Genomic DNA, 144,179 nt, shown 5'->3' with positions numbered 1-144,179 from the left:
GCATCTCCTTTCTAAACAAGCGTCTAAGAGCTTAACCTGTTGCTAAAGACAAAGTACAAGAACAAATAAAATAGGTGTTAAAATGAAGGGTCCAGGGCACATCTTGAACAGGTGAATTTTCAGCATGCGGCGAAAGATGGGCAGCGACTCTGCTGTACTGACATCAGTGGACAGTTCCCACCACTGTGAGGCCAGGACAGAAAAAAGCCATGGCCACGCCAATCTGCCGTAGGGGGGCTTGGAGCAACTGGGGAACCAATCACCTCAAGGCAGCAGAGCTTGACCACAGCCTGGAGGTCGGAGGGAGCTGTTCATTTGCCCTGTAGGCTTGCACCACAGTCCTAAACTGGATGGGACAGCGCAGGGAGCCAGTGCAGAGAACGGAGTAGGGAAGTTTTGTGGAAGAGCATGGGGCCGTTGAACACCAGGTCAGCAGCAGCTTTCTCCAGGAGTCTGATGGCCAACGCTGCAGGATGGCAGCAAGTAGGGAGTTGCAGGAGTCCAGGCGGGAGATGACAACAGCCTGGATGAGCACTAGCGCTGAATCACAGCCAGATTTCTTTCCTAGCACAAAGTTTGATAAAAGAGATGAGTATTAGCAAAGGCAAGGAGAATGATTATATCAGTGTACAATGAGCTATGATGGGGAAGAATTACACTATTAATTTGATTTCCAGGCATGGCATATACATGGCATGCTTACTTGCAATGGTAATAATACCTTCAGGTAATAACACTAACTATGCTTGATTAATTTGATGTATAATGTGGCAAATGCTATAGTAGCATCAGCCCCCTATAGCTAAATAATGCCAGACAAGATTACAGACTGTAATCAATGTATGAACAATGTCACATTGATCATGCTCAACATTATGTTAAAATTGAAATACATGAGACCTCCGAACGTAACGTTAGCATTAACTAACGTTAACCCTAAGCCGTTAGCATTAGCTACCGTTAGCATAGCTAGCCTATCAATATAGTTGATGTTAATATAAAGAAATGTAACGTTACACAGATATTATGGAAATTGTCGGTACCAAGCGCAGTGTCCCGTCTTCCCGTAGCCAGAACCTTCTAGAAGCCACGGCTGTGTGTTCATTGCTGCACACTTCTAGTTTAAGCAGCCTCAGTTCCCGTTTTATTCATATTAGCTCATATCGTTCAACGGACCGGGCTATGAATTCGGCTCGGCTATTGTGATACAATGAAGCAATAATGTGAACTGCTGGCTGAAACAGCCCGACAGCTTGTGGCGGTCGAGAATGTGCTTTAGAAGCTGGCACTATGCTGTCTGAATAGGGAGGCCTACTTTACTAGGCCTTATAGGGGTTCTATCTCATGCTTACTGTTTTGGTGTGAAAAGCAAAGCAAAGCTGCTTCATACCTTTATCTAACCAACTTCTTCTTAAACAGAAGAAACAAATTAATCCTGCAGGTAGCCCACGACAGAGGTAAGAAATACAATGATTCAGCATCAAACATCATCCAGGAGCACCACCATGCAGTCGGTTTCATATTGGCCACCATTTCTCTTTTCTACCCAGTGTTAGTCACATCAAGGAGACCAATGGGGTCCCTGCCAGTAAGACCACCTCTGGCAAGGTGGTTGAAGCCACCTTGACCCCAATGGTCAAATCCATTGATGTGAACTTACTCATTCCTGCCAAGGTGGTTGAGGTCACCACTCCCACCAAAGTGAAGGCCGCCAGCCTCCCCAAGGTGGTTGAAGCTCCCACCCCCATCAAAGTGGTTCAACCCGCCACCATCATCAAAGTGGCTGAAGCTCCCACCCCCATTAAAGTGGTTGAATCCGCCACCCCCATCAAAGTGGTTGAAGCTCCCACCCCCATTAAAGTGGTTGAACCCGCCACCCCCATCAAAGTGGCTGAAGCTCCCACCCCCATCAAAGTGGTTCAACCCGCCACCATCATCAAAGTGGCTGAAGCTCCCACCCCCATTAAAGTGGTTCAACCCGCCACCCCCATCAAAGTGGTTGAAGCTCCCACCCCCATTAAAGTGGTTGAACCCGCCACCCCCATCAAAGTGGTTCAACCCGCCACCCCCATCAAAGTGGTTAAAGCTCCCACCATCATCAACATGGTTGAAGCTCCCATCCCCATCAAAGTGGTTGAAGCCACCACCCCCTCCCACGTGAATGGTACGTTCCATGCCTTCCTCCCTGTCTTTCTTGTCAACTCTGTTGTCTCCTTGTCCAACGTCTGACTAGATGCTAAATCATATTGGTTCTAGAGTAATGTATATTGTTCTACCACTCACCTGGTGCGTCAGGTGCGTACGGTTGTTTATTAGTAAACAACTGGGACCACAGGGGTCGGCAAGTGCCGGCTCTGCCTAGTTTGGACTGGGCGAGTATCAGGGTTCCTGGGGGTCACGCCGCTGGACAGAGAGGCCCCGCCCCCACCGCCACCCTCACACACCAGCAGCTGGTCTGCATGGGGTACGCTCTGAGAGAATGGACTGGCTGCACACACACGCTAGACACGCTACACACACCAACACACAACAGAGTACATTTACACACAAACTAACGAAACACATTGAGTGTGTAACTTTACTGACTCACTGAGTTTGTCCATCCCAGGTTCCCCAACCTTGCGCAGACCTGCTACCTGAATTCCACTCTGCAGAGTCTTCTGAGCCTCCAGAGTTTCTGCAAAGGGCTCCGCAAGCAGCACAGAGTCTGGAATTCAGTACCGGGAGCCAACCTCTTCAGGTGCTTCACACACACACACACACACACACACACACACACACACACACACACACACACACACACACACACACACACACACACACACACACACACATACACACACACACATTTGTACACAATAGGTACTCACAGAGTGCTGCTCCAAGAAAAATGCAATACATCCACACACCACACATGGTCCACATACAGCAACAGTAGAATTCCTTTGTGAAAACTCTCTCTGTCTCTCTCTGCAGGTTCTTTGTGGGGATCCAGATGTCCAAGTTCACCAACGACCGGGGCCTCAAAAAGAGGCTGCTCTGGGCTTTGAAGGACTGTGTGTCAGCTGAGGCAGAAGAGTTCAAGGACAATGGCCAGAAGGTCAGTAACAGCTTCTTTTTTGGGGGTAGTGACTATTCTTACGGCGTCTTTTTGTATTGATTCAATGTCGTTATGTGCGCCGTAAGAATAGCGGGCATGTCTGTTCTCACGGCCGCCATCTATTAACCATCAATTTCAAGCATTTTAACCATGAAGACATATTTGGGTTAGGGCTAGGGTTAAGGTTGGGGTTAGGGTTAAGGTTGGGGTTAGTGTTAAGGTTGGGGTTAGTGTTGAGGTTGGGGTTAGGGTTAAGGTTGGGGTTAGTGTTGGCGTTTAGGGCAGAGTTAGGGCACCGTAAGAATAGACTGTGACTTTTTTTTTAACAGCTTTTAAGGCTTCAGTGAGTGAAACGAAGAACAAAATGCAATAATTTGTTCCACTGTATTTTCTTACCTGGTTTTCCCTAATATGTTTCATTCATTTATGTATGTGCGCGTGCCTGTGTTTGTGTGTGGTGTGTGTGTGTGTGTTTAGGATGCCCATGAGTTCCTTGGCTGCTTCCTGAACCAGCTGATGTCTCTGGCTCCAGGTCTGAAGGGACAAGCAGTGGCGATGGGCAGGACCTATACCTGCCCTATCCAATCACATTTCACCTTCCAGCTGCAGAGCACAAGGACCTGTAGAAGGTGATACACACGCACATACTGTGTGTAAACATGCATGCATTGCACACACACACACACACACACACACACACATACTGTACACATTTATAGCTGGAACAGATCTAAATCATGTGTTTAAGCCTGATTCCTTTTTCTTTGAAGGTGCGGAATGAAGTCCTCAAGACAGCAGGAGAATTCAAACCTGTCCCTCGATTTGATCAGTGGCGATTCTGTAAAGGACAGCTTTCAGAGATATTTCATGGTCAGTGTCACACTCTGTACTCTATTCACTGTTGTTGTATTTAATGATTAGGTCTGTATATCTCCCCAGGCGCTCGTACTAACCTTCTCCAACTCCATATTTTGGATTAATTTAGTTAATGGATCAGTTAGTAGTTGATAGTTTATTTTTAGACATTTTTAATTCATTTATTGATTTATTGGGGGTGGGCGGGGCTCAAAAGTGTTCCAGTGTCATGTACTTCCTGTAAACTATATTGGAGATGACCGCTGTTTCCTCTCTGCTGTAGGAGACGGAGCTGGACTACAGATGTGACTGTGGGGGTTCCAGCTCAGGCCTGCGGTGATCTCTACTGACCCTGCCTCGGTGAGGGAGCTGACCCTTGACCTCTGTGGGCTCGTCTGTGCATGCATATAGACATATAAGACTTCCTCTATTGTCCAAACACTTGCCAGTGATAATTATACAGCATTGAAATGCAACACCAAAGACTAAAATGACATCTTATGTTTTACTATAGGCTACAGTTACATCTCTTCATATCAGAATTTGTTTATTGCCATGCAGTTTTCAACGTACTAGGAATTTGCTTTCATATATGTTCTTGTTCTTATAGAATATAATAATATAGTTATTATGGGCTACATTAGTATATCTACAGCTACAACATTACTTTCCTCTACAACTCTCTCTGGATTCTTTCTTTTTTCTCTCAGGGTGTTGGTCCTCCATCTGAAGAGGTTCAGAAAGACGTCAGATTTCACTCTGGAGAAGACAGAGGACCCGGTCCACCTGTCCAGAGAGCTGGTGGTGAGCTCTGGACCATCTGGGGAATCCGCAGTCCTTTTCCATGACAACAGGCCCCAAACACCGGACCTCAACCAGAACCGGCGGAACCCCATCCAGAACCAGAGCCCCCCACCGGCCACAGGTAACATCCCAGTAAAGGGTTCTGATTCTGCGCCGTTACAGCTCACACAGAACGGACCAGGTGTAGAATACATTCTATTAAGCCGGGCTCAGACTACAGGATTTTTGGGCCGATTTATCCCCGATTCACCCCTCCCGACAATCAGAGGAGAAATCTGGTCTGGAACGTTGGTCGGGGCCGACGATCGGCCCAGATTATCTTGTAATGTGAGGGGTTTACAGATCCAATCTTTTACCTCCCGATCGGCTCGCAGACCCATCGGGGCGGCCCCGATAATATCAAACATTTTTGATATTTAAGATTATTACGTCCCGACTTTACAAGTGAGACGGCGAGACCAGTGGTTCATTGCTCCCTCGGGCACGATAAGATCCTGTAGTGTGTGCTGAGACGTTATTTTCAAATCTTGCTGTGTGTGCTTGTTTGAGATGCGCAAGAAGAATATCTGTTAAAATTCTCCTTATGTGCGCGATGTAACCTGATTTTGAAATTGTACTACAACCTGTAGTGTGAGCCCGGCATTAGTCAGAGCTGGAGAACAAGCATAAAGAACAGACTGGTCTTTTCTTGCCCTGTCCTTTGCCGATCCAGTCCTTCTGAGCACAAAGGAGAGCGAGCCAGAGAAAGAGGGGAGCGACTATGTGGTGAGGAGGACAGAGACGAGGACAGAGACAGACACTAGACTCAGAGAGACACAATCAAACACTCAAAGAGAAGGTAGCAGCCGACTGTATGGTTGAGAATAACACATGAGGACATCAGGCATGATCATGTTGATTCTGTGTGTATTGTATAAAGCTGGTATGTGTGTGTTAGTAATTACTAGCTTGTATTTCTCTCGTGTCAGGGAGGGTTCAGATACTGTCTTGTCAGCGTTTTGAGCCACATAGGCTCGTCTACCACATCAGGTGAGGCCTAGTTTGGACTGGATAAGACATGAAATGGCCCCTGTCTCAGTTAAGGCACGCACACATCCTCAAGACACACACTCACACACACACACACACACTTACTGTAGACCAGGGGTGCCCACACCTTTTCAGCTTGGGAGCTACTTTTAAAATGACCAAGTCCAAATGATCTACCTACATTAAAAATGCTAAACATATTTTTATATATATATATACACTGAGTATATCTTATGTTGGTCTACCTTGCATACCTGCATGAACCCGCATGGCACAATACAACACATTTTTGGTCATTAGCCTACCTTACTCTGATGACTTGCACTGAATGGAATCAGCCAGGGTTGCATAGTCCGGGCAGTAGCTGCTGGTAGCCATCCTCAAGCAGGCTTCCAAATGATCATCAGTCATGGTGGAACGGTATTTGGACTTAATAATCTTCATGTGGGAAAAGACTGACTCACATAAATAAGTGGAGCCAAATAATGCAGTCAAGAAGGTAGCACATTTCCTCATGTTTGGGTACTTTTCCTCTGTGAGTAAGTTCCAGAACTGTCCATGAGCCCTGGCCTTCAGCTGAATGTCAGCTTGTAGTGTCAACATCTCGTCCTCCACTCCAGACGGGTTCAGGTGAAACAGCGTTGCGATTTTTGATGCGAGTGAATCAACCTCAACATCTTCCTGAAATGGGTAGCACATAAATGTAGCGACTGGCTCGAGTACAGCAAAGTCTTGAAAGCGTTTGTCAAACTCTGATACAATTGTCCCAATCTGCTCTGCGAAACGCGCACTGTCAAGTTGCGCACAAGCCTTCTTTTGCATCTCCAACTCTGACGCAAGGTTTTGGAAGTTCGCCAAATCATGGCGCTGCAGTTTTGAGGACACATGTTGCAATTTTCGTTTGAAAGCATTAAAGGAATATGCTCGTTTTTGACAACCTGGACCTTATTTACGACATATTATAAGAAGTTTGACTCACCCAGATCACTTTTTTGTTGTTCGGAGGCCTGTAGAAGAAATATAAAATCCAGCGCGAGCCAGTATATCCATGTAATGGCGGCGCACGGGGCATAGGGAATGCCGTTTCTCAAAATCCATTTTCGGCCGCTAAACGGTTGTTTTCATCAATCACATTGCATGAATCGACAGTTGATATTCCTCTACGCCAGCCATTGTTGTTTTGGTTCCAAATAAGGGGTCTTGATCCTCTGTAACATGCTCTTTAGAAGCCTCTCCCCCACTTGCTCCAGCACGCATGCGCACAGGCCAGCGCGCAGACTTGCTATTCTCCATCTGTAGGCTACACTCGCGGCTCACATTCTCTGCGCTACGATCGGATTGTTGGTGCCTAGAATATTGTGTGCAATATGGCTGAATATTTGTCAGATTTAGAGGATCTAGAAAATGAATTAGAATATGACGGACGTCCATATCGTTTTGAGCCAGAGTATACGGACGAAGAGCTCCTTGAAAGGAGGGTGAGGAGACAGAGAGAGGAACAGCTGGCTCGAGAACAAACCGCTCTACGCTCCCGAAGAGATGGTAACTGGTGGTGTTTTTGCCTACATTGTCACCCTATGCCAACAGAGGAGGAATGCATTTGTTGCTCTGAGTGGGACTTGAGGCCAGACGATGCACGTCTGGAAGTCTCGAGAAATAACGACACATCGGACCCCACACAACAGTGTCTCACAACTCTTGAGGATTTTCCATCTCTGATCAACCGGGCAGTGGTCGAAACTTTCTTTCGTGTGCCAAAAGTGAACTGGAAGACCCAGCCAAAGCCTTTAGGACCAAATGGCCAACTTTCAATTGAGTAAGTAGACTACAAATAACATATGCATATAACAATCCGATCGTAGCGCAGAGAATGTGAGCCGCGAGTGTAGCCTACAGACGGAGAATAGCAAGTCTGCGCGCTGGCCTGTGCGCATGCGTGCTGGAGCAAGTGGGGGAGAGGCTTCTAAAGAGCATGTTACAGAGGATCAAGACCCCTTATTTGGAACCAAAACAACAATGGCTGGCGTAGAGGAATATCAACTGTCGATTCATGCAATGTGATTGATGAAAACAACCGTTTAGCGGCCGAAAATGGATTTTGAGAAACGGCATTCCCTATGCCCCGTGCGCCGCCATTACATGGATATACTGGCTCGCGCTGGATTTTATATTTCTTCTACAGGCCTCCGAACAACAAAAAAGTGATCTGGGTGAGTCAAACTTCTTATAATATGTCGTAAATAAGGTCCAGGTTGTCAAAAACGAGCATATTCCTTTAACTGAGCTAATCATATTGACCACGGTTTTGTCTTTTCCTTGCAGCTCTAAATTAAGATCATTCAACATGTTGGTCGGATCGGTTAAAAATGCCAAGTCTAGCAGCCACTGATCGTCATTTAGTTGGTTGTATTCTGCATATTTAGTGACAAGGAGAAACTCTTTTATCTCCGGACAGAGCTCTCGGAACCTCTGCAGGAATGTCCCCCTACTAAGCCATCTCACATCAGTGTGTAGCAACAACTCAGAATGGTCGCAGTCGGCCTTCTCCAGATGCGAACGGAACAGTCGTCTTTGAAGAGATCTGGCTCGAATAGAACAGGCGATCTTCATTGCTAAATCCATTATTTCTTTCATGTTAAGCATTTTTGCGCATAATGCTTGTTGGTGTATTATGCAGTGATAATTAAGGAAGTCGGGGAAAGCATCGTCCTCCCTGCACTTGGCAATAAATCCATTCGAGCGGCCAACCATTGCAGGCGCACCGTCGGTGGTGATTGACACCAATTTACACAGGGGGAGCTGGGTCTTCTCGATGAAGTTTTTGAAAGACTGAAGAATGTCCTCTCCCCGCGTGTGTTCTTTCAGGGGCAGGATTGTTAACAGCTCCTCTTTTGCAGTCATATCTGTAAACACCATCCGAATGAAAATGCACAACTGAGCTGTATCACTTATGTCTGTAGACTCGTCCAATTGCAGTGAGAAACAATCGCAGTCCGCAATGTCCTTCTGAAGCTGCTGTGTCAAATCCTCGGCCATAACTTCACAGCGCCGTGTAACTGTACTTCTTGATAGCTGGAGAGCTTTGATTGAAGTTAATATTTCCTGTTTGTTTTTAAAGTCCCGAAACAACGAGTCAGCTGCTTCAACGAATGCCTCTTTTATCATCTCTCCATCTTGGAAGGACTTCTTGTGCTTAATGATGGCGTGACCCTGAAGGATGCTTCGGTGGCTGCCTTCGCTTTTTTTGGTTTCTTACTTGGTCCAGCTTCCCCACTCATTTTTATACCCTTTTTAATAGTAAAATTTGAAGGCTAACTAGGTAGGCTAATCAGCTCGCCGGAGATTTGCAACTGGCGCGCATGCGTGGTGAACCGTGTGTTTGAAAATATGAGATCTCAGACTGGCATACCTGTACGTCAATCAAGTGGCAAATGCCATAGTGAGGATGGATGATAGGCTAACTTTTTTGGGGGGGCGGGGGGTGTTTATAATTTTTTTTCAATGCCATGCGATCTACCCACACTACCTTTGCGATCGACCGGTCGATCGCGATCGACGTATTGGGCACCCCTGCTGTAGACCAACGACCTGGCTGAGAATAAAACAACAGAACTACTGACCTGTGAACTCAGATACATACAGTCCATGAACATAATATTATTATACTAACCTGAAAGCTTCACTGGTAAGAATACAACACACAGACAAAGAAGAAAATAACTCACAGTTGAAAGCAATTAATTGAAGGTGAGTGTCAACACACTCACACACACACACACACACACACACACACGTTACACACATCTAATCACATCAACTGACTGTCTCCCCTCTCCTTGTGGCGTCTGATTTCCTTGTGTTCTGCGTTACTGGACCAATAACTGTCTTCCCTGTTCTCTCCGTCTTCTCCATTTCCTGTGCTGACTCTGTCCCCTGTGTTCTGGGTTCTTTGTGATCCACCCTCAACTTGTTCTGTCCTGTAGGACATTACATCAGCGATGGCGTCTATGCTGATGGAGGCCCGGGAGACGGGAACGACTGCTGGCTCTCCTACGACGACCTAAACGTTTCGGAAACCACCGGAGCGTCAGTGTGTCGCCTGCGAGAGAAGAGCGCCTACATCCTCTTCTACGAAAGACAGGTGCCCTGTTCTTATTCATAGTTCTACACATAGCATGGAAATCAACAGTAATGTCTTTCAAGTTCAAGTCATCACTTTATAAGACAGGATATTTGCATACATCAACTACTTAGTAACATATAAATGTTTTCTCTTGTAGAAGCCGGAGATTTGTCCAGGATCTGGAGGGGGCAGCCTGGGCGCTGTACATGGGCGGACGGCCAGGGGGCGGAGCCGAGGGCCAGGGGGCGGAGCCGAGGGCCAGAGCGAGTCTGGGGGATCCTGCGCTGTCTGGAGTGCGGGACCGGGGTCCGGCCGCTGGAGGTCTGGCAGGGGGTCGGCAGGCACCGCCGACGGCCCAAAACCAGGCGGCTGGGCATGCTGGGTCAGCTGGGAGACGAGCAGGGGAACCCAATGGAACCAGAGAACCCTGAGAGAACAGACGCAGCACCGGATCAGGAGACACTGACAGAGGAGACTGCTGCAGCACAGACAGGAGACTACTTTCAGATAGGAGACACCGGAGACAGACAAACACAGGAGCCCACGGCAACACAGGACACGCAGAAGATTGCACAGCCAGGGGGTCTGCTGGAGCACAGGGACAGGAGACTGCTACAACACAGCCAGGGGGGTCTGCTGGAGCACAGGGACAGGAGACTGCTACAACACAGTCAGGGGGGTCTGCTGGAGCACAGGGACAGGAGACTGCTACAACACAGTCAGGGGGGTCTGCTGGAGCACAGGGACAGGCTGAGCATCGGCACAGACGGCCGACGGCTCGGGAACCGGACCTCAATTGTGGCACTGGGCTCCGGGCACTCCAGAGAGGAGTCAACTGGACTGGGAATAACATGGCTGAAACTAACCAGACTGAGGCTAACCAGACTGGGGCTAACCAGACTGAGGCTAACCAGACTGAGGCTAACCAGACTGGGGCTAACCAGACTGGGGCTAATAAGACTGGGGCTAATCCAACTGGGGCTAATAAGACTGGGACTACCAGACTGGGGCTAATCAGACTGAGGCCAATCAGACTGGGGCTAATCAGACTGGGGCTAATCCAACTGGGGCTAATAAGACTGGGACTACCAGACTGGGGCTAATCAGACTGGGGCTAACCAGACTGGGGCTAATAAGACTGGGGCTAATCCAACTGGGGCTAATAAGACTGGGACTACCAGACTGGGGCTAATCAGACTGGGACTACCAGACTGGGGCTAACCAGACTGGGGCTAACCAGACTGGGGCTAATAAGACTGAGGCTAACAGGGCTGAGGCTATTGAGAGGGTTAGGAACAGCCACAGCTAAGAGGACAACGATTGGGACAAGATCTCTTTGAGTTAAATTTCCATTATGTGACAGTACAATTACTTATAGCCACATCTGTGTTAATATCCAGATTGCCAGAGGATGGTGTATCAGCAGTTGTCCAGCTTGACCAGCATGCTCGGTGCGGTCATGCAGAGTCTGAGGGAGCTAGCGCAGAGACTATCCGGGGAGTCTGATGGGGTCGCACGGGGAGCAGTACTGGATGCACTGGACCCTGCAAAAACGGAGGAGGTCTTGGAGGAGCAGCTGAAGGACAAGGAGCATCAAAGGAAGATGGTGAGTAACTTCAGGGCAGAACTTTGTTCCTTATTTTTGCAGGGAAGTGTTAAGGAAGTGTAAAAGTAAATGATTGTCTTCATGTTTTGCAGACATGATATCTGAATTCCATTGGCGGCAAACATCTGCCAGATGTGGTCCGGCGGGTGCTGTCAGCCATTGTGTCTACAGCGTCCATGGGAAGAAGCCTCTAAAGAATACAACCCTCTACAATGTCATATTATTGGTTTTGAGAGAGGAAAAAGAACGCTTCTTAGGCTGTGGTTTACAAAGTTAAAAAAGAGAGGTGCTCAGTCCCAGGGGTCCATATTAATGAAAAATAGTAGGCTATGAAAGCCTAAAGATGGAAGCAGCACTCACGTCTCTTTTAAAGTTAAAAAAGCCTTTATTTGGGCATGGTGGCTTTGCTCAGCCCTGCGCGGTCGGCTTTTGGCCTTCTCAGGGGTATCTGAGCAAACAAACATTTCAAACGTTTTTAAACAATACAGCCTGTGGCCTTAGCCAATCAGCAGTCAACATATATCAGATGATCAGCTGGGAAGTTCAGTCACGTGACTCACAATTATATACAATGGAGATGCAAAACATTTTCTACTACAAATACATCAAATGTGTAACAATCATTATTTTACAAGTTTCAGATTGGTATTGATTGAGTTGATATATCTGTGAAAGGACAATAAATCTTCTTTTGAAAAACAACAGTCAAGTTGTAGCACAGGAATTTCAGTTACACTTCTGGGCTCTAATTGCCCCAGTTTCTCATATAATACAATACAGGTAAACTCAATTTAGACAAGAACCTTCTGGCGCCAGAAAAAAATATAAAAAGAAAATAATAAAGAGGATCCCCAAAAGAAAATTATTAAGTTTCATTTTTAGTGAAGGGATTTTTTTATTTTTGTATTTTTGTTTTTTAATTTTTTTATTATTTTTGTTTTTTATATTAAAGGAAAGAGGAGAGGTCTAGTTCCTCATTGAGTCCTGGTTTTTTCATGGCGTTTAAAGTGTAAATCCAAAAAGATTCTCTTTGTAATAAGCGTTAACTCTGTCTCCTCCTCGCTTGTCGAGAGTGACAACTTCGATAACTGTGGCTTTTAATGATACAGCGCTAGGATGACCTGCCTGTTTGTAATGCACTGCCATAGGATAATTCTCATTAGCTGTTTTTATAGCATTTTTATGCTCACTTAGACGATCCTTAAATCTCCTTTTTGTACGTCCAATGTAAAAACATCCACATTCACATTCTAATCTGTAGACTACATGAGTGGTACTACAGTTGGCAAAAGATGTCATCTTGTATGTTTTGTTACTGTGGACGTCTGGAAAGGTCTTCGTTTTAAAAACATTGGGGCAGTGGTTGCAGTGACCGCATGCGAAGGTGCCCACTTGTTGGCTTAGCCAGGTCTGAGTCGCAGGAGGAGGAGAGAGATAGCTGTGCACCAGCGTGTCCTGTAGGGTGGGGGCACGCCTGTAGGAAAACAAGGGGGGGTCGGGGAACACTTGTGTTAGAGCAGGGTCACTCTGTATCAGACTCCAATTGTCTTTTATAATTTTCTTTATTTTAGCTGCCTCAGTGCTGTATTGAGTAACGAAGAACATTTGGTTCTCTTTGAGAGGTCTGCTTTTTTTTACAAGTAAGTTTTTCCGATCCAGGGACTTAGCTCTCTCCATGTGTTGGTTGAGTGGTTCAGTCTTATAGCCTCTTGCTTCAAATCTTTCTCTCATGTCTACTGATTGTTGTAAAAAGTCTTCTTCCTGGTCGCATATGCGCCGGAGTCTTTGGAACTGGCCAAATGGAATGTTTTTGATCAGGCTATCAGGATGGAAACTGTCCGCTCTCAGTATCGTGTTGCGGTCACTGGATTTGCGAAATATGGAGGTATGAAGTTGACCCTCAGGGTTCTTAGTGATTTTAAGGTCTAAGAAGTGTATCTCAGTCTGACTGTATTCTATGCTAAGTTTCAGATTGGTATTGATTGAGTTGATATATCTGTGAAAGGACAATAAATCTTCTTCTGTAGAATTAAAAAACAAAATTATGTCGTCAATGTATCTGGCATACCATAGAAGGTGTGTGAAGTAAGGGTTCTTTTCTGGATTGAAGATCCATGCCTCTTCAAGGAGCCCGAGGAATAGGTTGGCTAGGCTGGGTGCATATGATGCTCCCATCGCAGTGCCTTTGACTTGCCTGTAGAGGGCGTCCTGAAACAAAAAAATATTGTTCTTCAGTGTCCATTCTGTGAGTTCAAGCAAAAAGGCTGTGGGGGGAGCACTTCCCTCAGGCCTACGGTCTAGGTAGTGTTTAAGGGCTTCCAGGCCTTCACTATGTACTATGTTGCTGTATAATGACTCAACATCCATGGTTACTAAAAAGGCTGATCCAATGTTCTCAAATTCTGACAGTTTGTTCAATACATGTGTAGTATCTTGGAGAAAGGCAGGTAAATGGGGAACCAAAGGTTTACAAATGTCATATTATTGTAGCCTATAGATTGTACATGTATCACATGCCCTGTCAGGACCCCTTGAGACGGGCATTTGTAAGTTGTGTCTGTGTTGTTTCATGTCCGAAGAAGGGCCTGGTGGTAGGCTAATAAATGTCTATGGGAGCATTTTCTGCGGTCTCTATTTTTCCCATTTTAAACGGTCTTACCTTTGTTCGGTACATGAAAAACCACCAAGTAATGTTTGGCTTTGGGTGAAAGGTTAGGTGCTGCGCGAAGTCTGCGTTCCCAGTCAAGAGTGGGACCAGTGGTGCGGTCGGTACCAAATACTACCCTCGTTCACTCCCCGGCTGGATTCAGCTCCATGAATGTAAACCCAACGTTGACAGAAGAAGCTGAGTCAAGTAGCCAACTTAGGGCGAGCAAAGGACACTAGCTTATGGAACAAACTAAAAAGCGGTGCTGGCTGGATAACAACGCTGTTTCCGGAATAGTGCTTGTTAATTTTCCAAAATAAAAGTCCCCTTATAGCTGGTTCTGACAATGATCATGTTACTCATGCTTTGAGTCTGCCCACTCCACCAAGTTGACCGGGTTGAAGATCTCAGGCTCGTAATGGGGCTGATTTCATACACATCACTATTAGGCTAGAACAGGGGTCAATCCAGATGTTGGTACCACCTAAGGTGACCAAACAGTTTGGGCGTTTTTGTCCCCCTACATGTCTCCTGTTTATATTTGGGCATGATAACCCTGTCTATCTAGTAGGCTAGTGATTCTGGGGCCCTTGAGCAGTGGCATTTTATGTTAAATAAAATAAAATAAACGTTCAGCAACACTAGTAGCCTTAATTAGGGCACTGCAAAACTGTGAAATTACACCCCCACAGGGAAAACTACTGCGCTCTCCAAAATATGATGGGTTCTAAGTTGGATGGTGCCCATGCTACACCATTCCTACCTTCCTACTCCCCTACCTACCCCTCCATTCCCCCTACCTACCTACCTACCCACCTGTCTACCTAGCTACCCCTCCACGCCCCCTACCTACCCACCTGTCTACCTAGCTACTCCTCCACGCCCCCTACCTACCTACCGACCCCCTACCTACCTACCCACCCACCTGTCTACCTAGCTACCCCTCCACTCCCCCTACCTACCTACCTACCCCCTACCTTACCTATCTACCCTCTCCTCTCATTGCATATAAATGGGTCAAATAACTCAACCTCAAACAGGACCCTGTTTGTAATGACCCTGTAATGTTCTTAAAGTTCAAGTCATTACTTTATAAGACAGCCTGGACCCTGGACATGGGCAGACCAGGGAGCCACAGGCGGACGGCCAGGGGGCGGAGCCGAAGGCCAGAGCGAGTCCGGGGGATCACGCGCTGTCTGGACCGGAGTCCGGTCACTGGAGGTCTGGCAGGGGGTCGGCGGCCCGAGGCCAGGCAGCTGGGCAGGCTGTGTCAGCTGGGAGACGGGCCGGTGAGCCGATGGAACCGGGGAACCCAGAGGCCACAACAGCGCAGCTGCAGGGAACAGACGAAGCAACGGATCAGGAGATACAGACACAGGAGGGCGCTGCAGTACAGGACAATCAGGAGGGCGCTGCAGTCCAGGACACACAGGAGGGTGCTGCAGTCCAGGACACACAGGAGGGCGCTGCAGTCCAGGACACACAGGAGGGCGCTGCAGGGTCAGTTGCTGGTTCAGGGGCAGCTGCAGGGTCAGGGTCGGCTAACTGGTCAAGGACAGCTACCGAGTCAAGGGACCACTGCAGCACAGGATATGGGGACAGCACAGCCACGGGGACCTGCTGGAGCATGGAGACAGGACACTGCTACCACACAGGGACAGGGGTCTTTTGCAGCACAGGGACAGGCTGAGCCTTGTCCAACGGCTCGGGAACCGGACCTCGGTTGTGGCTCTGGGTTGCGGGCACTCCAGGAAGGAGTCAACTGGACTAGGGCTAACCGGACTGGGGCTACCGGATTGGGGCTAATCAGACTGGGGCTAACCATACTGAGGCTAACAGGGTTGAGGCTATGATGTGGGGAACCTTAATTAAAACATTAATGATCAATGAATATTGAGAAGAGAAATCTTTCTGTAGTTTATTTAACAAAGAATGAGCATATCAAAACACAATACAGTAACCAAGCTTTAGGCATGGTCCAATATAGTTTTGACACGTAGCTTATTACAAACAGTTACGTAACAGGAATAGACGATTACAATACCGTGACAGCAGCAGAGTAGCATGACGTTGAAGTCAGAGTAGCGTAGCGTGGACAACAGGTGTGAGCTAGCATGCTAACATGCTAGCTTGCTAAGCTAAAGCTAACAGCTTAAAGCTACAAAGCTACCAAAGCTAATAAAGCTGCCCTTCACATCAGTTGTCTCCACTTTATATATCGTTTACAGTAGGTTTGACCAGCATGCCTGCATGTCCCATTGGACAGTGATCAGTTCCAACTTGTGATTGGTCATTCTAGGTTGCTTCCATTTTGAGAGACAGTCTTGTGCCATAAATCATATTGCCGCAGTGCCCTGCCGCAAAGGCCTGGCCACAGAATTATGCCGCATCAACCTGATCCCATCTCCAGATTAGACTAGGGGACTGACCTATATCTAACGTCCGATTAAGCAACCTTACAGCTGTTGTTGACGGCTCTTTGCTGACCAAGTCAATCAAGAAATTCTTCTCTGGACTTCTATGACCCTTAGACTGACCTTCTATGATCTTCTTTGACCCTTAGGTCTCAACATTGGGCAGCTCATCTAAATATACACTGGTATTAGAGACACCTAAGCAAGAATCAACTTTATATGGACAGCAATGAGATTACTGAAACTGGTGACGTTCTGTAAACCTACTACAGCTACTGGGAGGGTCAGGGACAGCTAAGGGGACAGAGATTGGGACAAGATCTGCTGCAGGGCTGGAGTCGGGGACAGGGTCAGGCTCAACTACAAGGACAGGGGCCGTTCCAGGCTCTGAGGACCCCAGGAGCGCAGACACAAAGGCCTGCGGGAGCACAGGAACTGGGACCTGTGGGAACGCAGCCACAAATGAGAGCAGAAGCTCAGCCACAGAGGGGGTCTGGGGACGACCAGGAGAGACCTGCAGCTCAGGACCTGGGGGTCGCTGCAGCTCTGCAGCAGGTGACTCTGCAGCTCACGCTCAGTGGATCGCCGCGGCACAGGAAGCTACCACTAATTTGCACATTGAATGGCAAGCGGACCTCTGGCTGATTATTAGCGTCAGGGACAGCGGTCCGCTAGTAATCCGAAATGCTCCCACTATTGCTCCACGACCATTCTACCGGTAGTTTTATTATCTATATCCTAGGCCCATTGGCCCTAGGCTTATGGATTTCTATTGCTAAATTAACTTACTCAGATTTTTTGGGGGGATAACCCTTCCTTTCATAGTCCCCCAATTACTAAACATTTACCTGGTAAATACATGCAAAGTATAGCCTAATACATAATAGGTAATTACTGAGACACCTATACTGTAGGTATAATTTCAAGTATTTCAAATGTTCAATTACTCAACATTAATTAAATAACTGACATAGCACCACCAGGTAACCACATTTTTACATAACTTCTATAACATCCAGTGACAGACACAAATGACAAATCACAATGCTCATATTTATTAAAATGCTTTGAATTATATTAATTATAACTGGATCCACTCAGGAATTTGGGAGTGGGACCGAGAACAGGAGGAGCAGAAAACAAAACAGAGTTGCATACAAAGAGAAACATAACAGTAAGCACAAGTCTAGTATATCAATGGGACTTGTAATTTGTCACTTAAAGTCGCACTGAAACGGACGTTTGAGATCATCTAACTTCCGTAGTTTGACGTATTTCCGACGCAAACAAGCTATGAGGGTGGGACATATGTTTAGAGGAATTTGATTGGAACATTGACAAGTGGACGGGTTTTAAGAACTTTAGACAGATTCGATAGAAGGATAGCGTTGATTGACGGGTGGATGTCGTGAGATTATTGGCCTAAAATCTAAGGTACCTGTAACTGTTTTCCAGGAAGTAAGAAATTATATACTTTGATATAAGATTACAACAAAAGTAGAATTTTGTAAATTTTTTGGCATACATCGTTGAATAGGTGAACACTATGACCAATTATGTGAACCAAAGTGGGACAGAATGTTTTTTTCATTTCAGTGCGACTTTAAAGGAGTAGTAAAGGGGGAAATCATTTTTAGCCCTGTTTTAAGGTTACTTATGATCATATACAATGGTTCAGATCAAAAAGTTGACAAAACTAGCCCTTTTAAGAAAGTTGATAATTGCTCTACCATTGTTTAGGTAATACAATGGATGTGGGTGGGCACCGTGAAAAATCATTCAAAAACATGTTAAACTCTCGATTTCAAAGACAAGAAACTCACCTAGATATTAGTTGGAGTTCTGGCATATAATTCGCCATAAAGTAAGATTCTAGTTTATCTGGAAAGTTTAAAAAATATATATTTAGCATCGAACTATTTAGTCGCAGCACATACTTGTGTAAACTTCCGCTTTAACCGATTCCGATATTGCGCAATGCCTTGATCTCGCGGTCGGCGACGTCCGTGGATTCCGCTCAGCTTCCTTATTTGAAAAGCTAGCTGCAACAACAAGACAGGATCGTGCGAAGCATTTGTTTGGGATCTCTACCAGTGATGCCAACTTAGCGACTTTGTCGCTCGATTTAGCGACTTTCCAGACCCCCCTGGCGACTTATTTCATGAAAAGCGACTAGCGACAAATCTAGCTACTTTTTCTGGTCATTTGGGGAATTATTGTGTTGACAAGGAAGCTAGCTCAGCTCACGAGTCACGACGAGAGAACTTTTTTTGCTGCCTTCACATCCTGTCGTCCTCTCTCCCTGGCTCACCCACACACACCACATGCGCTGGGATCACTCCCGCAATAACCAATCGTATTGTCAGAAACGGCTAGTTTACCTAGATAATCGTATTACATGTTTGTAATAATTCTTCTTATAATTAAGGAAATTGTAGGCTATATTATTTTTCCGTTATTCTTTAGGTTTACAGACCTACGTTGTTTAAAAGAAAAAAGCAAATGTTATACAGCAACAACAAAAAAGGTTTGTTAATAAGTAAATAGTTTGATTGTTTTTTCCATGCCCATCATCATCACATGGCTGATGTAGGCTACTAGGGTTGCACTGTAGAAAGAAAAAAAAAGAAAAAAGCTACTGTTATACAGCAAAAAAAAAAAAAAGTTTGTAAATATGTAAATAGTTTGTTTGTATTTTCACTGTAGATTTTGGACATAAATACTAGTGGTAAAAGCAGGACTCACTTTCAACAGGCAAGGAGTCAGACTCATGGACCGAAAGGTTTGCCATGTCAGCTGTTAGCAACAGGTCCCACTCAGTACAGCACAAACTTTCCTCTTCGGTGGGCATCTGTCGGCAATGTTTGCAAGCACACCACCAAACACCCGTGGTTCGTGGTATAGCGACAGCTTCATCGACCGTCTCTGGCTCTGCGGTTCGGCGAGCCTCCATCTCTTCCATTTGCTGTAGTTCCTCCTCACTATATTCAGGCTCGAAACGATAAGCGCTGCCGTCAAAGTCTAATTCCTCGCGATCAAATTCATACTCTTCTCGATCAACCATTTTGATAAGCGTTTTCTGAACTTTAGCCTAGGGCTTCCTTGTCTGTGAGCTAAAGAGTAGCGTGAGCAGTGAGCAAACTAGCTAGCCTAGCTAACACAAACAATAGCTACAGTAAGTAGAATCACCTCTGCGGATTGATCTACACATCTACAACGGCCGCGTCAATACAAGTCAATGGATTTCATAAAATGATCAATAAAACCCTACAGGATTCATACTTTGCGGCGAATTTGATGTCAGAACACCAACGGACACCAATTACACCCTCGGTGAGCTTCTTGTCTTTGAAATCGAGGGTTTAACATGTTTTTGAATTATTTTTCAAGATGCCCATCCACATCCATTGTAAGACAAAAATGGTGATGGAGCAATTATCAACTTTCTCGAAAATGCTAGTTTTGTCAACGTTTTTATCTGAATCATTGTATTTGATCACAAGTAACCCTAAAACAGGGCTAAACATGCATTTTCCCTTTACTATTCCTTTAAAACAGGGCTAAACATGATTTTTGCCTTTACTATTCCTTTAATTTGTCACAGTTTCTGCAATGTGTTTGACACAGTTAATTAATCTGCAATACAGACTACATTTCCTTAAAAACAAAATCTTCCTCACCAAGGTCTTGAACCCCTGATCTCTCACATGGGAGTCAGACACTTTATCCACTACACTACCGAGGAACATGTCATAGTGTTTTTGTTACTATTGAATCTCTCCCGTACTTCCAAAAAAGGGGAAAGGAGATCGAGTGAAAGGAGGGAGGGAGAGGGATGGAAAGGCCGAAAGTAAACGTAAGAATAGAGGTGCCATGCCATAATTCCGACATCTCATTATTCCGACCACTCATTGTTCTTAAAATTACCCATTATTCCGACATCTCATTGTTTCGACGTCCCGTTGTTCCGATCATATTAAACCCATTCATCCGACGTCCCATTATTCCGACCAATATCAATCTACCAATTGGCAGAAGGGGATAGACATGGACACAGGGATCAGGCAAATTTACGAAACTGGAGCCAGGAGTGGAGCTACTCGGATGGCGCTTAGTGAGCGCGCTCCGCATATCGCAATAACCCTGCGCGTGCATGCGGGCGTGTAGGGGAATTGCTCAATGCTCGCTGCCCAAGCGCCTCCACGCATATACGTTATTTTCATCATAGCCGACTGTAACTGTTATGTTGTATGATGCCGTCTAGAAATGACGTTTGGAGGCGATGGACAAACGTCGAATTCTGAAGTCTGCCAAGTGAAACCAGGTTGGTCAGAGTAATGGGACGTCAGACGAATGGTTTTAATATGGTCGGGACAACGGGACGTCGAAACAATGAGACGTCGGAATAATGGGTAATTTTCGGAACATTGAGTGGTCCGAATAATGAGATGTCGGAATTATGGGCAGCCCCCAGAATAGACCCACAGGCTAGCAGAGGTATTGTATTGGGTATTGTTTCCCAAAATCTTGAACCCCTCTTCTCCAACATGGGAGTCTGACGCTTTATCCAGTACCCTACCGAGAAACTTGAAAGTGCACAATGTCATAGTGTATTTATTTTGGTGTGCTGGGACCACTGCCTCTTGTGTTGGAAATGCAGGTCAACACCGGGACGGAGTAACAACCCGACAAATGCTATCTATGGTGCGCTGGCTTACAGCCATGCACAAAAAAAAACCCCATCTCCATCAGGACACAAACCCGGGATGAAAAATCATAGCTGCAAAGCTGCACAAGTCTACCAGGAAATCCCATACGGAAAAGCAATATATGGCCATATATTCAGATAAAAATATATTGCATGGGTATAACACATATCCTAGCATATGTTTTATAATACACAAGCATATATGTAATTGACTGCCTTGTCAAGTGTATTACGGATATAAATGTATGGATGTCACATAATTTCCTCCAATTAAACCAAGGACAAAACAGAAGTACTGATCATTGGAGAAAAAGCTGAAAGAGAGAAACTATCTGCACATTTAAAAACTCTCTGGAAATCGACACCAAATGCCAGGCTAAAAACCTAGGTGTCATACTTGACTCGGATCTTAATTTCGAAAACCACATCAAGAATATTACAAAGACATCTTTTTACCACTTAAGGAACATTGCCAAGGTGCAACCCTTTCTCTCTCAGGCTGACACCGAAAGACTAATGCATGCTTTCATCACAAGCAGGCTGGACTACTGCAATGCTCTACTAGCAGGCCTACCAAAGAAAGCAATCTCTAAGCTACAAATGATACAGAATGCTGCAGCACGAGTCCTCACTAAGACTAGACGAAGGGCAAACATCACACCAGCCTTAAAATCACTACACTGGTTACCTGTCAACTCTAGAATAGACTTTAAAATACTATTACTAGTCTATAAATCTCTCCACAGTCACGCACCAGAATACATTTCAGACATGCTTGTCAGGTACATGCCCAACAGACCACTCAGATCCTCAAGTACTGAACTTTTAACCGTTCCAAAAGCCAGGACCAAGAAACACGGAGAGGCAGCTTTTAGTTTCTATGCCCCCAACTTCTGGAACATCCTGCCGGAGTGCCTAAGAAGGGCCGAAACAACGGAGGTCTTCAAGCGAGATGTCAAGACGTACCTTTTCGGCCTAGCCTACAATCACTAGCTAGGACCTTGTGACACAGAAAGGCAGCCTCAAACCTACCTGTGAATCCTCTCTATACATTGGTGTATATCCTGCTATGCACTGTATGTATATCAAGTTGTGTACAGAAGCTGGTTGCCCTGAAACAGGCTTGTTCGGTTCTGAGCTACTAACCATTTTCTGCCTCCTCTAGTGCCTCTCCCTCCTACCTTCTAACCAGGTCCAGTGGATGCCCCAATGTTGCCCGCAGACCACCCTGAGTCTGATAGATACCCCCATGTCAGCTGTGGATGTCGTAGTATTTAGTTAACACACATACACACATCAGTCCACATCCGGCTTAGGCCGGGATCTGGGCCCAGTCCCCCTTCCCCGGGTCCGTATCCTTTTCCCACCCCCACCCTACCCCCGACCCCTGCCTCTACCTGGACCCAGGCACACTCACGCACACACAGACATACACCAGTCCTGGGCTCGGATCCCCTCCCCCTAACCCGGGTCCGTAACCTTTTCCTACCCCCACCCTACCCCAACCCCTGCCTGGGCCCAGGCACGCACACACACACAGACACACATCAGTGTTTGCCATACCTCTCCCATGATGCTCTTAGCCTTTCTTGCTCTGAAAATGTAATTTAATGTAATTTATTGCTCTATAAATGTTCTTAGCCGTTAGACAAATGTAGTCCAGGAGCTTGCCCCAGGTTGCCTGTTTTAATATCCGTGTTGCTTTTATGGCTCTGTGTGCTAGGCTACTAACCCTGTTCTGCCTCCCCTCTCCCCAGTGCCTCTCTCTCCCTCCTATCTTCTAACCAGGTCCAGTGGATGCCCCACTGTCACCAGCGGACCACCCTGAGTCCGATAGATACTGCTGTGGATGTCGTAGCAATTAGTTAACACACACATGTACACACAGACATACAGTACACCAGTCCACTTCCGGCTTTAGGCCTGGACCTAGTCCCCCCTTCCCCTCACCCTAACCCGGGTCCGTATCCTTTTCCTACCCCTCCCTACCCCTACCCCTGCCTCTATCTGGGCCCAGGCACATTCACGCACACACAGACATACACCAGTGTTTGCCATGTCTCTCCTATGATGTTTTTAGCCTCTCTTATGTAATTTAATGTTATTTGTAATGTAAATGTAATGTATATAAATGTAATTTTATGTTATTTATTGCTTTATAAATGTTCTTAACCGGTAGACAAACATACTCCAGGAGCTTGCTCGATTGCCTTGTTGAGAGGGGTCAGGGAACAATTTTTACAGCTCACTTATCTGGCCCCTGGGTGATACTGGTTCACACCAAGGAGAGGGAATCCTTTTTGTCCATGCGTCTTTCTTGCGGCATGTTGTTGACCTGCAATTCCATTGATGCTACCACAAGAGGCAGTAGTCCCAGAACATCAAAACCAAGAGACTCCACTGACCCCTACATGCATAGTTTCTCTCCCTATCTATGGGGTGTGGGGGAGGGGTTGGGGGGCATTGGGAGTAATAACAATGTCAGAGAAGACCCTGTGCAAGACCCCACGGTACGCTACTGCATTATAGACAGACAGTCCTCATTACAATAGGAGTAGGACACTTCAAATCCTATAGTAATTAATTTTTGTATAGGATGTGATGCACCAGTCGCTCTACGCCTATGTGGTTTATTTTCAGTGATTAGACTGACTGTTGACTGGCACAGCTTTAGGTGGTGATGGAGAAATGAGCTTAATGTATTGATGCTTGTTTGTGCGTGACTTACAGTGCCAGCGCACCTAGTATAGCGTCCGTCCGGTCATCACTCCCTCCCCTCCGTTACTGCGGACAATGTTGGCCTGCATTTCTCTGTTGGCACCACAAGAGGCAGTAGTCCCAGCACACCAAAATCAAGAAAGACACCAAAATCAACCCGCCGATCTCCACTGCACAAGCAGAGTAGTGGTGAGAGCATTGGACTCCCACCCTGGAGACTGGGGGTGAAGACCCGGCGGGGATGACTTTATGGGACTATACCCCAAACCTCCACATGTTCATCCTTTCACTCCAACCTTTACCCCTTGCCTTATAGATCAGATCCTGTCCCAACCCCAACCCATATTCTAACCCCAACCCACACTAGGGACTGGAAGAAAGACACCAAAACCCACCCGCCGATCTCCACTGCACAAGTAGAGTAGTGGTGAGAGCATTGGACTCCCACCCAGGAGACCGGGGTTCCTGGTGGGGATGACTTTATGTTATCATCAGTGTAACTGCTTTAGCCACTGACCGCTACCATTAATGTTATGGAAGCTGCTGCTAGTTGTTGTGAGCCCATGAGCTAACTGGCTATCCCGCTCTTATTGTGCTGGATTAGCATTGGAACTGATGTGTCCAGGTGACAAGACCTATCTTTATTTATGAAACATTACCGTCCTACCAGTCCTGCACAGAAACAAGCCAGCCAACACACATAAGCCAGGCTTGACCTGGCCTGGTTTGCTTCCCTCTGGAATATGTAGGGGTGGGACGTATGCCCACCTCCCTTGCCTCTGGGTATGAAATGCGCTATACAAATAAAGCTTTGATTTATAGATTGATATGTGACATATATTCCAGAATACATAAGAAATGGACGTTTTAATATATGTAAATATCATTGCCCTTATATCCCCACATATGAACATATATTTAATTTACATAGCCTATATTTAACATATAAGTGTGACATGTATATTATTTATATACGAGGATGCATATATGTTACATATATTATGTGCAATGCATGTATTGTTAATATATTGTGTGAGGACTGCATGTTATAAACATTAGTGAAGTGGTTTCGCGTGACTGCCGAGTATTTTAAAAATGTAAATAGCCTCACGCGGAATTACCGTTTATATTTTAAAAAATGCAGCACTGGCGCCAAAGACCAACTGTCAATTCAGAAGCTGATCACGTACACTCCGTCACTCTAGTTTAGATCCGTCTGCCTTGGACAACTGGACAACGGTGATCTTTTAGCTGTAACATGTTTACTCTAATTGAGTTCATCAACGGGGACGAAAAGCATCATTAAATGCAGTCAAACCATGGGCTTTAATTCACAACAAAAGACTGTTTGACTGGCGTGGATGATGAGTTTGTAGTTCCCAGGCAGTGGAAAATAGAGATGGGATTTATGGCTCTTTGAAGGGAGCTGGATCTTGAGGATCCGTTCCTTTAAAAGAGTCGTTCAAAAGACTGACCCATTTTATCTTTGGATCGGAATCATTCAAACTGACCTCCAATTCTATTGGTGGGATATTCTGAAATAATGATTAGGCTATCATTTTATTTGGTGATGTTGTGTAGACATTTGTAGTAGGCTAAACATGCTACGTACATGCCTCTGCTTTGACAGCAAGATAATTTTGGGGGATTTACCCTTTGTATAAAATGTGTTTGTGTGTAAATAAACCTGACTTATGTTATTCATGCAACAACAAAAAAAAACTAAGCAGGCTACTGTGCAACACAGCTTTTAGTGCAAAATTTTCCACACAAGAACATTAACAATACAGATACAGATCATCAATACAGAAAAACATTTCACACAAGAATATTTTGGTAGAAAAACTCAAACCCTGCAAACATCAGTGCAGCTTTTAGTAAAGAACGGATCCCACAATACAACTGCGAATCGGTTCCCATCGTTCGTTTTAACACAGGTGGCTTCTTCAAGAAGCTGGGGGACACTTGGAAAATAATGCCACGTTCCAGATAGGATTTTGAGCCCGTAAGTTACAACTTCTAGTCACGACTCACGACTTCATAGCGTTCCAGGCAAACTGTCTGAATGCGTGGCATTCTGGATAAATGTAAACAAGCCAATATGGTAAAAGCTTGAGATTTGGCACATTGTCAGATCTGGCAAGCTAAACACTGTATGCCTAATTTCGCTATGCTAAGAAATCGTATATTACATTTTATTTATTGACATCGACTTTTCGCCGTTTGCATGGTCAGGTTCAGGTTTACCTTAATGTTAGCTAGCTAGCACTAGCTCTCACTTGTCAACATATTTGGGCATCATTACATACACATAGCAGATTGCAGTGCATAATCGTTTGTATTATTTTGATTACAACGTACAAATTTACTTTACGTTGCCCTAAAGTTATCTTTGTCGCCATACCCATGGGGGCTGCCATCTTGCTTAGAGGGCTGTGTGACGTCAGAGAGCGCAACTGGGAGTACATCGATCTGGTACGAGCTCACGGGTGGGAAGTTACGGGTTTGACTGCCATTCCAGTGCATTTTCACGTGTAGAAGGTCTGAAAAACACGAGTTATGGGTTGCCTGGAACGCGCCATAATGCTTTGTTCTTGTTGCTAGACACAAGTAATCAGAATTGAAAAGAGCAGATTCCATGTATGCTGCTTGTCGCAACAAGAACATATCAACATAACATATTTAATGGATGAACAAAAGATATACAGTAATAACAAAAACCCAAAGATGATGCTAGATTCTTTATTTGTTACATTATTCAAGTATAAGAGAGTAACATGGGTTTATATAACTAAGTATAATAGAATAAGATAATGATACAAAACAAATACAATATAATAAAAACAAAGCAATCAAATACAATAGAAAAATATGGCGTGTGCAAAGTGTACAGTGCATCAAAAGTGCAAATGTGCATTGTATACATGTTGGCGTGTTTGTGTATGCACAGTCTGAGTGTGTGTGTGTGTCACAGCCAGACAGGCAACAGGGCATTAGTGTCCATTATTCAAGAGCTTGGTTGCCTGGTGGAAAAAGCTGTCCCTGAACCTGCAGGTCCCTGAGGCTGTGACACCGTTTCCCAGACGGCAGCGGCTGAAACATGGCGTGTTAGCGATCTCTCTTTAGGACCTCCTCGGACGAGCCGTCCATCGGCGTTTCCAGAACTACTGATCCTCATTGCATCTGGCCGGCTCGCCGGTACTTTCCGCCCCTGCGTATTTCTTAAGTACCGGTACGTCCACACACGGTACGTCAGTGCGGGACGCCCTCGTGATCGATGCCGGTGTGTTGGACCCAGTTTGCTGGCTGGAAGCTCCTGGTGTCTCTGGCAGTGACCAGCCAGCCTCATTAATAATAATAATAATAATAGAGTATTTATGAAGCACTTGTCATTGTTCAGATGTGGTTCAGATGTGGTTCTGGATGAGCATGTCTCCACTCATCAGCATGTCCTCTCCAGTGCTCCTGGACTCCCAGGGTCTCCCCTCCCCCGGGCGCTCCGGCTGTCGTACGGCTCCTGGACGGAGGGAAGCTCACATCCAGCGATACGCGCGGGGCGGTCCACACCGCAGTCTGCAGTGCTTTGTGGTTGAGGGCGGAGCGGTTCCCTCACCACGCTGTGATGTTCCCGGTCAGGATGCTCTGGGTCCTGCCTCTGGAGAAGGCCCCTAGGATCTTGGGCCCCATGTTAAACTTGGTGAAAGAGGCGTTGCTGTCCCTTTTTCACCACATGGGCGGAGTGCACCTCCCAGGTCAGGTCCTCAGTGATATGGACACTAGGAACTTGTAGTTGCTGACTCTCTTTACGGTGGATCCACTGATGGTGATGGGGTCCAGCCTCTCTCCTCTCTTCCTGTAGACCACGATCAGCTCCTTGACTTCACTCCTATAGGCCGCCTCATCGTTGTCCATAATCAAGCCTATTACCATTGTGTCATCGGCAAACCTAATCAATAGTGGAGTTGTGCGTGGCTACGCAGTCATGGGTGGAAAGGGGAGGGAGGAGAGGAGAGGGCTCAGGATGCAACACTGGTGGCTCCGGTGTTGAGGGTCAGAGGTGAAGTCCAGGATCCAGCTGCGCAGGTCGGAGTTGAGTCCCAGAGTTTGGTGGAGTCTGAGGGGGACTATGATGTGGAACGCTGAACTGTAGTCAACCAACAGCATCCTCACATAGTGGCTTCATGGCGGGGTGGCGGGTGAAGAGTGTCTTTATGGTGTGTGTGTTTGTGTGTGTGTGTGTGTCTCATGATAGCCACCAAAACAGAGCCCCCGTGGCGAGGGCAGCAGCGCCAAAGCACAGCCATGGTGACACGCTGGTCTCTGTGAGGGTGTGAAGGGGAGGGAGGGAGAGAGAGAGAGAGAGAGAGAGAAATATCCAGCATTTAGAGTTTCATTACATGGCGCTCTGAAATACTCGATTCTGACCGAACACATTCTACGGTCAGTTATTTCTCCACTCACCACTCTTTGACTGTTCCACATCAGCCTCGACCGCTGGACATGACTCTTTCATGAGGTCCTCCATTTTGGGGTCAATGTACGAGAACCCTGCAAACTGCTCCTGATCTACAGAGTCCTCAGAGTCCTCAGAGTCCTCAGAGTCCCCAGAGTCCTCAGTGTCCTCAGAGTCTTCCAGGTCAGACTCGCTGCAGACTTGCTCCTGATGATTGACAGAAAAGGGCCGTCAGCAACAAGCAACTAGTCGCATGGAGAATGAAGCACTATGGTCCCAGTAATGTGTTCTCTCTCTAGAATGTTCTAGAAATAAGGACTATGGTCCCAGTAATGTGTTCTCTCTCTAGAATGTTCTAGAAATAAGGACTATGGTTCCAGTAATATGTGTTCTCTCTCTAGAATGTTCTAGAAATAAGGACTATGGTCCCAGTAATATGTGTTCTCTCTCTAGAATGTTCTAGAAATAAGGACTATGGTCCCAGTAATGTGTTCTCTCTCTAGAATGTTCTAGAAATAAGGACTATGGTCCCAGTAATATGTGTTCCCTCTCTAGAATGTTCTAGAAATAAGGACTATGGTCCCAGTAATATGTGTTCTCTCTCTAGAATGTTCTAGAAATAAGGACTATGGTCCCAGTAATGTGTTCTCTCTCTAGAATGTTCTAGAAATAAGGACTATGGTCCCAGTAATGTGTTCTCTCTCTAGAATGTTCTAGAAATAAGGACTATGGTCCCAGTAATATGTGTTCCCTCTCTAGAATGTTCTAGAAATAAGGACTATGGTCCCAGTAATATGTGTTCTCTCTCTAGAATGTTCTAGAAATAAGGACTATGGTCCCAGTAATGTGTTCTCTCTCTAGAATGTTCTAGAAATATGGACTATGGTCCCAGTAATGTGTTCTCTCTCTAGAATGTTCTAGAAATAAGGACTATGGTCCCAGTAATGTGTTCTCCCTCTAGAATGTTCTAGAAATAAGGACTATGGTCCCAGTAATGTGTTCTCTCTCTAGAATGTTCTAGAAATAAGGACTATGGTCCCAGTAATGTGTTCTCTCTCTAGAATGTTCTAGAAATAAGGACTATGGTTCCAGTAATATGTGTTCTCTCTCTAGAATGTTCTAGAAATAAGGACTATGGTCCCAGTAATATGTGTTCTCTCTCTAGAATGTTCTAGAAATAAGGACTATGGTCCCAGTAATGTGTTCTCTCTCTAGAATGTTCTAGAAATAAGGACTATGGTCCCAGTAATATGTGTTCCCTCTCTAGAATGTTCTAGAAATAAGGACTATGGTCCCAGTAATATGTGTTCTCTCTCTAGAATGTTCTAGAAATAAGGACTATGGTCCCAGTAATGTGTTCTCTCTCTAGAATGTTCTAGAAATAAGGACTATGGTCCCAGTAATGTGTTCTCTCTCTAGAATGTTCTAGAAATATGGACTATGGTCCCAGTAATGTGTTCTCTCTCTAGAATGTTCTAGAAATAAGGACTATGGTCCCAGTAATGTGTTCTCCCTCTAGAATGTTCTAGAAATAAGGACTATGGTCCCAGTAATGTGTTCTCTCTCTAGAATGTTCTAGAAATAAGGACTATGGTCCCAGTAATGTGTTCTCTCTCTAGAATGTTCTAGAAATAAGGACTATGGTTCCAGTAATATGTGTTCTCTCTCTAGAATGTTCTAGAAATAAGGACTATGGTCCCAGTAATATGTGTTCTCTCTCTAGAATGTTCTAGAAATAAGGACTATGGTCCCAGTAATGTGTTCTCTCTCTAGAATGTTCTAGAAATAAGGACTATGGTCCCAGTAATATGTGTTCTCTCTCTAGAATGTTCTAGAAATAAGGACTATGGTCCCAGTAATATGTGTTCTCTCTCTAGAATGTTCTAGAAATAAGGACTATGGTCCCAGTAATATGTGTTCTCTCTCTAGAATGTTCTAGAAATAAGGACTATGGTCCCAGTAATATGTTCTCCTTTCTCTAAAGTGTTCTGTGTTCTGATATGACTGGAACAGGTTTCATAGTAGAGTCCCTACTTGTCCCCACTTGTTGTGGAAGAAAGACAATTATCACACTAATGTTGCTGCATTTAATGTGCAGACCACATCCTGCTGACTGTCTAAGAACTGATACATTACTGAGGCTCTGAAATCAACAGTCATTTGTACCTTAACGGATAAGTATGATCTTTTGGACATTTGTGGTCTGTCTAACATGAACCTGACACATGAGACCATCATTTCACTGAGCTAGATACTGTAGAGATTTCCTTCCGACTCAAATGTCTTTACAATGGAAGTGGACAGGGACAGACCACAATTAGGGCTAAATGTCCAAAATAGCATAGTAAGCATACTATGCCTTTAAATACAAATCTAATATCAGTAAATAAGAAGTCAGTTAATCAACAGACTTAATAGACCAATCATGAAGCCGGAGAACCGGGTCGTACCACTTCGGGGGGGTCCATCGCTCTCTTCTCCAGAGCGGACCAGTTGATGGTGTCATAGAAGCGGTGGTCCCTGACGTTACCCACCTCTCCCAGCCTACACCTGGGGTCGACATCCAACAGCTGTGGGGGAGATAGGAGATGGGGCTCGGTGACCCAAACAAATGTTGCTGAATTATGAATTTCATTCATATATATATATATATATATATATATATATATATATATATATATATATATATATATATATATATATATTGTGTGTGTGTGTGTGTGTGCTAAACAGACCTTGTCCAGCAGGTCATTGGCCAGGTCACTGGCCAGGTCACTCTCCTCAGTAAAGTAGCATCCGAGGTCCATGGCTTTGATGGTGCGAATCACCGTGATGACATCAACGCCGTAGTAGGGCTTCTGGCCGGTCAGCAGCTCGAACACGAGGACCCCAAAGGACCACCAGTCAGCGGAGTATGAATACGCTTCACTCATAAGGACCTGAGGACAAAAAGAGAAAAGGAGAGTGAATAGAGAGAGAGAGAGAGCACGACAAAAATGATATTTGGACCCAGGTCTGGGGCCTCATTTATAAACATTGCGTAGAATCCACGTAACTAAGTTAGCTTAGCTAAGTGAGTACTAAAATATACGCACAAAAAATCTCCGATTTATAAAACGCTGCGTATCACAACCCATGTTCACTCAGGCACGCCTACGCCAGCTGCCCTTTATAAATCACAATCAACACTTAACTTGGCGCACGTGAACGCGCGTTCTGATCACACCCCAATTAACGCCCACAATTGCCTATAAATGGTCAGTGATACGCCTTTACATATGCAACGACAATGGAGCCGAGTGCAAAAGGCAGAAAGAGAAAGATACATTTTACCGATGCGAGGTGGAGGTATTGGTCAACGAGGTAGAGACGCCGCAAAAGGATCTTTTCAGAACGATGATTTCACATGTGCACGACTGATAAGAACACCTGTTAGGCCTGAGTGGTCCCATTTAGATTATAATGAATTATCTATCATGCAGGTTATATTGGCATTCGTTTAGTGCGGTAGGCCTTATTAGGTGGCTGCTTATATCCAAACTGACTCATTATAAGCCTATAGTGTTGTTGCATGGGTAATGGGGTTTGGATCTATATTGCACGTAATGCTTCACAGGGTGGCACATGAATAAAATGCCTAACTTATCAACGTATAAATGGGTCAATTTACAATGACATCCATAACAATGCAAACATGTAGGCCTATAGTGACTACTTAAGGCAAGTATCCCCAATTTAACTGTACGACAGATCTGAGGGTTCTTTGCAGCAGCCAATTTGTGTATTTTCCGGGATATCATGCATTTCACATACTTTCTCAAAACATTCTGTAGGCATATAGAAGCTGCGTGTTCTAATGGATGTTGCGGGATAGCCAAGCACATATTAGAACATCTGTGCCAAGTCCCGGCATATCCATGGCCCCGTGCGTCATGGCCTACTATAATCCAGCTATATCAGTGCCTGTATCGAGGTCTTGTAAATATATGGGGTCCATGGATGAGTTTCATGTGATTCTATAAAGCGTAATTATAGCTACACACATGACGATTCGGCAAATTAATAAGCTAACTTGCTCCCTTGTGTTCTTACAACTTGGAGACGCATCACCTCCATGCGCTGTTTTGCGCCCAGCTAATTCTACCAAAGCGGCATGTGAGCATTGGGATGACATGCATTTTTAGGCCCACATTCCTCGTATGCCTGCTACATGACAATCATAAGACAATATGAGGATATATGATGATGTACAATATAGCCTAGTGTAGCCTACAGTTGCCTCAAGTAGGACATTTCCATTCAGCGCTCAACATCATTGTAATTGCGGCTTGCCTCAGTGGTCATTCGGGTTTACATAAAAGCCTAATCAAATATAGGCTATAAATACATAAATACATTAACGAATGAATAGGTGGATAATTAAACATACGAATAATTAACTAAATAAATGATTAACTGAATAAATATACTCTAACGCCGAATGCAACATTTGTTTGGTGCGGTATAGGCCTTATAGTTGTAGGCTATCGATATACGGAATCATTACTATGATAAGCCTATAGGCTCGTGTCGTGTTGTGTTATCAACGTAATGTGGCTTTTATTCATAGGCTACTGCCCGTGATGCTTCACGGGATAGCCTATAAATTAATAGGCCTACAACATAACATTATATTATGACACAAATGGGTCAATTCACAGACACATCCAAAGCAATGCCGACATTATTTCGTGATTAGGCTACGGTGGCGATTGATTCCGTTTATGTCATGTGTTTCGCAGACTTTCCCGAGTTTCATCCCTCCGCCATCGGAGTCGCGTTTTCCCCTTTCTCCAGAAACGTGCTTAATTATCGTAGTTACAGGAGGGTCGGAGTGTGCGTAGAGTTACGCACACCTTCCGCCAAATTATCGCTCAGCTCGTTTTTTATAAATACCGAAAGTTGCGTAGAAAATTGCTCAGCAAGGGTTACGCACGCTTTTGTACTTACGCAACGTTTATAAATGAGGCCCCTGGTGCCTACCCACACACTAACCTCTGGGGACAAGTACAGCAATGTCCCACACTGGGATGTGGCCAGCTTGCTGTCACCCATGACCTTAGACAGCCCGAAGTCAATGATTTTAATGTGGCCGTCCCGGTCGAGCATGACATTGTCCGGCTTCAGGTCTCTGTGTATGACTCCGTTTGTGTGTAAAAACTGGAGGCCGACGACAATTTCAGCTGAGTAGAACCTGAGGGACATGGAGGGAAGTTTGCAGAATATTAAGGTTCATAATTATTCTCACATAGCCAGACCTATCTCCACACTTCATTAACGCTGTGTGTGGACTCAATGGATGGAGGTGTGGGGGATGTATTTCCTTAAACCAATCACAATCATCTTCGGCAAAGCGATTGCTAGGCTGTTGTTGTTTCACGTAGTCTGGGAGAATCTCCCATCACCACTGATTGGCCGATCACATGAATTGGCGCTACTGATTGAGCAGTAATAAACAAACTACAAGGCTTATCCCCAAAACCTACTGTACATCCGTTGAATCAGATTAAGGTTCACACAACAGCCCGACGCTTTGAGGCAGTTTAAGTCGTGGCTGTTGTATGTTGATATAGCTTTAGTGGTTTATCATCATTACGTCACCCTGCATTAACTCCTATAAAAGGGCCTGTATATGACCTGGTGTAGCTCTGGCGCTCACCTGGATCTTCCAATAAAAGGGCCTGTATATGACCTGGTGTAGCTCTGGCGCTCACCTGGATCTTCCTATAAAAGGGCCTGTATATGACCTGGTGTAGCTCTGGCACTCACCTGGATCTGGCGAGGCCGAGGGGGCCGTTCTGTATCAGGGTATCCAGTGATCCTCCGCTGAAAAACTCCATCACGAAGTACAGGTGGTCCTGGACACACATACAGCTGTCAGTCAGTCATCGCCGTCGTTGTGTATGTGTGTGTGATAAAGTATATATATATACTTTTTCTTTCCTTTATTTAATTATGTATTTGTTTACTTTTCTTTCTTCTTTCTTGAGTTAATTTTATTTATTTATTATTTATGTATAAGACTTTGCTTTGGCAATAATGAACCTTGTTCTTTCATGCCAATAAAGCTCATTGAATTGAGAGAGAGAGAGAGAGAGAGAGAGAGAAGAGGATGGAGTGATAGGTAGCCCTATGGTCATCTGACCAGCAAACCCAAAGGTTGCTGGTTCAAGACCAAGGGCCTCATTTATAAACATTGCGTAGAATCCACGTAACTAAGTTTGCTTAGCTAAGTAAGTACGAAAATATACGCACAAAAAATCGATTTATAAAACGCTGCGTATCACAACCCATGTTCACTCAGGCACGCCTACGCCAGCTGCCCTTTATAAATCACAATCAACACTTCACTTGGCGCACGTGAACGCGCGTTCTGATCACACCCCAATTAACGCCCACAATTGCCTATAAATGGTCAGTGATACGCCTATACATATGCAACGACAATGGAGCCGAGTGCAAAAGGCAGAAAGAGAAAGATACATTTTACCGATGCGAGGTGGAGGTATTGGTCAACGAGGTTAGAGACGCCGCAAAAGGATCTTTTCAGAACGATGATTTCACATGTGCACGACTGATAAGAGCACCTGTTAGGCCTGAGTGGCCCCATTTAGATTATAATGAATTATCTATCATGCAGGCTATATTGGCATTCGTTTAGTGCGGTAGGCCTTATTAGGTGGCTGCTTATATCCAAACTGATAATCATTATAAGCCTATAGTGTTGTTGCATGGCTAATGGGGTTTGGATCTATATTGCACGTAATCTAATGCTTCACAGGGTGGCCCATGAATAAAATGCCTAACTTATGAACGTATAAACGGGTCAATTTACAATGACATCCATAACAATGCAAACATGTAGGCCTATAGTGACTACTTAAGGCAAGTATCCCCAATTTAACTGTACGACAGATCTGAGGGTTCTTTGCAGCAGCCAATTTGTGTATTTTCCGGGATATCATGCATTTCACATACTTTCTCAAAACATTCTGTAGGCATATAGAAGCTGCGTGTTCTAATGGATGTTGCGGGATAGCCAAGCACATATTAGAACATCTGTGCCAAGTCCCGGCATATCCATGGCCCCGTGCGTCATGGCCTACTATAATCCAGCTATATCAGTGCCTGTATCGAGGTCTTGTAAATATATGGGGTCCATGGATGAGTTTCATGTGATTCTATAAAGCGTAATTATAGCTACACACATGACGATTCGGCAAATTAATAATCTAACTTGCTCCCTTGTGTTCTTACAACTTGGAGACGCATCACCTCCATGCGCTGTTTTGCGCACAGCTAATTCTACCAAAGCGGCATGTGAACATTGGGATGACATGCATTTTTAGGCCCACATTCCTCGTATGCCTGCTACATGACAATCATAAGACAATATGAGGATATATGATGATGTACAATATAGCCTAATGTAGCCTACAACTGTACCTCAAGTAAGACATTTCCATTCACCGCTCAACATCATTGTAATTGCGGCTTGCCTCAGTGGTCATTCGGGTTTACATAAAAGCCTAATCAAATATAGGCTATAAATACATAAATACATTAATGAATGAATAGGTGGATAATTAAACATACGAATAATTAACTAAATAAATGATTAACTGAATAAATATACTTCAACGCCGAATGCAAAATTTGTTTGGTGCGGTATAGGCCTTATTATAGTTGTAGGCCATCGACATACGGAATCATTACTATGATAAGCCTATAGGCTCGTGTCGTGTTGTGTTATCAACGTAATGTGGCTTTTATTTATAGGCTACTGCCCGTGATGCTTCTCGGGATAGCCTATAAATGAATAGGCCTACAACATAACATTATATTATGACACAAATGGGTCAATTCACAGACACATCCAAAGCAATGCCGACATTATTTCGTGATTAGGCTACGGTGGCGATTGATTCCGTTTATGTCATGTGTTTCGCAGACTTTCCCGAGTTTCATCCCTCCGCCATCGGAGTCGCGTTTTCCCCTTTCTCCAGAAACGTGCTTAATTATCGTAGTTACAGGAGGGTCGGAGTGTGCGTAGAGTTACGCACACCTTCCGCCAACTTATCGCTCAGCTCGTTTTTTATAAATACCGAAAGTTGCGTAGAAAGTTGCTCAGCATGGGTTACGCACGCTTTTGTACTTACGCAACGTTTATAAATGAGGCCCCAGGCCATTTCCAAGCTACCGTTGTGCCCTTGAGCAAGGTACTTAACCCCCCATCCAGTCTCCGGAACGACCAAGTAGTAATTGAGAAGTGAGGAGGTAGATCTCACCTTGTTCTGGAAGGTTGAGTACAGGTGGGCGAGGAAGGGGTTGTTCCTAGCCAGGGTCAACACCTGCCTCTCCACCATGAACTTCCAAGTTGTTGTTCTGGAGAAGCTCCCGTTTCTCCAGAACCTTCACAGGAACATGTGTCCCTCTCTGCCGCTTCAGCTCAGCTAGGTAGACCTGACGACCGGAGGGAGAGGTTGGAATACACTTCCCTAGTATTATATTCAATACACTTCCCTAGTATTATATTCAATACACTTCCCTAGTATTATATTCAATACACTTCCCTAGTACTATATTCAATACACTTCACTAGTATTATATTCAATACACTTCCCTAGTATTATATTCAATACACTTCCCTAGTACTATATTCAATACACTTCACTAGTATTACATTCAATACACTAAACTAGTATTATATTCAGAGCTCATCAAGTTTAAGAAGCCCCTGCACCACCGTTCGTCCACCCCCGCCCCCAGTCTTGGAGAGTGGCTTGTGTTGGCAGTGAGAGAGGACAGTGTTGTAGTGCTTATCTTACCGTGCCAAAGCCTCCCTCGCCCAGCACCTTAATGAAGAGGAGCTGGTCAACGGTGAGCCGCTGGCGGCTGATGGTAGAGGGAGGGGGAGGAGCATGTGGGACAGCGCTGAGGTAAGGGGCCTGATGCTGTGGGCCACTGCCGGTATCTGAACAAGAACACACACACACACACACACACACACACACACACACACACACACACACACACACACACACACACACACACACACACACATCTATCTATCTATCCCTTGAGCTAACATTGGGTTCGCGTCGTGCACGTGCCCCAGCACAGCCGAGCCAATCACCACAATAAAGGCCTAGGCTCCTCCCTCGTGTGTTATTGATGAACACCTGCAGCTCAATATCTCAAGGGATCAGTATAGTAGATGTCTACATATCGACAGAGATGCATTGATTGTGCAGACGCCTCACTTTACCATCATCAGTAGGCTAGTAGTGGGCAAGTATTGACTAGGCTACTCACTGTAACGTCGGTAGAGGTACTGGCCGGTGATGATGGCTGTACCCAGACCAGCACCAACAACAGGCCCCAGGTCAGCCAAAGCAGCGCCGCACAACGCTGGCTGGTTGAACGGTGTAGGCATCGATAAATAACTGAATGTTACCATTAGCTATTAATCACGAATCCAGAATGACATGAATCTCTCGGGAATAAACTTTTATAGACGTTTCTTACATGACGTCAATTAGGCGTCATAGTGGCAGCGAGAGCTCGTGCAGCATTCCACAGGGAATCAAAACACGCATAAAGTGAACTAGAAGAGTAGCTCCCAGACAGGGGGTCAATGTCAGCGAGTCCATCCTTACCAAGATTAATTAGGTGGGCTAGCTTGCAGAAGCTAGCCCAACTTGTGATATTCCCACTATTTCTTTCTTTCTTTCTTTATTATTCTCCCCGCTTTTTTGGACGTTAACTAGTTCTTCATACTTTGTGCTAGAAACTTCATTCAAACTTTAAAATGTTCATGACGTTCAGCTCTTGAACGGATCCATTCAGATTTTTGATATTTTTTATAGTTTTTAAGAAATTTAACTTTTAAAACATTTTTTTGTCCTATTGAAACTGCTTGAAATGCTTTTGGAATGTTCAGAAATTTTATGTTTTTAGAGTGGTGGCAGCAGTTGCTTTGAAAATATTCACACATTTTGTAAACTGCTGGCACTCCTACAGTTTTGAAAGCTCACACACATATTATACATCAAAATGTTCACACAACTGTGCTGATTCGTACAATGTAAGTATCTAAGCCGTATGACTTATAGTTTTCGCTGTATGACGATTTGTTCGGCAACTGCGCTCCTCATTGAAACGTATGGCAACACACTCTAGCTTTTGAGCTGCTAATTTTGCATTTTTACTCTTTTTCTAACTTGTCGCTATGCCTACAGTTTTAACAGCTCATACACATATTATATATCGAAACGTTCCCATAACTGTGCTGATTCGTACAATATAAGTATCTAAGCCGTGTGACTTGTAGTTTTCGCTGTATGACGATTTGTTCGGCAACTGCGCTCCCCATTGAAACGTATGGCAACGCTAATTTTGCATTTTTACCATTTTCTAACTTGTCGCCATGCCTACAGTGGTTAATGGTGCGTTCGTTTGTGGTCGGAGGTGGCAAGTCGCAAGTGGCAAAATACCTACCTCCGACCTGTGTGCATTCCAGCTATATACCATTATATCACAGTTACCTAGTTATATCTATATACCATTATATCACAGTTACCTAGTTATATCTAGTGCATTCGAGCAACTGGGGGCTGAGAAACATATCTGAATTTGCGACGAGGAAGTGTGAGTTCATGCGGTGTTTTATTTAATCATTCCTAGTAGCAAGTAGCAATTTGCCACCTCCCAGTTATAAACGAACGCACAATAAGCTCTACTGACATATTATCCATAGAAATGTTCTGCAAGTTCTCAGTATTCCTATGGTGTCAATATATAAGCTGTAACATTTATAGTTTTCTCTAGCTCTTCTCAGTCCCGTTGTCGCATTCCGCTCGCTCATGCCAGACAACGGTCCTTTGCCGGTCCATTCACTTTGCTGTCAAAATAAATCGGTGTCGGCCTATTTAGGAGAGGCGCTCATATTTACAAGTGTCAGAGAAACATGAAACTTCACTTACCTAAGCAAAAGGGTCTATTTTAACAAATGCTGGGTTTTGAAGCCTCGGCGCTACTATTAAATAACTCATTTAGACGCGTTCTGTCCGAGTGAAATTATATTTCCGAGATAGTCTTCTTCTGTGGTGGTGGTGCTTTGAAGATTGACAACCAGGAAGTAAACAACGCTACGAGGACCCGGCTAAAGCATATTTTACCAGACAAACTTGCAACATACACAAAGTGCTACAGCCATTTTACAAATGCAACAAATATTGCATATTTACCTCTCTTACCTCATTTGCTTAGGTTAGCCTTCAATTTCGTAATTGCGTTGCTTTCAGCCCTCCGTAATCAGTGCACGTCATCTCTTCCACATCAAAGGTGTAATCTCATACTCCACTTCTAAGGTAAGTGCCCATGTACATTTTTGTTTGTGTATTATATTATTAATGTTGATGAGACATGTACTGTAGGCCTGTCTGTTGCTTAATATAGGCCTATTATTCATACCATATTTGTTTCAGAAAAAAACAGCCCATCTGAACTGTTAACAATGAGAAGTCCTTTTGAATGACGTCAGTGCAGCCCTGGAAGCCCTTCGGAAGCACCTGTTTGTGTCAAATAAAACAGGATCTCTACAAGTGAGTAATTTCTATTTCATATAATAAATAAGGGATAACTATGGGTCATTATCATAAAATAAGTGCCCGACATTTATGAAAAATTAATTTTTTTTGTTCAGGCTACATGTGTAAATAATTTAATCTGTTCTCTTCGCCTGATTAAATGAATCTTAAATAAAAAATAAATAAAAAAAACTCTACAAAACTTAGTCTTGCTGGCCTGAAACAAACTTCTAGTGTTTATAACGTTCGTCGGTATAGCTTGCAACTGACCAATCAGAATCAAGCATTTCAAAGTAATACCAATATATAAGTAATAATAATGAATTAAATGTTTATTAGCATGTGGATATAATGAAGAGACACGATTTAAGTTAAGAACAGTTTTAATATAAAGATTATGCTGACACCATCAAGTTCTTAAAAGAACTCCAGCACAGAAGAGAGGAACAGAAAATCCGTGGGGCATAGGCAGCACACTGGATTCTGCTGGAAGACGTTTTGGACAGCCTGCAGGAAAAAGAAATGGTGAAAAAGACAAACATGTCTATGGCGCAATTAATGAATTGGTGGCAGGGCAACGTCGTAGGGCATCATACCAGGGTATGCACCAAATAGTGTAGCACCCTGGACCCGGGATATGTTTACGCCCCAGTGAGTTGAAGTATTGGAAACCAATAGTAAATGATTAGAACACTTTCTGTAGAAGTTGGCCCTTGATCCCAGTTTGTCGCTAGACTGGGCTGCAATTCATACCTCCATCTTGTGCCTTAAAATTGATTAAAATTGATTGATGACTACTTGGGATAAATCACCAAGATGTAATTATAAATGCTTGTCAGTGCATTTTTCATATCTTCAAAATATCTCTTACCTTCACCATGACGTATCTCTGATGTCCATGTAGCCAGGCCAGAGCTGAACTGTGGCAACTCTTGGAAGTAGCTGTAAGGGGCTGGGTTGGTGAGGAAGCAGGCGCACAGGTCTGGGGGGAAAGGTTAATGCCTTGCCAGGTGTTACATACTCAGGCAGGTATAAACAAGGCTGGTGAGGACACCTAGAAGAGGAAGCAGGCAGGCGGCACAGCTACCAGTTCTGGAAGGACAGAGGAAAGAGCACCCTATAGGCTAGCACTATAAACGCAAACTCTGATGAGTAGGCTAAATTGGCTAAGGACTTGCCACAATCATGTAGAGTATGGGAAGATCTGGTGACGAATGAAGGGAAGACCAGGATTCTTGCAGCAGTGGAGATTGGATAGAAGTCAGTTGCGCCGCTACGTCACTGATGAATGGGTATTGGGGTGATGTGCTGCACCTGCTCTGAGGTGCTGGACGCTTTGGGCTGTTATCCGTTGAGGTAGGCAGGGAGTAGGCTAATTTGAAATGTCTTACTGGACCTTGAAATGTCCTGTCCATCTTGTCCTCCAAGAGCCCTGTTCACAACCCCACCTTGCCATGACACTGTTACCATGGTACTAGAACTGAGCAGTTTAAAACACTGTAAAGGTAGAACTTAAGAAGACTGATGGTATAACTAAGTACAATTGAGTGGATTACTATGTATTAACACAGGTACTATGGTAAAGGTAGAACTGATCAGTTTAAATCACTGTAGTGGTTGAACTTATTTGTGTAAAAACACTGAAGGTAGAACTATACTGTATAACAACAGGTACTATGGTAAAGGTAGAACTGATCAGTTTAAATCACTGTAGTGGTTGAACTTATTTGTGTAAAAACACTGAAGGTAGAACTATACTGTATAACAACAGGTACTATGGTAAAGGTAGAACTGATCAGTTTAAATCACTGTAAAGGTAAACGAACTATGTACAGCTGAATGAGGTAAAAGAACTATATACAACTGAATGAGGTAAAATAACTATGTACAACTGAACTAAGTTGTGGGGCAGGAGGGCGAGGCGCTGTGACCCCAGCGTCCGTGCCGCCGTCCGGGCAGAGGGAAGGGTGGGGGTGGGGCAGGAGGGCGAGGTGCTGTGACCCCAGCGTCCGTGCCGCCGTCCGGGCAGAGGGAAGGGTGGGGGTGGGGCAGGAGGGCGAGGCGCTGTGACCCCAGCGTCCGTGCCGCCGTCCGGGCAGAGGGTAGGGTGGGGGTGGGGCAGGAGGGCGAGGTGCTGTGACCCCAGCGTCCGTGGGGCAGGAGGGCGAGGCGCTGTGACCCCAGCGTCCGTGCCGCCGTCCGGGCGAAGGGTAGGGTGGGGGTGGGGCAGGAGGGCGAGGCGCTGTGACCCCAGCGTCCGTGCCGCCGTCCGGGCAGAGGGTAGGGTGGGGGTGGGGCAGGAGGGCGAGGCGCTGTGACCCCAGCGTCCGTGCCGCCGTCCGGGCAGAGGGTAGGGTGGGGGTGGGGCAGGAGGGCGAGGCGCTGTGACCCCAGCGTCCGTGCCGCCGTCCGGGCAGAGGGAAGGGTGGGGGTGGGGCAGGAGGGCGAGGCGCTGTGACCCCAGCGTCCGTGCCGCCGTCCGGGAGAAGGGTAGGGTGGGGGTGGGGCAGGAGGGCGAGGCGCTGTAACCCCAGCGTCCTTACTCCTCCTGGTCCCTAACCAGGGCAACCACTTCTGTACCCTCCACCTCTGCACAGATGCGGAAGGGGAAAGCTGGCATTTCCTTCCCAGCTCCCCCCTCCCACACCTGGCGCCGGACACTCAATATGTCCTCTGCATAGTCCTCTACTAGGAGGCGCAGGGTGTCCCCCTCCTCCAGAAGCCCCACGACCTTCAGTGAGGTCTTCACTGGCTCCTCCGGGGTTGAAATCTCCTATAGGAGGGCAATCAAACATAACTTTCAGCATACACATTCTTATAAATAAACTGTTTAATCACCCCCCCCCCCCTCCATATTTCTTTTATGTGGCATTTTTAAGATCAAAATGATCATTACCATTGAGTAATATATGCAAATATATTGAGTGCAAATACAGTTTGTCTTATATTCAGTGACATAAATTTAACAAAAATAAGCAGAGAAAAATTGTCACACTCTGCAAAAAGACCATAGGCACTGACTTAAATTATCTTAACCATGTTTATCAAATCAGAGCAAATCGGAGAGCACAAGCTTTTCTAGCGGACCCTCAACACCCTCTAAATACAGAGTTCTAACTTCAGAGGTCTTGAAAAGCACTATTTAAATGCAAGTAATTATTATTTTGTAACAAATTTACCTCAATTGATGTGTCCCTGGTGGACTGAAGCCCATAGCCATAGGGCCCATCAGTCCCTTGGACATGCGAGATGTGGACCATCCTCTGGAAGGGCACATCGAGGAGTGTGGCCTCCCGCCACAACGAGAGGACCACCCTCTGGTCTCCCTGAAAATGGTATAATAAAAGAATTCAGCGCACCACAGTAAGCTCAAGATTTTAGACCCCTAATCCAATTTACCAATGATGTTGTTGACTCACTACACTACATTACAATCACAACAGAATTCATTTTGGGTTATTCACACTGCACTGGACCTGAATATATATTTACATTTTCAATGGTGATCCTTTGGAGAGGGTAGTCTCCTCTAGGGCTGGGGACCCTTTTGACTGGTGCCACCTGTAACAGATAAACAGTGTAGTACAGCATTGAGACTATTGTATACGAAAATATATTGTGTTTGCATGTACCTCCCCCCTTACCCCTAGGCCTGTTCCATTACATATTTCACAATATTTGTAATGGAAAATTCATATCACATCTCATAAAGAACATCACTTTGGAGAGAGAGAATTAGCCTCCAGTGATTTTTTTGCAGCCAAAATGTTGATGATGAGGTTGCAGTGTTCATTATTAATTTTGTTGTCCCAATGTGAAGGCTAAACACACAGAATGTGAACCACGGAATGTGAACTTACCGAGACCACCTTGCCCTCCACCGTCATCAGACCAGCTGTGGTCCTCTGGCCTAGGTCCACCAGAGGAGAGGAGGGGCTCAGCATCTTTTTAGCCTCCTCCTCTACCTCTGGTGGGACCACAAGGTCCGCTGTCACAAAGCACAGGGTCTCCCTTCTTATGGAAAGGGAGACCCTGTGGTTTCCCTCCTGGACTCCATAATTACGGAGCAGGTATGTGCGTCCCACCTAACGAGAGAGTAAAACATAGTTACAGAGTGTACATACTGTAATCCTGCATGTGATTGGCCAAATACAAAAAAGGCAGGAACATTTCAGAGCATGCGAGGACAGGCGAGTATATTTGTCTAAACATTTGTACCTCCTGCCTTTTTGAATTGAGCAAGGTAAGATGATTTTGTCTTTCTACAGGGCTCCAGACAGGTAAGTAGGCTACTAGGATTTGCTTTGGATTCCTCCAACATTTTTTATAGAATAATAGTTCTTAGAATGATTATAAGTCAAATAAATATAACGAAACCTGAAGTTTGGCCGCCATCTCCTCAAACAGTGTCACAACTGTGGCACTGTCTTTGTCGGCCAGGGCAATAATTTTATTCCTTTTCTGCACCGCAGGGGTGCACTTCTCTCCACAGAAGTTCCATCTTATGACCTTTATTTGTGTTTTTTCCGCCACCACTTTCACCATGAGTGATGATGGGCGGCTGTAGGGGGCAGGGAGGCTCTTCTTTAGAAGGTTTGACAAAGACATTCTGAAAAATAAAAGTGATTTTTCATTGGACGAGTTGTTGGCCGTAGCAGTGGCCTAGTTATAAGTGGGCCAGGCAGGTCCTACTGTATGTCCGCCCACTTCTTGTCTAGGCCCTGTCTCTGTCTACAATATGATATTTCAGGTTCCTGGTTTCAGGTAAGTATCGCCATGTTCAATTTTAATACATCCAAAAATCAGATTCCAGATCAATGACCACAGGTAAGTATCATTGTCCACATGGCATCTAACTCTGATCTCGGTTTTCATGTACTGTAGGTATCCTCAGGTAAGTATATCCATCAACCAACTAATCTATCTGGTATCAGTTTCCAGGTACACCTCAGCAGGTAAGTCAATGTCAATGTCATTTTATTTATATAGTGTAGTGACCACTCACTAGCAGGGTATCATCGTATAATTCCTTATTCCATTATAATTTCAAAACGAATAAACGGTAAATCGACCATAATTCTGTTTTTGTGTCTAAACCAATAATGGAAACACCTCTTCCAAAATGGCCTTTTTTTTGGTTCTCGGCTCGTTCCTTTTATCATTATTCCTTTTGGGACTGAAGAATGTGCCCACAGTTGTCTATCGCGGTATATTCATTATTTGGTTTCGAGCAGTGAAATGGATAAATGAAATCACGTGGTCTGTTGGTCACGTGGCCCAGTCTAGCGTCACGGGAAGCGAAAAAACGTGTTCAAACATTACAAAATAAAAGTAAAAAATGTGTCTACTTTTACAGGTAAAAAACCGCTTGTCTCTAGGCAGTTTCAGAAATATGCCGTCCTAAAGAACATATGGTATTTAGGAGCGCTGGCGCGCCCCGTGTATAAAATAGGGTTATGACTCGTAATGAGATTTTCTCAAATATATTGCATTGGAAGATGGTGTCATACTGAATCGTGAGGAAAGTTATATATGTCTGCCATCTAGTGGTGGCGGAAAAAACGAGGTTTCAGCATGTAAATATCATAAAATCACTGTTTTACTCAGTAACGCAGCTTGTCGCAGAAATGCGACTTTGGCGCTAAGCAGGGCCGGACTGGCCATGTGGTGTACCGGGCAAATGCCCGGTGGGCCGGACCTACTTGTGGGCCGATCTAAAAAAACGAGCTAACGAACGGCCTATAGAGCAGGGACAGCGGCCCATTGGTCCATTTTCTATACTGACACTGGGCTGGCCCAATCATATGTAGGCCCCACCCCTCCCTCTGTTAGTTTCAGGTGTCATTTGCGTGGGCCGTTAGAGAGCCGCAGCAGCACCCCCCCCCCCCCGTCAACAAATCGCGCAGCAGCTTGAAAACGAAACTGAAGGTGTTCCATCTCACCGCGTCGGCTCGGCTAGTGGGCCGACTGGGGCTACATTTCCCGGTAGGAAATATTCACCCAGTCGACCTGGCGAGTCGGTAGAGCATCTGCGCGCTGGTTGTGGTGGGCCGGTCTGGGCCAAGATGCCAGGGCTGAATTTTTGTCCCAGTCCGTCCCTGGCGCTAAGAGGGTTAAGTATATAATAATATAATATTACAAACCAACAGCTAATTACGTTCTTGGCTTGGATTATTAAATATGTAATTCTATCCACAGGAAAGGGAGGTGCCCTGGACTGTCACTTCCTCTGTAGGACCCACGCACGGTACAGTAGTAAGGTAGCAGCTTTGGGTTTTTAGCAGTTTTTGTCTCGTGGTGAAAAAGGTTTAAGGGAATATAACCAAACACCCGTTAATTTTTGAAACATTCTAATGTATTTAGCAGTCGTTCATTTGGTTATATGTTAGTCTGTTCAAAGATTAGCTAGCTATCCTCCTAACTTTCTTTTCAACACGTGTTCAACGGTGACTGGGCTGCTAGCTAGCAAGCTGTTGCAGCATGCCAGCGAGTGGTCAGTAACATTGGCCAACAAATTCTACGCCACGCATGGATGCAGTTACTGTAAGTAACGTTTATGTGAATACTGTATATCCTAACCCTAACCCTATCAATGTCCTTGTTTCTATGTTGCTTGCTTAGCTAATACAACACACAATTTCACTAGCCAACGGTAGCTTATAACGTTTATATGCTATTTTAAATTAGGAATGTCATCCTAACGGTAGCTAATTTAGTAGGTCGCTAATGTTACATGGATGGGCTAACGTTAGCTAACTAACGTTATGCAAGTCATTACGACTGGTGGCTTTGTGCTTTATGTACATAGAACCATGTTAAAGATTGAACGGGCTTTTAAGACTAGGCCATACGCTACCGCGGACGCGGGCTCAACGCAAGTTATAGCAGCCAGCCTTTACTCCGTCTCGAGCTAGTGCAGCTTGCGTAAGCCCGCGAAAGTTTAAATGGATTTGACAGGCTCGCGCTGTGTAGCTAGCTTCACCTCAGGTTAGCTAACGTATATTAATATAAAATAAGTTCGATTCCGTAATTAAGTAATACTAATCTATTTTACATTAATGCTGGGATATATAGTTGCTGTAATTGTACTTGATGTTAAATAACGTCAACTTTCAACGTTAAGAATGGCCCTTCACTATAAAGTCAGCTTAGTTGGCTAGCGCTAGCTAGATAGCTAACGGTAGCTACACAGTCGGAACATATATCTAGCTAGCTAATTAAGGCCAATAAAACATTAAGTTTTTGCTCAAAAGACCCGTTTTGGTAATATTTCAAATAGCTAATTTGGTCAGTCAGTGAGTCAGTCAAGTCTTATTCCAAATAGCTAACGTTAACGTCAGTCAGTCAGTCAGTCAGTCAGTCAGTCCAGCTAATTATTAACTAGTTAGCTACTGTAGCCCTAAATGTTTACTGATGTTGGATAAAATTAATAATATATGGTAACAAGCTATATATTCTAAATAATTATGGCTAGCTAGCTACTTGACAGAAGAATGTTACCTAGCTAGTTATGCCATACTTACTTCTCTCCAAGGGAAATGATGACAGTTCACCTTGTCAGTGGCTTATATAACTTTTCATCGAGCTCGAGCAGTCTTGGCTTTCATTGGACGATTCACTCTGGATCCAACATATTTACAATATAAAAATCGTAATATTTTTTTATTATTGTTACAACTTTTACTATACTATATATATACATAATATATAAAACATTTGTGTAATTATTATTTATTTGTTTCACCTTTGGCAATCCTGTGGCCATCAGAGGTTGCCTCACTATTAGCATAATGTAAATGTGTGTTGCCTGCTCACCCTGATCCCACATCAGTTTGTTGGCTGAGTTGACTGGCTGGAATAATAAGCAACAATCTGATTTGTTCAATAAAGGTCAAAATAGTTGCTTACTGAAGCATCATCACCATGGCTGATGATAGTTAGAAGGATGCTTACCGTGTGTGTGTTTGTGTGTGTCAATCCAACAGAATGACCAGGTCGGCCGCAGGAGGTGGGCCAACCATCTGGTGCAACTGCTGTGTTTTACAGACAGAAATGGACAGTGCATGCCCCTTCAGCTACAGGGCAGGAATGTCAAAGCCATGGAGGAAGAGGGTGATGAAGAGGATGACGACGACGACAAACGGTGAATTGTTCCGAAAGTATTTAATAAGAAATGTATACCTGCACATTTTATGTCCCACTTTTCAGCTTGCCAGATGAGGGGGAGGACCCGCATGCACACAAACACAGTTAGCAATCATACACTTTGCACGGTGAGGGTTAGTACACACTCAGTAACAGACTGTATTTACCACACCGCAATATGCATTCTTTGATCAAACATCATTCTTCAATCAAACATTCATTCTTGCACCACTCCTCTACTGGACCATCAGACCACTGTCAGAATGCAGGTCAGTACTTTCTGTCACATGCGCTTCACTCCTTCATTGAGGGTTCCTCGCTCAACACAGCCATTCCTCGCTCAACACAGCTAGCACAACAAAACTGTAGACCTACCTCTCACACACACTTTAACATCTTCTCTACAACCTTTCAACCTCAAAAGAGATGCTGATTTCTGATCACTGTATTACAGAGTGAGTCATGCTCATACACACACACACACACACACACACACACACACTGGGTGAACCAAGGTGGGTTAGGGTTGATATATGAGATACGTGTACACGCTTGGGGGTCTTTATTGTTGATCTTCTCTCCCCTCTCCCCCTCTCTGTCAAGAGACCTCAGGACTGAATGGTGAGGATGGAGTGGAAGAGACAGCCAACAGTGTCCCTGAGATGTCCAAATAACATTCAGACATGCAGCTGCCAAGACAAGGACATGACTGCAGATATATACAGTTGAGAACAGTGAAACGTACAAATACACACACACACTGTTGCATGGTATACTGATACTAGAAAGCTGCGATACCCTGCTGGCAAAAATGGTACAATTAAGCAATTGACCAGGAGGCAGTGGGTTACACAGGATTTTACAGCTACGGGGCGTTGTTAGGCCCGACACGATAGCAGAGGCAACGCAGCACATTGCGTACGCAATGCATAGTACCGCTTGATCTAATCAACAACCATCGTCAATGAGATTGATGGCGCATTAGTGCTAATTATTATGTGGTCGCAGAAGTGAGTTACTGAGTGTTTTACAACGGCTGCTAGCCAATCAGAAAGAAGTATCCAAACTCTCTGTTGTAGAATACCCCATTTTATTTATATTTATAATCTTTTTCTGTCTCTCACCTCCCTCCCTCCAGTCTGGACTTTGAGCAGATCTCCATAGACCCAGTGTGTAGCTGGAGGCTGGTACCGGTCAGACCTGCACATACAGGAAGCCCTCCGTCCAGAGCTCTACACTGTCAGCTCCAGTCACATGGCCCTTTTCTGTCCATGGAGATGATTGCAGCCCTGGGCTGCGTGTGTGCATTGAGGCTGGTACCGGTCAGACCTGCACATACAGGAAGCCCTCCGTCCAGAGCTCTACACTGTCAGCTCCAGTCACATGGTCCTGTTCTGTCCATGGAGATGATTGCAGCCCTGGGCTGCGTGTGTGCATTGAGGCTGGTACCGGTCAGACCTGCACATACAGGAAGCCCTCCGTCCAGAGCTCTACACTGTCAGCTCCAGTCACATGGCCCTTTTCTGTCCATGGAGATGATTGCAGCCCTGGGCTGCGTGTGTGCATTGAGGCTGGTACCGGTCAGACCTGCACATACAGGAAGCCCTCCGTCCAGAGCTCTACACTGTCAGCTCCAGTCACATGGTCCTGTTCTGTCCATGGAGATGATTGCAGCCCTGGGCTGCGTGTGTGCATTGAGGCTGGTACCGGTCAGACCTGCACATACAGGAATCCCTCCGTCCAGAGCTCTACACTGTCAGCTCCAGTCACATGGTCCTGTTCTGTCCATGCAGATGATTGCAGCCCTGGGCTGCGTGTGTGCATTGAGGCTGGTACCGGTCAGACCTGCACATACAGGAAGCCCTCCGTCCAGAGCTCTACACTGTCAGCTCCAGTCACATGGTCCTGTTCTGTCCATGCAGATGATTGCAGCCCTGGGCTGCGTGTGTGCATTGAGGCTGGTACCGGTCAGACCTGCACATACAGGAAGCCCTCCGTCCAGAGCTCTACACTGTCAGCTCCAGTCACATGGTCCTGTTCTGTCCATGGAGATTATTGCACTGTACTTTAGATTGTGATTCTTGCACTTTGCCTTCAGCACTAGATTATGCTCTTAGTCACTTGTTTGTTTTAGAAAGAAGATGCACTTGTGAGTTCTGGCAAGTAGTAGTACATTGGCTCTTCCTACGTTAAATGCAATTATTGTTAGTCGCTTTGGATAAAAGCGTCTGCTAAATGACTGTAATGTAATGTATTGCAGCCCTGGGCTGCGTGTGTGCATTAAAGCTACAAACCTATTGAAACTTGTTTCAGTTGTCTTTGGCATTATTCATGCATTTATTTTGGGATAGAGGGATAGAATAAAGCCATGTGAGTTATTTTTCAAATTAACTAAACGCTAAGCATTCCAAGACCAGGATCCTCTGTCTGAATCCAGCACATGCATGGTTTGCAATAGCCTGAGGTCATTATTGCCTGTGTTGTCATTGCATGCTATACCCTACTGTAGTTTAAATTATATGATAATGACTTTATGTAGGCTAACTAAAAGTGCATTATTCATAACGGAGACCGGAAGACAAAGTTCAATATCCAAGTGAAGCTACTATGCAACATTTGAACATAAAATGTCAACTCTAACCTTGTTTAGAGCAGTTCTGAATGAAATACAGAGGCGCGTGTGAACGCTGTGTTGCCAAGCTGCCCTGGAAACGCTCGGGCAGTCATTCCTTCACTTTTGAATCTCCGGTAAGGAACGTTGGCTAACGACAGTTGGCTAGCAAATATTAATATGTCATATCTAAACCATGTCAATGTTATTGATATGAACATTATTGCTAAAAATACAGTTAATTCTGCTAGTTAAATGTGTTTTTGTTGAACGTAGTTTCAACCCTGGCTAACTAACTAATGCTAACGCAAACGATAGCGCTAGCTAGCAAGCCGTACTGATTTTTTTTTAATTATATTTAAACAAGGCCAACGTTTGATGTTTATTCACATTGCGACAGGTTTTACAACAATAAATCGCGGAATGTGTAAATAAACCTCCATATTCATAAAGTAAGAGATGTTAGCGAACGCCTAAATTGGACAGGATAGCTAACCTAACTTGATAGTCTCGGCACTGTCAGCTCGCGCTGTCAACTAAAGTGAACGGTTAAGCTATAGCTAGCTAACCCTAACCCTATAGCTAGCTCTAGCCTCCTGAGACCCGAACTGCTGTTTGGTATGCCTGTAATTTCTGCTAGCTATTTGGAATTCGTATGACCTGATAAGTGTAGTGGTCTGCTAGTGCTCGTCTATAGCTGAACTGTAGCTAGCTTGTAAGTGGTTGATAGATTATACGTAACGTTACAGTAAAAAAAAAAAAATAGGGACCTGTATTTATCAAGCGTCTCAGAGTAGGAGTGCTGCTCTAGGATCAGGGCCCCACTTCTCCATATGATTTCATTCAAACGGGACAACAGATCCTAGATCAGCACTTCTACTCTGAGATGCTTGATAACGCCTTCCCATAGCACCACAATGAACATAAAGGCTATGACGCCCCCTTGTGGACAGAATGAAACACTTTTTTTTTATGCCTATGTCTTTTGTCTTTCTTCACAGATTTGATTGTGATTCAGGTAAGTTAAAGCATGAAAACCATCCGCTATATTTCTGGATAAATTATGTTGTTTTGACAATTAGCTACCTTTTTCCAATCTAACCCTATATTAATATAATGTGCTTTCTCTCCCCCTGTCATACTACAGAGTCCGGTTGGATCCTTTGGTTGGCCACACTCAACAGTGAGTCACTCAATTTTGTTTAGTTATTGGGCTTCATGCCTGTGGCCCAGATGCCATAAGCCATTTGCTTAAAAAATAGATACAATAATAAAACAGCAACATTGAGCTGTGTTTAAGGGTGAGGGTTAAATCAATTACTTTATTAGGCCTTGAAGGTTACACAGTGCAGGTCAGGTGGTATTTTACTTTAGTTGAACATGTACAAATTCAATAGGCTCACTCTTCACTATCCAAGTGTATCTACAAATCAGCTCATGAGTATTGTTCTTCTCTGCTGCCAGCAACACCATGGTTTCAGGATCTTAATTCACTTTCATTTGGGGAATGTCATCTGAATTACAATGTCATATCTGAATTACAAACCATTTAAACACCTATTTGTTTCTTGTCTCACAGGTTCCACCACTGCTCTCGCTGTTGATCCAAACAGCAACAACCCAAAAGCTTTTTTAAAATCTCTCTACTGAAAAGCATTCTATCTTACTTATCTCTCTGTCCCCGCTCTATCTATTTTGAAAGCACTCTACTTAAAAGCATTCTATCTTACTTATCTCTCTATCCCCGCTCTATCTTTTTTGAAAGCACTCTACTTAAAAGCATTCTATCTTACTTATCTCTCTATCCCCGCTCTATCTTTTTTGAAAGCACTCTACTTAAAAGCATTCTATCTTACTTATCTCTCTATCCCCGCTCTATCTTTTTTGAAAGCACTCTACTGAAAAGCTGTAAAGCATTCTATCTTACTTATCTCTCTGTCCCCGCTCTATCTATTTTGAAAGCACTCTACTTCTATCTTACTTATCTCTCTGTCCCCGCTCTATCTATTTTGAAAGCACTCTACTGAAAAGCTGTAAAGCATTCTATCTTACTTATCTCTCTGTCCCCGCTCTATCTATTTTGAAAGCACTCTACTTCTATCTTACTTATCTCTCTGTCCCCGCTCTATCTATTTTGAAAGCACTCTACTGAAAAGCTGTAAAGCATTCTATCTTACTTATCTCTCTGTCCCCGCTCTATCTTTTTTACCAGCATTTGATTGAAGCATTTGAAAGCATTTGAAGCATTTGAAAGAATTTGAAGCATTTGAAAGCATTTGAAGCATTTGAAAGCATTTGAAAGATTTTGAGAATACTTTGTGAAGGATTTGAAAGCATTACCAAGCATTTTAAGAACACTTACCAGCCTTCTATTTAAAAGCCTTTCTATATTCAAGTATTTCCATTTCCTCTCTCTACCCTATTCCATTTTGTTCTATATAGAAGCGAAGTGAGTAAAATACAATTAATTTTCATCTGAATAGCCATTAATTTACATCAAGATTGTATAGAGTATATTGAATTAGTTAGTTAATAGCGTTACCTCTTTCTACTTGTTTGTTCAGAATTGTATTTGCATTTGCTTTATAACTAAATACAAAGACAAAACGATACGATCTGTTGCTTTTTTATATATTTCAGAAGTACACTAATTGTATCAGATCTACAAATACAGTGCATAAAATTGATCTGAATAGTCATACATACATCATCGAGGTGAAAGTCATACATACACATCTACATTGTTGATTTTCTGATTTCCTCGTGACCATGCCGCGGAAGGGTAAGAAATCTCACGCTGTAAAAGAGTGCTGGAGGAAGCTGGATCTATCCGACTGTGGAGCATCAGCAGAAAAGGTTGAGTCTCATGGTCCAGTGAGAAGCAGAGAGGTAAATCTGTCAGAGCTGTCTTATGCTGACTGTGTACAACAGGGAGGTCAGTCTGATGTTACATGTGTGCAAGCGTCCCGTAGCCAGGCGTCCTTGAGGTATGGAGAGTTCTCTCGGAACAAGCAGTGTACTTGCAACTCCCTCACGTTTCTTGCATTCCTTGAAGAGAATCTAGAACTCACAAGTGCAGACCTTGACCTTGTATTAGATAAGGGTGATGTTATGTATAGACGTGTTAGGAATGAGACAAACAATGTTCACATACATTTGGCTAGTGATGAGCTCCCTGAGAGAGTTGCTGCATGTAGGCAAGAGTACAGTGTGGAGAAATTACTTTCCAAGTATGGCGAATTTAGAGCACCTGTACCTGAAGGCGCGGACGACTACCTGAACCTGGGAGAAAGACTTCAGTGTTTGACATCGGATGTGAACAGCGCTTTGCTGATAATGGGTGGATCATGCATCGCTGTATTTAGGGACAAGGCAGGAAGGTATGGTTTCTTTGATCCACACTCAAGAAGTCCTGTTGGTTTACCTATACTATCCCACTGCATGCAAAGTGCTGGCACTGCCTTAATGCTTACTTTCACCCATTTGAGTGATATGATTAGGAGGCTTGTCCAATGCCGTAACATGTTAGAAACACCCCCTACATGTCAATATGAGCTGACTCCCATGCTATTTCACAGTGATGACGTGCCCAACATGGATGACAATATTGTTTCACCGATAAGCGAGCAGGAGGTTCAGATGAACTCCGATGTCACACAAACTGAGCATGACATGTCAGGTCCATCAAACTTAACTTCCCTCACACATGATGCTACTCACAATAAACCAACCTCAAACTTGAGTACCCCACACATGCCCTCTGCTCTCACCGACTCATCTGTAAATGAAAATATGACGCAGGTAATCTCCAGTAACATTATGGTGGAACGTCCTATACCAGAAATGCCAAACCTGAGCAAGCAACATTTTCCAGATGTGTCAAAATTGACTATTCAGCAACAGAAAAAGTTAAAGAGGAGGGCATTGCGCTTGGAAAAAATAAAAGAAACTGCAAAGGATCACTATGTCAGAAAGGTAGACAAAGTCAGACGAAGTGAAGTTAAAAAAATGAAAAAAAGAGAAGTATGCAAACGATAAAGCTCTCAGAGAACAGAAAAAGTCATACATAACCAGTCGTTACAGTCAAGACGATGACTACAGGGGGAAACAAAAGGCATATATAACCAGTCGTTACAGTCAAGATTCCGACTATAGTGGGAAACAAAAGGCATATATAACCAGTCGTTACAGTCAAGATTCTGACTTCCAGTTCAGACAAAAGTCTTACATCACAGACCGTTATGCAAACGAGGCTGCATTCAGACTGAAACAGAAACACATTATGAAGCAACAAATGCTAAACAGGTACACAAATGACACAGATTTCAGAATGCATCACAGTCTTCGACAGAAACAACGCATGAAAAACAGGTACACAAATGATGCCGATTTCAGAATGCATCACAGTCTTAGACAGAAACAACGCATGAAAAACAGGTACACAAATGATGCCGATTTCAGAATGCATCACAGTCTTAGACAGAAACAACGCATGAAAAACAGGTACACAAATGATGCCGATTTCAGAATGCATCACAGTCTTAGACAGAAACAACGCATGAAAAACAGGTACACAAATGATGCCGATTTCAGAATGCATCACAGGCAGCGCTGTGCTTCTAACCTTCACAAAAGATATCACAGTGAAGCAGCATTTAGGATCCTTCATAACATGCGATCTGCAATGAAAATAAAAAGAAAATATCAAAGGATGAATATGCAACAGACCTGTACATTAACCCCTCAGATTGACAACTCTTTGATTGAAAAAGCTATAGCTGTTTTTCAGACACAAATAAAGAATGGACCCACATATGTCTGCACAGTCTGTCATAAAGCATCATTTCCAAATCAAGTACGATCCTGCATCAGGTCAAATTACATAAAAAATCCTAATGTGGTTGCAGCTTGCCTGACAGGAAGTTATGTTCATGTTTGTAATGATGAATGCAGAGGGGCACAAGAGTGTCAAGTACCCAGTGAGAGAAAGAAAGAGTGGATTTGTTTCACTTGTCATGATCATCTCAAGGCAGGAAGCATGCCCTCCCTAGCTGTGGCAAATAAACTGGAGTTATCACCGATTCCTGCTGAACTTTGTGACCTGAACATACTTGAGAGACACGTCATAGCCAGACACATTCCGTTTGCTAAAATCATCACCCTTCCCAGAGGACAACAGAGAGCGATACATGGCGCTGTGGTGTGTGTACCTTCAGAGGTGGAAGCGACTGTGAATACACTACCAAGACCCGATAGTGAATCTCAGCTCATGAAAGTTAAGTTGAAAAGACGCATGAACTACAAAGGCCATTACCAGTTCCAGACACTAAACATGAGGAAAGTGCTAACAGCCTTATCAAAGTTGAAAGAGATCCATTCTGAGTATAAGGACATATCTATCAGAGATGAAGCCTCCTCTAGTGACCAAACTGTTGACAGTATAGCACAGGAACTGATGGATTTTGATAACTGTGATGACAGTGAAGTGACAGAGGCGCAAGATAGTGTTGTAGAGCAGCAGCAAAACAGTGATATGCCACAGCCTGACGTTAGTGATGCAGTTGACAACTTTGACCAAAGGGATCTGATGGAAATGGACAGCTGGGAGGAACGTGTAATTGTGGAGGCAAATCTGTCAGATCAACCCAGCACTGAAATGTTGCCCTCTGATGAAAATGTGACCGCAGATAATCAGACACCTGACTCAGAACAGGATGTAGATGAGCAGAGACCCGGTGTTGCCCTGGATACGTGCCTTCAGCCAGCTGACATAGCACATGAGATGTTAACCTACAGTGACAGTGTTTATTGTATCGCTCCTGCTGAGGGAAACAGACCAGTCAGCTTTTTTAAAGTTCCTAAATTGGAGGCTATGGCTTTCCCCGTTCAGTTCCCCACTGGAGAGAACACCTTAGATGAGGTCAACAGAATGAGGAAGTTATCGCCAAGCGGATATTTCAAGGCGAGGCTGTTCTGTGTCGACAATCGTTTTGCTATGGACACAAATTACATATTTTTTGCACAGTTTGTCACAGAAATGCATATGGCCACCTCCAGTATGTCCATACAGCTCAGAAAAGGCAAGCCCACGACCAGAGATGGACGCAGAATAAGCACTAGATTGCTGCAGGACAAACGTGAGGTTCAGAGGCTGGTGGAGAACAAAGATGTAACCAGATTTATGGCGCCACTGAGAGGGACTCCAGCCTACTGGGAGAAAACACTAAGGGATTTGTTTTCCATGCTCAGACAACTGGGAACACCAACTTTTTTCCGTACGTTCAGCGCAGCAGAAATGAGATGGCCTGAAGTGATAACAGCAATAAAGGCACAACAGGGTCAACAGGTAGACTTTTCAGAGTTAGACTGGGCCACAAAATGTGAAATACTGCGAAGTAACCCCGTCACCTGCATGCGCATGTTTGAGAAGAGAGTTGACGCTCTGATGAGAGATTTGCTCATGTCACCTGCACAGCCCATCGGTGAAGTGATAGACTTCTTCATTCGTGTGGAATATCAAGCACGTGGATCTCCTCACATCCATCTTTTGGTTTGGTGCCAGAACACACCTGTATTTGAGGAAGACCCTGATCAGAAAGTGTGTGACTTTGTTGACAAGTACATAACATGCAAACTGCCCGACCAAAATGCAGACCCTGAACTATATAAAATTGTGACAGAGGTACAGACGCATAGCAAAAACCATTCAAAGTCATGCAAGAAAGGCAACAAACACTGCAGATTTGGATTTCCCAAACCGCCTGTGAGGAAAACAATGGTAACTAGACCTATGCCACCACAGGTCAGTGAAGCCAATGAACAACCAGGGTTGACTCCAGAGAGAGCTAAAGCAAAACTGAAACCTGTGTGGGACCTGCTTAACGACCCCAAAGCTACTTTTGAAAACACCCCACAGCTACTCGCCCAATGCAACTTAAGCTATGAGGAATATGTAGACAATGTGGAGTCACTCACCAACGCCAGCGTGATTGTCATGAAGCGTGATCCAAAAGACTGTTGGGTGAACGGATATAATCCCCACTTGCTGAGGGCTTGGAATGCCAACATGGATATCCAATTCATACTGAATCCTTACTGTTGCATTATGTACATGTTGTCCTATATTTCAAAAGCAGAGCACGAGATGAGCGACTATCTCAAGACAGTAATGAAAGATACTAGTCAAGCCAACACATCTGATCGGGAACAAATGAAACAGATCATGCAGGCCTACTCAAAAAACAGAGAGGTTAGCGCTCAGGAGGCTGTTGCCCGCACATGTAGTTTGAAACTGAAATCCTGTTCACGCAGCGTTTTATACATACCCACAGATGACGACGCACTGAGAATGAGCCTTCCTGTTAAATACCTGGAGAACAAATCGCCAGACTCTGAGGATGTTTGGATGTCAGGGTTACCGGACAAATACAAAGCCAGGCCCCACACACCTGAATTTGAAACAATGTGCATGGCAGACTTTGCATCAACCTACAGAGTAGTCTATGGGAGACACAGGAACAGTAAAAATGTAATTCGACTTAATAATGACAAAGGATTCATTCAAAAGCGCTCAAAGGGGAAACCTGCCATCATCAGATATGCCCGTTTTTCACAGCAAAAAAACTCAGAGAAGTTTTATGGCACGTTGCTGAAACTCTACCTGCCCTACCGCTCAGATACACAGCTGAAGTGTCATGGATTCCAGTCGTATGAATCATTTTATGCCGGTGCTTCTGTGCAACTCCCGGGAACACAGTATACTGAGCGGGTGTGTGTAATTGTCAACAGAAACAGGTCTGTGTATGATAAACACAACACTGCCATTGAGAAAGCCATCGAGGACTTTCAACAACAAGGACCCATTGAGGATGCATGGACAACGCTGGCACCTGAAACAGAGTTGGTCAGACTGGAGTGCATTTCAGAACGTGAAGAAGTAAACCCTGACGAACACAACGAACAAGATGATGTCCCTGAATACACGGCTTCCAGAGTGGAAAGAGGAGGTACTGCACCCTTAATTGAGGGACCACAGATAAGCCCTGCAGTTGTGCGCAAGATGTACCAAAGCCTAAATCAGACCCAAGCATCCATCTTCTACACGGTCAGAGACTGGTGCATGAAACGCGTGTATGGTGAGACTCCCGGACAGTTCTTCTACTTTGTCACCGGTGGCGCTGGTACTGGCAAATCACATCTTATTAAGTGCATCTATACAGAGGCCACAAAGATACTGTGCAAACTCCCCCGTGTCTGTGAGGAAAGTGACATGTCAATGCCCACTGTTCTATTGTCTGCATTCACCGGCACTGCTGCCTTCAACATATCAGGCAAAACGCTTCATTCTATCCTCAAACTTCCCAGAAGCCTTAAGCCTCCATATCAAGGACTCGGAAACACTTTAGATGAAGTGAGGGCAACGCTGTCAAATGCTGAGATACTCGTCATCGATGAAGTATCAATGGTCTCCAAACCTCTCTTTGCCTATGTGAACTGGAGGCTGCAACAGATAAAAGGAAGCAAGAAACCTTTTGGTGGTATGTCAGTTCTAGCTGTCGGAGACTTCTATCAACTGCCACCGCTTGGGAACGCTAAACCTCTGTGTGTGTTTGAGGAGCACATGCTTGATTTTTGGCAAGACCATTTCCAAATGATCACGCTCACAGAGATCATGCGACAGAGAGAGGACATTGCCTTTGCTGAGCTGCTAAACAGGATCAGAGTGAAACAGAAAGGAGAGGCCTTATCTGAAGCAGACAGATCTTTGCTGGTCCAGGCTGTGAGTGACCCAGTGAGTTTGCCTATTGAAGTGCTGCATATATTCGCTACCAACAAAGAGGTGGACAAGCACAACACAAACACAATGTCTGTCCTCCATTCGGATTTTGTCAATGTTGATGCAGATGATTACAAGAAGGATCCTCTCACAGGACGGATGGAGAGAGTTAGTGTACCGTTTGTAGGGCGCAAAGGAGATCTAGCAGACAGATTGCAAGCGGCAGAGGGTGCTCGTGTGATGCTCACCAAAAACATTGATGTGGAGGACGGACTGGTAAATGGCTCCTTTGGCAATGTCGCCAGAATAGTTACCCACGTTCAGGATGGCAGGACGGTTGTACACATGCTGGGACTTCAGCTTGACAATGTGAGTGCAGGACAGAGACACCGAAACAAGATACCCAACGGGCCTGACAATGTTGTGTACATTGAGAGAGTAGAGGAGTCCTTGAGCAGAAAAGGAGTTGTTAGGCGCCAATTCCCCATGAAACTGGCCTTCGCATGCACTACTCACAAGGTCCAAGGCATGACAACAGTGTCCGCAGTGGTTTCATTGAAGAGAGTTTTTGAGCCGGGGATGGCGTATGTGGCACTGAGTAGAACTACCTCACTTCATGGATTGCACATCACCGACTTTGATGAAAAGAAAATATATGCTAATCCTGAAATCACCACGTCCCTGAGAGACATGAGGAAAGTCACATTAGACAATGCAATGCCGCTCTTCAGAAATGCTCAGACCGTAAGCATGACTCCCACACTTACAGTTATTCATCACAACACGGAGGGACTGTTGTCACATATTGATGATATCAAGACTCATCACGAGTTGCGCCTTGCAGATATTTTGTGTTTCACAGAGACCCACCTGTCAGGCTCCCTGGTTGCAGATAATCTCCAGTTGGAAGGCTACCGCATGTTTAAACGCAACAGGCATGTGTCATACACAAACAACCCTCATCTAGCACAAAGAAGCGGTGGTGGAGTGGCCATATATGTGAGAAACAACCTTCAGGTACGACCCATGCAGTACTTTCAGAACGTGACAGACCTAGAGTTTTTCGTTGTCAAGGTCGAAGCCCCAGTGAATGCATTGATTGCTGCCATTTACAGACCTCCGCTCTACAGTCTTGCACAATTTCTACCAAACCTGCGCAACCTCCTGGACTCATTGGAGATACTAGATCACCATCCCAGCATCATCTGTGGAGACTTCAACGAGGATCTGATGCCCAACAACAAGAGCAAGCCCATCTTTGCGCTCCTTCAGTCACGAGGATACACACAACTGATCAAAACCGCCACCACTGAGAAAAACACCCTCCTCGATCACATATTCATCTCTCGACCACAGCACTGTCTCCAATCTGGTGTACTTCAGACCTACTACAGCTATCACAACCCTGTGTACTGCGTATTAACCTCCCACATGGCGTAAGTATTACTGTACGAAAGGCTAGTTTCCTCTCTTGAATTTAACTGGTTGAGTAGGTGAAGATACGATGTAATTAGTGCAGTACCGGTCGCGGGGATCCCTACAATCAAAAATAAAGATTGTATTACAAATATATCTGGATATGCATTTACATGATTAGAATTACTATAATAACAACACAAGAAATATTACTAAATTAATATCAGAAACTGTAAGATATGGTACAAAGTAAGAATGTAACCTAGCTCAGCAATGTAGCTCAGAAAACAGAAGCTAAGTAAGTAGCTAATTCAGGTAACTAGCAGTAACTAAATTCCACAGATACAGTGCTGCTACCAATACAAAGAATCACAGTGTACAGACATTAACATGGTGAATGATATACTCACATATTGCATTTACGCACAACTTGTGAAACAACGAAGGTCCATCGTCAGCTGTCGGCAAACATACTGAGACCAGCTTGAACTAGACGAAACCACAAACGATATCTAACTCAAAGGTGTACGTCTCCCCCTAGCGGCTAAAAGAGAATACTCCACATATCACTTAACTTAACAAAACCCAACTTATGAAGCAAGACCTTTTTGAAGCTAAATTATTCAAGCAAACATTTGTGGAACCTTTTTGTATTACAGCATAGTTTAGATTAAATAATTTAAGTATTATATTAAAGATTTTACCTGTAGATTAAAGTTTAGATAAGTAGTGTAAGAAAGTATAGATTGAAAGAGCATAGTTTGACAGAGCAAAAGTTTAATTTACCATAAATGTACAATACTCTCAATGTAACCAAAGTAGGTGGGTCCTCCGTTGCAGCAGGCCTCACCACCTGGCCTGCTGCCCCAGCCTCGCAGAGAGTGAAGGAGTTAGAGGCTGGGAGGGTGGGAGGGACGGACGGAGGATCCCACCTCACAGCAGAGAGGGTGACTTTGAAAGAGGGGGTCCAGGCACCCACCTCAGCACAGAGGGGGGCTGCCAAGCCTGTCCCCAACTGCCATGCAAGGTGGAACTGTCCCCAGCCCAGGACAAGTCCCAGTCTGTACCTGCAGCCCTCAGGCGATCAAGAAGTTGTTTCAAGGTATGGTGTCAAAATAGAAAATGGTGTTTTATAACATCACATTTTTGTATGTTCTTAGTTGTTGTCCTTGGGATGCACTCTGGAATAATGTGTCTTGCTGCAGGTGGAGTTCATTGATGAGAGCGGACCAGAGGTCGATGCCCAGGTGGAACACAGAGAGAGTGTTGGTGTCTAAGAGGCGCCCTACCTCCATCAGGGCAGCCTGCATCCCCAAGCCTTCCCCAGAGCCCCCTGCAGAGAAGGCCCCTGCAAGAGCCCCCTGTTAAAGGATCCACAGCACCACTGTGCTTCTGCCTACCAGCCAGTCTCTTCTACTGCTCTCCTGCTGCAGAGAGGTTACCACACCAGGACCCCATGCTGCCCCTCCTCAATCATGGACTCTTGTGACCTGATTCTTGATATATGAACATTGACAAAACAACGAGATTGGAAGCAAAAGGTTACCACACCCCTGCTGCACCTCCTTATATGAACTTGACAAAACATTTAAAACCAACAGTATAATCAGTCTCTGATGCCTAATCAGTTCCTGTATAAGGCGAGTATGGAATGCTGGTTAGCCAATGACAGGTAAGATCCCACATTCAAACTTCTGGGACAACCTAAGGCAGGCACAGTCACGATTACTCAGCCTCAGGATAACCTAAAGCAGCATCACAATTACTCTAGACTGGTGAGACTATCCTGATATCACAAGCTTCCAATCAACAACCAATCAGTAAAATGTGTTAAATAAAGCCTGAATTATAAAGCCTGTGGCATTGAACTGTGAACCTGACCTTGTGTAGTGTGTGCTGGGGATTGCAATAACTGATGTCTGCTGCTATTTATCGATGGTAACAAAAGGAGTGACATTAAGAAATCAGAACTTAAATGTAGGCTACATATTCTTGAGCTAGCTGTGACTGCTAAAAAGATGTTGGTGGCTTCAAAAATCTATTCAATATCCTGTTTTAGACATCATAGTTCTTAAATTAACTTGGGCTTATCAGCACCTTCATTAGCCTATGAATTCTAACCCTATTTGTACTGTAACACTAGTTGAAATTTATAATCCTTCTACTTACCAGTAGTACTAACTGTGTTAGGCTATTTATAGTAGTTTATAATAGTTTTTTAATATTTAGTTATATTTATTATTATTGGTAGTGCTAACAGTTATATTTGTAGTTATAATAGTAATAGCAATAGAGTTTATAGTAGTTATATTTACAATAGTTAGTAGTTATAATATAACTGGCAGTAGATGTTACAAACCCTAACTCTAACAATAAGATTACTGTTAACCCTAATACTACTGTTAACCCTTACACCACTGCAGTGATGATCTGTTAATGTAGGCTTATCCTCTCAACAGGCATCCTTTATATAACAGTAGTATTGTAGCACTCACCTCAACTTCCATACCAACACCACAACTACTGTCCTTCCTTATATTCAAATACTTATTCATAATGGGATTCAGGCTGTAAACTAATATCGATACCTTTTATACCTATTTGAGCTATTGAGCTTATTAAAACTGTACACGTCATGAGTAGACTAGTAGGCCATTTGTAGTAGTTTATAGAAGTTAAAAATATATATATTTATAGTTATATTTAGTAGTATTGGTAGTGCTAACAGTTATTGTAGTTATATTTACAATAGTTAGTAGTTTATAGTACTGGCAGTAGTTGTTACAACCAGCTTCAGCAACTAGCCCACCTCACATTTTCTCCAGGAAATGTACTTTCTAGTTTAACTTGTAATCTTTAAGTCACACACACACACACACCTCTCACAACATTCTTTATAGGCATCTGTCTGTCAGGTGAGAGGTGACTCAAAGTCTCGCTTGAGACAGAGCAGCTTCTCTCTCTCCTGGGGTACACCTCTCCTCCTCTCTCACCTGGGGTACACCTCTCCTCTCTCACCTGGGGTACACCTCTCCTCTCTCCTGGGGTACACCTCTCCTCTCTCACCTGGGGTACACCTCTCCTCTCCTCCTCTCACCTGGGGTACACCTCTCCTCTCCTCCTCTCTCACCTGGGGTACACCTCTCCTCTCCTCCTCCCTCACCTGGGGTACACCTCTCCTCTCCTCCTCCCTCACCTGGGGTACACCTCTCCTCCTCCCTCACCTGGGGTACACCTCTCCTCCTCCCTCACCTGGGGTACACCTCTCCTCTCCTCCTCCCTCACCTGGGGTACACCTCTCCTCTCCTCCTCCCTCACCTGGGGTCCGCCTCTCCTCTCTCATGGGGTACACCTCTCCTCTCCTCCTCTCTCACCTGGGGTACACCTCTCCTCTCCTCCTCCCTCACCTGGGGTACACCTCTCCTCTCCTCCTCCCTCACCTGGGGTACACCTCTCCTCTCCTCCTCCCTCACCTGGGGTACACCTCTCCTCTCCTCCTCCCTCACCTGGGGTCCGCCTCTCCTCTCTCTCCTGGGGTACACCTCTCCTCTCTCATGGGGTACACCTCTCCTCTCTCTCCTGGGGTACACCTCTCCTCTCCTCCTCCCTCACCTGGGGTACACCTCTCCTCTCCTCCTCCCTCACATGGGGTACACCTCTCCTCTCTCTCCTGGGGTACACCTCTCCTCTCTCATGGGGTACACCTCTCCTCTCTCTCCTGGGGTACACCTCTCCTCTCCTCCTCTCTCACCTGGGGTACACCTCTCCTCTCTCTCCTGGGGTACACCTCTCCTCTCCTCCTCTCTCACCTGGGGTCCGCCTCTCCTCTCCTCCTCCCTCACCTGGGGTCCGCCTCTCCTCTCCTCCTCCCTCACCTGGGGTCCGCCTCTCCTCCTCCCTCACCTGGGGTCCGCCTCTCCTCTCCTCCTCCCTCACCTGGGGTACACCTCTCCTCTCCTCCTCCCTCACCTGGGGTACACCTCTCCTCTCCTCCTCCCTCACCTGGGGTACACCTCTCCTCTCTCACCTGGGGTACACCTCTCCTCTCCTCCTCTCTCACCTGGGGTACATCTCTCCTCTCCTCCTCTCTCACCTGGGGTACATCTCTCCTCTCCTCCTCTCTCACCTGGGGTACACCTCTCCTCTCCTCCTCCCTCACCTGGCGTCTGCCTCTCCTCCTCCCTCACCTGGGGTACACCTCTCCTCCTCTCTCACCTGGGGTACACCTCTCCTCTCCTCCTCTCTCACCTGGGGTACACCTCTCCTCTCCTCCTCCCTCACCTGGGGTACACCTCTCCTCTCCTCCTCCCTCACCTGGGGTACACCTCTCCTCTCCTCCTCCCTCACCTGGGGTCCGCCTCTCCTCTGCTCCTCCCTCACCTGGGGTGAGGAGGTCCTACTACCCCAAACACCTGATAGATCAACTATCAACTAAGAACACGGTCTCCTCTCTCTCTCTCCCTCCCCTCTCTCTCCCTCCCTCCCTCCCCAACTTTTTCTCAAAAATGCCCTCAAAGCCTTATAGGAGGCCTTTTTTCCAAAATGACTCTAGTCTATTTGTTGTCTAAAGAGGTGACAGGATGGATAGTGCTGATGTGTCTCGTATTCTCTGTGTGTTTTCTACAGAATCAAAGTGCTTCAGAGCCCTGAAGATGTTGACCCACTATCTGCCACCTATTGTATCAGGTAGAGCCAAGGGATGGACAAAATGCAGTGTGAAGTCGGCTCTATCTTACATGTTGGACATAAAACCAGTAAGACAATCGTAAATTGTGATTGGGATCTAACAATAGCAAGATACGTTATAAATCTCTTGCATGACGTATACATAGTAACATTTGTTGCATGCACTTTGTTTGCTTCAGCCAGGAACAAGCTTCAACGACCTGCTACAAACCGCTGACCGCCCCTGCAGTGATGCAACCTCGCCTGGTGTGCATTGGACATCCCACCACAACAGCACAGTATGTCATCGTGGCTTGATTGATGATCCAATTTGGCCCTCTGGTCAGATTATGGTGTATGCGATTTGAGGGAAAGCATGGCCCTTTAAAAAGGCAAGCTCACGTTGTATGCAACTTTATAAATATCTCAAAGACTTTGGCTTATGCACATCAAGTCTCAAGCATGTACACATGGAAATTGGGTGACCCACTTAAAAAAGACTTCCATAAGACACAATCGTATTGTTTCATTCCTTTTCTTTCTTTCTTTTCAGTTGATACACCATGCGCAGTAGGCTCACCTGATTCGAAACTGCGTTGACTTATAGTTGAAAATTAAAAACACAAAAAAGATCAGGCTATTTAAAGATTGAAACGTGTGTAGATCAGTGTAACAGCACGTATGGAATTATGAGTCTAGTCTATTTTTCATTTCACCACTAGATGGAGGACTTATCCTATCACAAAGACTGTCAATCTAGTTCCAGTGCCAGTTTTAGTGCAGATAGACTGTAATATTGAAAGTAAATATGAAAGCAATTGCATGTTAAAAACAGTTACGTATTGTGGTGTTACATATGTAACAAACGAATTACAGTCTGTCTTTTGGGATTTTGTGTTAATTGTCCTTCAGTGTACTGAATTGTATTCTAACAAATAAAATATCACTATTATACATTTTATCTGGTTTAAGTTCAAAGTGTGTGTGTGTGTGTGTGTGTGTGTGTGTGTGTGTGTGTGTGTGTGTGTGTGTGTGTGTGTGTGTGTGTGTGTGTGTGAGATCCACATCAAGCTAATCAGAACTGAACACAGACTACATGACACCATAGAGTGCTCACACCAGGGACTGCCCACCTGTTCTAGAACATTGAGATGGAATTTGAGCGGCATGTCCATTATTGAGTGTTCTATGCTTTGATGACATTATGACACAATTCTGTTCTTTTTTTGTTTGTTTGGAGTTACTATGGAAATGTCAGCAGTACTTTGGTATTCACACTCACCAACTCTCAAACAGAATAGCTACTTTAAATGTCTGGTTCAACATGATACACCGTAACCCATCACATATGATTGATGTCAGGGGGCAGGAAGAAGAGTAAGTTGTTTATATTTCCAGGTTTGGAATATCTATTTTAGTTTATGAAGCAAAAGCTCACAATCTCTCTCAATTCAATTTAATTCAATTCAACAAGCTTAAACATACATTAATATTGCCAAAGCACAGAATAAATCAAATAACAAAAAAGAAAAAATGCATTCTCTCTCTCTCTCTCATCAAGGGTCAAGACTCATCTGGCCCAACAGAAAGAAAGGCATGCCTCTTCTGTCTATAAGGTAAAACAAGAGTGCCCTGTTTTTGAAATAATGCTAATACAGTACATAGAGTGAAGTGGATAGGAACATGAAGCCCAGCCAAGCATACCATTCCCCAGGTACTGCAGAGACAGAGCTGAGCAGTTTGAAGTAGGGCTTAGGCCAGCAAGGACCCCCCATATTAATAGTAATCTTAATAGGGTAAGAAGATGTAGAGCATGTAGCAAATGCAACTGTAATATCAAATCTGGTCATAGGCCAAAATTGCTCCAATGTTGGCATTGTTTGTTTCTATGGCAACCTTCCTGGTGTCATGAAAACCCCCCTGACTGAAATCTGGTGTTTGCTATGACGATATGGTGATGTCTCCATGCTGCTTTGGATGATATGCTGTTGCTGTGTGTGTGTGTGTGTGTGTGTGTGTGTGTGTGTGTGTGTGTGTGTGTGTGTGTGTGTGTGTGTGCATGCTTCTGTGTATGTGTTAATACCAGTATTGTGTTTTCTCAGAGCAAGTTGAGGTACCCTCAGATCCCCCTAAGCATGATGGATACCACAGTTACCATGGCAATAGACCGCGCCCTGCAGTTCACAAAAGCCTGCTTAGGCCGGGAACGGAGAGCTACAGCCTCTGCCAACCCTGGCTGGTAATTTACAATATTAATGTGTGAACATATTGACAGTCATATCTCCCAATATGCATGCTTTCCAATTTTATCCTGTCAACCAAAAACAGGATAACTCCCAACAGCCATCCTGTGATGGCGTCCTCCTGTGTCTGGCTGGAGTCGGAGGAAGGAGCCACGTCTGCCCCTGCTCCTGTCCCTACCCCTGTCCCTGCCAGTGGAGCCATGGGTACCAGGTCCATGACAGAGAAGGCAACCCAGACCGTGGCTGTACTGATTCCCATCACTACGACCTGTAGTGTGATGACACCGGGGCAAAGGCAACAAGCGGAAAAGCAAGTACCAGTATTACTCTGAGACAGCGAGTGTACGCAGTTACTGCGACCTCTCTATAAGATATTTATTCATGTCATCTCATACTATAGGCAAATTAATATTATGTAAGCTACAGGTGTAATGACTGATATCATAACTTATAGGCAGCTGGCCAAACGTGCGCAGGCGCTCCTGAGCCAGCGTCGCCTTGCTGAGAAGCTGCTGGCGTTTGAATGCGAATTAGATGCCATGAAGGAGTCCGTGCACTGCTTGAAGGTGGACCTCGTTGGGATTTTGGATGACATGACGGAGGAGGTGGCAAGTGAGGTGCCAGAGGAGATGGTTGGGGAGGAGATTCAGGAGGGGAAGGCTGCCCTTACCCCTGCTCCTCCTCCATTGCCAGTCCCTGCTCCTTCCTCTGCTCCTGCCCCTGTTTCCAACCCTGCGCCTGTTCTCGCCTCTGACCGTGAAGCCATGACTATCAGTTCCATAGATGACAAGGGCAACCAGACCTGTCCTCTGTCGATGCCGGACACTGAAACCAGTTGATCATGATCCTGGGCAAAACACAACAGGTGGAAAAGTAAGTCTTTCTTGTGTGTGTGTGTGTGTGTGGGGGGGGGGGGTGGTGGGGGGTGGGTGCAACCACCATTAGCTAATATCACCCACAGTGCTCATGTGATATTGATTTTATGTCTTTTATGTAATTTATATTATAGGCTGCTGCTGACAGTGACATCGCAGAGTGCATTGTGGATGACAAGAGGGAGGTGCCACATGTGACAGTTGAGGAGAGGGCCACGCCTGTCTCTGCTAGAGAGAAGGCTGAGACACATGGCCTTAGAGAGACCTTTGAGGACACGCACAACTTTCCTGACGACCTCTCTGATGACTTCTGTGGTGACATCCTTGAAGACTTCCCTGACGACTCTCTTTTTCTTGAAAAACCGTGCCTTGATGCTCTGGGTGCCTCCAAAGCAGAGGAGGTCTCTGCGGTAAGCAGGCTGGTGCAGATGGCTACTCAAGTGTTCTGGAAGACCTGTGATCTGAAACAGAGACCATGTCTGCTGAGTGAGGAGGACAAGCCCTCCCTCCCTGCTTTCTACTTGAGCAACGACATCCACCATCAGGGGCCCAGCTTGCATCACTCCTACCGGGTGGTGAGTTGTGTTGCCGACTGTACCTTAGAGCAGAACTGCTGGAGAAACTTGGTTTGTCTTTAACGCTGCTCTGAATGAATGTATTTTGTTTGTTGATGTGGTGTGTGTTCTACAGGCTGTGTTTGACTGCACATGGGAAGTGTTGAGAGATAAGCTGGCAGGTGACACTACTTGTGATAGCCTCAAAGAGCTCCAGGTGAGTCTGTGTGAGTGTATGTCTGGGTCTGTGTGTGCCGTGTGTGTATGTGTCAGAGAGAGACAGAGTCAGTCAGACATACAGGTATGATGAGAGACACAAACCAAGGAAGGCATATTTTTAAAGCAGAATATGTTCACTGAGTATTTGCTGTTTGTGTATTTCATGTAGGATTACCTTACTCAAGCGGTTCTGTTCTACTACGGACTTCTGGAGAACACAGAGACTCCCAAGAAGGAGGAAGTGGAGGTGGCCAAGGAGATCAGGGTGGGGGAGGACTGCATTGTGGAGACGGAGAGAGAGACTGACCTGGAAGAGGAGATGAAGGATGTCAGTGAGGACAGTGAGATCCAAGAGGAGATATTTGAGGAGGAGGAGGAGGAGGAGGGCTTTGTGGAGGAGAAGGAACTGTAGGTGGTGGAAACAGAGGGAGAGCTTGGCCCTCTGAGCGAAGCGCTGTGCCTCTTCAAGGACACCCCGACTCTCAACAGCCAAACGGCAGAGAAGAGGCTGGTTAGCGATGACAAGGTACGCCAACGATAGTTGACTGCTATATTGACTATACAACTTAAAGTCACAGGCTCTCAGTAATAGCCTCTTGCTGCGTCATCCCACAGGCCGATGGCGACCCTGAGGTGGCTGCTGAACGGCCTGCTGGGGAAAGCAAAGAGGAGAGGAAAAAGAGCGAAACAGATGTAAGCGAAAGAAAGCAAGATAGTCATTCTGTATATCTTGACTTGTAGAGCATCAATGAATACATTCCGTCCCCCTCCAAACACCCCTAGAATGATGACGAAGACTATGAGGTTTCCTTCGAGCTCCCCCTGGTGGAAGGCGTGGAGGAAGAGAAGGTGGAAGAGGTAAAGGGTCTTTGGCTAAAAAAACAACAACTGTAAAATTAAGATGCATTATCCAGGGGTGATGCATTATGGCCTGATTCCCCCCCTCAGGCTGAGGCTGACTATGAAAATTACTTTGAGTCGTCTGAGGAGAGTGAATCTGAGGACACCAGTTCCAGTTCTAGCACCCGCTCACCCCCCTTCCCTCATCATAGCCCCTCCCAGGTGAGCAGCGTTAGCTGGTTCCTGATCACTCTAAGTCTCAGTGACCCCACGTTAACTCTTGCGAGGAGATGTGGAGGGGCTGCCAGCTGGGCCAGGGACCCCGCGTCCTCACTGATTCCATGAAGCCACATGTCCCCCTGGGCATCTACGCAGAGGGCGAGGACCTGGAGACCAGCAGCAAGCACAGCTACCGTATGGTATGATGACAAGACTCAAAAGTAGCCCAAGGACAGTGTCAAATGCAACTGTAGTATATTAAAGGTTATGTTAAAGGGTTTGCGAGGAGGTTTCTCTTTGTACTTGTGACAGTGACATTGTAAGTCATTTTTCAGTTTTCTCTGAAGGCTGCGTTTGACCTCACCTGGGAGATCCTGAAGGACATCTACCCAGAGGGAAATGTACCCACAAAGCCATGGAAGAAGCCTGTGCCCAAGCAGCGCATGTATAACTGCAACATCTGCAACTTCAACAACCTGCAAGAGGTTCAGGTTAGACGGCAGCAGTAGATACATTCCTTTCTTTACTGCTCTCTTAGATTCTGTCTATCAGTGTTGATCTCTCTCCTTCTCCCACTTTAACAGATTTTCCATGCATATTCATTTCTATCTGAGCCTTTCTCTCTTTCCTTCTTTTTTCTTTCTTGAAGGATTTCATTACTGAGGAGGTCCTCGAGGTGACCCATGCAACTACATAAAAAAATTATTCTCTGCAACCGTTCAAGTTACAGCGCCCTGCTTTCATGACTTTTCCTAGATATGTGCGTTTTACGTGTCAGTGTTTTTGAAACTTCGAAATCCCACCAGGAAAAGGTAGTTTGGTCATTTTTTTTGTGAATTCTGGCTAAAAGAGGAGGAGGGCTTTGTGGAGGAGAAGGAACTGGAGGTGGTGGAAACAGAGGGAGAGCTTGGCCCTCTGAGCGAAGCGCCGTGCCTCTTCAAGGACACCCCGACTCTCACCAGCCAAACGGCAGAGAAGAGGCTGGTTAGCGATGACAAGGTACGTCAACGATAGTTGACTGCTATATTGACTATACAACTTAAAGTCACACGCTCTCAGTAATAGCCTCCTGCTGTGTCATCCCACATGCCGATGGCGACCCCGAGGTGGCTGCTGAACGGCCTGCTGGGGAAAGCAAAGAGGAGAGGAAAGAGCGAAACAGATGTAAGCGAAAGAAAGCAAGATAGTCATTCTGTATATCTTGACTTGTAGAGCATCAATGAATACATTCCGTCCCCCTCCAAACACCTCTAGAATGATGACGAAGACTATGAGGTTTCCTTCGAGCTCCCCCTGGTGGAAGGCGTGGAGGAAGAGAAGGTGGAAGAGGTAAAGGGTCTTTGGCTATAAAAAGAACAACTGTAAAATTAAGATGCATTATCCAGGGGTGATGCATTATGGCCTGATTCCCCCCCTCAGGCTGAGGCTGACTATGAAAATTACTTTGAGTCGTCTGAGGAGAGTGAATCTGAGGACACTAGCTCCAGCTCTAGCACCCGCTCACCCCCCTTCCCTCATCAGAGCCTGCAACATCGTGCGTTTTACGTGTCAGTGTTTTTGAAACTTCGAAATCCCACCAGGAAAAGGTAGTTTGGTCATTTTTTGTGTGAATTCTGGCTAAAAGAGGAGGAGGGCTTTGTGGAGGAGAAGGAACTGGAGGTGGTGGAAACAGAGTGAGAGCTTGGCCCTCTGAGCGAAGCGCCGTGCCTCTTCAAGGATAGCCCGACTCTCACCAGCCAAACGGCAGAGAAGAGGCTGGTTAGCGATGACAAGGTACGTCAACGATAGTTGACTGCTATATTGACTATACAACTTAAAGTCACACGCTCTCAGTAATAGCCTCCTGCTGTGTCATCCCACATGCCGATGGCGACCCTGAGGTGGCTGCTGAACGGCCTGCTGGGGATAGCAAAGAGGAGAGGAAAGAGAGCGAAACAGATGTAAGCGAAAGAAAGCAAGATAGTCATTCTGTATATCTTGACTTGTAGAGCATCAATGAATACATTCCGTCCCCCTCCAAACACACCTAGTATGATGACGAAGACTATGAGGTTTCCTTCGAGCTCCCCCTGGTGGAAGGCGTGGAGGAAGAGAAGGTGGAAGAGGTAAAGGGTCTTTGGCTATAAAAAGAACAACTGTAAAATTAAGATGCATTATCCAGGGGTGATGCGTTATGGCCTGATTCCCCCCCTCAGGCTGAGGCTGACTATGAAAATTACTTTGAGTCGTCTGAGGAGAGTGAATCTGAGGACACTAGCTCCAGCTCTAGCACCCGCTCACGCCCCTTCCCTCATCAGAGCCTGCAACATCGTGCGTTTTACGTGTCAGTGTTTTTGAAACTTCGAAATCCCACCAGGAAAAGGTAGTTTGGTCATTTTTTTTGTGATTTCTCGCTAAAAGAGGAGGGGGGCTTTGTGGAGGAGAAGGAACTGGAGGTGGTGGAAACAGAGGGAGAGCTTGGCCCTCTGAGCGAAGCGCCGTGCCTCTTCAAGGACACCCCGACTCTCACCAGCCAAACGGCAGAAGAGGCTGGTTAGCGATGACAAGGTACGTCAACGATAGTTGACTGCTATATTGACTATACAACTTAAAGTCACACGCTCTCAGTAATAGCCTCCTGCTGTGTCATCCCACATGCCGATGGCGACCCTGAGGTGGCTGCTGAACGGCCTGCTGGGGAAAGCAAAGAGGAGAGGAAAGAGAGCGAAACAGATGTAAGCGAAAGAAAGCAAGATAGTCATTCTGTATATCTTGACTTGTAGAGCATCAATGAATACATTCCGTCCCCCTCCAAACACCCCTAGAATGATGACGAAGACTATGAGGTTTCCTTCGAGCTCCCCCTGGTGGAAGGCGTGGAGGAAGAGAAGGTGGAAGAGGTAAAGGGTCTTTGGCTATAAAAAGAACAACTGTAAAATTAAGATGCATTATCCAGGGGTGATGCGTTATGGCCTGATTCCCCCCCTCAGGCTGAGGCTGACTATGAAAATTACTTTGAGTCGTCTGAGGAGAGTGAATCTGAGGACTCCAGCTCTAGCACCCGCTCACCCCCCTTCCCTTATCAGAGCCTGCAACATCGTGCGTTTTACGTGTCAGTGTTTTTGAAACTTCGAAATCCCACCAGGAAAAGGTAGTTTGGTCATTTTTTGTGTGAATTCTGGCTAAAAGAGGAGGAGGGCTTTGTGGAGGAGAAGGAACTGGAGGTGGTGGAAACAGAGGGAGAGCTTGGCCCTCTGAGCGAAGCGCCGTGCCTCTTCAAGGACACCCCGACTCTCACCAGCCAAACGGCAGAGAAGAGGCTGGTTAGCGATGACAAGGTACGTCAACGATAGTTGACTGCTATATTGACTATACAACTTAAAGTCACACGCTCTCAGTAATAGCCTCCTGCTGTGTCATCCCACATGCCGATGGCGACCCTGAGGTGGCTGCTGAACGGCCTGCTGGGGAAAGCAAAGAGGAGAGGAAAGAGAGCGAAACAGATGTAAGCGAAAGAAAGCAAGATAGTCATTCTGTATATCTTGACTTGTAGAGCATCAATGAATACATTCCGTCCCCCTCCAAACACCCCTAGAATGATGACGAAGACTATGAGGTTTCCTTCGAGCTCCCCCTGGTGGAAGGCGTGGAGGAAGAGAAGGTGGAAGAGGTAAAGGGTCTTTGGCTATAAAAAGAACAACTGTAAAATTAAGATGCATTATCCAGGGGTGATGCATTATGGCCTGATTCCCCCCCTCAGGCTGAGGCTGACTATGAAAATTACTTTGAGTCATCTGAGGAGAGTGAATCTGAGGACTCCAGCTCTAGCACCCGCTCGACCCCCTTCCCTCATCAGAGCCTGCAACATCGTGCGTTTTACGTGTCAGTGTTTTTGAAACTTCGAAATCCCACCAGGAAAAGGTAGTTTGGTCATTTTTTGTGTGAATTCTGGCTAAAAGAGGAGGAGGGCTTTGTGGAGGAGAAGGAACTGGAGGTGGTGGAAACAGAGGGAGAGCTTGGCCCTCTGAGCGAAGCGCCGTGCCTCTTCAAGGACACCCCGACTCTCACCAGCCAAACGGCAGAGAAGAGGCTGGTTAGCAAAAACAAGGTACGTCAACGATAGTTGACTGCTATATTGACTATACAACTTAAAGTCACACGCTCTCAGTAATAGCCTCCTGCTGTGTCATCCCACATGCCGATGGCGACCCTGAGGTGGCTGCTGAACGGCCTGCTGGGGAAAGCAAAGAGGAGAGGAAAGAGAGCGAAACAGATGTAAGCGAAAGAAAGCAAGATAGTCATTCTGTATATCTTGACTTGTAGAGCATCAATGAATACATTCCGTCCCCCTCCAAACCCCCCTAGAATGATGACGAAGACTATGAGGTTTCCTTCGAGCTCCCCCTGGTGGAAGGCGTGGAGAAAGAGAAGGTGGAAGAGGTAAAGGGTCTTTGGCTATAAAAAGAACAACTGTAAAATTAAGATGCATTATCCAGGGGTGATGCATTATGGCCTGATTCCCCCCCTCAGGCTGAGGCTGACTTTGAAAATTACTTTGAGTCGTCTGAGGAGAGTGAATCTGAGGACTCCAGCTCTAGCACCCGCTCACCCCCCTTCCCTCATCAGAGCCTGCAACATCGTGCGTTTTACGTGTCAGTGTTTTTGAAACTTCGAAATCCCACCAGGAAAAGGTAGTTTGGTAATTTTTTGTGTGAATTCTGGCTAAAAGAGGAGGAGGGCTTTGTGGAGGAGAAGGAACTGGAGGTGGTGGAAACAGAGGGAGAGCTTGGCCCTCTGAGCGAAGCGCCGTGCCTCTTCAAGGACACCCCGACTCTCACCAGCCAAACGGCAGAGAAGAGGCTGGTTAGCGATGACAAGGTACGTCAACGATAGTTGACTGCTATATTGACTATACAACTTAAAGTCACACGCTCTCAGTAATAGCCTCCTGCTGTGTCATCCCACATGCCGATGGCGACCCTGAGGTGGCTGCTGAACGGCCTGCTGGGGAAAGCAAAGAGGAGAGGAAAGAGAGCGAAACAGATGTAAGCGAAAGAAAGCAAGATAGTCATTCTGTATATCTTGACTTGTAGAGCATCAATGAATACATTCCGTCCCCCTCCAAACACCCCTAGAATGATGACGAAGACTATGAGGTTTCCTTCGAGCTCCCCCTGGTGGAAGGCGTGGAGAAAGAGAAGGTGGAAGAGGTAAAGGGTCTTTGGCTATAAAAAGAACAACTGTAAAATTAAGATGCATTATCCAGGGGTGATGCATTATGGCCTGATTCCCCCCCTCAGGCTGAGGCTGACTATGAAAATTACTTTGAGTCGTCTGAGGAGAGTGAATCTGAGGACTCCAGCTCTAGCACCCGCTCACCCCCCTTCCCTCATCAGAGCCTGCAACACCGTGCGTTTTACGTGTCAGTGTTTTTGAAACTTCGAAATCCCACCAGGAAAAGGTAGTTTGGTAATTTTTTGTGTGAATTCTGGCTAAAAGAGGAGGAGGGCTTTGTGGAGGAGAAGGAACTGGAGGTGGTGGAAACAGAGGGAGAGCTTGGCCCTCTGAGCGAAGCGCCGTGCCTCTTCAAGGACACCCCGACTCTCACCAGCCAAACGGCAGAGAAGAGGCTGGTTAGCGATGACAAGGTACGTCAACGATAGTTGACTGCTATATTGACTATACAACTTAAAGTCACACGCTCTCAGTAATAGCCTCCTGCTGTGTCATCCCACATGCCGATGGCGACCCTGAGGTGGCTGCTGAACGGCCTGCTGGGGAAAGCAAAGAGGAGAGGAAAGAGAGCGAAACAGATGTAAGCGAAAGAAAGCAAGATAGTCATTCTGTATATCTTGACTTGTAGAGCATCAATGAATACATTCCGTCCCCCTCCAAACACCCCTAGAATGATGACGAAGACTATGAGGTTTCCTTCGAGCTCCCCCTGGTGGAAGGCGTGGAGAAAGAGAAGGTGGAAGAGGTAAAGGGTCTTTGGCTATAAAAAGAACAACTGTAAAATTAAGATGCATTATCCAGGGGTGATGCATTATGGCCTGATTCCCCCCCTCAGGCTGAGGCTGACTATGAAAATTACTTTGAGTCGTCTGAGGAGAGTGAATCTGAGGACTCCAGCTCTAGCACCCGCTCACCCCCCTTCCCTCATCAGAGCCTGCAACATCGTGCGTTTTACGTGTCAGTGTTTTTGAAACTTCGAAATCCCACCAGGAAAAGGTAGTTTGGTAATTTTTTGTGTGAATTCTGGCTAAAAGAGGAGGAGGGCTTTGTGGAGGAGAAGGAACTGGAGGTGGTGGAAACAGAGGGAGAGCTTGGCCCTCTGAGCGAAGCGCCGTGCCTCTTCAAGGACACCCCGACTCTCACCAGCCAAACGGCAGAGAAGAGGCTGGTTAGCGATGACAAGGTACGTCAACGATAGTTGACTGCTATATTGACTATTCAACTTAAAGTCACACGCTCTCAGTAATAGCCTCCTGCTGTGTCATCCCACATGCCGATGGCGACCCTGAGGTGGCTGCTGAACGGCCTGCTGGGGAAAGCAAAGAGGAGAGGAAAGAGAGCGAAACAGATGTAAGCGAAAGAAAGCAAGATAGTCATTCTGTATATCTTGACTTGTAGAGCATCAATGAATACATTCCGTCCCCCTCCAAACACCCCTAGAATGATGACGAAGACTATGAGGTTTCCTTCGAGCTCCCCCTGGTGGAAGGCGTGGAGGAAGAGAAGGTGGAAGAGGTAAAGGGTCTTTGGCTATAAAAAGAACAACTGTAAAATTAAGATGCATTATCCAGGGGTGATGCATTATGGCCTGATTCCCCCCCTCAGGCTGAGGCTGACTATGAAAATTACTTTGAGTCATCTGAGGAGAGTGAATCTGAGGACTCCAGCTCTAGCACCCGCTCACCCCCCTTCCCTCATCAGAGCCTGCAACATCGTGCGTTTTACGTGTCAGTGTTTTTGAAACTTCGAAATCCCACCAGGAAAAGGTAGTTTGGTCATTTTTTGTGTGAATTCTGGCTAAAAGAGGAGGAGGGCTTTGTGGAGGAGAAGGAACTGGAGGTGGTGGAAACAGAGGGAGAGCTTGGCCCTCTGAGCGAAGCGCCGTGCCTCTTCAAGGACACCCCGACTCTCACCAGCCAAACGGCAGAGAAGAGGCTGGTTAGCGATGACAAGGTACGTCAACGATAGTTGACTGCTATATTGACTATACAACTTAAAGTCACACGCTCTCAGTAATAGCCTCCTGCTGTGTCATCCCACATGCCGATGGCGACCCTGAGGTGGCTGCTGAACGGCCTGCTGGGGATAGCAAAGAGGAGAGGAAAGAGAGCGAAACAGATGTAAGCGAAAGAAAGCAAGATAGTCATTCTGTATATCTTGACTTGTAGAGCATCAATGAATACATTCCGTCCCCCTCCAAACACCCCTAGAATGATGACGAAGACTATGAGGTTTCCTTCGAGCTCCACCTGGTGGAAGGCGTGGAGGAAGAGAAGGTGGAAGAGGTAAAGGGTCTTTGGCTATAAAAAGAACAACTGTAAAATTAAGATGCATTATCCAGGGGTGATGCGTTATGGCCTGATTCCCCCCCTCAGGCTGAGGCTGACTATGAAAATTACTTTGAGTCGTCTGAGGAGAGTGAATCTGAGGACACTAGCTCCAGCTCTAGCACCCGCTCACGCCCCTTCCCTCATCAGAGCCTGCAACATCGTGCATTTTACGTGTCAGTGTTTTTGAAACTTCGAAATCCCACCAGGAAAAGGTAGTTTGGTCATTTTTTTTGTGAATTCTCGCTAAAAGAGGAGGAGGGCTTTGTGGAGGAGAAGGAACTGGAGGTGGTGGAAACAGAGGGAGAGCTTGGCCCTCTGAGCGAAGCGCCGTGCCTCTTCAAGGACACCCCGACTCTCACCAGCCAAACGGCAGAAGAGGCTGGTTAGCGATGACAAGGTACGTCAACGATAGTTGACTGCTATATTGACTATACAACTTAAAGTCACACGCTCTCAGTAATAGCCTCCTGCTGTGTCATCCCACATGCCGATGGCGACCCTGAGGTGGCTGCTGAACGGCCTGCTGGGGAAAGCAAAGAGGAGAGGAAAGAGAGCGAAACAGATGTAAGCGAAAGAAAGCAAGATAGTCATTCTGTATATCTTGACTTGTAGAGCATCAATGAATACATTCCGTCCCCCTCCAAACACCCCTAGAATGATGACGAAGACTATGAGGTTTCCTTCGAGCTCCCCCTGGTGGAAGGCGTGGAGGAAGAGAAGGTGGAAGAGGTAAAGGGTCTTTGGCTATAAAAAGAACAACTGTAAAATTAAGATGCATTATCCAGGGGTGATGCATTATGGCCTGATTCCCCCCCTCAGGCTGAGGCTGACTATGAAAATTACTTTGAGTCATCTGAGGAGAGTGAATCTGAGGACTCCAGCTCTAGCACCCGCTCACCCCCCTTCCCTCATCAGAGCCTGCAACATCGTGCGTTTTACGTGTCAGTGTTTTTGAAACTTCGAAATCCCACCAGGAAAAGGTAGTTTGGTCATTTTTTGTGTGAATTCTGGCTAAAAGAGGAGGAGGGCTTTGTGGAGGAGAAGGAACTGGAGGTGGTGGAAACAGAGGGAGAGCTTGGCCCTCTGAGCGAAGCGCCGTGCCTCTTCAAGGACACCCCGACTCTCACCAGCCAAACGGCAGAGAAGAGGCTGGTTAGCAAAAACAAGGTACGTCAACGATAGTTGACTGCTATATTGACTATACAACTTAAAGTCACACGCTCTCAGTAATAGCCTCCTGCTGTGTCATCCCACATGCCGATGGCGACCCTGAGGTGGCTGCTGAACGGCCTGCTGGGGAAAGCAAAGAGGAGAGGAAAGAGAGTGAAACAGATGTAAGCGAAAGAAAGCAAGATAGTCATTCTGTATATCTTGACTTGTAGAGCATCAATGAATACATTCCGTCCCCCTCCAAACACCCCTAGAATGATGACGAAGACTATGAGGTTTCCTTCGAGCTCCCCCTGGTGGAAGGCGTGGAGGAAGAGAAGGTGGAAGAGGTAAAGGGTCTTTGGCTATAAAAAGAACAACTGTAAAATTAAGATGCATTATCCAGGGGTGATGCATTATGGCCTGATTCCCCCCCTCAGGCTGAGGCTGACTATGAAAATTACTTTGAGTCATCTGAGGAGAGTGAATCTGAGGACTCCAGCTCTAGCACCCGCTCACCCCCCTTCCCTCATCAGAGCCTGCAACATCGTGCGTTTTACGTGTCAGTGTTTTTGAAACTTCGAAATCCCACCAGGAAAAGGTAGTTTGGTCATTTTTTGTGTGAATTCTGGCTAAAAGAGGAGGAGGGCTTTGTGGAGGAGAAGGAACTGGAGATGGTGGAAACAGAGGGAGAGCTTGGCCCTCTGAGCGAAGCACCGTGCCTCTTCAAGGACACCCCGACTCTCACCAGCCAAACGGCAGAGAAGAGGCTGGTTAGCGATGACAAGGTACGTCAACGATAGTTGACTGCTATATTGACTATACAACTTAAAGTCACACGCTCTCAGTAATAGCCTCCTGCTGTGTCATCCCACATGCCGATGGCGACCCTGAGGTGGCTGCTGAACGGCCTGCTGGGGATAGCAAAGAGGAGAGGAAAGAGAGCGAAACAGATGTAAGCGAAAGAAAGCAAGATAGTCATTCTGTATATCTTGACTTGTAGAGCATCAATGAATACATTCCGTCCCCCTCCAAACACCCCTAGAATGATGACGAAGACTATGAGGTTTCCTTCGAGCTCCCCCTGGTGGAAGGCGTGGAGGAAGAGAAGGTGGAAGAGGTAAAGGGTCTTTGGCTATAAAAAGAACAACTGTAAAATTAAGATGCATTATCCAGGGGTGATGCGTTATGGCCTGATTCCCCCCCTCAGGCTGAGGCTGACTATGAAAATTACTTTGAGTCGTCTGAGGAGAGTGAATCTGAGGACACTAGCTCCAGCTCTAGCACCCGCTCACGCCCCTTCCCTCATCAGAGCCTGCAACATCGTGCGTTTTACGTGTCAGTGTTTTTGAAACTTCGAAATCCCACCAGGAAAAGGTAGTTTGGTCATTTTTTTTGTGAATTCTCGCTAAAAGAGGAGGAGGGCTTTGTGGAGGAGAAGGAACTGGAGGTGGTGGAAACAGAGGGAGAGCTTGGCCCTCTGAGCGAAGCGCCGTGCCTCTTCAAGGACACCCCGACTCTCACCAGCCAAACGGCAGAAGAGGCTGGTTAGCGATGACAAGGTACGTCAACGATAGTTGACTGTTATATTGACTATACAACTTAAAGTCACACGCTCTCAGTAATAGCCTCCTGCTGTGTCATCCCACATGCCGATGGCGACCCTGAGGTGGCTGCTGAACGGCCTGCTGGGGAAAGCAAAGAGGAGAGGAAAGAGAGCGAAACAGATGTAAGCGAAAGAAAGCAAGATAGTCATTCTGTATATCTTGACTTGTAGAGCATCAATGAATACATTCCGTCCCCCTCCAAACACCCCTAGAATGATGACGAAGACTATGAGGTTTCCTTCGAGCTCCCCCTGGTGGAAGGCGTGGAGGAAGAGAAGGTGGAAGAGGTAAAGGGTCTTTGGCTATAAAAAGAACAACTGTAAAATTAAGATGCATTATCCAGGGGTGATGCATTATGGCCTGATTCCCCCCCTCAGGCTGAGGCTGACTATGAAAATTACTTTGAGTCATCTGAGGAGAGTGAATCTGAGGACTCCAGCTCTAGCACCCGCTCACCCCCCTTCCCTCATCAGAGCCTGCAACATCGTGCGTTTTACGTGTCAGTGTTTTTGAAACTTCGAAATCCCACCAGGAAAAGGTAGTTTGGTCATTTTTTGTGTGAATTCTGGCTAAAAGAGGAGGAGGGCTTTGTGGAGGAGAAGGAACTGGAGGTGGTGGAAACAGAGGGAGAGCTTGGCCCTCTGAGCGAAGCGCCGTGCCTCTTCAAGGACACCCCGACTCTCACCAGCCAAACGGCAGAGAAGAGGCTGGTTAGCAAAAACAAGGTACGTCAACGATAGTTGACTGCTATATTGACTATACAACTTAAAGTCACACGCTCTCAGTAATAGCCTCCTGCTGTGTCATCCCACATGCCGATGGCGACCCTGAGGTGGCTGCTGAACGGCCTGCTGGGGAAAGCAAAGAGGAGAGGAAAGAGAGCGAAACAGATGTAAGCGAAAGAAAGCAAGATAGTCATTCTGTATATCTTGACTTGTAGAGCATCAATGAATACATTCCGTCCCCCTCCAAACACCCCTAGAATGATGACGAAGACTATGAGGTTTCCTTCGAGCTCCCCCTGGTGGAAGGCGTGGAGGAAGAGAAGGTGGAAGAGGTAAAGGGTCTTTGGCTATAAAAAGAACAACTGTAAAATTAAGATGCATTATCCAGGGGTGATGCGTTATGGCCTGATTCCCCCCCTCAGGCTGAGGCTGACTATGAAAATTACTTTGAGTCATCTGAGGAGAGTGAATCTGAGGACTCCAGCTCTAGCACCCGCTCACCCCCCTTCCCTCATCAGAGCCTGCAACATCGTGCGTTTTACGTGTCAGTGTTTTTGAAACTTCGAAATCCCACCAGGAAAAGGTAGTTTGGTCATTTTTTGTGTGAATTCTGGCTAAAAGAGGAGGAGGGCTTTGTGGAGGAGAAGGAACTGGAGATGGTGGAAACAGAGGGAGAGCTTGGCCCTCTGAGCGAAGCGCCGTGCCTCTTCAAGGACACCCCGACTCTCACCAGCCAAACGGCAGAGAAGAGGCTGGTTAGCGATGACAAGGTACGTCAACGATAGTTGACTGCTATATTGACTATACAACTTAAAGTCACACGCTCTCAGTAATAGCCTCCTGCTGTGTCATCCCACATGCCGATGGCGACCCTGAGGTGGCTGCTGAACGGCCTGCTGGGGATAGCAAAGAGGAGAGGAAAGAGAGCGAAACAGATGTAAGCGAAAGAAAGCAAGATAGTCATTCTGTATATCTTGACTTGTAGAGCATCAATGAATACATTCCGTCCCCCTCCAAACACCCCTAGAATGATGACGAAGACTATGAGGTTTCCTTCGAGCTCCCCCTGGTGGAAGGCGTGGAGGAAGAGAAGGTGGAAGAGGTAAAGGGTCTTTGGCTATAAAAAGAACAACTGTAAAATTAAGATGCATTATCCAGGGGTGATGCGTTATGGCCTGATTCCCCCCCTCAGGCTGAGGCTGACTATGAAAATTACTTTGAGTCGTCTGAGGAGAGTGAATCTGAGGACACTAGCTCCAGCTCTAGCACCCGCTCACGCCCCTTCCCTCATCAGAGCCTGCAACATCGTGCGTTTTACGTGTCAGTGTTTTTGAAACTTCGAAATCCCACCAGGAAAAGGTAGTTTGGTCATTTTTTTTGTGAATTCTCGCTAAAAGAGGAGGAGGGCTTTGTGGAGGAGAAGGAACTGGAGGTGGTGGAAACAGAGGGAGAGCTTGGCCCTCTGAGCGAAGCGCCGTGCCTCTTCAAGGACACCCCGACTCTCATCAGCCAAACGGCAGAAGAGGCTGGTTAGCGATGACAAGGTACGTCAACGATAGTTGACTGCTATATTGACTATACAACTTAAAGTCACACGCTCTCAGTAATAGCCTCCTGCTGTGTCATCCCACATGCCGATGGCGACCCTGAGGTGGCTGCTGAACGGCCTGCTGGGGAAAGCAAAGAGGAGAGGAAAGAGAGCGAAACAGATGTAAGCGAAAGAAAGCAAGATAGTCATTCGGTATATCTTGACTTGTAGAGCATCAATGAATACATTCCGTCCCCCTCCAAACACCCCTAGAATGATGACGAAGACTATGAGGTTTCCTTCGAGCTCCCCCTGGTGGAAGGCATGGAGGAAGAGAAGGTGGAAGAGGTAAAGGGTCTTTGGCTATAAAAAGAACAACTGTAAAATTAAGATGCATTATCCAGGGGTGATGCGTTACGGCCTGATTCCCCCCCTCAGGCTGAGGCTGACTATGAAAATTACTTTGAGTCGTCTGAGGAGAGTGAATCTGAGGACTCCAGCTCTAGCACCCGCTCACCCCCCTTCCCTCATCAGAGCCTGCAACATCGTGCGTTTTACTTGTCAGTGTTTTTGAAACTTCGAAATCCCACCAGGAAAAGGTAGTTTGGTCATTTTTGGTGTGAATTCTGGCTAAAAGAGGAGGAGGGCTTTGTGGAGGAGAAGGAACTGGAGGTGGTGGAAACAGAGGGAGAGCTTGGCCCTCTGAGCGAAGCGCCGTGCCTCTTCAAGGACACCCCGACTCTCACCAGCCAAACGACAGAGAAGAGGCTGGTTAGCGATGACAAGGTACGTCAACGATACTTGACTGCTATATTGACTATACAACTTAAAGTCACACGCTCTCAGTAATAGCCTCCTGCTGTGTCATCCCACATGCCGATGGTGACCCTGAGGTGGCTGCTGAACGGCCTGCTGGGGAAAGCAAAGAGGAGAGGAAAGAGAGCGAAACAGATGTAAGCGAAAGAAAGCAAGATAGTCATTCTGTACAGTATATCTTGACTTGTAGAGCATCAATGAATACATCCCATCCCCCTCCAAACACCCCTAGAATGATGACGAAGACTATGAGGTTTCCTTCGAGCTCCCCCTGGTGGAAGGCGTGGAGGAAGAGAAGGTGGAAGAGGTAAAGGGTCTTTGGCTATAAAAAGAACAACTGTAAAATTAAGATGCATTATCCAGGGGTGATGCGTTATGGCCTGATTCCCCCCCTCAGGCTGAGGCTGACTATGAAAATTACTTTGAGTCGTCTGAGGAGAGTGAATCTGAGGACACTAGCTCCAGCTCTAGCACCCGCTCACGCCCCTTCCCTCATCAGAGCCTGCAACATCGTGCGTTTTACGTGTCAGTGTTTTTGAAACTTCGAAATCCCACCAGGAAAAGGTAGTTTGGTCATTTTTTTTGTGAATTCTCGCTAAAAGAGGAGGAGGGCTTTGTGGAGGAGAAGGAACTGGAGGTGGTGGAAACAGAGGGAGAGCTTGGCCCTCTGAGCGAAGCGCCGTGCCTCTTCAAGGACACCCCGACTCTCATCAGCCAAACGGCAGAAGAGGCTGGTTAGCGATGACAAGGTACGTCAACGATAGTTGACTGCTATATTGACTATACAACTTAAAGTCACACGCTCTCAGTAATAGCCTCCTGCTGTGTCATCCCACATGCCGATGGCGACCCTGAGGTGGCTGCTGAACGGCCTGCTGGGGAAAGCAAAGAGGAGAGGAAAGAGAGCGAAACAGATGTAAGCGAAAGAAAGCAAGATAGTCATTCGGTATATCTTGACTTGTAGAGCATCAATGAATACATTCCGTCCCCCTCCAAACACCCCTAGAATGATGACGAAGACTATGAGGTTTCCTTCGAGCTCCCCCTGGTGGAAGGCATGGAGGAAGAGAAGGTGGAAGAGGTAAAGGGTCTTTGGCTATAAAAAGAACAACTGTAAAATTAAGATGCATTATCCAGGGGTGATGCGTTACGGCCTGATTCCCCCCCTCAGGCTGAGGCTGACTATGAAAATTACTTTGAGTCGTCTGAGGAGAGTGAATCTGAGGACTCCAGCTCTAGCACCCGCTCACCCCCCTTCCCTCATCAGAGCCTGCAACATCGTGCGTTTTACTTGTCAGTGTTTTTGAAACTTCGAAATCCCACCAGGAAAAGGTAGTTTGGTCATTTTTGGTGTGAATTCTGGCTAAAAGAGGAGGAGGGCTTTGTGGAGGAGAAGGAACTGGAGGTGGTGGAAACAGAGGGAGAGCTTGGCCCTCTGAGCGAAGCGCCGTGCCTCTTCAAGGACACCCCGACTCTCACCAGCCAAACGGCAGAGAAGAGGATGGTTAGCGATGACAAGGTACGTCAACGATACTTGACTGCTATATTGACTATACAACTTAAAGTCACACGCTCTCAGTAATAGCCTCCTGCTGTGTCATCCCACATGCCGATGGTGACCCTGAGGTGGCTGCTGAACGGCCTGCTGGGGAAAGCAAAGAGGAGAGGAAAGAGAGCGAAACAGATGTAAGCGAAAGAAAGCAAGATAGTCATTCTGTATATCTTGACTTGTAGAGCATCAATGAATACATTCCGTCCCCCTCCAAACACCCCTAGAATGATGACGAAGACTATGAGGTTTCCTTCGAGCTCCCCCTGGTGGAAGGCGTGGAGGAAGAGAAGGTGGAAGAGGTAAAGGGTCTTTGGCTATAAAAAGAACAACTGTAAAATTAAGATGCATTATCCAGGGGTGATGCATTATGGCCTGATTCCCCCCCTCAGGCTGAGGCTGACTATGAAAATTACTTTGAGTCATCTGAGGAGAGTGAATCTGAGGACTCCAGCTCTAGCACCCGCTCACCCCCCTTCCCTCATCAGAGCCTGCAACATCGTGCGTTTTACGTGTCAGTGTTTTTGAAACTTCGAAATCCCACCAGGAAAAGGTAGTTTGGTCATTTTTTGTGTGAATTCTGGCTAAAAGAGGAGGAGGGCTTTGTGGAGGAGAAGGAACTGGAGGTGGTGGAAACAGAGGGAGAGCTTGGCCCTCTGAGCGAAGCGCCGTGCCTCTTCAAGGACACTCCGACTCTCACCAGCCAAACGGCAGAGAAGAGGCTGGTTAGCAAAAACAAGGTACGTCAACGATAGTTGACTGCTATATTGACTATACAACTTAAAGTCACACGCTCTCAGTAATAGCCTCCTGCTGTGTCATCCCACATGCCGATGGCGACCCTGAGGTGGCTGCTGAACGGCCTGCTGGGGAAAGCAAAGAGGAGAGGAAAGAGAGCGAAACAGATGTAAGCGAAAGAAAGCAAGATAGTCATTCTGTATATCTTGACTTGTAGAGCATCAATGAATACATTCCGTCCCCCTCCAAACACCCCTAGAATGATGACGAAGACTATGAGGTTTCCTTCGAGCTCCCCCTGGTGGAAGGCGTGGAGGAAGAGAAGGTGGAAGAGGTAAAGGGTCTTTGGCTATAAAAAGAACAACTGTAAAATTAAGATGCATTATCCAGGGGTGATGCGTTATGGCCTGATTCCCCCCCTCAGGCTGAGGCTGACTATGAAAATTACTTTGAGTCATCTGAGGAGAGTGAATCTGAGGACTCCAGCTCTAGCACCCGCTCACCCCCCTTCCCTCATCAGAGCCTGCAACATCGTGCGTTTTACGTGTCAGTGTTTTTGAAACTTCGAAATCCCACCAGGAAAAGGTAGTTTGGTCATTTTTTGTGTGAATTCTGGCTAAAAGAGGAGGAGGGCTTTGTGGAGGAGAAGGAACTGGAGATGGTGGAAACAGAGGGAGAGCTTGGCCCTCTGAGCGAAGCGCCGTGCCTCTTCAAGGACACCCCGACTCTCACCAGCCAAACGGCAGAGAAGAGGCTGGTTAGCGATGACAAGGTACGTCAACGATAGTTGACTGCTATATTGACTATACAACTTAAAGTCACACGCTCTCAGTAATAGCCTCCTGCTGTGTCATCCCACATGCCGATGGCGACCCTGAGGTGGCTGCTGAACGGCCTGCTGGGGATAGCAAAGAGGAGAGGAAAGAGAGCGAAACAGATGTAAGCGAAAGAAAGCAAGATAGTCATTCTGTATATCTTGACTTGTAGAGCATCAATGAATACATTCCGTCCCCCTCCAAACACCCCTAGAATGATGACGAAGACTATGAGGTTTCCTTCGAGCTCCCCCTGGTGGAAGGCGTGGAGGAAGAGAAGGTGGAAGAGGTAAAGGGTCTTTGGCTATAAAAAGAACAACTGTAAAATTAAGATGCATTATCCAGGGGTGATGCGTTATGGCCTGATTCCCCCCCTCAGGCTGAGGCTGACTATGAAAATTACTTTGAGTCGTCTGAGGAGAGTGAATCTGAGGACACTAGCTCCAGCTCTAGCACCCGCTCACGCCCCTTCCCTCATCAGAGCCTGCAACATCGTGCGTTTTACGTGTCAGTGTTTTTGAAACTTCGAAATCCCACCAGGAAAAGGTAGTTTGGTCATTTTTTTTGTGAATTCTCGCTAAAAGAGGAGGAGGGCTTTGTGGAGGAGAAGGAACTGGAGGTAGTGGAAACAGAGGGAGAGCTTGGCCCTCTGAGCGAAGCGCCGTGCCTCTTCAAGGACACCCCGACTCTCATCAGCCAAACGGCAGAAGAGGCTGGTTAGCGATGACAAGGTACGTCAACGATAGTTGACTGCTATATTGACTATACAACTTAAAGTCACACGCTCTCAGTAATAGCCTCCTGCTGTGTCATCCCACATGCCGATGGCGACCCTGAGGTGGCTGCTGAACGGCCTGCTGGGGAAAGCAAAGAGGAGAGGAAAGAGAGCGAAACAGATGTAAGCGAAAGAAAGCAAGATAGTCATTCGGTATATCTTGACTTGTAGAGCATCAATGAATACATTCCGTCCCCCTCCAAACACCCCTAGAATGATGACGAAGACTATGAGGTTTCCTTCGAGCTCCCCCTGGTGGAAGGCATGGAGGAAGAGAAGGTGGAAGAGGTAAAGGGTCTTTGGCTATAAAAAGAACAACTGTAAAATTAAGATGCATTATCCAGGGGTGATGCGTTACGGCCTGATTCCCCCCCTCAGGCTGAGGCTGACTATGAAAATTACTTTGAGTCGTCTGAGGAGAGTGAATCTGAGGACTCCAGCTCTAGCACCCGCTCACCCCCCTTCCCTCATCAGAGCCTGCAACATCGTGCGTTTTACTTGTCAGTGTTTTTGAAACTTCGAAATCCCACCAGGAAAAGGTAGTTTGGTCATTTTTGGTGTGAATTCTGGCTAAAAGAGGAGGAGGGCTTTGTGGAGGAGAAGGAACTGGAGGTGGTGGAAACAGAGGGAGAGCTTGGCCCTCTGAGCGAAGCGCCGTGCCTCTTCAAGGACACCCCGACTCTCACCAGCCAAACGGCAGAGAAGAGGCTGGTTAGCGATGACAAGGTACGTCAACGATACTTGACTGCTATATTGACTATACAACTTAAAGTCACACGCTCTCAGTAATAGCCTCCTGCTGTGTCATCCCACATGCCGATGGTGACCCTGAGGTGGCTGCTGAACGGCCTGCTGGGGAAAGCAAAGAGGAGAGGAAAGAGAGCGAAACAGATGTAAGCGAAAGAAAGCAAGATAGTCATTCTGTACAGTATATCTTGACTTGTAGAGCATCAATGAATACATCCCATCCCCCTCCAAACACCCCTAGAATGATGACGAAGACTATGAGGTTTCCTTCGAGCTCCCCCTGGTGGAAGGCGTGGAGGAAGAGAAGGTGGAAGAGGTAAAGGGTCTTTGGCTATAAAAAGAACAACTGTAAAATTAAGATGCATTATCCAGGGGTGATGCGTTATGGCCTGATTCCCCCCCTCAGGCTGAGGCTGACTATGAAAATTACTTTGAGTCGTCTGAGGAGAGTGAATCTGAGGACACTAGCTCCAGCTCTAGCACCCGCTCACGCCCCTTCCCTCATCAGAGCCTGCAACATCGTGCGTTTTACGTGTCAGTGTTTTTGAAACTTCGAAATCCCACCAGGAAAAGGTAGTTTGGTCATTTTTTTTGTGAATTCTCGCTAAAAGAGGAGGAGGGCTTTGTGGAGGAGAAGGAACTGGAGGTGGTGGAAACAGAGGGAGAGCTTGGCCCTCTGAGCGAAGCGCCGTGCCTCTTCAAGGACACCCCGACTCTCATCAGCCAAACGGCAGAAGAGGCTGGTTAGCGATGACAAGGTACGTCAACGATAGTTGACTGCTATATTGACTATACAACTTAAAGTCACACGCTCTCAGTAATAGCCTCCTGCTGTGTCATCCCACATGCCGATGGCGACCCTGAGGTGGCTGCTGAACGGCCTGCTGGGGAAAGCAAAGAGGAGAGGAAAGAGAGCGAAACAGATGTAAGCGAAAGAAAGCAAGATAGTCATTCGGTATATCTTGACTTGTAGAGCATCAATGAATACATTCCGTCCCCCTCCAAACACCCCTAGAATGATGACGAAGACTATGAGGTTTCCTTCGAGCTCCCCCTGGTGGAAGGCATGGAGGAAGAGAAGGTGGAAGAGGTAAAGGGTCTTTGGCTATAAAAAGAACAACTGTAAAATTAAGATGCATTATCCAGGGGTGATGCGTTACGGCCTGATTCCCCCCCTCAGGCTGAGGCTGACTATGAAAATTACTTTGAGTCGTCTGAGGAGAGTGAATCTGAGGACTCCAGCTCTAGCACCCGCTCACCCCCCTTCCCTCATCAGAGCCTGCAACATCGTGCGTTTTACTTGTCAGTGTTTTTGAAACTTCGAAATCCCACCAGGAAAAGGTAGTTTGGTCATTTTTGGTGTGAATTCTGGCTAAAAGAGGAGGAGGGCTTTGTGGAGGAGAAGGAACTGGAGGTGGTGGAAACAGAGGGAGAGCTTGGCCCTCTGAGCGAAGCGCCGTGCCTCTTCAAGGACACCCCGACTCTCACCAGCCAAACGGCAGAGAAGAGGCTGGTTAGCGATGACAAGGTACGTCAACGATACTTGACTGCTATATTGACTATACAACTTAAAGTCACACGCTCTCAGTAATAGCCTCCTGCTGTGTCATCCCACATGCCGATGGTGACCCTGAGGTGGCTGCTGAACGGCCTGCTGGGGAAAGCAAAGAGGAGAGGAAAGAGAGCGAAACAGATGTAAGCGAAAGAAAGCAAGATAGTCATTCTGTATATCTTGACTTGTAGAGCATCAATGAATACATTCCGTCCCCCTCCAAACACCCCTAGAATGATGACGAAGACTATGAGGTTTCCTTCGAGCTCCCCCTGGTGGAAGGCGTGGAGGAAGAGAAGGTGGAAGAGGTAAAGGGTCTTTGGCTATAAAAAGAACAACTGTAAAATTAAGATGCATTATCCAGGGGTGATGCATTATGGCCTGATTCCCCCCCTCAGGCTGAGGCTGACTATGAAAATTACTTTGAGTCATCTGAGGAGAGTGAATCTGAGGACTCCAGCTCTAGCACCCGCTCACCCCCCTTCCCTCATCAGAGCCTGCAACATCGTGCGTTTTACGTGTCAGTGTTTTTGAAACTTCGAAATCCCACCAGGAAAAGGTAGTTTGGTCATTTTTTGTGTGAATTCTGGCTAAAAAGGAGGAGGGCTTTGTGGAGGAGAAGGAACTGGAGGTGGTGGAAACAGAGGGAGAGCTTGGCCCTCTGAGCGAAGCGCCGTGCCTCTTCAAGGACACTCCGACTCTCACCAGCCAAACGGCAGAGAAGAGGCTGGTTAGCAAAACAAGGTACGTCAACGATAGTTGACTGCTATATTGACTATACAACTTAAAGTCACACGCTCTCAGTAATAGCCTCCTGCTGTGTCATCCCACATGCCGATGGCGACCCTGAGGTGGCTGCTGAACGGCCTGCTGGGGAAAGCAAAGAGGAGAGGAAAGAGAGCGAAACAGATGTAAGCGAAAGAAAGCAAGATAGTCATTCTGTATATCTTGACTTGTAGAGCATCAATGAATACATTCCGTCCCCCTCCAAACACCCCTAGAATGATGACGAAGACTATGAGGTTTCCTTCGAGCTCCCCCTGGTGGAAGGCGTGGAGGAAGAGAAGGTGGAAGAGGTAAAGGGTCTTTGGCTATAAAAAGAACAACTGTAAAATTAAGATGCATTATCCAGGGGTGATGCGTTATGGCCTGATTCCCCCCCTCAGGCTGAGGCTGACTATGAAAATTACTTTGAGTCATCTGAGGAGAGTGAATCTGAGGACTCCAGCTCTAGCACCCGCTCACCCCCCTTCCCTCATCAGAGCCTGCAACATCGTGCGTTTTACGTGTCAGTGTTTTTGAAACTTCGAAATCCCACCAGGAAAAGGTAGTTTGGTCATTTTTTGTGTGAATTCTGGCTAAAAGAGGAGGAGGGCTTTGTGGAGGAGAAGGAACTGGAGATGGTGGAAACAGAGGGAGAGCTTGGCCCTCTGAGCGAAGCGCCGTGCCTCTTCAAGGACACCCCGACTCTCACCAGCCAAACGGCAGAGAAGAGGCTGGTTAGCGATGACAAGGTACGTCAACGATAGTTGACTGCTATATTGACTATACAACTTAAAGTCACACGCTCTCAGTAATAGCCTCCTGCTGTGTCATCCCACATGCCGATGGCGACCCTGAGGTGGCTGCTGAACGGCCTGCTGGGGATAGCAAAGAGGAGAGGAAAGAGAGCGAAACAGATGTAAGCGAAAGAAAGCAAGATAGTCATTCTGTATATCTTGACTTGTAGAGCATCAATGAATACATTCCGTCCCCCTCCAAACACCCCTAGAATGATGACGAAGACTATGAGGTTTCCTTCGAGCTCCCCCTGGTGGAAGGCGTGGAGGAAGAGAAGGTGGAAGAGGTAAAGGGTCTTTGGCTATAAAAAGAACAACTGTAAAATTAAGATGCATTATCCAGGGGTGATGCGTTATGGCCTGATTCCCCCCCTCAGGCTGAGGCTGACTATGAAAATTACTTTGAGTCGTCTGAGGAGAGTGAATCTGAGGACTCCAGCTCTAGCACCCGCTAACCCCCCTTCCCTCATCAGAGCCTGCAACATCGTGCGTTTTACGTGTCAGTGTTTTTGAAACTTCGAAATCCCACCAGGAAAAGGTAGTTTGGTCATTTTTTGTGTGAATTCTGGCTAAAAGAGGAGGAGGGCTTTGTGGAGGAGAAGGAACTGGAGGTGGTGGAAACAGAGGGAGAGCTTGGCCCTCTGAGCGAAGCGCCGTGCCTCTTCAAGGACACCCCGACTCTCACCAGCCAAACGGCAGAGAAGAGGCTGGTTAGCGATGACAAGGTACGTCAACGATAGTTGACTGCTATATTGACTATACAACTTAAAGTCACACGCTCTCAGTAATAGCCTCCTGCTGTGTCATCCCACATGCCGATGGCGACCCTGAGGTGGCTGCTGAACGGCCTGCTGGGGATAGCAAAGAGGAGAGGAAAGAGAGCGAAACAGATGTAAGCGAAAGAAAGCAAGATAGTCATTCTGTATATCTTGACTTGTAGAGCATCAATGAATACATTCCGTCCCCCTCCAAACACCCCTAGAATGATGACGAAGACTATGAGGTTTCCTTCGAGCTCCCCCTGGTGGAAGGCGTGGAGGAAGAGAAGGTGGAAGAGGTAAAGGGTCTTTGGCTATAAAAAGAACAACTGTAAAATTAAGATGCATTATCCAGGGGTGATGCATTATGGCCTGATTCCCCCCCTCAGGCTGAGGCTGACTATGAAAATTACTTTGAGTCATCTGAGGAGAGTGAATCTGAGGACTCCAGCTCTAGCACCCGCTCGACCCCCTTCCCTCATCAGAGCCTGCAACATCGTGCGTTTTACGTGTCAGTGTTTTTGAAACTTCGAAATCCCACCAGGAAAAGGTAGTTTGGTCATTTTTTGTGTGAATTCTGGCTAAAAGAGGAGGAGGGCTTTGTGGAGGAGAAGGAACTGGAGGTGGTGGAAACAGAGGGAGAGCTTGGCCCTCTGAGCGAAGCGCCGTGCCTCTTCAAGGACACCCCGACTCTCACCAGCCAAACGGCAGAGAAGAGGCTGGTTAGCAAAAACAAGGTACGTCAACGATAGTTGACTGCTATATTGACTATACAACTTAAAGTCACACGCTCTCAGTAATAGCCTCCTGCTGTGTCATCCCACATGCCGATGGCGACCCTGAGGTGGCTGCTGAACGGCCTGCTGGGGAAAGCAAAGAGGAGAGGAAAGAGAGCGAAACAGATGTAAGCGAAAGAAAGCAAGATAGTCATTCTGTATATCTTGACTTGTAGAGCATCAATGAATACATTCCGTCCCCCTCCAAACACCCCTAGAATGATGACGAAGACTATGAGGTTTCCTTCGAGCTCCCCCTGGTGGAAGGCGTGGAGAAAGAGAAGGTGGAAGAGGTAAAGGGTCTTTGGCTATAAAAAGAACAACTGTAAAATTAAGATGCATTATCCAGGGGTGATGCATTATGGCCTGATTCCCCCCCTCAGGCTGAGGCTGACTTTGAAAATTACTTTGAGTCGTCTGAGGAGAGTGAATCTGAGGACTCCAGCTCTAGCACCCGCTCACCCCCCTTCCCTCATCAGAGCCTGCAACATCGTACGTTTTACGTGTCAGTGTTTTTGAAACTTCGAAATCCCACCAGGAAAAGGTAGTTTGGTCATTTTTTGTGTGAATTCTGGCTAAAAGAGGAGGAGGGCTTTGTGGAGGAGAAGGAACTGGAGATGGTGGAAACAGAGGGAGAGCTTGGCCCTCTGAGCGAAGCGCCGTGCCTCTTCAAGGACACCCCGACTCTCACCAGCCAAACGGCAGAGAAGAGGCTGGTTAGCGATGACAAGGTACGTCAACGATAGTTGACTGCTATATTGACTATACAACTTAAAGTCACACGCTCTCAGTAATAGCCTCCTGCTGTGTCATCCCACATGCCGATGGCGACCCTGAGGTGGCTGCTGAACGGCCTGCTGGGGATAGCAAAGAGGAGAGGAAAGAGAGCGAAACAGATGTAAGCGAAAGAAAGCAAGATAGTCATTCTGTATATCTTGACTTGTAGAGCATCAATGAATACATTCCTTCCCCCTCCAAACACCCCTAGAATGATGACGAAGACTATGAGGTTTCCTTCGAGCTCCCCCTGGTGGAAGGCGTGGAGGAAGAGAAGGTGGAAGAGGTAAAGGGTCTTTGGCTATAAAAAGAACAACTGTAAAATTAAGATGCATTATCCAGGGGTGATGCGTTATGGCCTGATTCCCCCCCTCAGGCTGAGGCTGACTATGAAAATTACTTTGAGTCGTCTGAGGAGAGTGAATCTGAGGACACTAGCTCCAGCTCTAGCACCCGCTCACGCCCCTTCCCTCATCAGAGCCTGCAACATCGTGCGTTTTACGTGTCAGTGTTTTTGAAACTTCGAAATCCCACCAGGAAAAGGTAGTTTGGTCATTTTTTTTGTGAATTCTCGCTAAAAGAGGAGGAGGGCTTTGTGGAGGAGAAGGAACTGGAGGTGGTGGAAACAGAGGGAGAGCTTGGCCCTCTGAGCGAAGCGCCGTGCCTCTTCAAGGACACCCCGACTCTCATCAGCCAAACGGCAGAAGAGGCTGGTTAGCGATGACAAGGTACGTCAACGATAGTTCACTGCTATATTGACTATACAACTTAAAGTCACACGCTCTCAGTAATAGCCTCCTGCTGTGTCATCCCACATGCCGATGGCGACCCTGAGGTGGCTGCTGAACGGCCTGCTGGGGAAAGCAAAGAGGAGAGGAAAGAGAGCGAAACAGATGTAAGCGAAAGAAAGCAAGATAGTCATTCTGTATATCTTGACTTGTAGAGCATCAATGAATACATTCCGTCCCCCTCCAAACACCCCTAGAATGATGACGAAGACTATGAGGTTTCCTTCGAGCTCCCCCTGGTGGAAGGCATGGAGGAAGAGAAGGTGGAAGAGGTAAAGGGTCTTTGGCTATAAAAAGAACAACTGTAAAACTAGTGCTGCGAGCAGCAGTGAGCGGGCCCTCGCACCCCACGCGGGTCGGGGTGCGGCGCCGTTAAAGGGTGTGCTATTTCGGTGTCCAGTACTGACAGAAACTTCCTGTCACCAGTAGGTGGCGCTCTAAGCGTGACTCAATACCGACGCATAGATGTGTTCAGGACAGTACCTTGATGAAGCGTGAGAAATGTTGTGTAAATCGGACAAAGTATGTAGGAGTTATGAGGACTTCCTGTAAGCAGTAGGTGGCGCTGTAGGTATGACGCAATACTGACCTACAGATGTGTTCAAGATGCGACCTTCATCAAGCATGAGAAATTTGGAGTAAATCGGATAATGTATGTAGGAGTTATGAGTACTTCCTGTTTCACCAGTAGGTGGCGCTGTAAGTGTAACTCAATACCGACGCATAGATGTGTTCAGAAGGTGACCTTCATGAAGCGTCAGCAATTTGGTGCAAATCGGATGATGTATGCAGGAGTTATGAGGACTTCCTGTTTCACCAATAGGTGGCGCTATAAGTATGACGCAATACTGACACATAGATGTGTTCAGGACAGAACCATCATGAAGCGTGAGATAAATCGGACAAATCGGATAATGTATGGAGGAGTTATGAGGACTTCCTGTTTCACCAATAGGTGGCGCTATAAGTATGACGCAATACTGACACATAGATGTGTTCATGACAGAACCGTCATGAAGCGTGAGATATATGGGACAAATCGGATAATGTATGGAGGAGTTATGAAGACTTCGTGTTTTATGGCGAAATGTCAAACTTTGGCAGGGCGCCACGGCAAGGGTGTTTGGTGAAAACTCAATTTTTTTGATAACTTTTGATCACAAAAGTCTTAAGATGAAGCTGACCCGATATGAAGTTGATCGGATGAAATCTGTAGGAGGAGTTCGTCGAAGTACGAGGCATGGAAATGGTAAAAACAAGGACAAAATGGCACATAAAGAGCAAAATGGCGGACTTCCTGTTGCATGTTGGGTATAGCTCCAAGAGACATTTAAGTGTGGCTCGATGAAATACATATGCCCACCAAATTTCGTTCGCCTACATCCAACTGAAAGGTGGGGCTCGCCATTTTAAACTTTCCAGGGGGCGCTCTTGAGCCGTTTTGCCACGCCCATTTCCGTCACCAATGAAATATCCGATTTTCACCAGGACTGATGTATCTGCAAAGTTTCATCCGTTTTCATCGATGTTTAGGCCGCCAAAAAGGCATTTGTTTGGGGAGAAGAAGAAGGTAGAATAATAACTAGTGCTGCGAGCAGCAGTGAGCGGGCCCTCGCACCCCACGCGTGTCGGGGTGTGGCGCTGTTAAAGGGTGTGCTATTTCGGTGTGCAGTACTGAGAGAAACTTCCTGTCACCAGTAGGTGGCGCTCTAGGCGTGACTCAATACCGAAGCATAGATGTGTTCAGGACGGTACCTTGATGAAGCGTGAGACATGTTGAATAAATCGGATAACGTATGTAGGAGTTATGAGTACTTCCTGTTTCACCAGTAGGTGGCGCTGTAAGTGTGACTCAATACCGAAGCATAGATGTGTTCAGAATGCGACCTTCATGAAGCATCAGCAATTTGGTGCAAATCGGATAATGTATGGAGGAGTTATGAGGACGTACTGTTTCACCAATAGGTAAAGCTATAAGTATGATGCAATACTGACACATAGATGTGTTCAGGACAGAACCGTCATGAAGCGTGAGACATATCGGACAAATCGGATAATGTATGGAGGAGTTATGAGGACGTACTGTTTCACCAATAGGTGGCGCTATAAGTATGACGCAATACTGACACATAGATGTGTTCAGGACAGAACCGTCATGAAGCGTGAGACATATCGGACAAATCGGATAATGTATGGAGGAGTTATGAGGACGTACTGTTTCACCAATAGGTGGCGCTATAAGTATGACGCAATACTGACACATAGATGTGTTCAGGACAGAACCGTCATGAAGCGTGAGACATATCGGACAAATCGGATAATGTATGGAGGAGTTATGAGGACGTACTGTTTCACCAATAGGTGGCGCTATAAGTATGACGCAATACTGACACATAGATGTGTTCAGGACAGAACCGTCATGAAGCGTGAGACATATCGGACAAATCGGATAATGTATGGAGGAGTTATGAGGACTTCCTGTTTCACCAATAGGTGGCGCTATAAGTATGACGCAATACTGACACATAGATGTGTTCAGGACAGAACCGTCATGAAGCGTGAGATATATCGGACAAATCCGATAATGTATGGAGGAGTTATGAGGACTTCCTGTTTCACCAATAGGTGGCGCTATAAGTATGACGCAATACTGACCCATAGATGTGTTCAGGACACAACCGTCATGAAGCGTGAGATATATCGGACAAATCGGATAATGTATGGAGGAGTTATGAGGACATCGTGTTTTATGGCGAAATGTCAAACTTTGGCAGGGCGCCACGGCAAGGGTGTTTGGTGAAAACTCAATTTTTTTGATAACTTTTGATCACAAAGGTCTTAAGATGAAGCTGACCCGATATGAAGTTGATCGGATGAAATCTGTAGGAGGAGTTCGTCGAAGTACGAGGCATGGAAATGGTCAAAACAAGGACAAAATGGCACATTAAAAGCAAAATGGCGGCCTTCCTGTTGCATGTTGGGTATAACTCCAAGAGACATTTTAGTGCGTCTCGATGAACTACATATGCCCTCCGAATTTCGTTCGCCTACATTAAACTGAAAGGTGGGGCTCGCCATTTTAGATTTTCCAGGGGGCGCTCTTGAGCCGTTTTGCCACGCCCATTTCCGTCACCCATGAATTATCAAATTTTTCACCGGGACTGACGTATCTGCAAAGTTTCATCCGTTTTCATCGATGTTCAGGCCGCCTAAAAGGCATTTGTTTGGAGTAAAGAAGAATAATAATAATAACTAGGGCTGCGAGCAGCAGTGAGCGGGCCCTCGCACCCCATGCGTGTCGGGGTGTGGCGCCGTTAAAGGGTGTGCTATTTCGGTGTGCAGTACTGAGAGAAACTTTCTGTCACCAGTAGGTGGCGCTCTAAGCGTGACTCAATACCGAAGCATAGATGTGTTCAGGACGGTACCTTGATGAAGCGTGAGAAATGTTGAGTAAATTGGATAACGTATGTAGGAGTTATGAGGACTTCCTGTTTCACCGATAGGTGGTGCTATAAGTATGATGCAATACTGACACATAGATGTGTTCAGGACAGAACCGTCATGAAGCGTGAGATATATCGGACAAATTGGATAATGTATGCAGGAGTTATGAGGACTTCCTGTTTCACCAATAGGTGGCGCTATAAGTATGATGCAATACTGACACATAGATGTGTTCAGGACAGAACCGTCATGAAGCGTGAGATATATCGGACAAATTGGATAATGTATGGAGGAGTTATGAGGACTTCCTGTTTCACCAATAGGTGGCGCTATAAGTATGACGCAATACTGACACATAGATGTGTTCAGGACAGAACCGTCATGAAGCGTGAGATATATCGGACAAATTGGATAATGTATGGAGGAGTTATGAGGACTTCCTGTTTCACCAATAGGTGGCGCTATAAGTATGACGCAATACTGACACATAGATGTGTTCAGGACAGAACCGTCATGAAGCGTGAGATATATCGGACAAATTGGATAATGTATGGAGGAGTTATGAGGACTTCCTGTTTCACCAATAGGTGGCGCTATAAGTATGACGCAATACTGACACATAGATGTGTTCAGGACAGAACCGTCATGAAGCGTGAGATATATCGGACAAATTGGATAATGTATGGAGGAGTTATGAGGACTTCCTGTTTCACCAATAGGTGGCGCTATAAGTATGACGCAATACTGACACATAGATGTGTTCAGGACAGGACCCTCATGAAGCGTGAGATATATCGGACAAATTGGATAATGTATGGAGGAGTTATGAGGACTTCGTGTTTTATGGCGAAATGTCAAACTTTAGCGGGGCGCCACGGCAAGGGTGTGTGGTGAAAACTCAATTTTTTTGATAACTTTTGATCACAAAGGTCTTAAGATGAAGCCGACCCGATATGAAGTTGATGGGATGAAATCTCTAGGAGGAGTTCGTCGAAGTACGAGGCATGGAAATGGTCAAAACAAGGACAAAATGGCACATTAAAAGCAAAATGGCGGACTTCCTGTTGCATGTTGGGTATAGCTCCAAGAGACATTTTAGTGTGGCTCGATGAAATACATATGCCCACCGAATTTCGTTCGCCTACATCAAACTGAAAGGTGGGGCTCGCCATTTTAAACTTTCCAGGGGGCGCTCTTGAGCCGTTTTGCCACGCCCATTTCCGTCACCCATGAAATATCCGATTTACACCGGGACTGATGTATCTGCAAAGTTTCATCCGTTTTCATCGATGTTTAGACCGCCAAAAAGGCATTTGTTTGGGGAGAAGAAGAAGGAGAAGGAGAAGGAGAATAATAATCCTTCGAGTTTCAATAGGGCCTCGCACCGCCAGTGCTCGGGCCCTAACTAGTGCTGCGAGCAGCAGTGAGCGGGCCCTCGCACCCCACGCGTGTCGGGGTGCTGCGCCGTTAAAGGCTGTGCTATTTCGGTGTGCAGTACTGAGAGAAACTTCCTGTCACCAGTAGGTGGCGCTCTAGGCGTGACTCAATACTTAAGCATAGATGTGTTCAGGACGTTACCTTGATGAAGCGTGAGAAATGTTGAGTAAATCGGATAACGTATGTAGGAGTTATGAGGACTTCCTGTTTTACCAGTAGGTGGCGCTGTAAGTGTGACTCAATACCGACACATAGATGTGTTCAGAAGGTGACCTTCATGAAGCGTCAGCAATTTGGTGCAAATCGGATGATGTATGCAGGAGTTATGAGGACTTCCTGTTTCACCAATAGGTGGCGCTATAAGTATGACGCAATACTGACACATAGATGTGTTCAGGACAGAACCGTCATGAAGCGTGAGATATATCGGACAAATTGGATAATGTATGGAGGAGTTATGAGGACTTCCTGTTTCACCAATAGGTGGCGCTATAAGTATGACGCAATACTGACACATAGATGTGTTCAGGACAGAACCTTCATGAAGCGTGAGATATATCGGACGAATTGGATAATGTATGGAGGAGTTATGAGGACTTCCTGTTTCACCAATAGGTGGCGCTATAAGTATGACGCAATACTGACACATAGATGTGTTCAGAACAGAACCGTCATGAAGCGTGAGATATATCGGACAAATTGGATAATGTATGGAGGAGTTATGAGGACTTCCTGTTTCACCAATAGGTGGCGCTATAAGTATTACGCAATACTGACACAAAGATGTGTTCAGGACAGAACCTTCATGAAGCGTGAGATATATCGGACGAATTGGATAATGTATGGAGGAGTTATGAGGACTTCGTGTTTTATGGCGAAATGTCAAACTTTGGCGGGGCGCCACGGCAAGGGTGTTTGGTGAAAACTCAATTTTTTTGATAACTTTTGATCACAAAGGTCTTAAGATGAAGCTGACCGAATATGAAGTTGATCGGATGAAATCTGTAAGAGGAGTTCGTTGAAGTACGAGGCATGGAAATGGTCAAAACAAGGACAAAATGGCACATTAAAAGCAAGATGGCGGACTTCCTGTTGCATGTTGGGTATAGCTCCAAGAGACATTTTAGTGTGTCTCGATGAACTACATATGCCCACCGAATTTCGTTCGACTACATCAAACTGAAAGGTGGGGCTCGCCATTTTAAATTTTCCAGGGGGCGCACTTGAGCCGTTTTGCCACGCCCATTTCCGTCACCCATGAATTATCAAATTTTTTACCGGGACTGACGTATGTGCAAAGTTTCATCCGTTTTCATCGATGTTAAGGACGCCAAAAAGGCATTTGTTTGGGGAGAAGAAGGAGAAGGAGAAGGAGAAGGAGAAGAATAATAATAATAATCCTTCGAGTTTCAATAGGGCCTCGCACCGCCAGTGCTCGGGCCCTAACTAGTGCTGCGAGCAGCAGTGAGCGGGCCCTCGCACCCCATGCGGGTCGGGGTGTGGCACCGTTAAAGGGTGTGCTATTTCGGTGTCCAGTACTGACAGAAACTTCCTGTCACCAGTAGGTGGCGCTCTAAGCGTAACTCAATACCGACGCATAGATGTGTTCAGGACAGTACCTTGATGAAGCGTGAGAAATGTTGTGTAAATCGGACAAAGTATGTAGGAGTTATGAGGACTTCCTGTAAGCAGTAGGTGGCGCAGTAGGTATGACGCAATACTGACCTACAGATGTGTTCAAGATGCGACCTTCATCAAGCATGAGCAATTTGGAGTAAATTGGATAATGTATGTAGGAGTTATGAGTACTTCCTGTTTCACCAGTAGGTGGCCCTGTAAGTGTAACTCAATACCGACGCATAGATGTGTTCAGAAGGTGACCTTCATGAAGCGTCAGCAATTTGGTGCAAATCGGATGATGTATGCAGGAGTTATGAGGACTTCCTGTTTCACCAATAGGTGGCGCTATAAGTATGACGCAATACTGACACATAGATGTGTTCAGGACAGAACCGTCATGAAGCGTGAGATAAATCGGACAAATCGGATAATGTATGGAGGAGTTATGAGGACTTCCTGTTTCACCAATAGGTGGCGCTATAAGTATGACGCAATACTGACACATAGATGTGTTCAGGACAGAACCGTCATGAAGCGTGAGATATATCGGACAAATCGGATAATGTATGGAGGAGTTATGAGGACTTCCTGTTTTACCAATAGGTGGCGCTATAAGTATGACGCAATACTGACACATAGATGTGTTCAGGACAGAACCTTCATGAAGCGTGAGATATATCGGACGAATCGGATAATGTATGTAGGAGTTATGAGGACTTCCTGTTTCACCAATAGGTGGCGCTATAAGTATGACGCAATACTGACACATAGATGTGTTCAGGACAGAACCTTCATGAAGCGTGAGATATATCGGACGAATTGGATAATGTATGGAGGAGTTATGAGGACTTCCTGTTTCACCAATAGGTGGCGCTATAAGTATGACACAATACTGAAACATAGATGTGTTCAGGACAGAACCGTCATGAAGCGTGAGATATATCGGACAAATTGGATAATGTATGGAGGAGTTATGAGGACTTCCTGTTTCACCAATAGGTGGCGCTATAAGTATGACGCAATACTGACACATAGATGTGTTCAGGACAGAACCGTCATGAAGCGTGAGATATATCGGACAAATTGGATAATGTATGGAGGAGTTATGAGGACTTCCTGTTTCACCAATAGGTGGCGCTATAAGTATGACGCAATACTGACACATAGATGTGTTCAGGAGATAACCGTCATGAAGCGTGAGATATATCGGACAAATTGGATAATGTATGGAGGAGTTATGAGGACTTCGTGTTTTATGGCGAAATGTCAAACTTTGGCGGGGCGTCACGGCAAGGGTGTTTGGTGAAAACTCAATTTTTTTGATAAGTTTTGATCACAAAGGTCTTAAGATGAAGCTGACCCGATATGAAGTTGATCGGATGAAATCTGTAGGAGGAGTTCGTCGAAGTACGAGGCATGGAAATGGTCAAAACACGGACAAAATGGCACATTAAGAGCAAAATGGCGGACTTCCTGTTGCATGTTGGGTATAGCTCTAAGAGACATTTTAGTGTGTCTCGATGAACTACATATGCCCACCGAATTTCGTTCGCCTACATCAAACTGGAAGGTGGGGCTCGCCATTTTAAATTTTCCAGGGGGCGCTCTTGAGCCGTTTTGCCACGCCCATTTCCGTCACCCATGAATTATCAAATTTTTCACCGGGACTGACGTATCTGCAAAGTTTCATTGGTTTTCATTGATGTTTAGGCCGCCAAAAAGGCATTTGTTTTGGAAGAAGGAGAAGGAGAAGAAGGAGAAGGAGAATAATCCTTCGAAATTCAATAGGGCCTCGCACCGCCAGTGCTCGGGCCCTAATTAAAGCTGCAAGCAGCGTTGTGGGGGCCAAGCTGACCACGCAAAAGATGAAGCAAATACGACTGATGTTTTGAAGGCTTTAGAGATATGTTTGTCAGACTGCAACTACACTGCAGACTTGGTAAACACAGCAAACGTTATAACCACTGTAAACTTCAACCACTGCAAACTATGAAAATCATTCAGCTCAATAAAACAAGAAAAGTAGGCTGGTCTAATACTCAACACTCGTGGGCAGCGGATGAGAGCTAAAGTCTTTCCCACACCCGTGTGGCCAGCCCGTTCGTGGAAATTCTGCCACACCTTCTCTTTCAAGGCTGTAGGGAGGACCAGCTGAAAGATGGAGTTTGCGGTGTTGGGCAAGCAGGATGCCTGACCGGCGCATCAAAGACAAGTGAAACGCACCATTAAGTTATTAATGTTTTGGAAAAGTGTGACCCATGACACTCAAGATGCAACGCCTACCCAACATGGCAAACATTTGTAATACACACATATTACTTATCTAAACAAGAGCAATCTATGGACAATGCTTCTTAATGGCACAAACACATGTAGAAATTTGAATTATTTATTGGCAAGACTTGGCACCAAGTAGTGTTCACTACAAGCCATGGTAGGCAGGTAACAATAAACCAAAAACATACATGTTAAGTACAGTGTGTGTCAGTAAATCCAGTTGTAAACCAAAAGTGACAAGTCAGACAAGTAATGCTCTTGAATGCCACCCCAAAAAATGGCCAGTGATCTACTTTTTAGAATGCCTCTTTGTCAACTTCTGCTTACCAAGATGCTTTTCTGAACTGGCAGAGTCATCATCGGCAGCATCAAACAGACGAGTACAAAGTACAGGGGCATCTGGCAAAGCCATGTTGTCCTGTATGTAAGGGTTTTGTGTTAGATTGGCAGCCTGAGCAAAATCCATAGCCAACGCACGCTCACCCCTAACTTTGAGATGAACTTTTTCGTGGCTACATATCTCCGCTTCTACACTGAGGATATTGTTAGAAATGCCGCTTAGTGGAACCGCTTCCCTAAGCAATGTGTTGTCAACAGATACAGTGTAAATATTCTCATCTACACCTTTCACAGAGAGTTGAGCGGAAACTTCCACTGTCAATACTTTGTTGCGGTAGGACATATTACATACAGTACACCTGGAACAGACTGTATTGTCATTAACTGTCAACAATATGACGCTTAGGACAGTAATATGCCCTATTTACTGAAGCTCCTATGAGGTCACCTGTTATGTCTGTAACATCACTAGGAGCCTCAGCTGCATGCCCCTGATCATGTGTGATGGTCATGGCGGTCTTGTAACTGCAATTTAATGTGTACTGCCCCTTGAACTCCTTGACAAACACACGTGTGCAATTGTACCACTCACTGATGACCACCTCCTTTTCACCCCACACAGTAAGGTCCATGGTGCCTGTACTGTCAGCAACAGCATAAACGGAGATCTTTCTGGGGCCATTTCTTGTTGCAATGGTGCGTGACTCCTTGAGCTCTATAATCTTGACTGTGACATTCACCTGGAAAACATGAACACAGATTGAGGCTCAGTTGACGTCCAGCCCAACATGACTCAAAAGGGTGAGTCCACACTCCATAGCAATAAAACACCACAGTACATAATAAGGTTATAAAGGCAACATGACTACAGTATAAAGTTTTGCGGATGCTCATAATACCACATGCAGTAGTGAGCAGGACATAATGTATTGTTTGCATCGTTTGTTTTTGGTCCCAATACATTCCCTCATAACCCCCGTTACTTGAACTTACATCCAGATTTTCCCTAGGATCATGAGTAATTTCTTGTAGTGTCATCTCAGTGGTGTCACACTGCTGACCACTCGCAAAAGCAAAGTCAAGCTTGCGCTTCAAGGACATGCGGGTGCGGTCACTGACGATGATGTCCATCTCACAAGGCTTGTATCTTGATTGGCGAAACGCAACATCATGTAGTTGCACTGGACTCCTGTAACACACAGAATCCCTTGTTAGACAGGTGACCATTGCATCAGAAATGATACAGCAGTCTACAGACATGCATGCAAGATAATACGTTAACAGTTACATGTATAGGCCAGCTCTACTTGTATTTGTCTGTTTAACTATGTATGCGTGTGTGGGGGGGGGGGACTTGTAGCATATTCAAATGTGTAAGAAAATGCTGCCTTTATATCTGTTGTATACGTTCTGTAAAGCTTGCAGGGACTGCAGATGCAAATAACCTTTAAGATAAAGGGGGGGAAATGCATTAAGTGACATGTATGGTTGATTTGTCCATTGTCCTTTGTCAAAAAAGATTAAACAAATAAAGAAAGCAATGTAGGCATGTTATCCTAAAGTTTGAAAACAAACATGTTGACTGCTGTTGTAGGCTAGTGCACAAATGTATTTCAGCATGGCAAGGCTAAAACATTTGTATGCTTTTATACAAAACGTATAGCAAATGTTGTCCATGAATGAAATTGTCTACACTTGTTACCTGTCTTTTTCGGCGATAGCAAATTCGTTGCGGCGTTTGGGTGTGAAGACCACAATCCGGCTGGTCTTGTCGGCCTCCTGGAGAGTGGCTTCGAAATACTTGGTGCTGGAGCTCTGGGCTTGCATAATGTCGGAGACGTCATGAAGATAGCCCTCCACACCAATCTTCTCCACACCAGTCGGCGCCACTTTACTAGAACGGTCCATACTGCAACCAAAGTAACAAGGTCAAGGTCAAGGTCAACTTTATTTATAAAGCACGTTTAAAATCAACCGAAGTTGCACCAAAGTGCTGTACAATATATAAAATAAACTAAAACAAAAAACAGAATAAAGTGCACATAATCACAGAACAATAAAAGGACAGGACACAAAACAGGACAGGGGATGTAGGCCATCAGGCCTCAAAAGCCAGTGCAAACAAGTGAGTCTTAAGCTGAGACTTAAAGAGCCCTAGGTTCTGTGCGTGTCTAATGTGTGGAGGGAGGCTGTTCCAAACCAAAGTAACAATACATTCAGCAGGCGTATTTTTGGGTAGCTGGCTCGCTAGCTAGCCTACCTATGGCATGCGTGGAGATGAATGGTTATATCGTAGCAGACATAGAAACAGCCTTAGTTTGAATGTGCTAGTTTACTTTAGCGCATGATTACATAACATAACTTGACGGTGACAATATTCTGGAAGCGCCACAACAAAAAACATGGGATAGATACACGACAAGTCTTCATGGTCAAGTAAAAACCCAAAGAGCAACAAATGAGGCTTGCTGAAATATCTCACCTGGGTTCTCTTCAGGTGTGCGAGGTAAACGCCGTCTCGCAGTTTTCTGCGCGGTCTTCTTGTCTGTCGTTGTTGTTCTCGAAGGTTTAGTCTCGTTTTCTGTTTTTTTGTTCTTCTCTGCCTTCAGCGTGTTATGTTTGAGGATTCAAGCTGGCGTTTAAATAGGGTACAGGCCCGTTGGATTCTGGGACATGAGGAGGTTAGCAGGTGAGTTGTATGACTTGATTAATTGCTAATCAATCAGTGGCGCGCGGTTATTGTCTAGACCAATCAGAGGCGAGACACCCCAGGTGAATAGGCTAAAAAAATGATTTAATAGGTATCACCATGATAATTACCCAGTTGATTACTTATGATAAGACTATGTTTTTTTGTATTTCAAGTTTTATGAAATGTTATGTTTAAATATGCAAATTAGTCATTATCTTATCAAATATGCGCTAATTTGCATAACTTTCCAGAACAGAAATCTGAAGTTTGGATAAAGCCAGATTAAAAATTATTGTTTCATTTTGTTGACATATTAGAGTCAAAGGCTTTTACAGAGGGGATTTTTGATATCTCTTTTTATCACTCCATAAAGCAGAAAATAGTTCAACAGCCATAAAAAAATATATTTTCGCCATGTTTTTAGGAATAAAAATGTTATATAATTCAGGCTTTGAATGACATATGAACAAACCCCTCTGTAAAAGCCTAAACATAGATGGGAGTAAAACTGGAAAGTTTGGTGTATGTACGTGCTACTGAAGTGGAGATTTTGATCTCAGAGTATGAGAAAAAACTCATTTAGAGAAAACAGGCTTTTAAAATATGATTCCATACATTTTGTTGGAAAGCACTATTTACAGACACAATATCTAATCAAATCATTAGAAACAACAATATTGAACATCTAAAACATAAAAACTGATGACAATAACAGCATTTATGAACTGAATAGAACCAGTCTCTCTCTCACACACACACACACGCGCACACACACACACACACTGCCACCAGTAGAACTGCCAACCTAGTTTGTTGTATGTCTACCTCTATAACACAGCCTAGTTGACCATGCCTGTCTTTAGCCTAGGTTTCCATGCCTGCTCCATATGTTCATTCAAACGCGCGACATGAATTAGTACTGCTGTGTGGCGCGTTGGTCCCTCCCGCTATAGGCTACTGATCCGGGCATCTGTCGCGTTTTGAGAACTTCACTGGAGAGTGCAGCTGATGAAGGCTTTGTATGTTTGTCAGACTGCAACTACACTGCAGACTTGGTAAACACAGCAAACGTTATAACCACTGTAAACTTCAACCACTGCAAACTATGAAAATCATTCAGCTCAATAAAACAAGAAAAGTAGGCTGGTCTAATACTCAACACTCGTGGGCAGCGGATGAGAGCTAAAGTCTTTCCCACACCCGTGTGGCCAGCCCGTTCGTGGAAATTCTGCCACACCTTCTCTTTCAAGGCTGTAGGGAGGACCAGCTGAAAGATGGAGTTTGCGGTGTTGGGCAAGCAGGATGCCTGACCGGCGCATCAACGACAAGTGAAACGCACCATTAAGTTATTAATGTTTTGGAAAAGTGTGACCCATGACACTCAAGATGCAACGCCTACCCAACATGGCAAACATTTGTAATACACACATATTACTTATCTAAACAAGAGCAATCTATGGACAATGCTTCTTAATGGCACAAACACATGTAGAAATTTGAATTATTTATTGGCAAGACTTGGCACCAAGTAGTGTTCACTACAAGCCATGGTAGGCAGGTAACAATAAACCAAAAACATACATGTTAAGTACAGTGTGTGTCAGTAAATCCAGTTGTAAACCAAAAGTGACAAGTCAGACAAGTAATGCTCTTGAATGCCACCCCAAAAAATGGCCAGTGATCTACTTTTTAGAATGCCTCTTTGTCAACTTCTGCTTACCAAGATGCTTTTCTGAACTGGCAGAGGAGTCATCGGCAGCATCAAACAGACGAGTACAAAGTACAGGGGCATCTGGCAAAGCCATGTTGTCCTCTATGTAAGGGTTTTGTGTTAGATTGGCAGCCTGAGCAAAATCCATAGCCAACGCACGCTCACCCCTAACTTTGAGATGAACTTTTTCGTGGCTACATATCTCCGCTTCTACACTGAGGATATTGTTAGAAATGCCGCTTAGTGGAACCGCTTCCCTAAGCAATGTGTTGTCAACAGATACAGTGTAAATATTCTCATCTACACCTTTCACAGAGAGTTGAGCGGAAACTTCCACTGTCAATACTTTGTTGCGGTAGGACATATTACATACAGTACACCTGGAACAGACTGTATTGTCATTAACTTTGTCAACAATATGACGCTTAGGACAGTAATATGCCCTATTTACTGAAGCTCCTATGAGGTCACCTGTTATGTCTGTAACATCACTAGGAGCCTCAGCTGCATGCCCCTGATCATGTGTGATGGTCATGGCGGTCTTGTAACTGCAATTTAATGTGTACTGCCCCTTGAACTCCTTGACAAACACACGTGTGCAATTGTACCACTCACTGATGACCACCTCCTTTTCACCCCACACAGTAAGGTCCATGGTGCCTGTACTGTCAGCAACAGCATAAACGGAGATCTTTCTGGGGCCATTTCTTGTTGCAATGGTGCGTGACTCCTTGAGCTCTATAATCTTGACTGTGACATTCACCTGGAAAACATGAACACAGATTGAGGCTCAGTTGACGTCCAGCCCAACATGACTCAAAAGGGTGAGTCCACACTCCATAGCAATAAAACACCACAGTACATAATAAGGTTATAAAGGCAACATGACTACAGTATAAAGTTTTGCGGATGCTCATAATACCACATGCAGTAGTGAGCAGGACATAATGTATTGTTTGCATCGTTTGTTTTTGGTCCCAATACATTCCCTCATAACCCCCGTTACTTGAACTTACATCCAGATTTTCCCTAGGATCATGAGTAATTTCTTGTAGTGTCATCTCAGTGGTGTCACACTGCTGACCACTCGCAAAAGCAAAGTCAAGCTTGCGCTTCAAGGACATGCGGGTGCGGTCACTGACGATGATGTCCATCTCACAAGGCTTGTATCTTGATTGGCGAAACGCAACATCATGTAGTTGCACTGGACTCCTGTAACACACAGAATCCCTTGTTAGACAGGTGACCATTGCATCAGAAATGATACAGCAGTCTACAGACATGCATGCAAGATAATACGTTAACAGTTACATGTATAGGCCAGCTCTACTTGTATTTGTCTGTTTAACTATGTATGCGTGTGTGGGGGGGGGGGACTTGTAGCATATTCAAATGTGTAAGAAAATGCTGCCTTTATATCTGTTGTATACGTTCTGTAAAGCTTGCAGGGACTGCAGATGCAAATAACCTTTAAGATAAAGGGGGGGAAATGCATTAAGTGACATGTATGGTTGATTTGTCCATTGTCCTTTGTCAAAAAAGATTAAACAAATAAAGAAAGCAATGTAGGCATGTTATCCTAAAGTTTGAAAACAAACATGTTGACTGCTGTTGTAGGCTAGTGCACAAATGTATTTCAGCATGGCAAGGCTAAAACATTTGTATGCTTTTATACAAAACGTATAGCAAATGTTGTCCATGAATGAAATTGTCTACACTTGTTACCTGTCTTTTTCGGCGATAGCAAATTCGTTGCGGCGTTTGGGTGTGAAGACCACAATCCGGCTGGTCTTGTCGGCCTCCTGGAGAGTGGCTTCGAAATACTTGGTGCTGGAGCTCTGGGCTTGCATAATGTCGGAGACGTCATGAAGATAGCCCTCCACACCAATCTTCTCCACACCAGTCGGCGCCACTTTACTAGAACGGTCCATACTGCAACCAAAGTAACAAGGTCAAGGTCAAGGTCAACTTTATTTATAAAGCACGTTTAAAATCAACCGAAGTTGCACCAAAGTGCTGTACAATATATAAAATAAACTAAAACAAAAAACAGAATAAAGTGCACATAATCACAGAACAATAAAAGGACAGGACACAAAACAGGACAGGGGATGTAGGCCATCAGGCCTCAAAAGCCAGTGCAAACAAGTGAGTCTTAAGCTGAGACTTAAAGAGCCCTAGGTTCTGTGCGTGTCTAATGTGTGGAGGGAGGCTGTTCCAAACCAAAGTAACAATACATTCAGCAGGCGTATTTTTGGGTAGCTGGCTCGCTAGCTAGCCTACCTATGGCATGCGTGGAGATGAATGGTTATATCGTAGCAGACATAGAAACAGCCTTAGTTTGAATGTGCTAGTTTACTTTAGCGCATGATTACATAACATAACTTGACGGTGACAATATTCTGGAAGCGCCACAACAAAAAACATGGGATAGATACACGACAAGTCTTCATGGTCAAGTAAAAACCCAAAGAGCAACAAATGAGGCTTGCTGAAATATCTCACCTGGGTTCTCTTCAGGTGTGCGAGGTAAACGCCGTCTCGCAGTTTTCTGCGCGGTCTTCTTGTCTGTCGTTGTTGTTCTCGAAGGTTTAGTCTCGTTTTCTGTTTTTTTGTTCTTCTCTGCCTTCAGCGTGTTATGTTTGAGGATTCAAGCTGGCGTTTAAATAGGGTACAGGCCCGTTGGATTCTGGGACATGAGGAGGTTAGCAGGTGAGTTGTATGACTTGATTAATTGCTAATCAATCAGTGGCGCGCGGTTATTGTCTAGACCAATCAGAGGCGAGACACCCCAGGTGAATAGGCTAAAAAAATGATTTAATAGGTATCACCATGATAATTACCCAGTTGATTACTTATGATAAGACTATGTTTTTTTGTATTTCAAGTTTTATGAAATGTTATGTTTAAATATGCAAATTAGTCATTATCTTATCAAATATGCGCTAATTTGCATAACTTTCCAGAACAGAAATCTGAAGTTTGGATAAAGCCAGATTAAAAATTATTGTTTCATTTTGTTGACATATTAGAGTCAAAGGCTTTTACAGAGGGGATTTTTGATATCTCTTTTTATCACTCCATAAAGCAGAAAATAGTTCAACAGCCATAAAAAAATATATTTTCGCCATGTTTTTAGGAATAAAAATGTTATATAATTCAGGCTTTGAATGACATATGAACAAACCCCTCTGTAAAAGCCTAAACATAGATGGGAGTAAAACTGGAAAGTTTGGTGTATGTACGTGCTACTGAAGTGGAGATTTTGATCTCAGAGTATGAGAAAAAACTCATTTAGAGAAAACAGGCTTTTAAAATATGATTCCATACATTTTGTTGGAAAGCACTATTTACAGACACAATATCTAATCAAATCATTAGAAACAACAATATTGAACATCTAAAACATAAAAACTGATGACAATAACAGCATTTATGAACTGAATAGAACCAGTCTCTCTCTCACACACACACACACGCGCACACACACACACACACTGCCACCAGTAGAACTGCCAACCTAGTTTGTTGTATGTCTACCTCTATAACACAGCCTAGTTGACCATGCCTGTCTTTAGCCTAGGTTTCCATGCCTGCTCCATATGTTCATTCAAACGCGCGACATGAATTAGTACTGCTGTGTGGCGCGTTGGTCCCTCCCGCTATAGGCTACTGATCCGGGCATCTGTCGCGTTTTGAGAACTTCACTGGAGAGTGCAGCTGATGAAGGCTTTGTATGTTTGTCAGACTGCAACTACACTGCAGACTTGGTAAACACAGCAAACGTTATAACCACTGTAAACTTCAACCACTGCAAACTATGAAAATCATTCAGCTCAATAAAACAAGAAAAGTAGGCTGGTCTAATACTCAACACTCGTGGGCAGCGGATGAGAGCTAAAGTCTTTCCCACACCCGTGTGGCCAGCCCGTTCGTGGAAATTCTGCCACACCTTCTCTTTCAAGGCTGTAGGGAGGACCAGCTGAAAGATGGAGTTTGCGGTGTTGGGCAAGCAGGATGCCTGACCGGCGCATCAACGACAAGTGAAACGCACCATTAAGTTATTAATGTTTTGGAAAAGTGTGACCCATGACACTCAAGATGCAACGCCTACCCAACATGGCAAACATTTGTAATACACACATATTACTTATCTAAACAAGAGCAATCTATGGACAATGCTTCTTAATGGCACAAACACATGTAGAAATTTGAATTATTTATTGGCAAGACTTGGCACCAAGTAGTGTTCACTACAAGCCATGGTAGGCAGGTAACAATAAACCAAAAACATACATGTTAAGTACAGTGTGTGTCAGTAAATCCAGTTGTAAACCAAAAGTGACAAGTCAGACAAGTAATGCTCTTGAATGCCACCCCAAAAAATGGCCAGTGATCTACTTTTTAGAATGCCTCTTTGTCAACTTCTGCTTACCAAGATGCTTTTCTGAACTGGCAGAGGAGTCATCGGCAGCATCAAACAGACGAGTACAAAGTACAGGGGCATCTGGCAAAGCCATGTTGTCCTCTATGTAAGGGTTTTGTGTTAGATTGGCAGCCTGAGCAAAATCCATAGCCAACGCACGCTCACCCCTAACTTTGAGATGAACTTTTTCGTGGCTACATATCTCCGCTTCTACACTGAGGATATTGTTAGAAATGCCGCTTAGTGGAACCGCTTCCCTAAGCAATGTGTTGTCAACAGATACAGTGTAAATATTCTCATCTACACCTTTCACAGAGAGTTGAGCGGAAACTTCCACTGTCAATACTTTGTTGCGGTAGGACATATTACATACAGTACACCTGGAACAGACTGTATTGTCATTAACTTTGTCAACAATATGACGCTTAGGACAGTAATATGCCCTATTTACTGAAGCTCCTATGAGGTCACCTGTTATGTCTGTAACATCACTAGGAGCCTCAGCTGCATGCCCCTGATCATGTGTGATGGTCATGGCGGTCTTGTAACTGCAATTTAATGTGTACTGCCCCTTGAACTCCTTGACAAACACACGTGTGCAATTGTACCACTCACTGATGACCACCTCCTTTTCACCCCACACAGTAAGGTCCATGGTGCCTGTACTGTCAGCAACAGCATAAACGGAGATCTTTCTGGGGCCATTTCTTGTTGCAATGGTGCGTGACTCCTTGAGCTCTATAATCTTGACTGTGACATTCACCTGGAAAACATGAACACAGATTGAGGCTCAGTTGACGTCCAGCCCAACATGACTCAAAAGGGTGAGTCCACACTCCATAGCAATAAAACACCACAGTACATAATAAGGTTATAAAGGCAACATGACTACAGTATAAAGTTTTGCGGATGCTCATAATACCACATGCAGTAGTGAGCAGGACATAATGTATTGTTTGCATCGTTTGTTTTTGGTCCCAATACATTCCCTCATAACCCCCGTTACTTGAACTTACATCCAGATTTTCCCTAGGATCATGAGTAATTTCTTGTAGTGTCATCTCAGTGGTGTCACACTGCTGACCACTCGCAAAAGCAAAGTCAAGCTTGCGCTTCAAGGACATGCGGGTGCGGTCACTGACGATGATGTCCATCTCACAAGGCTTGTATCTTGATTGGCGAAACGCAACATCATGTAGTTGCACTGGACTCCTGTAACACACAGAATCCCTTGTTAGACAGGTGACCATTGCATCAGAAATGATACAGCAGTCTACAGACATGCATGCAAGATAATACGTTAACAGTTACATGTATAGGCCAGCTCTACTTGTATTTGTCTGTTTAACTATGTATGCGTGTGTGGGGGGGGGGGACTTGTAGCATATTCAAATGTGTAAGAAAATGCTGCCTTTATATCTGTTGTATACGTTCTGTAAAGCTTGCAGGGACTGCAGATGCAAATAACCTTTAAGATAAAGGGGGGGAAATGCATTAAGTGACATGTATGGTTGATTTGTCCATTGTCCTTTGTCAAAAAAGATTAAACAAATAAAGAAAGCAATGTAGGCATGTTATCCTAAAGTTTGAAAACAAACATGTTGACTGCTGTTGTAGGCTAGTGCACAAATGTATTTCAGCATGGCAAGGCTAAAACATTTGTATGCTTTTATACAAAACGTATAGCAAATGTTGTCCATGAATGAAATTGTCTACACTTGTTACCTGTCTTTTTCGGCGATAGCAAATTCGTTGCGGCGTTTGGGTGTGAAGACCACAATCCGGCTGGTCTTGTCGGCCTCCTGGAGAGTGGCTTCGAAATACTTGGTGCTGGAGCTCTGGGCTTGCATAATGTCGGAGACGTCATGAAGATAGCCCTCCACACCAATCTTCTCCACACCAGTCGGCGCCACTTTACTAGAACGGTCCATACTGCAACCAAAGTAACAAGGTCAAGGTCAAGGTCAACTTTATTTATAAAGCACGTTTAAAATCAACCGAAGTTGCACCAAAGTGCTGTACAATATATAAAATAAACTAAAACAAAAAACAGAATAAAGTGCACATAATCACAGAACAATAAAAGGACAGGACACAAAACAGGACAGGGGATGTAGGCCATCAGGCCTCAAAAGCCAGTGCAAACAAGTGAGTCTTAAGCTGAGACTTAAAGAGCCCTAGGTTCTGTGCGTGTCTAATGTGTGGAGGGAGGCTGTTCCAAACCAAAGTAACAATACATTCAGCAGGCGTATTTTTGGGTAGCTGGCTCGCTAGCTAGCCTACCTATGGCATGCGTGGAGATGAATGGTTATATCGTAGCAGACATAGAAACAGCCTTAGTTTGAATGTGCTAGTTTACTTTAGCGCATGATTACATAACATAACTTGACGGTGACAATATTCTGGAAGCGCCACAACAAAAAACATGGGATAGATACACGACAAGTCTTCATGGTCAAGTAAAAACCCAAAGAGCAACAAATGAGGCTTGCTGAAATATCTCACCTGGGTTCTCTTCAGGTGTGCGAGGTAAACGCCGTCTCGCAGTTTTCTGCGCGGTCTTCTTGTCTGTCGTTGTTGTTCTCGAAGGTTTAGTCTCGTTTTCTGTTTTTTTGTTCTTCTCTGCCTTCAGCGTGTTATGTTTGAGGATTCAAGCTGGCGTTTAAATAGGGTACAGGCCCGTTGGATTCTGGGACATGAGGAGGTTAGCAGGTGAGTTGTATGACTTGATTAATTGCTAATCAATCAGTGGCGCGCGGTTATTGTCTAGACCAATCAGAGGCGAGACACCCCAGGTGAATAGGCTAAAAAAATGATTTAATAGGTATCACCATGATAATTACCCAGTTGATTACTTATGATAAGACTATGTTTTTTTGTATTTCAAGTTTTATGAAATGTTATGTTTAAATATGCAAATTAGTCATTATCTTATCAAATATGCGCTAATTTGCATAACTTTCCAGAACAGAAATCTGAAGTTTGGATAAAGCCAGATTAAAAATTATTGTTTCATTTTGTTGACATATTAGAGTCAAAGGCTTTTACAGAGGGGATTTTTGATATCTCTTTTTATCACTCCATAAAGCAGAAAATAGTTCAACAGCCATAAAAAAATATATTTTCGCCATGTTTTTAGGAATAAAAATGTTATATAATTCAGGCTTTGAATGACATATGAACAAACCCCTCTGTAAAAGCCTAAACATAGATGGGAGTAAAACTGGAAAGTTTGGTGTATGTACGTGCTACTGAAGTGGAGATTTTGATCTCAGAGTATGAGAAAAAACTCATTTAGAGAAAACAGGCTTTTAAAATATGATTCCATACATTTTGTTGGAAAGCACTATTTACAGACACAATATCTAATCAAATCATTAGAAACAACAATATTGAACATCTAAAACATAAAAACTGATGACAATAACAGCATTTATGAACTGAATAGAACCAGTCTCTCTCTCACACACACACACACGCGCACACACACACACACACTGCCACCAGTAGAACTGCCAACCTAGTTTGTTGTATGTCTACCTCTATAACACAGCCTAGTTGACCATGCCTGTCTTTAGCCTAGGTTTCCATGCCTGCTCCATATGTTCATTCAAACGCGCGACATGAATTAGTACTGCTGTGTGGCGCGTTGGTCCCTCCCGCTATAGGCTACTGATCCGGGCATCTGTCGCGTTTTGAGAACTTCACTGGAGAGTGCAGCTGATGAAGGCTTTGTATGTTTGTCAGACTGCAACTACACTGCAGACTTGGTAAACACAGCAAACATTATAACCACTGTAAACTTCAACCACTGCAAACTATGAAAATCATTCAGCTCAATAAAACAAGAAAAGTAGGCTGGTCTAATACTCAACACTCGTGGGCAGCGGATGAGAGCTAAAGTCTTTCCCACACCCGTGTGGCCAGCCCGTTCGTGGAAATTCTGCCACACCTTCTCTTTCAAGGCTGTAGGGAGGACCAGCTGAAAGATGGAGTTTGCGGTGTTGGGCAAGCAGGATGCCTGACCGGCGCATCAACGACAAGTGAAACGCACCATTAAGTTATTAATGTTTTGGAAAAGTGTGACCCATGACACTCAAGATGCAACGCCTACCCAACATGGCAAACATTTGTAATACACACATATTACTTATCTAAACAAGAGCAATCTATGGACAATGCTTCTTAATGGCACAAACACATGTAGAAATTTGAATTATTTATTGGCAAGACTTGGCACCAAGTAGTGTTCACTACAAGCCATGGTAGGCAGGTAACAATAAACCAAAAACATACATGTTAAGTACAGTGTGTGTCAGTAAATCCAGTTGTAAACCAAAAGTGACAAGTCAGACAAGTAATGCTCTTGAATGCCACCCCAAAAAATGGCCAGTGATCTACTTTTTAGAATGCCTCTTTGTCAACTTCTGCTTACCAAGATGCTTTTCTGAACTGGCAGAGGAGTCATCGGCAGCATCAAACAGACGAGTACAAAGTACAGGGGCATCTGGCAAAGCCATGTTGTCCTCTATGTAAGGGTTTTGTGTTAGATTGGCAGCCTGAGCAAAATCCATAGCCAACGCACGCTCACCCCTAACTTTGAGATGAACTTTTTCGTGGCTACATATCTCCGCTTCTACACTGAGGATATTGTTAGAAATGCCGCTTAGTGGAACCGCTTCCCTAAGCAATGTGTTGTCAACAGATACAGTGTAAATATTCTCATCTACACCTTTCACAGAGAGTTGAGCGGAAACTTCCACTGTCAATACTTTGTTGCGGTAGGACATATTACATACAGTACACCTGGAACAGACTGTATTGTCATTAACTTTGTCAACAATATGACGCTTAGGACAGTAATATGCCCTATTTACTGAAGCTCCTATGAGGTCACCTGTTATGTCTGTAACATCACTAGGAGCCTCAGCTGCATGCCCCTGATCATGTGTGATGGTCATGGCGGTCTTGTAACTGCAATTTAATGTGTACTGCCCCTTGAACTCCTTGACAAACACACGTGTGCAATTGTACCACTCACTGATGACCACCTCCTTTTCACCCCACACAGTAAGGTCCATGGTGCCTGTACTGTCAGCAACAGCATAAACGGAGATCTTTCTGGGGCCATTTCTTGTTGCAATGGTGCGTGACTCCTTGAGCTCTATAATCTTGACTGTGACATTCACCTGGAAAACATGAACACAGATTGAGGCTCAGTTGACGTCCAGCCCAACATGACTCAAAAGGGTGAGTCCACACTCCATAGCAATAAAACACCACAGTACATACATAAGGTTATAAAGGCAACATGACTACAGTATAAAGTTTTGCGGATGCTCATAATACCACATGCAGTAGTGAGCAGGACATAATGTATTGTTTGCATCGTTTGTTTTTGGTCCCAATACATTCCCTCATAACCCCCGTTACTTGAACTTACATCCAGATTTTCCCTAGGATCATGAGTAATTTCTTGTAGTGTCATCTCAGTGGTGTCACACTGCTGACCACTCGCAAAAGCAAAGTCAAGCTTGCGCTTCAAGGACATGCGGGTGCGGTCACTGACGATGATGTCCATCTCACAAGGCTTGTATCTTGATTGGCGAAACGCAACATCATGTAGTTGCACTGGACTCCTGTAACACACAGAATCCCTTGTTAGACAGGTGACCATTGCATCAGAAATGATACAGCAGTCTACAGACATGCATGCAAGATAATACGTTAACAGTTACATGTATAGGCCAGCTCTACTTGTATTTGTCTGTTTAACTATGTATGCGTGTGTGGGGGGGGGGGACTTGTAGCATATTCAAATGTGTAAGAAAATGCTGCCTTTATATCTGTTGTATACGTTCTGTAAAGCTTGCAGGGACTGCAGATGCAAATAACCTTTAAGATAAAGGGGGGGAAATGCATTAAGTGACATGTATGGTTGATTTGTCCATTGTCCTTTGTCAAAAAAGATTAAACAAATAAAGAAAGCAATGTAGGCATGTTATCCTAAAGTTTGAAAACAAACATGTTGACTGCTGTTGTAGGCTAGTGCACAAATGTATTTCAGCATGGCAAGGCTAAAACATTTGTATGCTTTTATACAAAACGTATAGCAAATGTTGTCCATGAATGAAATTGTCTACACTTGTTACCTGTCTTTTTCGGCGATAGCAAATTCGTTGCGGCGTTTGGGTGTGAAGACCACAATCCGGCTGGTCTTGTCGGCCTCCTGGAGAGTGGCTTCGAAATACTTGGTGCTGGAGCTCTGGGCTTGCATAATGTCGGAGACGTCATGAAGATAGCCCTCCACACCAATCTTCTCCACACCAGTCGGCGCCACTTTACTAGAACGGTCCATACTGCAACCAAAGTAACAAGGTCAAGGTCAAGGTCAACTTTATTTATAAAGCACGTTTAAAATCAACCGAAGTTGCACCAAAGTGCTGTACAATATATAAAATAAACTAAAACAAAAAACAGAATAAAGTGCACATAATCACAGAACAATAAAAGGACAGGACACAAAACAGGACAGGGGATGTAGGCCATCAGGCCTCAAAAGCCAGTGCAAACAAGTGAGTCTTAAGCTGAGACTTAAAGAGCCCTAGGTTCTGTGCGTGTCTAATGTGTGGAGGGAGGCTGTTCCAAACCAAAGTAACAATACATTCAGCAGGCGTATTTTTGGGTAGCTGGCTCGCTAGCTAGCCTACCTATGGCATGCGTGGAGATGAATGGTTATATCGTAGCAGACATAGAAACAGCCTTAGTTTGAATGTGCTAGTTTACTTTAGCGCATGATTACATAACATAACTTGACGGTGACAATATTCTGGAAGCGCCACAACAAAAAACATGGGATAGATACACGACAAGTCTTCATGGTCAAGTAAAAACCCAAAGAGCAACAAATGAGGCTTGCTGAAATATCTCACCTGGGTTCTCTTCAGGTGTGCGAGGTAAACGCCGTCTCGCAGTTTTCTGCGCGGTCTTCTTGTCTGTCGTTGTTGTTCTCGAAGGTTTAGTCTCGTTTTCTGTTTTTTTGTTCTTCTCTGCCTTCAGCGTGTTATGTTTGAGGATTCAAGCTGGCGTTTAAATAGGGTACAGGCCCGTTGGATTCTGGGACATGAGGAGGTTAGCAGGTGAGTTGTATGACTTGATTAATTGCTAATCAATCAGTGGCGCGCGGTTATTGTCTAGACCAATCAGAGGCGAGACACCCCAGGTGAATAGGCTAAAAAAATGATTTAATAGGTATCACCATGATAATTACCCAGTTGATTACTTATGATAAGACTATGTTTTTTTGTATTTCAAGTTTTATGAAATGTTATGTTTAAATATGCAAATTAGTCATTATCTTATCAAATATGCGCTAATTTGCATAACTTTCCAGAACAGAAATCTGAAGTTTGGATAAAGCCAGATTAAAAATTATTGTTTCATTTTGTTGACATATTAGAGTCAAAGGCTTTTACAGAGGGGATTTTTGATATCTCTTTTTATCACTCCATAAAGCAGAAAATAGTTCAACAGCCATAAAAAAATATATTTTCGCCATGTTTTTAGGAATAAAAATGTTATATAATTCAGGCTTTGAATGACATATGAACAAACCCCTCTGTAAAAGCCTAAACATAGATGGGAGTAAAACTGGAAAGTTTGGTGTATGTACGTGCTACTGAAGTGGAGATTTTGATCTCAGAGTATGAGAAAAAACTCATTTAGAGAAAACAGGCTTTTAAAATATGATTCCATACATTTTGTTGGAAAGCACTATTTACAGACACAATATCTAATCAAATCATTAGAAACAACAATATTGAACATCTAAAACATAAAAACTGATGACAATAACAGCATTTATGAACTGAATAGAACCAGTCTCTCTCTCACACACACACACACGCGCACACACACACACACACTGCCACCAGTAGAACTGCCAACCTAGTTTGTTGTATGTCTACCTCTATAACACAGCCTAGTTGACCATGCCTGTCTTTAGCCTAGGTTTCCATGCCTGCTCCATATGTTCATTCAAACGCGCGACATGAATTAGTACTGCTGTGTGGCGCGTTGGTCCCTCCCGCTATAGGCTACTGATCCGGGCATCTGTCGCGTTTTGAGAACTTCACTGGAGAGTGCAGCTGATGAAGGCTTTGTATGTTTGTCAGACTGCAACTACACTGCAGACTTGGTAAACACAGCAAACATTATAACCACTGTAAACTTCAACCACTGCAAACTATGAAAATCATTCAGCTCAATAAAACAAGAAAAGTAGGCTGGTCTAATACTCAACACTCGTGGGCAGCGGATGAGAGCTAAAGTCTTTCCCACACCCGTGTGGCCAGCCCGTTCGTGGAAATTCTGCCACACCTTCTCTTTCAAGGCTGTAGGGAGGACCAGCTGAAAGATGGAGTTTGCGGTGTTGGGCAAGCAGGATGCCTGACCGGCGCATCAACGACAAGTGAAACGCACCATTAAGTTATTAATGTTTTGGAAAAGTGTGACCCATGACACTCAAGATGCAACGCCTACCCAACATGGCAAACATTTGTAATACACACATATTACTTATCTAAACAAGAGCAATCTATGGACAATGCTTCTTAATGGCACAAACACATGTAGAAATTTGAATTATTTATTGGCAAGACTTGGCACCAAGTAGTGTTCACTACAAGCCATGGTAGGCAGGTAACAATAAACCAAAAACATACATGTTAAGTACAGTGTGTGTCAGTAAATCCAGTTGTAAACCAAAAGTGACAAGTCAGACAAGTAATGCTCTTGAATGCCACCCCAAAAAATGGCCAGTGATCTACTTTTTAGAATGCCTCTTTGTCAACTTCTGCTTACCAAGATGCTTTTCTGAACTGGCAGAGGAGTCATCGGCAGCATCAAACAGACGAGTACAAAGTACAGGGGCATCTGGCAAAGCCATGTTGTCCTCTATGTAAGGGTTTTGTGTTAGATTGGCAGCCTGAGCAAAATCCATAGCCAACGCACGCTCACCCCTAACTTTGAGATGAACTTTTTCGTGGCTACATATCTCCGCTTCTACACTGAGGATATTGTTAGAAATGCCGCTTAGTGGAACCGCTTCCCTAAGCAATGTGTTGTCAACAGATACAGTGTAAATATTCTCATCTACACCTTTCACAGAGAGTTGAGCGGAAACTTCCACTGTCAATACTTTGTTGCGGTAGGACATATTACATACAGTACACCTGGAACAGACTGTATTGTCATTAACTTTGTCAACAATATGACGCTTAGGACAGTAATATGCCCTATTTACTGAAGCTCCTATGAGGTCACCTGTTATGTCTGTAACATCACTAGGAGCCTCAGCTGCATGCCCCTGATCATGTGTGATGGTCATGGCGGTCTTGTAACTGCAATTTAATGTGTACTGCCCCTTGAACTCCTTGACAAACACACGTGTGCAATTGTACCACTCACTGATGACCACCTCCTTTTCACCCCACACAGTAAGGTCCATGGTGCCTGTACTGTCAGCAACAGCATAAACGGAGATCTTTCTGGGGCCATTTCTTGTTGCAATGGTGCGTGACTCCTTGAGCTCTATAATCTTGACTGTGACATTCACCTGGAAAACATGAACACAGATTGAGGCTCAGTTGACGTCCAGCCCAACATGACTCAAAAGGGTGAGTCCACACTCCATAGCAATAAAACACCACAGTACATACATAAGGTTATAAAGGCAACATGACTACAGTATAAAGTTTTGCGGATGCTCATAATACCACATGCAGTAGTGAGCAGGACATAATGTATTGTTTGCATCGTTTGTTTTTGGTCCCAATACATTCCCTCATAACCCCCGTTACTTGAACTTACATCCAGATTTTCCCTAGGATCATGAGTAATTTCTTGTAGTGTCATCTCAGTGGTGTCACACTGCTGACCACTCGCAAAAGCAAAGTCAAGCTTGCGCTTCAAGGACATGCGGGTGCGGTCACTGACGATGATGTCCATCTCACAAGGCTTGTATCTTGATTGGCGAAACGCAACATCATGTAGTTGCACTGGACTCCTGTAACACACAGAATCCCTTGTTAGACAGGTGACCATTGCATCAGAAATGATACAGCAGTCTACAGACATGCATGCAAGATAATACGTTAAGTTACATGTATAGGCCAGCTCTACTTGTATTTGTCTGTTTAACTATGTATGCGTGTGTGGGGGGGGGGACTTGTAGCATATTCAAATGTGTAAGAAAATGCTGCCTTTATATCTGTTGTATACGTTCTGTAAAGCTTGCAGGGACTGCAGATGCAAATAACCTTTAAGATAAAGGGGGGGAAATGCATTAAGTGACATGTATGGTTGATTTGTCCATTGTCCTTTGTCAAAAAAGATTAAACAAATAAAGAAAGCAATGTAGGCATGTTATCCTAAAGTTTGAAAACAAACATGTTGACTGCTGTTGTAGGCTAGTGCACAAATGTATTTCAGCATGGCAAGGCTAAAACATTTGTATGCTTTTATACAAAACGTATAGCAAATGTTGTCCATGAATGAAATTGTCTACACTTGTTACCTGTCTTTTTCGGCGATAGCAAATTCGTTGCGGCGTTTGGGTGTGAAGACCACAATCCGGCTGGTCTTGTCGGCCTCCTGGAGAGTGGCTTCGAAATACTTGGTGCTGGAGCTCTGGGCTTGCATAATGTCGGAGACGTCATGAAGATAGCCCTCCACACCAATCTTCTCCACACCAATCTTCTCCACACCAGTCGGCGCCACTTTACTAGAACGGTCCATACTGCAACCAAAGTAACAAGGTCAAGGTCAAGGTCAACTTTATTTATAAAGCACGTTTAAAATCAACCGAAGTTGCACCAAAGTGCTGTACAATATATAAAATAAACTAAAACAAAAAACAGAATAAAGTGCACATAATCACAGAACAATAAAAGGACAGGACACAAAACAGGACAGGGGATGTAGGCCATCAGGCCTCAAAAGCCAGTGCAAACAAGTGAGTCTTAAGCTGAGACTTAAAGAGCCCTAGGTTCTGTGCGTGTCTAATGTGTGGAGGGAGGCTGTTCCAAACCAAAGTAACAATACATTCAGCAGGCGTATTTTTGGGTAGCTGGCTCGCTAGCTAGCCTACCTATGGCATGCGTGGAGATGAATGGTTATATCGTAGCAGACATAGAAACAGCCTTAGTTTGAATGTGCTAGTTTACTTTAGCGCATGATTACATAACATAACTTGACGGTGACAATATTCTGGAAGCGCCACAACAAAAAACATGGGATAGATACACGACAAGTCTTCATGGTCAAGTAAAAACCCAAAGAGCAACAAATGAGGCTTGCTGAAATATCTCACCTGGGTTCTCTTCAGGTGTGCGAGGTAAACGCCGTCTCGCAGTTTTCTGCGCGGTCTTCTTGTCTGTCGTTGTTGTTCTCGTAGGTTTAGTCTCGTTTTCTGTTTTTTTGTTCTTCTCTGCCTTCAGCGTGTTATGTTTGAGGATTCAAGCTGGCGTTTAAATAGGGTACAGGCCCGTTGGATTCTGGGACGTGAGGAGGTTAGCAGGTGAGTTGTATGACTTGATTAATTGCTAATCAATCAGTGGCGCGCGGTTATTGTCTAGACCAATCAGAGGCGAGACACCCCAGGTGAATAGGCTAAAAAAATGATTTAATAGGTATCACCATGATAATTACCCAGTTGATTACTTATGATAAGACTATGTTTTTTTGTATTTCAAGTTTTATGAAATGTTATGTTTAAATATGCAAATTAGTCATTATCTTATCAAATATGCGCTAATTTGCATAACTTTCCAGAACAGAAATCTGAAGTTTGGATAAAGCCAGATTAAAAATTATTGTTTCATTTTGTTGACATATTAGAGTCAAAGGCTTTTACAGAGGGGATTTTTGATATCTCTTTTTATCACTCCATAAAGCAGAAAATAGTTCAACAGCCATAAAAAAATATATTTTCGCCATGTTTTTAGGAATAAAAATGTTATATAATTCAGGCTTTGAATGACATATGAACAAACCCCTCTGTAAAAGCCTAAACATAGATGGGAGTAAAACTGGAAAGTTTTATGTACGTGCTACTGAAGTGGAGATTTTGATCTCAGAGTATGAGAAAAAACTCATTTAGAGAAAACAGGCTTTTAAAATATGATTCCATACATTTTGTTGGAAAGCACTATTTACAGACACAATATCTAATCAAATCATTAGAAACAACAATATTGAACATCTAAAACATAAAAACTGATGACAATAACAGCATTTATGAACTGAATAGAACCAGTCTCTCTCTCACACACACACACACACGCGCGCGCGCACACACACACACACACACACACACACACACACACACACACACACACACACACACACACACACACAGCCACCAGTAGAACTGCCAACCTAGTTTGTTGTATGTCTACCTCTATAACACAGCCTAGTTGACCATGCCTGTCTTTAGCCTAGGTTTCCATGCCTGCTCCATATGTTCATTCAAACGCGCGACATGAATTAGTACTGCTGTGTGGCGCGGTGGTCACTCCCGCTATCTCTCTCCTGTTGTCCGGCTGACAGCTTGCGCATCGATGCACTTTGTGAAGTAATTTCACTGTCTGCTTCATTCGATTGCTTTCCCTTCTCTTCCATTCCCTTTTTCTGATTACACCTTGCAAGTGACAACTGTTGTCGTCTTTTCTGTGAGCGTTTTACACTAATTGGCGTCGGCATCTTGAGATTTTTAAAGGTCCCGCTGAAAGCTATCAGGAAGTGTCAAGCACGTCACGTGACGAATCTGAACCAATCACGTTCTCAGAAATCAACACCAGCCAATGAGATTTCACTCCGCAATGCATTGTGGGAAGCTTCAAGATAACGTGTTGACGACGGTCATTGAGTGATTATCCGATAGAGAGGTATGTATGCATGCGTTTCTCCACAACCATGTTTTTGTGTGCCTGCTATGGGCTATAAACCTACTCTATCACATATCCAGCTACATCTGTCTACATAAATTGTCGATTAACCGATAAGCTTGGAAGGGCTATAAACGAGTTGTTTTGTGCATTAAGAGCATCCGTTTCATCAAACGTTATGTAGCACTAGCTAGGTAGCTAACGCTAGCTAGCTAGACCTAGCAAAGCTGCATCAAGCTTAGGGAAGGTTACGACGGTTTTGGCCTCTATGCTGGCGGCACACATTTCAAACCTAGAATATTGTTGATATGATGTTGTAAGCACAAACTAAAATTAGGCCTGGTTATTTGTGCTAACCTGAAGCGTTAGCTGGGCAGCTATTGTCTTGTAGGCGAGCCGTGCTTGCTAGCTCTGTTAATGGTGTTCTTTGATGTAGCCAGCTAGGTATATGAAACGTTAATGTAGTGGTGAGGTGATGTCATTTTATATGTTGGTTAGCATTGGCACCATTGTGGTGTGTAGTACAAAATGGAAAGATATTTGCGAAATATGTCAAAATAGTCAGGTGGCTTAGCAAAATGATGGGGACACGGCCGACAGAAGCATGGGCATGAAGCATTTTTCCCACTTGCTTTTCTATCAGCTATCAGCAAGCCACTTAGAAGGTCATTCTTGGTGTCAAAATATAAATTTTCTGGGTTAAGGAACGCATTAAAGCGAACGACTGGGTGGCTCTCAGCTAAATGACTTGGAAAAGCTAAAAATGGCATTGAATGTGAGGAATCAGCTGGAAAGTGTATGGGTGCAACATGCATATCTAATGTTACTGTATCTGTTTGTTTATTTTTGTCTTCCATGTGTCTCTTGTGGTCTGGTGATGGTTATCAATATCAGGTGAGTACAATTTCACTGTAGAGTTGTTGTTTTTCAGTAATTAGTGTCCTCAGGATGCTATGGAGAAAAAACTAAAATCTTTGACAGTTTGTTAAAGCAGTTATATTAACTAGCTATGCATATATTAACTAGTCAGGGATCAGCTGGCTAGCTAACCGTGGGGTGTGTTGACTTCTAATAGCTTGCTAGCTAGTGTTCCCTAGAACATGCAAGTAGCTGTCCAGATACCGAGCTAGCCAGCTGCATCCAATGTTGTTTTCCAAGACAGCCAGTAAACTGGCTACTACCAAAGATCTGTACCATGTGCTGTTACTGTCAGTACCATAGTGGTAACTTGCTTGCTAGCTAGTATGCTAATTTGGTAGGCTAAAGCAATTACTTGTCCATAGGATGGCACACCTGAATTACCATTTGAACCATTTGGCTATAGTTCTTGCTACATATCTAGTTACACGTGATTCATTTTGATTGGGAATGGCTATATATTTCTTGTGCAGTGTTTTGAAAATGCGTGAACTGTTGGTGATTATGTTGGTTAATATTTTGCTGATGAAAGTTAGCTGGTGTAATGGTTGATTATGATGACAAATGTCAGACTGGGCTTCACATTGTGCTGTTTATTTTCAAAGCTATGTCTGACAGAATTGTTGGGTTTTTATCTGTTATATTATCTAGCTATGCAAGGCTTTTAGCTAGCCAGGGGCCAGCTGGCTAACTAACAATATTGAGGCAAACATTTGGTTTTGGTATCTTACGCTAGCTACTAGTCTAGCTAATGTTGTCTGGTTGATAGCTTGCTAGCCAGTGTTCCCTAGAAGATGAAGCTAAGTGAGCCAGCTAGGTAGCTACCTGGCCGGCCAATGTTGTTTTCCATGCACGCCAGAGAACTGGATACTACCAACGATTTTTTCTATCTGTTGCTACTTTCCAACACAGCATACTGATAGCTACATAGCTTGCTTGCTAGCCAGTGATCTAATTTGGGAGGCTATAGCCTGTAGTTGTCCATAGTCCATAATTCAACAAGGCCTTCAGATTCACCATTCATTAGATACAGCTCCCCCATCTGAAGAAGGTACAAATTATCAAAGTAATTGACTTAAGTTACTTCAAATGTCCACGGCTAGCTGTATTCATCATTATAGAGTAGTGAGGGGATGTCATTACTTATTATACAGAGTTTAATTTAAAAAAAAAGTTAAATAAATTATTAGAATGAGCTGTTATGTAATGTTACTGTATCTGTTTGTTTTTGTCTTATGTGTCTCTTCTGGTCCTGTGGTGGTTATCAATATCAGGTGAGAATATACAATTTCAATGTACAGTTGTAGTTGTTTTTTAATAATTAGTGTTCCTAGGATGCTGTTGGGGAAAAAACTAAAATCTTTGACAGGTTGTTTAATCAGTGATTGGGTAAATGCATGTGATGCCATTTCCTGTCGACTGAAGAGCATTGTGTCCCTGTAGTGTCAAGCCAAGAGTCTTTTCACACCCTGTTATGAATCAGGACATCAGCCATGTTGGAGGCACTAAATGTAGTTAGATCTATCTAGGTACCTATTTACATTTGCGATTTCCAAAGTGTTCTAATTCCTGATTGAACAGAGTTGAATTGACTTCAGTTATTACAAGTGTCGATGTCACAAGTACTATAGCAATTGAAGTGGCGTTTGCTGATGAAGCTCAAAATAGTTGTCTATTACAATCTCTTCTTGGAAAGGCTGTAAGTTGGACACAAGGGGCCTCATTTATCATTGTGGATACACCCTTTTTCATTTACACCTGCTTTTTGTACGTGCTTTTCTCCACAAATAATGTGATGTATCATGACAAAACTCTATGGGACATATTGTGTATATATCTCACAATATTTCCCATCGAGTTCTGGAAAAAGCAGTTACAAAAATCATGTGTAAATGAAAAAGGGTGTATCCATAATGATAAATGAGGCCCAATGTGTGTAATGATATTGAATTAGAGAAACCAGCTAGAAAGTTTATGGGTGCAACATACATCTAATGTTACTGTATGATTGTTTTTGTGTGCTCCATGTGTGTCTTCGGGTCCGGTCATGTTGATCAATATCAGGTGAATACATTTGCACTGTACAGTTTTTTACAGTTACAGAAATGAGGAGAGACAAGGAGGAGATAGAAGTGGAGTAGAGACGGGAGGAGAGAAGTGGAGTATAAACAGGAGGAGAGGAGAGACTGGAGGAGAGAGAAGTGGAGTAGAGACGGGGGGGGACAGGGGAGGAGAGCGGTGGAGTAGAGACGGGAGGAGGAAGGGGAGAGGAGAGACAAAGAGGAGTAGAGACGGGGGTTGACAGGGGAGGAGAGAGGAGTGGAGTAGACGGGGAGGGGGGGCAAGGACGAGAGAAAAATGGAGTAGAGACGGGAGAGGGGGGCGGAGAGGAGAGAAAAGTGAAGTAGACAGGGGAGAGGAGAGACAGGAGGAGAGAAGTGGAGTATAGACAGGAGGAGGGGGGAAGAGACGGGAGGAGAGAGAAGTGGAGGAGAGACAAGTGGAGTAGAGATCGGAGGAGGGGGTGGAGACGGGAGGAGATGGTGGAGGAGAAAGAAGAGACGGGGAGGAGAGGAAGGGGAGGATAGTGATGGTAGACAGATGGGGGGGACAGGGAGGAGAGGGCAGGCAGGGGAGGAGGGGTAGGCAGGGAGGTGGGGGAGGAGATACAGGGGGGGGGGGGGTGGAGGAGAGGCAGGAGGAGGAGAGATGGAGAGGGCCTACTAACAGAAATGATGAAATGAGAAGCTTCAGTTAGTTTTCAACTTAGTCTTCAACAAGGCCTTCAGTTTCACCACTCATTATATACAGTCCCCCCATCTAAAACAAGTACAAATTATCAAAGTAATTTAGTTCAGTTACTTTAAATGTCCATGACTAGCTGGATGATCATCATTATAGAGTGGTGAGGAGATGGTGTCTTTAATTTAAAAGTTAATTAATTGTTGCTAACCTGAAGCGTTAGCTGGGCAGCTATTGTCTTGTAGGCGAGCCGTGCTTGCTAGCTCTGTTAATGGTGTTCTTTGATGTAGCCAGCTAGGTATATGAAACGTTAATGTAGTGGTGAGGTGATGTCATTTTATATGTTGGTTAGCATTGGCACCATTGTGGTGTGTAGTACAAAATGGAAAGATATTTGCGAAATATGTCAAAATAGTCAGGTGGCTTAGCAAAATGATGGGGACACGGCCGACAGAAGCATGGGCATGAAGCATTTTTCCCACTTGCTTTTCTATCAGCTATCAGCAAGCCACTTAGAAGGTCATTCTTGGTGTCAAAATATAAATTTTCTGGGTTAAGGAACGCATTAAAGCGAACGACTGGGTGGCTCTCAGCTTAATGACTTGGAAAAGCTAAAAATGGCATTGAATGTGAGGAATCAGCTGGAAAGTGTATGGGTGCAACATGCATATCTAATGTTACTGTATCTGTTTGTTTATTTTTGTCTTCCATGTGTCTCTTGTGGTCTGGTGATGGTTATCAATATCAGGTGAGTACAATTTCACTGTAGAGTTGTTGTTTTTCAGTAATTAGTGTCCTCAGGATGCTATGGGGAAAAAACTAAAATCTTTGACAGTTTGTTAAAGCAGTTATATTAACTAGCTATGCATATATTAACTAGTCAGGGATCAGCTGGCTAGCTAACCGTGGGGTGTGTTGACTTCTAATAGCTTGCTAGCTAGTGTTCCCTAGAACATGCAAGTAGCTGTCCAGATACCGAGCTAGCCAGCTGCATCCAATGTTGTTTTCCAAGACAGCCAGTAAACTGGCTACTACCAAAGATCTGTACCATGTGCTGTTACTGTCAGTAGCATAGTGGTAACTTGCTTGCTAGCTAGTATGCTAATTTGGTAGGCTAAAGCAATTACTTGTCCATAGGATGGCACACTTGAATTACCATTTGAACCATTTGGCTATAGTTCTTGCTACATATCTAGTTACACGTGATTCATTTTGATTGGGAATGGCTATATATTTCTTGTGCAGTGTTTTGAAAATGCGTGAACTGTTGGTGATTATGTTGGTTAATATTTTGCTGATGAAAGTTAGCTGGTGTAATGGTTGATTATGATGACAAATGTCAGACTGGGCTTCACATTGTGCTGTTTATTTTCAAAGCTATGTCTGACAGAATTTTTGGGGTTTTATCTGTTATATTATCTAGCTATGCAAGGCTTTTAGCTAGCGAGGGGCCAGCTGGCTAACTAACAATATTGAGGCAAACATTTGGTTTTGGTATCTTACGCTAGCTACTAGTCTAGCTAATGTTGTCTGGTTGATAGCTTGCTAGCCAGTGTTCCCTAGAAGATGAAGCTAAGTGAGCCAGCTAGGTAGCTACCTGGCCGGCCAATGTTGTTTTCCATGCACGCCAGAGAACTGGATACTACCAACGATTTTTTCTATCTGTTGCTACTTTCCAACACAGCATACTGATAGCTACATAGCTTGCTTGCTAGCCAGTGATCTGATTTGGGAGGCTATAGCCTGTAGTTGTCCATAGTCCATAATTCAACAAGGCCTTCAGATTCACCATTCATTAGATACAGCTCCCCCATCTGAAGAAGGTACAAATTATCAAAGTAATTGACTTAAGTTACTTCAAATGTCCACGGCTAGCTGTATTCATCATTATAGAGTGGTGAGGGGATGTCATTACTTATTATACAGAGTTTAATTTAAAATGTTAAGTTAAATAAATTATTAGAATGAGCTGTTATGTAATGTTACTGTATCTGTTTGTTTTTGTCTTTTATGTGTCTCTTCTGGTCGTGTGGTGGTTATCAATATCAGGTGAGAATATACAATTTCAATGTACAGTTGTAGTTGTTTTTTAATAATTAGTGTTCCTAGGATGCTGTTGGGGAAAAAACTAAAATCTTTGACAGGTTGTTTAATCAGTGATTGGGTAAATGCATGTGATGCCATTTCCTGTCGACTGAAGAGCATTGTGTCCCTGTAGTGTCAAGCCAAGAGTCTTTTCACACCCTGTTATGAATCAGGACATCAGCCATGTTGGAGGCACTAAATGTAGTTAGATCTATCTAGGTACCTATTTACATTTGCGATTTCCAAAGTGTTCTAATTCCTGATTGAACAGAGTTGAATTGACTTCAGTTATTACAAGTGTCCATGTCACAAGTACTATAGCAATTGAAGTGGCGTTTGCTGATGAAGTTCAAAATAGTTGTCTATTACAATCTCTTCTTGGAAAGGCTGTAAGTTGGACACAAGGGGCCTCATTTATCATTGTGGATACACCCTTTTTCATTTACACCTGCTTTTTGTACGTGCTTTTCTCCACAAATAATGTGATGTATCATGACAAAACTCTATGGGAAATATTGTGTATATATCTCACAAAATTTCCCATCGAGTTTTGGAAAAAGCAGTTACAAAAATCATGTGTAAATGAAAAAGGGTGTATCCATAATGATAAATGAGGCCCAATGTGTGTAATGATATTGAATTAGAGAAACCAGCTAGAAAGTTTATGGGTGCAACATGCATCTAATGTTACTGTATGATTGTTTTTGTGTGCTCCATGTGTGTCTTCGGGTCCGGTCATGTTGATCAATATCAGGTGAATACATTTGCACTGTACAGTTTTTTACAGTTACAGAAATGAGGAGAGACAAGGAGGAGAGAGAAGTGGAGTAGAGACGGGGGGGACAGGGGAGGAGAGCGGTGGAGTAGAGACGGGAGGAGGAAGGGGAGAGGAGAGACAAAGAGGAGAGAAGTGGAGTAGAGACGGGGGTTGACAGGGGAGGAGAGAGGAGTGGAGTAGGGGGGGGGCAAGGACGAGAGAAAAATGGAGTGGAGAGGGGGGCGGAGAGGAGAGAAAAGTGAAGTAGACAGGGGAGAGGAGAGACAGGAGGAGTGGAGTATAGACAGGAGGAGGGGGGAAGAGACGGGAGGAGAGAGAAGTGGAGTAGAGACGGAGGAGAGACAAGTGGAGTAGAGATCGGAGGAGGGGGTGGAGACGGGAGGAGATGGTGGAGGAGAAAGAAGAGACGGGGAGGATAGTGGTGGTAGACAGATGGGGGGGGGAGACAGGGAGGAGAGGGCAGGCAGGGGAGGAGGGGTAGGCAGGGAGGTGGGGGAGGAGATACAGGGGGGGGGGGTGGAGGAGAGGCAGGAGGAGGAGAGATGGAGAGGGCCTACTAACAGAAATGATGAAATGAGAAGCTTCAGTTAGTTTTCAACTTAGTCTTCAACAAGGCCTTCAGTTTCACCACTCATTATATACAGTCCCCCCATCTAAAACAAGTACAAATTATCAAAGTAATTTAGTTCAGTTACTTTAAATGTCCATGACTAGCTGGATGATCATCATTATAGAGTGGTGAGGAGATGGTGTCTTTAATTTAAAAGTTAATTAATTGTTGCTAACCTGAAGCGTTAGCTGGGCAGCTATTGTTTTGTAGGCGAGCCGTGCTTGCTAGCTCTGTTAATGGTGTTCTTTGATGTAGCCAGCTAGGTATATGAAACGTTAATGTAGTGGTGAGGTGATGTCATTTTATATGTTGGTTAGCATTGGCACCATTGTGGTGTGTAGTACAAAATGGAAAGATATTTGCGAAATATGTCTAAATAGTCAGGTGGCTTAGCAAAATGATGGGGACACGGCCGACAGAAGCATGGGCATGAAGCATTTTTCCCACTTGCTTTTCTATCAGCTATCAGCAAGCCACTTAGAAGGTCATTCTTGGTGTCAAAATATAAATTTTCTGGGTTAAGGAACGCATTAAAGCGAACGAGTGGGTGGCTCTCAGCTAAATGACTTGGAAAAGCTAAAAATGGCATTGAATGTGAGGAATCAGCTGGAAAGTGTATGGGTGCAACATGCATATCTAATGTTACTGTATCTGTTTGTTTATTTTTGTCTTCCATGTGTCTCTTGTGGTCTGGTGATGGTTATCAATATCAGGTGAGTACAATTTCACTGTAGAGTTGTTGTTTTTCAGTAATTAGTGTCCTCAGGATGCTATGGGGAAAAAAATAAAATCTTTGACAGTTTGTTAAAGCAGTTATATTAACTAGCTATGCATATATTAACTAGTCAGGGATCAGCTGGCTAGCTAACCGTGGGGTGTGTTGACTTCTAGCTTGCTAGCTAGTGTTCCCTAGAACATGCAAGTAGCTGTCCAGATATCGAGCTAGCCAGCTGCATCCAATGTTGTTTTCCAAGACAGCCAGTAAACTGGCTACTACCAAAGATCTGTACCATGTGCTGTTACTGTCAGTACCATAGTGGTAACTTGCTTGCTAGCTAGTATGCTAATTTGGTAGGCTAAAGCAATTACTTGTCCATAGGATGGCACACCTGAATTACCATTTGAACCATTTGGCTATAGTTCTTGCTACATATCTAGTTACACATGATTCATTTTGATTGGGAATGGCTATATATTTCCTGTGCAGTGTTTTGAAAATGCGTGAACTGTTGGTGATTATGTTGGTTAATATTTTGCTGATGAAAGTTAGCTGGTGTAATGGTTGATTATGATGACAAATGTCAGACTGGGCTTCACATTGTGCTGTTTATTTTCAAAGCTATGTCTGACAGAATTGTTGGGTTTTTATCTGTTATATTATCTAGCTATGCAAGGCTTTTAGCTAGCCAGGGGCCAGCTGGCTAACTAACAATATTGAGGCAAACATTTGGTTTTGGTATCTTACGCTAGCTACTAGTCTAGCTAATGTTGTCTGGTTAATAGCTTGCTAGCCAGTGTTCCCTAGAAGATGAAGCTAAGTGAGCCAGCTAGGTAGCTACCTGGCCGGCCAATGTTGTTTTCCATGCACGCCAGAGAACTGGATACTACCAACAATTTTTTCTATCTGTTGCTACTTTCCAACACAGCATACTGATAGCTACATAGCTTGCTTGCTAGCCAGTGATCTAATTTGGGAGGCTATAGCCTGTAGTTGTCCATAGTCCATAATTCAACAAGGCCTTCAGATTCACCATTCATTAGATACAGCTCCTCCATCTGAAGAAGGTACAAATTATCAAAGTAATTGACTTAAGTTACTTCAAATATCCACGGCTAGCTGTATTCATCATTATAGAGTGGTGAGGGGATGTCATTACTCATTATACAGAGTTTAATTTAAAATTTTAAGTTAAATAAATTATTAGAATGAGCTGTTATGTAATGTTACTGTATCTGTTTGTTTTTGTCTTTTATGTGTCTCTTCTGGTCGTGTGGTGGTTATCAATATCAGGTGAGAATATACAATTTCAATGTACAGTTGTAGTTGTTTTTTAATAATTAGTGTTCCTAGGATGCTGTTGGGGAAAAAACTAAAATCTTTGACAGGTTGTTAAATCAGTGATTGGGTAAATGCATGTGATGCCATTTCCTGTCGACTGAAGAGCATTGTGTCCATGTAGTGTCAAGCCAAGAGTCTTTTCACGCCCTGTTATGAATCAGGACATCAGCCATGTTGGAGGCACTAAATGTAGTTAGATCTATCTAGGTACCTATTTACATTTGCGATTTCCAAAGTGTTCTAATTCCTGATTGAACAGAGTTGAATTGACTTCAGTTATTACAAGTGTCCATGTCACAAGTACTATAGCAATTGAAGTGGCGTTTGCTGATAGTGAAAATAGTTGTCTATTACAATCTCTTCTTGGAAAGGCTGTAAGTTGGACACAAGGGGCCTCATTTATCATTGTGGATACACCCTTTTTCATTTACACCTGCTTTTTGTACGTGCTTTTCTCCACAAATAATGTGATGTATCATGACAAAACTCTATGGGAAATATTGTGTATATATCTCACAAAATTTCCCATCGAGTTTTGGAAAAAGCAGTTACAAAAATCATGTGTAAATGAAAAAGGGTGTATCCATAATGATAAATGAGGCCCAATGTGTGTAATGATATTGAATTAGAGAAACCAGCTAGAAAGTTTATGGGTGCAACATGCATCTAATGTTACTGTATGATTGTTTTTGTGTGCTCCATGTGTGTCTTCGGGTCCGGTCATGTTGATCAATATCAGGTGAATACATTTGCACTGTACAGTTTTTTACAGTTACAGAAATGAGGAGAGACAAGGAGGAGAGAGAAGTGGAGTAGAGACGGGGGGGACAGGGGAGGAGAGCGGTGGAGTAGAGACGGGAGGAGGAAGGGGAGAGGAGAGACAAAGAGGAGAGAAGTGGAGTAGAGACGGGGGTTGACAGGGGAGGAGAGAGGAGTGGAGTAGGGGGGGGGCAAGGACGAGAGAAAAATGGAGTGGAGAGGGGGGCGGAGAGGAGAGAAAAGTGAAGTAGACAGGGGAGAGGAGAGACAGGAGGAGAGAAGGGAGTATAGACAGGAGGAGGGGGGAAGAGACGGGAGGAGAGAGAAGTGGAGTAGAGACGGAGGAGAGACAAGTGGAGTAGAGATCGGAGGAGGGGGTGGAGACGGGAGGAGATGGTGGAGGAGAAAGAAGAGACGGGGAGGATAGTGGTGGTAGACAGATGGGGGGGGGGAGACAGGGAGGAGAGGGCAGGCAGGGGAGGAGGGGTAGGCAGGGAGGTGGGGGAGGAGATACAGGGGGGGGGGTGGAGGAGAGGCAGGAGGAGGAGAGATGGAGAGGGCCTACTAACAGAAATGATGAAATGAGAAGCTTCAGTTAGTTTTCAACTTAGTCTTCAACAAGGCCTTCAGTTTCACCACTCATTATATACAGTCCCCCCATCTAAAACAAGTACAAATTATCAAAGTAATTTAGTTCAGTTACTTTAAATGTCCATGACTAGCTGGATGATCATCATTATAGAGTGGTGAGGAGATGGTGTCTTTAATTTAAAAGTTAATTAATTGTTGCTAACCTGAAGCGTTAGCTGGGCAGCTATTGTCTTGTAGGCGAGCCGTGCTTGCTAGCTCTGTTAATGGTGTTCTTTGATGTAGCCAGCTAGGTATATGAAACGTTAATGTAGTGGTGAGGTGATGTCATTTTATATGTTGGTTAGCATTGGCACCATTGTGGTGTGTAGTACAAAATGGAAAGATATTTGCGAAATATGTCAAAATAGTCAGGTGGCTTAGCAAAATGATGGGGACACGGCCGACAGAAGCATGGGCATGAAGCATTTTTCCCACTTGCTTTTCTATCAGCTATCAGCAAGCCACTTAGAAGGTCATTCTTGGTGTCAAAATATAAATTTTCTGGGTTAAGGAACGCATTAAAGCGAACGACTGGGTGGCTCTCAGCTAAATGACTTGGAAAAGCTAAAAATGGCATTGAATGTGAGGAATCAGCTGGAAAGTGTATGGGTGCAACATGCATATCTAATGTTACTGTATCTGTTTGTTTATTTTTGTCTTCCATGTGTCTCTTGTGGTCTGGTGATGGTTATCAATATCAGGTGAGTACAATTTCACTGTAGAGTTGTTGTTTTTCAGTAATTAGTGTCCTCAGGATGCTATGGGGAAAAAACTAAAATCTTTGACAGTTTGTTAAAGCAGTTATATTAACTAGCTATGCATATATTAACTAGTCAGGGATCAGCTGGCTAGCTAACCGTGGGGTGTGTTGACTTCTAGCTTGCTAGCTAGTGTTCCCTAGAACATGCAAGTAGCTGTCCAGATACCGAGCTAGCCAGCTGCATCCAATGTTGTTTTCCAAGACAGCCAGTAAACTGGCTACTACCAAAGATCTGTACCATGTGCTGTTACTGTCAGTACCATAGTGGTAACTTGCTTGCTAGCTAGTATGCTAATTTGGTAGGCTAAAGCAATTACTTGTCCATAGGATGGCACACCTGAATTACCATTTGAACCATTTGGCTATAGTTCTTGCTACATATCTAGTTACACATGATTCATTTTGATTGGGAATGGCTATATATTTCCTGTGCAGTGTTTTGAAAATGCGTGAACTGTTGGTGATTATGTTGGTTAATATTTTGCTGATGAAAGTTAGCTGGTGTAATGGTTGATTATGATGACAAATGTCAGACTGGGCTTCACATTGTGCTGTTTATTTTCAAAGCTATGTCTGACAGAATTGTTGGGTTTTTATCTGTTATATTATCTAGCTATGCAAGGCTTTTAGCTAGCCAGGGGCCAGCTGGCTAACTAACAATATTGAGGCAAACATTTGGTTTTGGTATCTTACGCTAGCTACTAGGGATGTGCACGGTTAACCGAGTACTCGAGTACCCGAGTAGGCGATCTGCTAGTCGGAAAATAAACACTACTCGGTTAATCTAAAGGCTATACAATATGGCATGTTTGGCCGTGAAAGCGCGCATTTCTGAGCGCCTGTGCCCTTTTTCAATTGTTACCAAAGAGGATAGAGCATTGGCGGCTGCCTGGAGAAAAGCGCTGTATACGGAGCGCTCAGGCGTTTTGAAAACATTGCCATCTCAACTTTTCAGAAAGGCGCTGCCAACGTCACTGCGGCTCTTTCAGGCAACCGATGATCAGATATTAGATAGGGCATGACTCGTCAGCTGTCTGGGGATCCCGGGGGAACCCCCTGATCAGATATTAGGTAGGGCATGACTCGTCAGCTGTCTGGGGATCCCGGGGGAACCCCCTGATCAGATATTAGGTAGGGCATGACTCGTCAGCTGTCTGGGGATCCCGGGGGAACCCCCTGATCAGATATTAGATAGGGCATGACTCGTCAGCTGTCTGGGGATCCCGGGGGACCGCCCTGCCTGGCTATTAAACGGAATATCTGAAAGTACACCGATCGTAAAAAATAATAAATGCAGCCAGTTGTCAGGGGCAGTGATGACTGATTACTAGTTGATTACTGTCTAGCCAGCTAACTGGTTACGTTTTAAAAGCTATATTTATTTTCATGGACACAGTTCTTGGGTGCAAAGTTACGTGGACACGAAAACTAGCAATAATTAGCCCATGGGCTTGCTAATGCTAGCTGTCCATGGTTCGGTTTTCCATACTGTTAAGCATTTTCGGATCAAACTACACCGTGGTTTTGCATAGTGTTAAAGCATTTTATGGATCGAGCCTCAGACTTTCAAACCTGTTACAGCGTAGGTAGCCTATGAGAGAACTATAGACGTAAGCCTATATACAGTATATGCCACTTCATTTGTTTTGTTTTGACAATTAAACGCTGGTACCGGGTCTCTGGTTTTGTTTATCTGTATACTGTGCATAGTAGGCAGTGGTGTGAGTGGACTTTGTACTCTGGCTCCACGCAGCACTCCCATCATTTAGCGGTAGTCTAATCATGTTGGTAATGAGCCCTGAGGTGGTGCTGAAAAAGACAGCGAGTACCAGCACAGGTCCATGTGCGTATAGCCTACTCCTATAGTTTTCCAGCCTATAAAGAAATATTGAATGAATAGGCCTGTTGTTCAATAAATCTATTTAGTTTTGCATGGACATTTCTCTAATGAAGGCTTGACGCCGAAACATCCATTATTGTCCAATAAATTGGAAATAGGCAGTGAGTGCCGCGGTGCTTTTTAGATAACGCTAAAAATTAATTCAGTTGTTATCCGGCATCGGCAGTAAAGGCTTGGTTTAATACTTAATTTTGATTAGTAAATTAGAGGTCTGGTTGCATATTGTAGGCTTAGAGTTTTCAGAGTAGCCTAACGATAGGCTTAATAAGCTATTTGAGCTGGGCAGTGCATCCACATTAAAAGGCTGCGTTTTTCGATTCCGATAGCTTCATGAAAACCTGTGGGTTATTCAATCCGATGATAAGTAATGCATCCAACCACACATCAGCTTTTAAATATGTTTATTTGCAAGGGCATGGACGAGACATGAAAGCACCGCCACGGTAATAACGGCGGAAAAAAACGTATTCCCCTCCGAGGGGGCCGGGGTTCAATGCGCTCTGTCTGGACGGTATCTTTTTTTGAGTAATCTTTTTTTTTGAGTAATCGGTTACTCGAGTAGGATCAGGTTAGGTTACTCGGTTTTAAAATTAGTCGAAATTCCCATCCCTACTAGCTACTAGTCTAGCTAATGTTGTCTGGTTAATAGCTTGCTAGCCAGTGTTCCCTAGAAGATGAAGCTAAGTGAGCCAGCTAGGTAGCTACCTGGCCGGCCAATGTTGTTTTCCATGCACGCCAGAGAACTGGATACTACCAACGATTTTTTCTATCTGTTGCTACTTTCCAACACAGCATACTGATAGCTACATAGCTTGCTTGCTAGCCAGTGATCTGATTTGGGAGGCTATAGCCTGTAGTTGTCCATAGTCCATAATTCAACAAGGCCTTCAGATTCACCATTCATTAGATACAGCTCCTCCATCTGAAGAAGGTACAAATTATCAAAGTAATTGACTTAAGTTACTTCAAATATCCACGGCTAGCTGTATTCATCATTATAGAGTGGTGAGGGGATGTCATTACTCATTATACAGAGTTTAATTTAAAATTTTAAGTTAAATAAATTATTAGAATGAGCTGTTATGTAATGTTACTGTATCTGTTTGTTTTTGTCTTTTATGTGTCTCTTCTGGTCGTGTGGTGGTTATCAATATCAGGTGAGAATATACAATTTCAATGTACAGTTGTAGTTGTTTTTTAATAATTAGTGTTCCTAGGATGCTGTTGGGGAAAAAACTAAAATCTTTGACAGGTTGTTAAATCAGTGATTGGGTAAATGCATGTGATGCCATTTCCTGTCGACTGAAGAGCATTGTGTCCATGTAGTGTCAAGCCAAGAGTCTTTTCACGCCCTGTTATGAATCAGGACATCAGCCATGTTGGAGGCACTAAATGTAGTTAGATCTATCTAGGTACCTATTTACATTTGCGATTTCCAAAGTGTTCTAATTCCTGATTGAACAGAGTTGAATTGACTTCAGTTATTACAAGTGTCCATGTCACAAGTACTATAGCAATTGAAGTGGCGTTTGCTGATGAAGCTCAAAATAGTTGTCTATTACAATCTCTTCTTGGAAAGGCTGTAAGTTGGACACAAGGGGCCTCATTTATCATTGTGGATACACCCTTTTTCATTTACACCTGCTTTTTGTACGTGCTTTTCTCCACAAATAATGTGATGTATCATGACAAAACTATGGGACATATTGTGTATATATCTCACAATATTTCCCATCGAGTTCTGGAAAAAGCAGTTACACAAATCATGTGTAAATGAAAAAGGGTGTATCCATAATGATAAATGAGGCCCAATGTGTGTAATGATATTGAATTAGAGAAACCAGCTAGAAAGTTTATGGGTGCAACATACATCTAATGTTACTGTATGATTGTTTTTGTGTGCTCCATGTGTGTCTTCGGGTCCGGTCATGTTGATCAATATCAGGTGAATACATTTGCACTGTACAGTTTTTTACAGTTACAGAAATGAGGAGAGACAAGGAGGAGATAGAAGTGGAGTAGAGACGGGAGGAGAGACAGGGGAGGAGAGAAGTGGAGTATAAACAGGAGGAGAGGAGAGACTGGAGGAGAGAGAAGTGGAGTAGAGACGGGGGGGGGGAGTGGTGGAGTAGAGGCAGGAGGAGGAGGGGGAGAGGAGAGACAAAGAGGAGAGAAGTGGAGTAGAGACGGGGGTTGACAGGGGAGGAGAGAGGAGTGGAGTAGACGGGGAGGGGGGGGCTAGGACGAGAGAAAAATGGAGTAGAGACGGGAGAGGGGGTTGGAGAGGAGAGACAAGGAGGAGAGAAAAGTGAAGTAGACAGGGGAGAGGAGAGACAGGAGGAGAGAAGGGAGTATAGACAGGAGGAGGGGGGAAGAGACGGGAGGAGAGAGAAGTGGAGTAGAGACGGAGGAGAGACGGGAGGAGAGACAAGTGGAGTAGAGATCGGAGGAGGGGGTGGAGACGGGAGGAGATGGTGGAGGAGAAAGAAGAGACGGGGAGGAGAGGAAGGGGAGGATAGTGGTGGTAGACAGATGGGGGGGGGGGGGGGGGAGACAGGGAGGAGAGGGGGCAGGCAGGGGAGGAGGGGTAGGCAGGGGGGTGGGGGAGGAGATACAGGGGGGGGGAGTGGAGGAGAGGCAGGAGGAGGAGAGATGGAGAGGGCCTACTAACAGAAATGATGAAATGAGAAGCTTCAGTTAGTTTTTTCTGAGCAGACAAATTCAACAAGGCCTTCAGTTTCACCACTCATTATATACAGTCCCCCCATCTAAAACAAGTACAAATTATCAAAGTAATTTAGTTCAGTTACTTTAAATGTCCATGACTAGCTGGATGATCATCATTATAGAGTGGTGAGGAGATGGTGTCTTTAATTTAAAAGTTAATTAAATTATTAGAATGACCTGTTCTAATGTATCTAATGTTACTGCATCTGTTTGTTTTTGTCTTATGTCTCTTTTGGTCCGGTGATGGTTATCAATATCAGGTGAGAATATATAATAATTCCAATGTACAGTTTTTTTTATTTTTTATTTTTTACTACCTCCGTGTTCTACTTTCTGATAAAACAGTTGAATTTACTTCAGTTTCTTCAAAGGTCCATGGCACAAGCACTATAGCAATTGAAGTGGCGATGGTTGATAATCACAAACAATTGTCTATTGGTACAATCTCTTCTTGGAAAGGCTCCTGTCCAGCCCTGATACACCCCACAATAGCAGTGTTGTCCCAGAACTTCCGCATGTGGCACGTCTCCGAGTTGTACCAGAAGTCTGAGGTGTATACACTGAAGAGGGCAGGGGAGAGCACAGTACCCTGTGGTGCCCCTGAGCTGCTGACCACAGTCTCTGATGTGCAGTCCCTCAACCTGACATACTGTGGTCTGTCAGTGAGGTAGTCTGTGATGGTGTGGGTCCATCCACTGCCATTCTGTGTAGCTTTTCGCTCAGTATGGGGGGCTTTGTGGTGTTGAAGGCACTGGAGAAATACATTTTAAAAAACATGATTCTCACAGCGCTGCTTCCCTTGTCCAGATGAAAGTAGACCCAGTGGAGGAGGTAGAGGACAGCATCCTCTACACCCACTTTCTCCTGGTAGGCAAACTGCAGGGGGTCCAGTACATGCTGGACCTGCAGTCTGAGGCGGTGCAGGATCAGCTGCTCCAGGGTCTTCATGATGTGATGTTAGTGCCACCGGCCTGAGGTGGTTGCGGTTGCTGCAACGCTCCTTCTGAGGCACTGGGATGATGCATGATGTCTTCCACAGTGTGGGGACCCTCCCCAGTCACAGGCTCAGGTTAAAGACATGCTGGAGGGGTTCCTCCAGCTCGGTGTTGCAGGCCTTCAGTAGTCTCGAGCACACCTGGTCTGGGCTGGCTGCTTTCCTGGGCCGCTGTCAGTGGAGAGTCTCTTCAGCTCTCCACTGACCTCCTTTGCAGTCATGGGATGTGTGTGTGTGTGTGTGGGGGGGGGGGTCATGGGCTGCAGGGGGGCGCTGGCCTGAGCAGATGTACTGCTATAGGGGAGGGGGAAGGGAGGGGGTGCTGTGTGAGAGGGTGGCTCATTTGCTCTCTCCATGCTGCCCTCTGTTGTGCTGCCCTTCTGCTTACAGCCTGTGATGGTTTTCATTCCTTCCCAGACCTCCCTCATATTGTTCTGCTGAAACTTCTTCTCCACCTTCCTCCTGTAGGACTCTAACCTCTTGCAGGCAGAGCTCAAGTTCTGTGGGGGAAAAAGACTTAAATATTTGCCCCATGAGCTGTCTCATGAAGTATAAATTATGCTTTAGAAGTAGGCAGCTAGCTGTGTAAAGAGTTAATATATAGTGGTGCGGCAGTGTTGTCATTGTAAAGTCATTTAATGAAAAAAAAAAAGTAAAGTTTATTAAAGTATTACAATGACCTGCTATCTAATGTACCTGTATCTATTTATTTGTCTTCCATGTATCTCTTCTGGTCCGGGGATTAATATCAGGTGAGAATATCCAATTCCACTGTACGGTTGTTGTTTTGTAGTAATTGTTGTCCTGGTGTCCCTAAGATGCTATAGGGCAGGGGTGTCAAACTCAAATACACAGTGGGCCAAAATGTAAAACTTGAACAAAGTCGCGGGCCAACATTGAACAAATGAAAATTTTAATATGGACCCAAACAAGGTTTGCTTTAACATTGAATATGCACTTATCACTTTCGCTTTTGGTGCGCATCAATGGTGTGCACTAACATATGTGAATACGCCCTCAGACACAAGTGTTGGTGCTCCATCTGCTCAGTAGAGAAGCTTGTAAAACCCTGACTGTCCTACAGCCAGGCACACAGACAGACAGCCGGCATGCAAACAGACAGCCAGGCAGACAGGCAGGCAGGCAGACAGGCCGGCAAGAAGGCAGACAGGATTGAATGAACAGGAACAGAGCAAACACAGCGGCCGGCTAGGTCAACACAGGTGTCTCCATCACAGTGAGACGTTACATAACGTAAAGCTTCTGTTTTCTGCCTTTCTTTTCGCCATTTTTAAGAAGTGGTAACACGGTTACAGTTGTAGTATGAGATTGCTATGACTACAGTCACAGAAGAGAGGGCGTTTCTGGGTCCTGTCTTGATTGACGCGCCAAAACAACAGCAGAGCATTATGGGATTTGTAGTATTAGCGGTGAATGCGCTGTATAATACTGGCGGGCCAGCTCTAGTAGT

This window comes from Borostomias antarcticus (assembly GCF_949987555.1).
Source record: "Borostomias antarcticus genome assembly, contig: scaffold_41, whole genome shotgun sequence".
NCBI lineage: Eukaryota > Metazoa > Chordata > Actinopteri > Stomiiformes > Stomiidae > Borostomias > Borostomias antarcticus.
This window is presented reverse-complemented; position numbering follows the sequence as displayed.